General features: G+C 41.7%; 1 long non-coding RNA gene across 1 annotated transcript; it reads right to left on the bottom strand.

Moving 5' to 3' along the window:
- Window positions 1–14,227: 14,227 nt before the first annotated feature.
- LOC114234263 (uncharacterized) lies at window positions 14,228–74,263 on the bottom strand. Its single transcript, XR_003620452.2, has 4 exons — window positions 74,167–74,263; window positions 66,359–66,447; window positions 47,800–47,929; window positions 14,228–14,397 (listed from the first exon to the last, which is right to left on the bottom strand). It is a non-coding gene; the product is annotated as an uncharacterized LOC114234263 (long non-coding RNA).
- Window positions 74,264–131,360: the final 57,097 nt, after the last annotated feature.

Raw genomic sequence — 131,360 nt, 5'->3', positions numbered from 1 at the left:
GTGCGTGCTCGCGCGCGTCTGTGTGTACACATATATCATACAAAATACCTGTATAGGTAATTTATATATATATAAATTACCTCTACAGGTATTCCTAAAACTTCTCCCAATGAATAAGTGTTCTAAATCACTTCTAACTACTGAATTACAGCATTTTCTCAAAAATTCCATAAATAAACTAAAAGCCATGAGTGGTGGGCTCTTAATTTGGCTTTGAAATTATGTAGAAATAGCCTACTACTCTCTTCTCTTTGGAAACATATTGTTAAAGTTATCTGATTGAAATCCTTCACCCCTCATAACCATTTGTATCCTAGCCAGTGAAAAGAATGCTCCACTATTGCCTCTGAAATTGTCCTCCAAGCAACTGGTCCCCATTCTGAAAGTTTGGATGTTTGCACTTTTGTTATTCATATGCACAGGCCAGGAGAATTGATAACCTCTGACCAGCTTTAGAAAAATAAGACACCATCAATTGTAAGATATCCTGATTTTAGAAAAATAACATGAAAAAAAAAGTATCTCCACATCAATGAAATAATTGACAATCTTTGCCTTTTCTTCCTCTTCTCCCCTTCTGGGACTCAAATACATGCTAAACTTATATATATTGAATCATTATTCTCCTTTTGTTCTCATTCTTTCACTGCTGCTAAATCAAACCTTTGGGTCCTTAATTTTTGTTATTGCATCTTTCAGTTATAGCATTTCTAGTTGATACTCTTGCAAATAAGCAATGTCCCAATTTTTATGGCTTCCAGTTATTTGCTGAAATTTTTATGTTTGTCTTTTATCTCCAGGAGTGTTGCAGATATTGTTTTGCAGTTAGATTTTATGAAAGGACAAGGGGCTTTTTTTTTGTGGTTGGCTGAATGCACTCCATGGAATAAAAACCATATTGTATGACTTGCAACTACATGGAGCACACTATAAATGCACACAACAGATCATAAAAGATCCATAATGGATTCTGCAATCAGTTTCCTGTTTCTCCCTGGAAGCAGTAGAGCACAGTGGTTACAAACAAAATCAATCAGACAGACATGTGTTGGAGTTCTGGCCATGAAATCTTGGGCAGTTACTTAACTTCTCTGAGTCTCACTATCTTTGTCAAGATATTAACAGTAGTGCTCTCAAAGGATTGTCTTGGGTCAAATTAGAATAAGTGCCGATGGAGCACCTGACCTATAGTTCACATGGAATAAATGAAGCACTTCCTATAATTCTCAGGAAACTGGCAATAACCACCTTTATCTGGGGCAGTGTTCATCTCCTCCCAGGAATGCTGCCCTCCAGCCACGTGTGCAGCCCTGGTGCTGTGATATCTGCTGCTGCTCCTGGGATCTTTCCACAGCGTCTTGGGCTTCACTGACACGTCTGCCCAAAAGTTTGTACTTAAGGCACATCTTTGGTTTCTAGGTCTTCATTCACAGATGTACAGCCTAGAAAGTTTTACCTCCTTCCACCGATGCTGGCCAGGCATCATGCTGCAGCTTTGCTCTTCAATGGGAGCTTCCTCATCTGCAGTGTTCTCATCGGCAGTTGAGGGGGTAGAGAGGAGTAAGAGAGCAGCTGTGGGAGAACTTGGAAAAGAGCATATGAATTCCCTCTGGCAACACAAGTCCCTTCCTGCACAGGGTCCGAATCAGAAACAGGTCCTCCAAGGCACAGAAACAAGGATACTGAGATAACTCCTGGGCCATTTCAGACACCTGACCCCCAAGAGAGGTCCACAGGTGCTTCTTGTTTATACTCACATTTTGAATCTCCTAGGGGAGGGGGCATGTGCTCACCAGCACAGCCCAAAGGGATTATAGGGGTGCACTGGGCCATTACAGACATGGAAAGTGTCAGTTGCTATGGAAGACTGGGCTCAAGCTGGACTAGCCCCCAGGAGATGTTCCCGCGGCTATAAAAAATGTGGAATCCTCAAGATGACCTCATCTTCTTATTTGCCTTCTTTCTCCTTGAACTTGACTACAGACAAATTGCAATTAGTTGGGTTTGGGGTTATAAAACATGTAATTTCTATGAGGATAGGGCTCATGACTCATTTATCTCTGTGTCCTCAGGGCAAGCCCTGTGCATGGAATATTATTGCTGCTGCTTAATGCGCAAACAATAGTATCGTTGAATTTGGTTTACTCCCAATGATTTAGTCCATGACTAATCCATGTTTCAAAGGAAGTAACAACACATTCTTTGTTAGCCCCAACATAACTTTTGATGGAGAAAAAATGAAATATTTCTAAAAATACTATTAAATAGTATCAAGATATTTACTACAATTATTATTTATATAACTGGAGAACTTCAGCAACTCATTTCTGTTAGAGCTGTTCCATTCTGCAATATTATGTAGTAAAGATTAATATTGTGTTAAAATTTATCATTCTCTCTTTAAAATTCATACTCAGTTTAATATAGAACATAAACACAGATCCTGGTCCGAGCCATTTTGAAACAAAGTTCATTGTTATTTTTCTTTCTGTTACAAATATCTTCCCAGGCCTTGTCTTGGTAATAATCACTGGGAAATAGTTAGTGTCTGGCTGTGTGTGTGACCCTAAAAGAAATGTGATGACAGTCATTTTGGAGCAGAAATCAGATCCCACTTATTATTAACCTTCCCCATCCCTCTGTGCTCTGGTCCCCATCACTTCTAGCCACTCCTGAAATCTATTTCATCAGGTATAGCCTTTCTTTATCACTTGCCTCTCTATCTTTCTCCTTCTTTAGGATCCTTTCTCATATCTTGGTTCTTTAATTCAACAGACTTCAATTAAGCACATGCTAAATGCCTGACATAAAGCTGGGCACTGGGATGGGTACAAAGAATATTAAGACATTGTCTTGCTGTCTTGATCCTAAAAGCTCACAGTACAGTTTAGGAAGTTGACATGTAAACAAAACATCCAAGTACATATGTGCAGTAATAGAGGCATCTAAAAGTTATCATGGGAGTAAATATGATCAGGTGTCACATATCTGACCTAATGTAATTACAGTCCTCATTCTTCCTTTTATTGTAAACTTCTTGAAATAATATTAGTGTAGACATGTGGCTAGATTTCTTACTATGTGTACTTGGTATTTTATCTACATGATCTCTTTATTTGCACAACATATCCAGAACTAAGTTCTAGCATCATTCTCAGTCTACAGATGAGGGAAAGAAGCAGAGAGAGATTCCATATTCCCTTTAATATAGCATAGCTGCTAAATAGTATCTACCTGGATTAATTAAGCTGCTTTTAGTTGCAAAGATTAACCAAAAAAACTATCAAGCTGAATTAAACAATCAAGGAATTTATTGGTTTTTATAACTGAAAGAGGTAGGATGAGCTTCAGGTGAGGTTTGGTCCAGCAGCACAGTGATGTCATCATGGGCCCAAGGTCTTTCCCTCTGTCTCCTTTACCTTTCATCCTATTGGCTTTATCCTTGAGCTGATTCTGCTGCTGTTAGCAGAATGACTGCTGCAGCACCCTGCACTGCATGTCTCCTTCTTCTTATCCAGAAAAGAGAAGTCTCTCTTCTGGCCACCAAACTACTAGTGCAAGCTTCCCTTTGATGCTGTCACTTCTGAACCAAACACTGTCTTTAGAAGAACGAGATGCTGGGAAATAATGCACGTTACCTCCTATGCGGCTGAGTTATTGAGAGGATTTGATAGGACAAAATCAGCTAGTAGTAGTAGTAGTAATAGTAATAGTAGTAGTAGTAGTAGTAGTAGTAGTAGTAGCAGGAGTAGTGAGTACTTTGTTATACATTGTCATGAATGGACTATTAAGGATGATTCCTGGGAGGGCTCAGAAGAGAATACTATGATCTGAATGTTTGTGAACCCCAAAAATTTATAGGCAGAAATCCTAATGCCCAACGTGGCGGTGTTGCAATGTGGTGGTGTTGGTAGAAAGCGCTTTGGGGAGGACACAGCAGGAAAGTGCTGGCTTTGAACCAGGAAGAAGGCCCTCACCGGGAGGCCATGGTGACAACCTTCGTCTTGGACTTTCCAGTCTCCAAAACTGTGAACAATACATTTCTGTTGTTTAAGAGCTACCTAGTGTGTGGTATTTTGTTATAAAAGCCCAAACAGACTAAGGCAGCTATTATTCTTAGTCTTAATCTTAGTCTTATTCACTTTGTTATATATTCATGTTGTCAACACTTATTTCTTCATTCAACAGATATTTACTGAGCACCTTTACTGTCCCAGGCACTGTTCTAGGTGCTGAGGATTCAGCAGTGGACAAAAACAAGTCTTTGCTGTCCCAGAGCTGACTTTCCTATGGAAGAGCAATGAGTAAACACATAATAAAAATAACAATTGAATATTAACTGTGAAGAAGAATAAAGAGGAGTGTGTGGATACAGAGCAAGGAGGAGGAGTAAGTGGTGTGCTTTATAGAGTGGTCAGAGAAGACCTCACCAATAAGCAACATTTGAGCAGAAGCCTAAAGAAGTGAACCTGTGAACTATGTGGGCATCCAAGGAAAGAGCATCCCCAGAAGAAGGAACAGGAAATGTATTAACTCCTGTGTTTGATTCTATCTGTTTGGGACCCAGAGAGATGCAAGAACCATAGGAAATTTCTCTCAGTGTCTCTAGTACCAAGGTAGACGGTTCACAGCAAAATGCCTGGAAACCACTATAACATTTCCTGTGTCTTAAAGCCCACGATTCTCTGCCCCTACCTGAGAGGCAATAATATAGCTTTGACTTTTCTTCCTCCTTCCAACTTTGCACTTGGAACACTTGGGCTTTGGTGGAATCCACACCAATCCTCTAGGGGGGTTTGAGAAATATAGTTTCTGGTCTTGCAACCACTTCACTACAGGGGAGAGCTCAGAAAGGAGAAAATAGTGCTGAGTTGTCAAAGACATTTTTCAGCACTATTTTTGACATCTTATATGTGGATCCTACAGGGTTAGATGCTAGAGGGAGAATATGCCTCTTATATTACTTTCAGGAATACCATTTTTCTCAGCTAAGATTTTGATAGGGACTAGGTGGCAGTCATTTTAAACTGGTGCATGCCTGGGACCTGGAATTTCAGGGGACAAAAGCTTTATCCATTTTTAGCCCCATCTATGAGGATGACAAGGTCAAGAGTCCATTATAAAAAATTAAAAGCATGGCCAGTGGTCTCAGTTGTTGGGCCACTGCACTGCTATACTATAGGGGTGCCAAAGAGTTGGACTCACAGCAATTCTGTGTAAACACTGGCCAAATGTCAGGCCATAGTCTCGCTGGATTATGAGACATTGTGGGCAGGCAATCCCTGCTATTCAGGTGTGTGAAAGCAGTAAAGCCTGTAGGTGATGATAATAGACAGACCGGGTTTATGCGTGCACTTGACTCACAGAAGATGGTACCCTCTGACATGATAATAATAGTTCACTCCACTTATTTTACTTGATTATTTCTTCTTATTTCTTCCTGACATGAAAAATAATGATCCTCCATTTAATATCAGCCAAATAGAATTGATTGTCCTTAAAGAAAAACATTGTAATGGGCCTTTGAGCAGCTCTACTCAATCAGTGCCACTAAAATTAAGGGCCCTGAGTTAAAACATGTTGGGTGTTTAGTATTTCACTATGTAACTTTTTCATTAATCAGGGGAAATCTCATTGCTTTCATATTCCACATCCATTGCTTCCAAAAGCAGGAGACCAGGTCTGAACTAACCCTATAAACAAAGACTGGCACAGCTGGCATGGCTCAGTGGTTGAGCATTTGACCAGGAGGTAATAGTCGGTTCCCAGTCAGGGCACATGACCGGGTTTTGAGCTTGATCCCCAGCGGGGGCATGCAGGAGGCAGCCAATCAATGATTCTCTCTCATCATTGATGTTTCTATCTTTCTCTCCTTCTCCCTTCCTCTCTGAAATCAATTAAAAGTAAAAAAAAGACTCCATCTTCTCCCCATATACATATATTCCCCCCCCTTCTTTTGTATTCTCTTTCTTTTCTCTCTTATATTTTTTTCTTTTCTCAATATCATTTTTTGCACTCTTTTTTTTTAATCCCCTGATTCTCTTTTCTCTGGTGGTCACCTTTATTTGGGGTTATTAGTATCATGAATACAGTTGTGTTTGGTATCTTGTGCATGGTGCCTTGCTGTGCTGTATTTTGTGCCTTTAAGTCAATGCAAGAGAGAGAGAGCTACATAACCAGACACCCTGAGAGGAGCGATCATGGGGAGACAAAGAAACAACCCGCATATGAAAGAAAAGGAGGCATCACCAGAAAAGGAAGTAAACAAAATGGAGGCAAGCAATATGTCAGAGAAAGAATTCAAGAAATGGTCATAAGGTCGCTGAAAAGGATGGAAGACAAATTCAACAATATGTGTAAGAACCAAGAGGAAATGAAGAAGAACCAAGAAGAAATGAAAAATGACATCACTGCAATAAAGAACTCAATAGAAAGCATAAACAATAGACTAGAAGAAGCAGAGGACTGCATCAGTGAGCTAGAAGACAAGGTAGGAAAAAATATCCAAGCAGAGCAGCATCTAGAAAAAAAAAAAAAACAACTTAAAAACAGGAGGAGAGCCTAAGGGAACTTTGGGACAACATGAAATGAAACAACATCTGCATAATAGGTGTACCAGAAGGAGAGGAAACGGAGCAAGGAATAGAAAACCTGTATGAAGAAATGATGACAGAAAACTTCCCTGATATAGGTAAGAAAAAACTCACACACACAAGAAAAAGACTCCAGAAAAAACAACCTTTGTTCCCCAGCTTGATATTTGCCACCAAGAAAGGCAAATAATACACCATTCTGTCAGCTGCCTAAAAAACTCAAGGCACAGGCAGATGTGCCTTCTTGCTGAAGACCTTACCACCTGTGTAGGCCAATACTAACACCTTCCTATGAAACTGATGATGCTCGTGATCTCAAAAGTGCTAGAAATAGTTGGAATAGATTCAAATGAGGACCTGTGGTACAGATGGGCAACCTCCATTATCCTACCTATAATGTGATTATATTTTCTTTTTTGTGACTAAATATTAACTCTGTAGAGACAGGATTAATACCCTATTCATTTTTAATGCCCTGCATCGAAACAGTGCCTGGCACAAAGTAAGTGTTCAATAAATAAATGTATATTACATATGATCAAATAAATGAATGAAGCATCATATGAGTCCCAATGATAAACATGAGGTTTTACTATTCAGACTGGGAACATAAATGACTTTAAAATTCCTGTATAAGAAAATGGTATCTTCTGATCTCTGCTCATTGACCCCAATGTGGCCTTTTGACCTCTCATCAATCCTCTTGTTATTGGATATCTCTTGGTGAATGAGCTCTTGAAGAGGAGAAATGGGCAAAGGGCCTGAAGCAAAAAGTGAAGGGGAATAATATTAAGGAATTGATACATGTCAGTTGTTTGAGAGGAGAAAAAAAATCTCAACTTCAAATTTGGGGAGTACCAGTGCCAAAAAAAGAAGGTAATGTCTGTGATTCCTTTTATAGTCCCAAGGCTCTTTCCTATCAATTATCTTAATTTTACTAAGACAGACATAAGCTTCCCTGTGAAATAGAGGCTATTTCACAAAGAGCTATAATAAAGAAGGCAGCTGAGCCTAAAGAAAAGGAAGGAAGGAAGGAAGGAAGGAAGGAAGGAAGGAAGGAAGGAAGGAAAAGAAAGAGAGAGAGAGAGGAAGGAAGGAAGGAAGGAAGGAAGGAAGGAAGGAAGGAAGGAAGGAAGGAAGGAAGGAAGGAAGGAAAAGAAAGAGAGAGAGAGAGAGAGAGGAAGGAAGGAAGGAAGGAAGGAAGGAAGGAAGGAAGGAAGGAAGGAAGGAAGGAAGGAAGGAAGGAAGGAAGGAGGAAAGAAAAAGAAAGAAAGAAAGAGAAAGAAAGAAAGAAAGAAAGAAAGAAAGAAAGAAAGAAAGAAAGAAAGAAAGAAAGAAAGAGGAAAGAGGAAAGAAAGAGAAAAGAAGGCAGAACTGGAGTTGGAAGAGTTGGAAGTATGGTATCTGGTCCTAACTGTGCCCATTTGTAGTGGGTGATTCCAGAGAATTTACACTCACTTCATAGGTCTGTTTCCTCATCTGTAATATGGGGCTAGATTTCTATCTAACAAAGTTGTCATAAGAATTAAATGAGCCCTAGTCAGTTTGGCTCAGTGAATAAAGTGTCAGCCTGTGGACTGAAGGGTCCCGTGTTCAATTCCTGTCAAGGGCACATGCCTGGGTTTCGGGCTTGTCCCAGGCCTGGGCCCTGGTTAGGGTGTGTGCAGGAGGCAACCAATCAATGTGTTCCTCTCACATCGATGTTTCTCTCTCTCTTTCCCTTTCTCTTCCACTCTCTCTAAAAATCAATGGGAAAAATCAATGTACTCGGGTGAGGATTAACAAAAAATTTAAATGACATATTAAGTATGAGAAAGACCTTTTAAATGATAAAGGTCTATAGAAATATGAGGCCATTTTTCCAAAAAAAAAAGCATGATGACAAGGCAGGGAACATTTTTATAAAGAGCATACATCACTTCAAAAGTTAGGGGAAAATGGTTTATACCTATTTGCATGTATGTACCGAGTATAAAATCAGTCCATAAGCCCAGGTGCACAAAAATGCACCTTTCCTCTCACTAAACTTAATTCAACTTTGTGGCAGGAAACTTAATTTTGGTCAGTTCAGAGTAAATTACTTAGTTCAGTGGTTGCGTCTATGAGGGAACTTATGGGATGTCATGATATTGGAAGGGGTGCCTGGTCATCAGCCATTGCCTGTCCCTGTTGACATCCATCCACAAGACAAGTGTTGCCCATCATCATGCCTAACCTGGCTTCACTGGGAAGAATGCCTTCTGGAATCCCTTTACTGAAAAAAACCCTATTGACAAAAATACATCTGCATTGCTCTAGACTGTGGAGCTTGAATGGGGACACATTCTATCGACTGCTCAAACAGAGGCTGGTCCTGGAATGTATGTTATCTAGAAGAAACATTTTAAACATGCCCTGGAGCGCATTGACCTTCTCAGGGTTGGCCTGGTCCCCTGATTCCAGGCCATGATGCCCTCTCTTCACCCTTTGTGTAATATGTCTGCTGACCTCTGAAAGAAGCTAAATGAATATACTACTCCACAGAGTTCAAGGAGACAGTTACCCCACAAATACATAATAGGAGTTTTTTTCTGGCCTTTCATTTAAACAACAACTGCAACTCGAGTTTCTTTGGAATACTGTTTATATTATTGGTTTGAGTACTCTTAAATCCTTTGTAGTATATGGTAGATTATAAACATGAAAAAAACAAAACAAAAAACACCTGTGTAAGTGAATTTGCACTCTGAGCACAGTCTAAATTATGAATACAGCACAATAAGTCAATGAAATTCAACAAACTTTCACTGAGTGTGTTCATGGTGACAATCCCTCTCTACTAGGTGCCAGATAAAAGACACCATACCGGAGTAGCCCCCAAATGCTGATAGTGCAGTGTGGATGTGTGGAGAAGTCTGTGTGTCTTTTCTGGACAAGAATGGGGAATAGGGTATCGTATGTAGGCATGAAAAGGAGGAAATTCATAGTTACCATTTATTGAGGACTAATGAGGTACCAAACACTGATCACTTAATCCTCACATCTCTATGTGGAAGGTATCAGCATGTTGCTCCCCAGGCACCCCCAAAAGAGATAAAAGCAAACCCTATACCTCAAAACACTAAGTCCAACTTTTAGTGCTTCCAAAGCTAAGATATTTCTTATCCAATCTATTCCCTTCAAAGTTGGGGTGGAGAATGGTGGGGGTGAGTGGTCTAGGCAACGTGTTTTTATTTTTTCATTTTAGTTCAGACTATAAAACTGGTATTTCATTGCCCAATCAATCAAGGACACATGTATTACTTAGCACTGTTTGAAGTCATATCTGTAATGTTAAAGTTTCAATTAAAAGCATATACTTTTTCAAGCTCAGAGTAAAAAACAACACCATAAATATAAACTGCATTTCATGCTTCGTTACTATTTCATTGTATGACCATTGATGAATCTCTCTGCATTTGTTGCAAATGAGGAAGATGTCTTAAATCATCCCTAAGTGATTGAATAGTACTATTCATGTTATGCTTGTAAACGGTAGCTGATGGTGAAGCTTCCTGATTCCCACAGTTATGGAACAATTATGGGTAGAGTTATTAGGCATGGATTCTCAATGGGGTAATTTGACTGGGATGTGAATAAGGACGCCTTGGCCGCCTTTTCTTGTGCAACCAAGTCTTGAAGATAATAGCTGCTGCCACTTACTGAATGACAGCCACATGCCAGGCACCCCACTACCTTTATCTGATGTAATCATTATAAGTGCCTCTGAGGCTCTCAGATGCTGAAACAAATGCCCAGAAAAGTCAAATGATCTGCCCAAGGTAACAGGGATGGTATCTCATAGCCATTCACGCTAATAATTCACACACAAAGGACCTTCAAAAGAGGTTGCCTTGATTTCGGACTTCCAAATACATCTCTATTCTTGGAAGTCACCAGTTTTTGATAAATTGGCAACCGTGGGAAATGAGGATACTTGGCATCATCAAAATCAGGGCAAGTCTGGGAGCCCAGGCCTGGACTTGTAAAGAGTGCGGCTGGGATTTATTTCAAAAGGACACGGCCCAGTGGGGACTCCTTGGCTTTGGCCCATTTTCAGTAGTCTGGGTGAACTGAGCGGATTGCAGACTGTAATTTTTCCTTTTTGTGTTTTAAACATAGAAAAATCTTTTGTTCTTCTCTAACTCATTGTCTGCTACTCCACTCCCCTGTCCTCACCCCTCTAACACCTTGCTCCTAACGCGTTAAGAGCATCTCCCTGTGTGGATGATCTGACTCACTCCTTTTCAATAACACCCTCTTCCTTGATAAATCAATACCCTGACCAAAGTGACGGTGCATTTAGGTCATTAATCAAAGAAGTCATGGCAGGAGAAGTGTGATGCAGCTTCGTCAAGGTAGTTTTGCTTTTGGTCTTATTTACCCGCATAATGTAGTAAAAGCACGGGCTTCTAACATCTGACTAAGAAGAAAACAGATTGCACTGAGCTGTGGAGAATGAACTCTCACAGGAAGTCATGAATTGACCTGTACAAATCTCATCCCCTCTCTGCCTTGGGGTAAGGGGTGTTGTTTAAACATATATCCACAAATTCTTTGATACACCTCCCTCTGGGTGGTAGAGCTTAGTCCTCCATTCCCCAAAAGTTACAAGATATAAGTAGTAAATTAACTACTACCATAATACGGCCATGAATTAAGCTTTTCTGACAATTAAAGCAAAAAAGATAAATAAAATATATTAGATTTCATTGTTGCCATTCCCTGCCAGAAGAAATCAAATTTATTTACAGAAGCACAAAAAAAATCTTTTTTTTCTATTACCATTCTTAAGGTGGGAAGAATCATGTAGGTCTTTGATTAGCTCATCAGTGACCAAACAGGAAACGTTGTAAAAGACACAGAGAAGCTGTCCAGATAGTTGATCCTTGTACAGCTCTTTAGTGAAGGGCTTCATATTTACAATCAAATTGTAACTCAATGAAGGCATTCCTGCTGGGTAGGCGAAAATGTGATTCTAGAAAATTGCCTTGAAGAAAAGAATGAATAGTTAAGCACCATTTTTATCACAACTTTCTCTTACAAAAAAGGTTTCAATGATTCTCTATTACCTACAGGTTTCAAACTAAATTTCTTTAGCAAAGCAGTCACACCACAAATACTTGTTAACAAATTCCAGCATAAAGTATTGGTACTTAAGCATTTGCCAAAGGTTTTATATCATTCATGGACTCTGGCTGTTGGCAACTATCTAGTGGATTTGTTAAGGAAGGGATGGAAGGAGAAGGTTGGATGAGACCAGAAAAGGCTGACATGCCAGAGAGATGAGCTGGGATACCACTGGGGTCTTCTCAGCACCAGGTGACATGGGTTTGCACTGAAAACATAATGACAGGAATAAAAAGGATAATGAACATTATATAACTTCCCTTATGTTTAAAAAAATACTTACTGAATACCTACCACCGGTCCAGTTTCTTGGGATGAGAGAGAGAGAGAGAGAGAGAGAAATTCTACTCTTGCAATACTTACATCCCAGTGGAGAGAGATAGACAGTAAACAATTACCTGAATAAGTAAGTTTTATAGTTTATAGTGGATAGACAATAAGGGCTATGAAGAAGGAAAAAAGGGAGAAAGGTAAGGGAGATTGGAAAGGGAGGGGCGCATGTTGCAATTTTAAATGAGTGGTCAGGGAGGCCTTGCTACAAACATGAAATCTGAGCAAAGCCTAGAGGAGATGAGGCAGCTAACCATGCAGACATATGAGAGAAGGGAAAGGTCAGAGCTGGGGCACAGCCAGGAGGCGAGTGAGCCAGGGAGGGGAGTAGGAGGTGACTTCAGGGAGGTGCTGTGGGGTCCACAGGTCACTGTTAGAGCTTTTGGCTTTTATTCTGAAGCTAAGCAGGAGCCACAGGTTCTGAGTAGAGGGGGTGGGTGACACGAACCAACTTAGGTTTTAAAAAGCCTTCTCTGGCTGAAACTGGTTTGGCTCAGTGGATAGAGTGTCGGCCTGCGGACTCAAGGGTCCCAGGTTCGATTCCGGTCAAGGGCATGTATCTTGGTTGCGGGCACATCCCCAGTAGGGGGTGTGCAAGAGGCAGCTGATCGATGTTTCTCTCTCATCGATGTTTCTAACTCTCTATCCCTCGTTCTTTCTCTCTGTAAAAAATCAATAAAATATATTTAATAATAATAATAATAAAGCCTTCTCTGGTTGGGGTGAGGATAGAAACAGGAAGCCCGATGTGTGGAAGAAGAAACGTCAGGCCATGGAATTAAACAGAATCCAGTGCCAAGGACGCCTTTGTGAATGACCTCATCTGAGCTTGCTGAAGCACTTGTCACAGCGTGAAGCTGATGAGAGGAAGGCTCTTTCCTAGTTTTCCTGGTTGCATGTGTCTTGGATGGGTACATTGGATTAGAGAGCAATTCCTGGGTGTCCTGGCCTGCCGTTGCTGCCCACCCAGGCCTCAGGCCTGGGGCCACTACTGGATTTTCACTTATTTTCAAGGCATGGGAGTCTTTATTTCTTTGTTTATTTTTAGGAATATTTTTATTGATTTCAGAGAGGAAGGGAGAAAGAGAGAGAGAAGCATCAATAATGAGAGAGAATCATTAATCAGCTGCCTCTTGCACACCCCCTACTGGGGATTGAGCCCACAAATTAGTCATGTTCCCTGACTGGAGTCATGTTCTCATCTGTTTCCTGGATTCTCTTAGAGTGATTCCCAACACTGTCTTTCTGGTGAGATGCATGTCCACATCACCATTAACCAGGGTTAAGGAGGTTCAAACTAGCTCATTCCTGGATGGGCCTTTGGAGCAAGACCGTCCAATAGAAATATAATTCCAGCTACATATGTAACTTCAAATAGTCTAGTAGCCATATTTTAAAATGCAAAGAGAAACAGGTGAGACGAATGTTCATAATACCTATTACCCAATTCAATATATCTAAAATATTATTTCAAAATGAAATCAATATGAAAATTCTTAAGGAGATATTTTAAATTCATTTTTATACTAAATCTTCAAACTCTATCATGTATCTTACAGATCCAGTGCATCTCAATTCAGACCAGCCCACTTCAAGTGCTCCATGGCCACATGTGGCTGGCTAGTGGCTACTCTACTGGATAATGTGTCTCTAGAACTGTAGATCCCAAGATGCTGTATTGCTCTAAGCCAACTAGCTTTGTACACAACTGTTTTGTACACGGAATACTAGAACTTGGACTAAGAAACTGGAATTTGGTCATACATGATAGAAGGGAGGTGGGACGTATCTTTATCACACCCCCTCCTCAACCACAATTTATCTCCTACTCTCTGCACTGAAGACATATATAAATGAGAAAGGGTCTTGTAAACAGAAAAGTGTTTTGCCCACACTTATTACTATTATCACATCTGCTGGCTCTATCTTCAGCATGTACACACTGTTCCTGCCAGTATGTACTTGAAGAGTGAAAAGGTACTCGAAAAGCAAAATGTCTTCTTATGACTAAGGTGTTGAGCTCACTCCAGGGGTTCAGCCCCAGAAAGATGCAAAACTCCAGCACAGGGCAAACAGAGCTTTATTTGAACCAGGTTGTCTCCAGTTGCTACTGTCAGAGCTTTATTTGAACCAGGTTGTCTCCAGTTGCTATAGCTAAGGTCTGCTGTGTTTTTCACTGAGGCAATGTATATCCAGGCCCCTTCAAGGCTCTCCATAATGCCCTCTGGTGATTACTGGTCCTGGTCGGGGCAGTCTCTCCCATGAACACAGCCCTCAGAGCAAGGACTTGAGCTCTGGCAGATGTTTGAGCTGGGTGAGTTGCAGCCTAGGAGAGAAGAAAGGAAGCTGGAAGGTGTCTCTGCATGGCTTATAGAGTTTCTTTTACTTCCTCCTAAAATCAAATTCAGGCTATAAAGTGCTAGAATTGCCAAGCACACCAAATCAATAAAAGACATTGAGGGCAATAGAGGAAAGAATTAAGGAAATATACAGGTATTTTCCTGGACTATCACCAGGCTGAGGATTGGGTCTATGTAGACATATACACCCTCTTTGTCAAATGAATGAATGATGTAACTAATATATTTTATTATTCTTTGGCCCAAGACAACAATCGTTTTAAACCCTCGTGTCTTACAAGTTAATAGAATTCTGAATATTCTATAATTGGACCAGATCACTTATAAAGTCTTTATGAGACCCTATAATTCTGTAATTTGACAGGAAATGTACTAATGAGTATCAAATACCATTAAGCCTGAAAAATAAAAGCTTTAATTGCATTTTGGGGTAGTTACTACAAACAATACTTGTCAATGATTTCTTGGCCCCCAGTTACCTAAGAGCTGGGCCCAAACTAGTATAAATATGAGACTCTACCAAGTAAGAAGGGTTTTTGTGTGTGATTATTACCGGTGGATAAAGTATTGGATGAGGAATCCCTTGATATCAAGCACTGGCCCTGAATCTTTGTGTCCTGGACAGTTATTAGGTCTCTGTGGGCTCTGGTATTCATAACTGGATTAGATAATCTGCCAAATACTATGGGATCTGACTTTTTATAGGATCTTAAGTGAAGAATCTGCCAGGGCCACATCTTTGCCCAAGGGCTGTGACAAATAGATTTAGATCTCATCATTCTTCAAACATTACATGGATACTTTGTTCTCTCCAGGTTCCCCAGGCCCATTGTAAACATGCAGAGTGATTCATACCTACAGCAGTGAAGGTCATCAAATTCCAGGAAGTCCAGGACATTCTGAGAAGCTCAGGAGAGAAACTATCCATTTGAAAAGTGAGCAGTTGACAGGGTCAGGGACAGACCTTCCCAAAAGTGGAGAAGGGGATAATTTTCCTCTCAGCTGTCTGTCCCCACCCAATTGACTTTACTGTCAGAGTAATTGCTCTAAAACCAAAGTCTGATCTAGTCATTCCCTAATTCACAGACCTTAGATGGTTCCTCCATACCTGCAGAACAAAGTAAAAACACCTTCCCAAGGGATCTTAGACTGTCGCCATCTGACCCCAAGCCATCATTCCAACCTCGTATCATGTTATATCCCTCCGTGCACTCGAGGTGATACCCCAGCCCACTGGACATCTCATTATTCTTTTAATTCTATATTCATTTATCCCCCAACGTCTGTGTTTTGGGCTACAATGCCTTCTCTTGGCTTTCTGGTCTACCGAAGTCTTTCTTATTCTTTTTTTCTTTTTAATTTCTTTATTGATTAAGGTGTCACATATTTGTCTTCATCCCCCCATTCCCATCCCACACCCCTCCCCACGGATGCCCCAACCCCCTGTTGAACTTAACCATTGGTTAGGGTCATATGCATGCACACAAGTCCTTTGGTTGATCTCTCCCCCCTCCCACCACCCTCCTCTATCCTCCCTCTGAGGCCCGATAGTCCGATCGATGCCTCCTTGTTTCTGGTTCTGTTCTTGTTCATCAGTCTATGTTGTTCATCATTTCCCCTAGATGAGCGAGATCATGGGGTCACTAGAGATATACTTATAAGAACTGAATGTGAGACGAGCAATAATAGTTATGCTGACAGGCAAATGAATCAGTCTGTAGTGAGTTTCTTTCTGGACCAACAGTTCTTTTGAGACCCAATATCAATGTCCACCAGTTCCTTATGTGTACATGTCGGCACTGACCCCTCAGCTCTGGATGGTGGACAAATGGTGGTAATGCAGGTCCGACTCCCTCTGGTTTGGTCTCGGCCGGACCCAGGGGCACGGCTTCACCCGGACTCAGGGGCACGTGGCCTCACCCGGACCCAGGGGCACGTGGCCTCACCTGGACCCAGGTGCGCGTGGCCTCACCCGGACCCGGGACCCAGCCTCACCCGGATCCAGGGGCACACGGCCTCACCCGGACCCAGGGGCGCGTGGCCTCACTTTCTTATTCTTTAGTGACCTATTCAAATATCTCCCCTGATATCTACCATCCACAAGATTTCCTGTACCCCGTAACAAACTATTCTCACCTTATTACTGCTTTAATTTAATTCTGCTTTTTATTAGAATTCATTGTATTAATGTCTGTTCCTCCCTCCTCTGCAGCTTTATTTTTGATGACATAGATCATGTTTTATTAATGTTGTTTTCCACACATCTCTGCATCACTTTACAATGGGGATACATTCTGAGAAATGTGTCAGTAGGATATTTCATCATTGCATGAACATCACAGAGTGCACTTACACAAGCCTAGGTGGTATAGCCTGCTACACACTGAGGCTCTCTGATATGGCCTATTGTTCCTAGGCTACAAAACCTTAGAGCATGTTATTGTACTGAATACTGTAGGCAATTGTAACACAATAATAAATATTTGTATATCTAAACATTTCTAAATATAGAAAAGATACAGTGAAAATACAATATAAATGATAAAAAAAGTGATAAAGCTGTATAGGCCATTTACCCTGACTGGAGCTCGCAGGAGTGGAAGTTGCTCTGGGTGAGTTGGTGAGGAGGTAGTGTGTGAATGTGAAGGCCTAGGATACTACTGGACACTATTAGAGACTTTATAAACACTGTCCCATAAGCCCTTCCCCTGATTTCTTTTGACAGGGTCAGAAATAAAACATTGCTGATGCCAATGCTGTTCCATGAACAGAGATGTGGGCTGGATTGCTTGAAATATTGAGGAGAACTGTCTGGGGAAGGCATAGGTCCCCATAATAGTGGCTGTCAGGAGGGAGCGAAAGGTGGCCTGAGCATCAGTAGGAATAAGGAATCAAGATGGAGAGAAAAAGGAACATAGGGGCTTGTCATAGTTGGTGTGGTTTTGTCTATTGCATGTTGGAGCACTGGTCAGATTTTTTTAAATGATAGTCATTTTTTAAAAAGAGTGTTTAAATGAGGGTATAGAACTGAGGACTCAATATTTTGACTTTGGAAATTTGTTTTTGGTTGTTTGACCCTATGTGGCACAAATGTCTCTCTCTGTCATTGAATTGACGGAAGAAATAAAACTAACCTATGCTTTACAGAAAAATAGTTTCAAAGTACAGGGACAGGCTGTCTCCACACTGCCACAGAAAGCTTTCACTAAAGTGGCAGGGACACTCAATACTTGTTAGGGGCGCTTCTGTGGACCTGTGTCCTTGTACAGGGTCTTAGGTCCTCAACAAGGAATTCACAGCAATGTGCTCTGAAGACCATCAAGCTAGATCTGGGAGGGCTGTAGTGCCCTCTGAAAATGTAGCATTGGGGGGACAGGCTCCTCTGGGATGAAACAGGTCCAAGGCTGGGATATATTCTGTGCACTCAAAATTGAGGTGCTGTGAGTGACAGGGAGTCTATTGCTGAGCCCCACAGATGTTGTTTCCATTTTTTTCTACAGGAAATTCAGCTCCATTGCATTCTTATGGGGCCATATGTGGTTTGTTATTGACCAAAATGTCGTTCTGCGGGTGCATGTCTTAATCATTGTTGGTGGTCAGATACTGTTTGTTGGTTACAGCAGCTGACTCCGTATTCTAACTAGTACAAAAGTTAGGAGCTTGGCCTTGGACCCCAGAATACTTGATTCAGTCCTTTCACTCTCCTGCTTGAATCCCTCCAATGGCTGCTCATTGCAATGAAAATAATTTCGAATTTTCCTTACCAGCCAATTTAGTCTGGCCTCCTGACTTTATCTTTTACTTCTTCACATACTATTCTCCCATGTTTGTTTCCTCATAAGGGCCTTTGCACCTGCTCTTCTACCTGCCAGAAACTCTCCTCAGCACCCGCAGCCCGAGCCCCAGCCCCAGATCTTTACAGGACTGCTTCCTTGTCATCAGTTCACTGCCCACCACCTCAGACAGGTCCTCCTTGGACACCCACCCTAAATATAGAGCCTCACCATTGCCACCCCAGGATCACTCTATCCCTTCACCCTGCTTTGCTCTCTTGATAGCACTTAATATAATTGTGCGTTGAACTTCTAATTCTTTGTCTCTCAGTATTGTCTGCCTAAATTGGGAATTGGGAGTTTTATCCATCAACTCCCATCCTCTGTTGGTTGACGTTTGCCTCCACAGGTATTAATTCCTTGCCTAATTCTGAGTTGCCTGTGGGCTAAGATATCTCGGCAGATAGAAACCAAAGATGGTAGGTGAGCGTCTGAGGTGACATGCTCTCAGTGCCAGGTGATGGAAGCCCTCAGAGAGCTGCTCAACTCAGAGGTACGGCTGAGGGGCTGTGAGGGGGCACCAGAGGCTTCTGATACACTTCAGTATCTTCCCCCGTCCTCCACAGATGTGGAAGAAAGGGACATTATCTCTAGTACTCTGTTCTTAGTGCATAGAGTAGTGCCTGGCCTTAGCTGGTACTCAGCAAATATGAGCTGAATGAATGAATTAAATTTCTTAGCCTTTCTTTGTCTCTCTTTTCTTACCTGTAAAAGGGCAATAATAATCCAACTGATCTTGTGAAGTTGTTGTGAGGTTAAATAAAATAAAACATGGAAGGTGCTTAGCACAGAAAAGACCACAATAAATTGTAAGCTGTTATGACGCAGCTGTGTGATTTTAATGTAGGAAAGATCACTTAATTCTTCTAGGCTTCAATTTTTAAGTAATCGTAGCTTTATGTTTTTTCCAAATTGGAATAAGAGCAAAATGTGATAATATGTAAAGGTGACAGTATTATATAGATAGACATTATTATTATTATCGCTCACCATCCATCCTTTCCAGTTGCCAGGGTTAGTTATAGCTGGAAAGGCAGGCTAAATTCCCTGTCCTCATAAGGCTTCTAGTCTCATAAGGGAGAGATACAATAATCGAGAACAGCTATATTAGGAACCGGCCCTGCATTTTTGTATCCCAGACAACCACTTAACCTCTGTGGCCCCAGTATTCATAACCAGACTAGATGATCTGCCAAGTCCTATGGGCTCTGACTTTTTTATTATATAAGCTTAAGTGGAGAAGCTGCCCAGAAAATGAAATTTGCACAAAAACCTGACAGAGAGGAGGGAACAAGCTGAGTATTCTGGTCAAATTACATTATTTGGTTTACCAATTAGGATATGCTAAGCAACAGTGTAGCAGCAAACATCTCAGTGGCTGTAGACATCAAAAGCTTATTTCCTGCTCATCCTACATGCCCATCCTACTTTGTCAGGGAGTTGTTTGATGTTGTCCTTACTCAGGGTCAAAGGCTCTCCCACTTGGAATGTCATGAGTTACAGAGGCAGGGAATAGAGAGGGCTGGAGGGTCACTCATTGGCAATTAAGTGCTGCAGCTGAAAGCGACGCACACCACTTCTGCCTCCATCTATTGGCCAATCATTTGGCTTTGTCCAGCTGTAAGGGAGCAGGGACATCTAATCCTCCCACTTGTACTTGAAAGGGGAGGAAAACGGGATGCAGATGAACAATGTAAATGTCTACTTCATTTGATAATGACCTTTCCCACACAATCAGATACCACAGAAATACTGCTAAGATGGTCAATATATAGATTGGCATTTAAAGAATATTTTATTATGGGAAATTTCAAACACACACAAAATGGGATAGTATAATGAACCGCCCAGGTAAACATCACCCATGAACGCACCACTATTTCTAACCAATGAAAACGTTCCAATTGTTCAAAGAAGCTTCATCTATTGATCAAATCTCTTGTGTTAGGTATTGCCAATTTTTTTTCTTGTTAATCCTCACCTGAGGATATTTTTCCATTGCTTTTTAGGCAGAGTGGAAGAGAGAGGGAAAGACAGAGAGAAACATCAATGTGAGAGAAACATATCGATTGGTTGCCGCTTGCACAACCCCTGACCAGGGCCCAGGCCAAGGAGAAGCCTGCAACCAAGGTATGTGCCCTTGACTGGAATCAAACTTGGATCCTTTGGTCCACAAGCTGATGCTCTATCCACTGAGCCAAACCAGCTAGGGCAGTATTGCCAACTTTTGCCATATAAATCATATGGCAATGAACATCCTTTCTCATAAATTGTCACTTATTTAATTATCTCCATGTGATAAAAATCCTATTTTAATGATAATATCCACACCTACTTTCCTCCCTACCAACTGATTCCTGGGTCACTACTCATTCCCAAGGCAGTACAGAGTCCTGGGACAAAGGAAAGGGCAGGGCAGCAGGGAAAATATCAACCAAAACGTTCTTCTATTTTCAACAATACTCTTGACCTATATATATTTCAAGGAACATATGATTAATACATAATTTATCAGACTGAATTAAAATGTGATTTGTGATTTTAGAGTTTAGCATCTCTTAAAATATTATTTTATCAGAAAATATTTTTAAAGCTGCATTTCCCCTAAAGCTTCTGCTCCTTAACATAAATCCTCTTATGAGGGACGGGTGCTTTAAGTGAGGATGGCCTTGTAGATGGATGGAAAGACATGAATCCTGGTTTCAGGTACAAGTTCCACTCTTCATCAGCTGTGTGGCCTCAGTTAAGTTATTTAGCCTCTCTAAGCCTCTAATTTTTTTTTTTTCATTTATAAAGTGGTAATTCGAACTCACAAGTTTGTTGTAACATGCAGATAACATGATGTTTATGAAAACATCTATTACTAGACCTGGCATTTGATGGCTGTATAATAAAAACTTCCTTTCCTTTTTTATTTTTCTCTTTTATTTTCAGAATATACTCAAGGCATGAACAATACAGTGACTTTGTACAACACTGCTCATGTTATAGTTCTTAGCAAGTATGTGTCTTCTTGAGGACACATCTAGCAATCAATAAAATCATTTCAAAATGAGTGTTTTTCCATGACACCAAAACCAAATTTTGGAAAATTCTTTCAGGTAAGTCCTTTCTTTGGAAAATTCCCATTCCGTCATTTGCAGCAGCCAAGGGCTATTTACCCCAGGACCCAACACCTTTCAATTTGTTATTTTTAATGTTAATAAATGATTCCGCTCATTTCCTGTTTTCCTCAGCTCACCAACCTGCCAGCAGCAGTCACACACAGGCCTTAAAATAATTGTACTGGTAAACAACTGATTCAGATTATGAGTAGGACATCTGTAATTGTGTTACATAGTCAACCCAGCTGGAGATGGGCAGGCATGGCTCCCAGCATCCAGCTGTGTGATTTGGTGAATGTAGGGAAGAGCTTTGGGAGGACTTGAACAGAAGGATCTCATAAAACGTGAAAGGATGTGCTTCAAGTTAGTGAAATCAGAAGGCTCTATCTCACTCTTGTCACGTTCTCCAGGGGGCCTGGTACACAGCAAGCACGTAGTAGGCACTAAGAAGTATCTGCGTTGAGTGGATGCCAGTGGAGCAAATTTAGTTTTGCTCCAATCTTTGTTCAAGACCCTTCCCATGTTTTCCTATTTATTTTCCATCATCTGGGGTTTCTTTGCTCCCATGGTCAAATTCTTCTCTATGTGTCTCAGGTCACAGCTAGAGGAGCAGCTGGCCCCCTGAGATAGTTCAGTGAATGTTTGTTGAATGAACAAAAGATACTGAAGATCTTCTGCAAAAGACACAAGAGGCCAAACTTGGAAAGTTTGATAAAGAAAGAGAGGAAGAGGGGGCAGGGAGAGAATGAATGTGTGCCTTCATCCATCGATGCTACTAAGTGCGATTTGAAAGTGTCCCCCTCCAGGTGGGCCAGTGGATTGCACTGGGGTGCACTAAAACGAATCCTCTTTATTCATGGCTTTCTGATGTTGAAATTTAATCAAGAAAACTCGAAGCAGCATTCAAGTCTGGTTTCTCAACAGTGATTTTGATGACTTGAGTTGTGTTTTTTCATCCTTATTGCTTTCAGCTATACATAAATCTCTTTCCCTCTGCATTTCTCCCTCGTGCGTGTGAAACACGATACTTTTCCGTATTCTTGGGTCCTTTTGGAATCCAGACTTTTCACTTCCTCCACATCTGCTATGAAATCAAATATTGATTAATGTGACCTATAAACCTAACCATTTAAATGGGTCCAATGACCAAGTCTTATTCTTGGATTTATTTATTTTTTTAAGGAGTTTCTATCATTTTTTCCCCAATCTCTCTCTTAAATGTGCCTCTTTTTTTGTTTGTTTATGAAAAGATTAAAGGAAAATTAAACCAAGAGTAAAGTTCTCAACCACGTCTGAGGCTTAAATTCCAAGCCTTTTGGCTAACATTAACCCAGACCATCTCACTTACTTCAGGATAGAAATGTTTCTAACCTTGCCACTTTTGTCCTATAAAAATTACAGTGGGATATGAAAATACACAAACCCTAACCATCTCCAGAAGGTAGTTCCTATTTCTTTGAAAGACTCATAAATATGACAAAGAATAGTTATCAATAAAATAGGGACATTGCTCATATCCACGGGATGAAAATATATTTAAAGAGAAAGAAAATGTAACCCTCGAGGCTCTAATATTCTGAAAAGGATGCTATACAGGATGCTTGCTATGAAGACTAGGAGAATGACTCAAGTCATAGTATTATTTTCCCCCAAACAGAGTAGGACATACATATTCCTCATGTTATAAAATCCCAAAGGGTGTTGTTTACATAGAATACAATGAGACCATAACCCTCTATACTTTGTGCAACACCTGAATGTATGCCTGCAAATGAACAGAGTCTTCCCCAAAGTAGCCACCTCCATAGAAAGGCTTATTCCAAAAATATTGCCTTATTTACAACTTTGGAATTACCTTAAATTTTTTGGAGTGCCCTTAATAGCTGCAAATAATCCTTTGATGGGGGATTTGACATTTGAAAATATTATATGTCTTTAGGTACAAAATCTCATGTAAATTTTAGAATAACCTAGAGCATGTCTTTTGTTGCTATTATTAAAAAGGGAAAGAATTCTGAGGTATTTAGATTAATTTTTTCTATTTGTCTGAAGTGACTCAAAGCTTTTCCCAAGGTAATAGGAGAGGGTAAGTAGCAAAGGAAGCCACAATAGACTAAAGTATGTAATAGACTAAGTATGTGGCCTTCTAATGACTTAATTTCAAGGGGAGCAAATTTAATTTTGTAATTTTGTACTTCTTTCCAAGTCTCATTTTGTTAAAATCACATGCTAAATTTAATGTGATTGTTTATATTGGTGCCTCAGTCTCCTTAGGAATGAAATGGGGAGAACACACCTTAAGAAAGCTGTTTCTGAGAATGTGTATATTAAAGACTGATTGGTTGCTCTAGAGATTTCAAATAACATCCTAGACAGAATTTTATTGGCAGAACCTCAGTATTGAGGCAAAGGACTTGATCCACTACCCCGACACAATTTTGAGGTCAACACTAGGTGGTCTACATTCAATACCAGCATTTTACGGAAGGGGTGATTAGAGGGAGCAATCATGAATGAATACTATGCCTAAGAAAGGTGCATTTCATGCTTGACCTGTGGCTAACACATCAGTGCTTTTGCACAAGATTTCCAATTGTGAACAAAATAATTAATCAACAGCATCTTCCTCTTGATCCTTTTGGTTTGATAATAAACCCAAGAAGGTAATAAGGCTGAACATTTTATACTTCCCCCCAATCCAGGAAGCTACCCACCTTTAGAAGGGAAAACAACAAACTCAGCAAGTCAAATGAATCTTTGAACACATCATGTTACTTCTACCAATAGAGAAGCCTTGCTATTTCCCATTTGCTTCTATTGAAAGTAGAATCTATTAAGGTTAGTGAAAGCCCAGGGGCAGGGCAGGTGGAAGTATGTCTGTTTGTCTGTCGTGAGTTGGTCTGCTATTGTCAAGGTGCTCACAGGATCATGGGAGGTAGTGTTGAGTGATTCCTTTTATGTCTAGACAGATATTCATAATGAAACAGATGTCTGGCTCTTGAAGCTAACTTCTGAGTCTGGAGGTATTTTGGTTTACAAAGGCCCAAATAAGAATGGATGACATTGTCTTGGGTGAAGCCATAGAGACGAAGAGGAAAAATGAGCAGGGGCTGGGGAGAGGGGAAGGCGATCTGCTGCTGAAAGTTAAAATGTTACCTAAGGCAGGAGACTGACTATAATAAGAATCCTCTGTGTTAAATCACATTGAACCTGGAAAGTATTCTTCAAGTTCAACTACCCCAGACATCCAAATAACCTGTCTTGATCTTTTCAATACCCCCAAATGATTGCACATTTTAATGGCTTGTTTTCCTTTGGCATTCTTAGGGCCCTCAATTGTAGCAGAAGCTAGAACAAGCCTCTGGAGGTTCACGTTGCACAGCTTTCATGCCCATTTTGTGAATTTCATCATAAGTAAAGCCAGTTGGACAAAGAACAGGCTCCTGCTTTTTTGCCCATCCCCCCCTTCCCAACTTTTCATACTGTGGAATGACATTTGAAAGGATTGTCTCATGACCAATCCTCTTCTATCTGTTCATAAAAGTGCATCATCCATTGCTTGGCCAAATTAACGTCTCTGCTTTACCTAGAAATAAGGGTGTGAGAGACTAGCACAAGTTAAAATAGAGTGAGATGAGATGAAAGGACTTTCTAAAAACGCCTTTTTTTTTCTTTTCTTTTCTTTTTTCCTTTTTAAGCGTTACCATCATCTGTCTGCCAGGTGGAACTTATTTGGATAATATAGCACAGATGTACCTTGTTGCACCCAAAAGATGAATTCCTGAAAAGCTGCATAGAATTTTTATAAATTCAATCACATTTTCCTGTAGGCTTGCATTAGAGTAACAGAGGCCATTATCCACATTTGACTGATCTTCAATTGGCAGAGACCTCTAACACTTGAGCTTCAAGTTTCTCAGCCAAATCTCTATGTCAAGCAGTTAATGATCTGGAAATAATAAGCTCTTATGTGAGCTAGGGGAGCACTATACTTAAAGAAAATTTGATTGTCTTCCCCTGAAAGGAAAGAATCATCATTGCATGATGGGAATCTTCACTCATGGAATCTTAGACTATCAGGAACATTAGAGATGGTGGAGTTCAAACCTCTCTTTCTTGCAAACAAGGAAACGGAGGCTCTGAACGTTTATTCATCTGTGACAGCAAGCAACAATATAATATGAAGCAAAGAGTAGAGATTTTGAGGTTGGCAGCCTTGAATTCAAATGTTTTCTCCCCAGTGTCCTAGCTGTTTGGCTTTGGGCAAGCATTCCTAACACTCTGAGACCAGTGTCCCCATCTTTAACACAGAGCTAGTTGGGATAAATGGTGATGGATGTAGACTTGGCGAGGGGTGATGAACACACAATACAATATACAGATATGTATTATGGAATTGCACCCCAGAAAGCTAATAATTTTATTAATCAATGTTACCCCAATAAATTTTTAAAAACACAGAGATAGGCTGTTGTAAAAATTAAATGAGATAAGGTGTATAAAATGATTAACAGTGCCTAGAATGCATTAAGGGTTTGATGAATGTCTTTTCTTCTCAATTTCCCTTATTTTCGTTTTTTTAATGACATTTTAAAAATATATTTATTTTAAAACTACACAATGCTTGTTATTGAAATTTTAAAGAAAGTCGAAGAAGATAGAATAAAAAGCAGATTTGCTCCATGGACAGGGTTTGGTTCCAGGTTCAGTTCAGGTCTGCTGCAAGTTTCTCATTCTTCTGGAACCATCAGGGCACATAGGACATGTTCTTTTCATGGCAGAGGTTGGATGTCCCCTGAGAGATAAGTGGAAGCATGCGATGTCTCTTGAGGACAAAGCTTGCAACTGGTCTCTGCTATGTTGGCCCAAATTCCATGGGCGGAAAGAAGTCATGTAGCCAAGTTCACCAGAAGTAGAGTAGGGCAGTCACTCCATCTCTAAGGAGAGGAACCACCAAGTCACATGGCAAACAGGTGGCAAGAGGGGAGAGTGAACAATTGGGGACTATAATGCAATCCTCCATGGTCCCAGGAAGGGTCAATCCACTTGAAAGTAGCACATGTCCCCCTCTCTCCCCACAGCTAGACTCTAAGCTCCTGGTGGACAAGGGCCATGATTTTTTTTGCTCCTTTCTCTACTTCCAAAATCAAATTTGCAGATTGAAAAAAAAAAAAAAAAGTATTCCATAACTACTTGTTGAGTGAATATTGAGAATCCTGGTCCAGGAGAGTCCAGGAAACAGACAGCATGAATAGTAACCCCAAATGCTCATGTGTGTGTGTGTGTTTGGGAAGCCATCCCTCTTCCTCCAGAGCTCAATACGCATTTGTCAAAATCTGAGTCGGCAGCCGGGATTCAGAGTGAGCCAGAGGTTGGCCCTCGGTCAGTCAGCGGTCATTTTTATGCCAATGTAAACCTTTGCTTAATTGCTCTGGCCTGACTATCTGAGAATGGCAAGATGATCAGTCACGTGTGGACATAGAGAATGCACCCACGGCTTGCCTTTAAATGTCAGCAGCATGGCTGTGCTCTTGGCCTAGAATTTAGATATGGTTTCCAACCCAATTGTCCTTTATAATTTCTTGTGTTAACAGACAGGGATGGTAAAGGGGACATTTGGGAGTCACCCGAAGGGTGACTAGCCCCCAGAGGCTGTGGAAAGGACTTGTTCCTGTGTGGGGAGGATGGGCAGGGGGGAGGGGAAGTTGGGAGCTGGTGCCTATCCTAGGGCAAGGCGCTGGGATCCCGTGGAACTTCCTTGATCCACCATCAATTCCCTTCAGTTTTACCTCAGGGCCTTCCACTCCTCTTTGTGTGCTACTCAGTGTTATCTTTCCAATGATCGTAGTGTATTTATATAATTAGCCTAATTGTAGGTAATTGTGTGCTGGCACTGGGTAATTACGCAACCTGGCCTCCAACTCGGTGGCATAGTCTGTAGGCAAGAGCCACTGCACAAGCTGAGCGGCCACTTGATCCTTCTTTCCATTCAGGGATTTTTTTCCTTTCAAGGTGCCAGAAAGGAAGAACAGGTCTCTTTGTAAATCCATTATCTGCAAAACAAGGCCCACGGACAGACACGTTTGCAGAAAAACAAGGGCTTTGTAAAGAGCCTGATGTTTGGCACTGGAAGTCAATGCCACGTGCAGCCGGAATACTGTTGTCTCTGGAACTGGCAAAGATTTTCCTGTCTACACTGAGCAGCCAGAGGGTCGAGTTGCAATCTGTGGCTGATTCCCTCACTGTCTCACTGAGAGTGATTCTGAATGGAGGCCCTGTATATATTCTGTTCTTAACATGGGCTAATTAGCATGAGTTTGGGGGTGGCAGGAAGGCCTCTCCTCTTTAAGAACATCTCTGCAATTGGCCTGACCACAAATGCAATTGTCCAGGCCTCAGGGTGGTCATAAAAGGGACCATGAGTTGAGCACTTTAAACCTGCCAGGCTGGGCTCTGTGTTGAACATGCATTGTCTTACTGAACCTCAACACTCTCCCCAAAGAGTAGGTACTACTGTCATCCCCATTTTACAGATGTGGAAGCTGAGGCTCCAAAAAGGTTAAACAAGTTGTATCAGTCCCACAGCCCATGAGTAGCTTCATAGCAATGTGAATCCACATTCTCTTGAGCCCAGAGCCCTTCCTCATACCATTCCTTTGGGATGAAGGATCCTCCAGTAGTCCACATTTACTTTTAATATTTAGTTGCATGCTTACTTTCATTGTCCACTTAATTGCTCTGGCTTTACTACATACACATGAGCATTTGGGTTTACTCTTCAGGGTAGGGTAGGGATTAAATAAGAGCTGATGTCAGAGCAGGGCACACAGCTGAAAGGACTTAAGGGCACTGGAGACCACTAGGTGGAAGCCAGAGGAAAGGATGAAGAGGATGCATTGAAGGGGAGGGGTAATGAAGGATGCAGAAAACCAGCTGTACCAGCAACAAGACTTGGTGTTGTATATGCAAGATAGAATTGTAGACTTCACCAGAAAATCAGCTTCACTGGGGCAGCATGCTCCTGTCAATAACACCTCTCTGAAAAGTTTTGTCACCAAGAGATTCCTAGTAGATATGAGCTGAGTGAATGAAACTCTTGGGTAAGTAGCGAACTCAGATGCCTGTAGTCCAAGTGGTTACGAAAATGAATGGTGCTGGCCAGATTACAAGAAAACACACACACAAACACAGCACAAAAGTGACAAATGCCAGTGGGGAGAAATACCCAGAGCATGTGTGTGACTTCCCAGAATCACAAACATAGTGAGTAGCAGAACTGTGAATAGCACCCAGGTCTGACATCTGTCCAGCATTTTTCAATTCCCACTGCTGCTCAAGCTCACAGATGTGGATTTACTGCATCCACAATCACAGATCTGTTGAATTTAAACTATTTCTCTCATTCTGCAATGGGGAAACCAAGACCCAGAGAAAGAAAGGGACTTGCCCAGGATTATGTGACAGGTAAGTGGCACAGCCAACTGTCCTGGCCATTAGCCTAAAGCTCTTTTTACTAACCTATGGGGCCTCATATCTAGCCAGAAATATCCTGGCTTTGTGGGCAGCCAAAACACTGTGAGAGATCATTAGGCTGTTCTTCTACCTGAAAGTGAGGATATATTTTTAATTATAAATGCAGAACTAAAACACTGTGAAGACAAAAATTGAATTTATATTAAAGACTAGAGGCCTGGTGCATGAAAATTAGTGCACTGGGGGTGGGGGTCCCTCAACCTGGCCTGCACTCTCTCGCAGTCCAGAACCCCTCGGGTGATGTCCACCTGCTGGCTTAGCGCTCACAGCCATCAGCCCGGCTTGTGGCTGAGCAGAGCTTCCCCTGTGGGAGCGCACTGACTACCACGGGGCAGCTCCTGCATTGAGCATCTGCCCACCTGGTGGTCAATGTGCATCATAGAGACCAGTCGTTCCACTGTTAGGGTCAATTTGCATATTACCTTTTATTATATAGGATGGTTCCCCCATAACATAAGATCATATTAGATCTCAAAGGGCCTTTAGAGAGCAAAGAATCCACCACCTTCATATTACAGATGAGGAAACTGAGGCCCAAAGGAACTAGTGAGGAATATTTTCTGTCATTTACATTATGGTGTGTAGTGTCTCTTCTGTGTTATCCAGAAGCCAGGGAAGGTGAAACAAAGAACAGAAATTTCATAGACTGAAGTAAGTTCTTATCTGCTGCAATGAGCAATTCTTCCCACTCACCAATGGCCCTTTCCTGTGGAGCATGTAGGAGAGAGAATCACCAGCACAGATGTAATGAGGTTTCATAAAGGGATATGGAATAGATGATGCTTAGACATCTTTATTTCTGTTTGAAGGAGCAAAGTCTTGGTTCTCACAGACGATGCTCTTCAATGTTTAAGAGAAGGGAATCATTCCAAGAAAGCAGAGCCTTGAACTGAACTTTGAGAAAAAAATTAGAGAGGGAGGCAAATGTGTGGCAGGTGCTCCTGCAAGCCCTTGTGCATTGCATGATGGTCAACGAGGAGTCTCCAATGATGAGACCTGGGCTGGACACTCGGGAGCCTATAGGGCCAGCAGGTACATAAAAAAGAAAATGGAGACTGCCTGTCTCATCTCACCATCAGAGTCAGTGATTTTTAGCAGTATCAACATTTTTAAAAATATGTAAATTATTTATATGAGAAAATGGTGATGTAATGGAAAAAGCACAAATTGTGAGTCAGATAGAACATGGGTTCAAATTCCAGATTCCCCAGAGGAAGGGAGACGGAGAGAGAGATAGTAGCATCAATGATGAGAGAGAATTATTGTTTGGTTGCCTCTTGCAGGCCCCCAACTGTACATATTTTTAAAAATGTTGCTACTGCTAAAATCACCAACTCTGACGGTGAGATGAGACAGGCGGTCTTCATTTTCTTCTTTATGTACCTGCTGGCCCTCTAGGCTCCTGAGTGTCCAGCCCAGGTCTCATCATTGGAGACTCCTTGTTGACCATCATGCAATGCAGAAGGGCTTGCAGGAGCACCTGACGCACATTTGCCTCCCTCTCTAATTTTTCCCCTCAAAGTTTAGTTCAAGGCTCTGCTTTCTTGAGCCTGCAACCCCGGGCATGTGCCCTTGATAGGAATCGAACACAGGACCCTTCAGTCTGCAGGCCAAAGCTCTATCCACTGAGCCAAACCAACTAGGGCAGTATCAACATTTTTCAGGAGATGCTAGACACTTGATTTTTAAAAGTTAGGAAATAATTACACTTCTTTAAAATGCAGTGTAGGACAAAACACAAAAATGAAATCCCATATCTGAGGTCAGAGTTGGCTGCTGGCTTACCACGTTGGAATTTCGGATTTAGAGCTTAGCTGAGCTGACCAGTTAGGGCAGAGATTGCATCCTTGGATAGACAACACAGAACAAAATATCGAGATGTGAGGAAGGTTCATTTGGAGTCTCTGTAGACAGTCAAATTGTTTTGAAGATCTAACTCTTCTTTCCTTCCAGGAAGAAAATATAATACCTGTGCTGGAGACAGTATTGTTACAGAGAAAGAGCACTGGCTTAGGAGACAGAAGTTCTCATGTTGATGCCTCCAGTTTTGGGTTTAATGATCTTGGGCAAATCATTTCCCTCTCTGACCTTCTGATCTATAAAGTAAGGTACTCACCCTATCTTAACTACCTCACAGGTTTACTGGGGATCAAATAAAATAATTCTGTGAATGTACTTTGTAATTTGTAACATGCTATGCAAACAAGAGGGAGTCTTAAAATCTGTGAATCAATTGTTTATATGAGAAAATGGTGATATAATGGAAAAAGCACAGATTGTGAGTCAGAACATGGGTTCAAATTCAAAGTTCCCCATAACCAACTGAACTGCCTTGATCAATGTTTCTCTATTTTGAGGCTCAGTTTCCTTACCAGCAAAATGGAATAATAGTGTTTCTCTATATCATGCTGCTGTGAGGATTAAATCATGCTATCTATGTAAATAATGCACATAGTACATCAGTAGGTGCTTGATAAACATTTCCTTTCTAAATATGTAATTAGAATTCACTGACTCAGAAGGGCATGGCATTATAAAAGATAATTAGTAATTAGTAACTTTCCCTGTTCTAACAAGGATATGATGTTGAACAAGTTGAGAACAAGAAATTAAGATTTTTTTTAAAAAATTTAATTTTTAAAAAATCTTAATTTTTAAAAAATCTGAAAAGGAAATGAAAGGTGGTAGAAAGCTGTTGTGGGGAGTCGGTGAGGGAAAACTTTAGCCAGAAGGTGACATTTAACTTGGTCTCTTGAGCATGAGAAGGCATGCAAGAGGCTCACAGTGAGTGATGGGAATGAACCTTCTCAGCAGAGGGACAGCCTGGGCAAGACCCTGGAAGAAAGACAGAGCAGACTATGTCCAGGAGAGAGAAGGATGGAGCACCCAAGGTATTAAAGCACAGATCCTGGAGTAATGGAAGAGAGTAGGGACACCCAGAAACGTAGCTAAGACTAGTTTATATTTCTCAGGAGTTTGCTTTATTCCGTAGACAATGGGATGCCATCCAAAGGTTTGACTCAGGGGAAAAACGTAGTCAGACTCACTTTTTAGGAAGAACTTTGTGGTTGGAGCATGGGGGATAGATGGTCAAGGAACTATTCAAGAGGCAGAGGGACTCTAGGAAACTAGGGCCTTGGCAGTGGGGAGAGGGTAGAGTCAGGGAAGACCAGTAAACATCTCAAAAACTAATGATAGATTTGAATTATATCTCTGTAATATGGAGAAATTTTGTACATTATTTCTGAGGGCAACATATCCTTTTCCCAACTGGAGTCCTTTTTAAAACCATTGTTATTCTGGTCAATGAAAGAGAATGTAAGAAGCTTTAATTGGCTTCTTTAATAGACCAAATTTTATTATTAAGATGGTTGACTAGGGATACCAGTAGTAATATGTCCCTTCTTACTTCCGTGTCTCTCCTTTGGGTAGCTTCTTTCGAAATCATAGTATGTGACTTTAATATGTTCCATCATTCTAAAATAAAGTCAAAATAATTTTTTTTACTATGAAACTTAAAGCAATCAGGCATCATTCGTAATACTTAAAGGGATTATATTAAAGAATAAAATTAACATGTTAACGTCTGTCCTGGTCTCGGGCTTTATTGAACTTTCCAAACTTGCAAGTGAAGAAATAACAAGCTTAGAGTGAAAGCACCCAGAATGAATGAAATAATGTTGTCTCCTAGGCAATCCTGGAAGAGAATGGATGATAAATCCCATCTTCGGGGAGAGATATAAAGAGACAAATTAAAGAGATTCTCTGCACTGAGTATCAAAGGGCTTCATTTGGAGTTGGTCTGTGCCATAAATTAATTTTGTTTCAGATTAAATAACTTTGCCCACCTAGTTCTTAGGTTCTATTACCTAAGCTATAGCAATCAGAGTCCAATACAAAACAGATGGCTAAATGGGTTAATTCAGGAAAGTAGAATGAAGGGATTATTACAAAAGTTTGGACAGGACATGGAAAACCAAGAAGGAATGGTGAAGAACCTTGCTTCCAGGAACAGCCTGAGCCCCAGAAGCCATTTCCTTCCCCAGGTCCAAAGGAGCAGGAAACGGGGTGGCACCTGGACATGGATGCACCTCCAGGAGAGAACATAGGATAAAAGCCATGGCTTTGGTAGAGAAACATGGCCACTATCAACCTGTGATCTGATGGAATGGGGCTGGGTGAATAAATGCTCCAACCTCACTCTTCTCGCTTCCACCCCACCTCTCATTGCCTCCTGTGGGTACCTCCCATTGGCCAAAGGCAACTGGAAACCAGCATGTGGGGAAGCCTGATGATACAGCCTGATAGACCTGAGTAGTGAAGAGTGGAGAGTGGCTCTGGAGGGACAAACACAGAATACCCAGTGTATAAGACTCGTGAGTTGGTGATGTCAGACTTGCTGGGGAGTAGCTGGTATGCTGAAGAGCCTGGGTCTGGAGTAAGCCTGTATTTCTCAGTTTTGCTTTTCATTACTTGATTAGCCATGGGAATTTTTCTCATATATAATTTTTTTAAATATTTTTTTTTATTGAATTCAGAGAGGAAGGGAGAGGGAGAGAGAGATAGAAACATCAATGATGAGAGAGAATCATTGATTGGCAGCCTCTTACATGCCTCCTACTGGGGATTGAGCCCAAAACCCGAGCATGTGCTCTCAACTGGAATCAAACCCAGGACCCTTCAGTCCGCAGGCTGACACTTTAGTCTATCCACTGAGCTAAACCAGCTAGGGCTCATATATAATTTTTTTACATTTCTTTTTATCTATTAGTATTGGTTAAAGGATAAGATGAGATGCTGTGTGTAGGTGGCTTGGCACAGTAACTGGCCCATAGTATTGATTTATACATCTCCGTTCCCTTATTCATGCTCTTGGATTAGAAGGGCAAGGGTGTCAAGATATTGCTAAGGGATATTTCAGATAAACACATCATTTGAGATACAGTTCACAATCTGATAAACACAAATATACCAAAGAAACAAACAGAAAACCTAGGAGAGTTAACCTCAGATTATTGGGATAAGTTATTTATTCTCTGAAAATGCCTTTGTGGACCCCACAAGAAAACTTTACTTTTTAAATCTTTGTATTTGAAAAGTAGCCTGCCTGAAAGATATGCAAAAGAGAATTAGGAAGAATGTTTGCTAAATGAATTAATTATTTGAGAACTTATATACCAAGGATCCCAATAGTTGCTTTACAAACATTACTCCATTTAATCCTCACCAACCCGTGTGAGGTTAAGCATTATCGTTACCATTGCCTAAAGGGTAATGTATTCCATGTCACAAGGTACTGCTCCATGGTCACAGGTGATAATAACTGGGGGAGCTGGGATTCAGATGCAAGTCAGCCTGACTTCAAAGCTTCGCTGTTACCTGTGTCATGCTGCACAATCAGAAAATGCCCAGCCAGACCAACCACATAAACACTGTGATACCCATAAGGTATGACTTTTTTCAGAATCTCCTTATATTATTCATATTTTGACCACAAAGTCTTTGAGCATCAAGTCGTGGGGGAGAGCACAGACTTTGGCATGAGACAGAATCTGAATTTTGAATTCACCAATTTCAATTTTCCTACCTTTGAGAATTAGACCTTAAGTTTGTTGTCTGTACAGATGGGATAAAAATAGCTACCTGAGAGGATAATTGTAAGAACTGAATAATGCATGGAAAGGAAGTTATCACTGCATGGAATATCACTGCATGGAATAGTTATCACTGCATGGAAGTTATCACTGCATGGAATAATAATGCATGGAAAGGAAGTTATCACTGTCCCTGGCACAAATGTGAGGAAGAGGAAATATTAGATTCAAAACTTCCTTCAGTTCAAACAAGATCAGTTCTTCAGAAGAATCTGGACCTGATAGTATTTGAACGGCCTCTCCCATAGACTGAGTGGGTTGGTATACTTAGGATATTTGGAACTAAACAACAAAGGTCTTCCTAGGTGCTAGAGTCTGGGAATACATTTGGGTTAGTTAGTATATTTCATTATCATTCTTTACAGCCAATAGGAGTCTTTACTTTGGATGCTCACCTCTTAATCTTTTCCTACTATAACAGGATCTGAAGGAAAAACAGAGATGAGCTATATGTCCCCCAATAAAAAGTAAACTTCACAGGGCAAGGACCTTTGTCTTTCTTGTTTCATACCATACCTTCAGCTTCTAGCTCGAAAGAGACACTCAATATGGAGTTCTTTGCAGTGAATGAATGAAAAACTTACTTTGAAAAAACGTACCGAGACATCAAGACACCTCTTGGAACCATAACAGTTGAGAATTTTGTATTTACAGTTCCAAAAATGTATGTTGAATCTTTCATACACTTTTTTTTTTTTTAGTTTAAGAAGCTACGACCAGAAACCATGAGTCTTGCTGAAATTGTCTCCAAAACATTGACCCTGACCCATATCAAAGATGCGCTTGTGGACGTGCCATCTGGGAGGCAGAGATGCAGGCCTTGGCTCTGGGCTATGGCTCCCCAGGGGAGAAGCGCTGAGCATTGTTCAATGTGTAAGAATGCCAGTGTGTCTGTTGGCTCCAACCTGAGAGAAGTGTCCTGGCTGAATAGCTGGGCCACCCCTCTTTCTGGGTCCTCAAACTATCTTTTTTTGTGAAGGTTATGTTTTAAGGTTTACTAAAGATCAAATTCTGTTTCACCTGAATTGATAGCTTAAAATCTTGCTCTTTGTTTCTAAGTCTAGTTATGATGAAGAAAAAAAAAATTGGATTCAGGTAGATGGATTTGGTTACCAATTCATCAAATTACAGGTATTGATTGCAAGTTACTACACCTTAGCATCTGATACCCTTAAGATGTTTAAATAGATACTATCTCTTTTCTCCAGGGGGTTAGCATTCCATAGCAAATGTATTTTCTAACTAGTTGTTTCCCAGATAAGCAGTATCAGAAGGATATTTAATGAGAGTCATTTTATTTTTATTTCAATAATATAAAATATGTTTAAGGTCTTTAAAGAAAAAAATCCACTGATTAAGCCCCACCCTAAAGTTGTCTTATGTCATATTTCCTTCTAAAATTTCTTCACTTACACAAATATTTTGCATAATTAAAAATCATACTGTTTAAGTGTTATTTCCCGTTTGTTCCTAATCTTTTATGATCTTATGTGTACCTTAATTTACTTATGCATTCCCCCTGGACAAGTTGGACAAGTAGGTTGTTTCTGATTCTTCTGCTACCACAGGTAAAAGTAGAAAGAGCTTGTTAACTCAAAGTTTAAAAAATTATCCCATTACATTATTTCCAAAGGCTAAATAAACAGAAGAGAAAGTGCTATGCCAAATGAGAAAGATTTGAAATGTGATAGCCCTTTGATTACTAGTGTTATTCTGCTCATCTGCCTGTCTAGGTGGTTGTCCTGTTTCTCCCTCACTGTTCCATTTGTATACTACGGGTAGACATAACTCAGGTTCAAAACCTCTGCCATTGGATACACATTTATTAATGTTTTCCCATATATGCTTTGCATGTGTGAGAAATATACTGTTGTTGAGTTAAGCCTCATGTGTTACATCAGAATAACCTAGTCTATGCTGACTGATACACATGTGAATTTATCTGGACAAGCTCTCAAAGTGTATTTGGAGGATGGAAGAGTATTAGCATTGTTAATGATACTTGACATGTAAACTAGTTGGCTAGTGCTTCATACATGCTATATAAAAACACTCCAAAACCCAGTGACATAATATAGTGATCATTTAATCTCACAGATCTGCTGGTTGATACATCTAAGTTGGGCTCAACTGGGCTGACTCTGTATGTCTCTCATTCTGGTCCCAACAGCAGCAGATTAACGTAGGCATGTTCTTCTGAAGATGGTAAAAGCATCAGAGATCACACCCAACTACACAAACACATTGCAAGTCCCTATTTGTATCACGTTTGCTAACCCCATTAGTCAAAACAATTCACATGGCTGAGCCTAAATTCAAGGACAGGGAAGTGCACTCTGTATTTAGAGGGAGGGGCGAAGAGGTAGGGTAAAGAATCGGAACAGATCATCCAATCTACCAAAATATCTAATGCCATAGTATTGACCAAATATTGTACCAGACTGCTTTTCTACTAAATGCATAAGTGCTGCATATGCTCACAATCTCAATATCCCTCGATGTCATCACTAATGTTTTCTTCTTGCTAATTTAATGAATATAAAATTGTCTATCTCTGTTACATTTATTTATTTAAATAGCATAAAGAGAAACATTTTCATCATGCCTGGGACCAGTTCACTTGTACTTCAAAAGAGATAATTCTATAATTTAAAAAATGACATTTTCTTTTTTAAACTTTGCCCATGTGGCTGGATGTTTTGAACGTTACAGCTATACAGTGGGAGAATTGCAGCTTTTCTAACTGCTGGATTCATCTGTTTGAAGACCCCTTGCAATGTCTTAAGAAGTGATCTGATCAAGAAATGACCTCTAGGTGGGCTACTTCGCCAGGCATGGCTCCTTAGCTCTGAGTTCCTTGGAGCAAAATTCATAACCCTCATCTCTCTAGAGACATTGACAGTGCCTGACACTGTGGAGTGGAATAAAATGGTGTGATCTGGGCTATGTTGGCCTTTATTAAGGTTAGAAAAAATATATTTTGGGGTTAATTCTGAGCTCATTAGAATACTAGTCTTCACTCATTTACCTGAAATAATTGTTATCAAGTTTCAAGTTCCATAAAATGAGAACTACATTTAACTCTCCTGGAGAACTCCCTTCCCCACAACATACTGCTTCTTTCCCATAAACTCTTTCTATAGTGTTCAGTGAAGACCATTATAAGCACTGCATGGTTTAGATAGTGCTTTCCCCTTAGCTACATACAAATTTCCAGCTGGTTCGCTTCCCTGACATCTAGACTCACATTCAGCTATATACCTGATACTTTTGCTTGAATGTCTAATAGGAATTTTAAACTTAACATGTCAAATATTGGGCTCTTAGCTTTTCCCCTGTCAGTAAGTGACAGCTCCATTCCTCCATCTGCTCAGGATGGAAATCTTGGGATCATTTTTCACTTTACTCCTTCTTTCACACCCCATATTAATCCGATATCAAATATTTTCAGCCTTGCCTTCAGAATAGAACCAAATACTTTCAGCTTTTCCTTCAGAATAGACCATTCATCATTACAACCACCACACCTAACCTGGGCCAGTTACAATTATTACTCACCTAGAACAGCCTCCAAAGGAATCTCTTGGCTTTCATTCTTGGGTGCCTCTAACTCTATATTCTCAACACAGTAGCCAGACTCATCCTTCTGAAACCTAAATCAGATCATGCCACTCCGCTCAAAATCACTCACCAGCTTTCCACTCACTCTGATTTGCAGCAAAAATCCGGGGAGAGACATTTTCTGTCTCCTGCTCCCATTTCTTAACCAGCATCTCTACTTTCTTTCCTCATTGTTCACTCCTCTCTAGCCAAGTTGCCTTCCTGTGGTTCTGTGAGCATTTCAAGGATGATTCTACCTCAAGGCTTTTGCTCTTGCTTTTTTTTTTTTTTTCTCCTTTTCCTACCTGTTCTCCCACATATCATCCTTTATTTCCTTAAGGCCTATTATGTTAGAGACAGATATTCCCTAACCCAGTGGTCGGCAAACTGCGGCTCGCGAGCCACGGTTTGCCGCTCTGTTGACTAATGAGTTTGCCGACCACTGCTAGACTAAAGGGTACTGTGTAGTTGGAAGCTGTGAGGATTAGGCAATTGTGGAATATTGTGTGCAAAGTGGTAAAGGGTAGTATATAACAGTGGTCAGCAAACTCACTAGTCAACAGAGCGGCAAACCGCAGCTCGCGAGCCACAGTTTGCCGACCACTGCCCTAACCACTTATGTTTCTTGCCCTACTTTATTTTTATTCATAGCACTTATCTAATGCATTATGTATTTACTTCTTCATTGTCTGTCTTCCTGACTAGATTGTCAACTCCATGTGGGCAGGGACTTTGTTTTGTTTACTACTATAACTTCAGTTCCTAACTCTGGTACATGGTACACGCTCAGTCAATATTGAATGGAAAAACCCCCAGTGAATAAATACATTGACATTCTTCAATGAAATACTACTTCCTGGGACTTTTAGTTCTGACACAAGCCTATGGGAATGACTTGGTTGGCCCCATACACTGACAAGGACAAAGTCATAGCTCAGTGTGGGGGCCCTGTCCAGAGTACACTGGATGTTCAAGGCCACTCTGAGTGTGGGAATCCTAATCAGGGTGTTCAATGCTAATTTACTATATGCCAGGTGCAAAAGGAAGGATGCAACAATCTATGTACTATGCATATGTGCTCTTCTATAACCCAAGACTGAGGTCACTATTTTACTGACCAGCCAGTGTGGCTGGCTCCTGTATAGTTCCTGTGTTGGGGGCTATTGTGGGGAAGATGTATTACTGACCAGCTAGTGCTGGCTGTTTTTACTAGGATGACTCCTATGTTAGCTACTGTGTTAGCAGAGGTTGTTTTATGTAAGGGGGCAGCTACTGATGGCTCCTTAGTAGCAATGGCTACATGGTCACTGGCTCCTACAATAAAGACTCTCTTATATGCCTACGACTTCTTATGTCTTCTCTGTCTGATACCCAGCATCAAAGGAGGTCCAGTCCCTGGCAGAGGGACTCGGACCCAACAGTTGGTGTAGTGAAGCAGGATTCAAGGAGTGAGTACTCCCACAATTGCTTCAGCGAGCAGGGTCGAGAAAGAACTTACTCCAACAATTGGCGCAGTGAGCAGGGTTCAGGAGTATGTGCAGACTCAGGAACGAGTGCTTCCGACACTCAGTTATGTTTCTCTTCACATGGATTCCATTATTCACATCTGCTTATGAGATGGCATAAGGCCTGGTTTGCAGATATTTGAAGTATTCACTCACTCAGTAACATCACTCCTCTCTCCTACCTTCTTGAATGCTAAGAATTTCTTTATGACTAATGGAAGTCAGAACATTTTTGGTGCACGGGAATGCTCAACCAACTGAGCCACCCCAGCCAGGGCTCTTAGAATGTTTTTATAAAGTTCCTTGTTCATAATAAAGTAAATGAGTTAGCATTGAAAACAAGGCTTCCACCTCCACCCACTCCCCACTCTTCCTTTCTTCCTTCCTTCCTTCCTTCCTTCCTTCCTTCCTTCCTTCCTTCCTTCGTTTTGCTTAATCCTTAATGACTGACGGTTTCTACTTTGGGGAGCTCTGGGCCACTGCATAAGAAGCCCAGCTACGCAGTTGAAGAGATCATATGGAAACTCTGGTGAGAGCCTGAGACTCTGTCGAGAGGTAGGCCTACCTGCCTTAGGGTCTCAGCTGAATTCAGTGTCCCAATTGTCCCTGCCAAGGGAGTGAGTTCTCTTGGATATTCCAGATGACTTCAGTCCCAGCTATCATTTGATTTAAGCCACTACATTTTGGGGTGGCCTGTTTTGTTTCCCTGCAATAGATAATTGAAACACTGAGGTACCTAAGATTTAGTTATTAGGAGCCAGGCTTTCTCTTGGCTTCCTGCCTGATCTCGGGTGAAGACAAGGTGATACACGTGGGCACATGGCAATGTTGGATCCACACCTGTCGATTGCATTAGCTGCACAGTGGTCGGCAAACTAATTAGTCAACAGAGCCAAATACCAACAGCACAACGATTGAAATTTCTTTTGAGAGCCAAATTTTTTAAACTTAAACTTCTTCTAACGCCACTTCTTCAAAATAGACTCGCCCAGGCCGTGGTATTTTGGGGAAGAGCCACACTCAAGGGGCCAAAGTGCCGCATGTGGCTCGCGAGCCGCAGTTTGACGACTCCGGCCAGGTCCCACTAATTCGTCAAAGCCTCCACCTGGTCTCCAACTCAAACCCAAAACAATTTGAGCCAGTTGCTTCTTCAAGGTCAATAGGTAGCCGCTCAGCAAAATGGGTTTCAGCTGGACTTTGCGGCTCCTGTTCTCAGCCTGAAAAGTAATCCTGTGATCCTATCCTGAGTTTGGCAGCCCTGGGATGTGAGAAGCTGGAGAGAGGTTAGGGGGATGTCACAGATTGTTCCTGCCTAGCGACTGGACAGTAAACCTGAGACTGAGGGACCTTGTTGAGATGAAAACCAAGTTGTAAACGAGGACCCTCCAGCTGATATTGGATTTCAGCCCTCAGACAGAAGGGTGAGTGTTATTGGTGTTCAGCCCTTTCTGAATGGCTTCAGAAGCCTGTGTTGCTGAAAAGATAGTCGGGAAGCTATTATATTCATTGGGCAGCAATTAGGCTAAAAGTGCCAGGGAACCAGACGCCCATGGTTTGCTCCTGGTGGGGCAGGTTTAATTTCATCAGGCGTCACAGGGTCGCTCAGAGAAAGGGTGGAAGGTGGGCGGTGCCTGTAGCTGGGGCTGGGAGAAAAGCTGGAGGGCTCCCCACCTTGGCCTCTGAAAGCTCCCCCTTTCAATGGGTATCCCTCCTCCTCCCCCTGCTACCCCAGCACACTCTGCACTGTAGTTGTCAGCCAATGAGACAAGCTGGGTACATAGAAACAGACTGACGGGCAAGTTCTACAAACAGCTGGACCTCAGGTTCTAAAAGGTCGAATGCTAAAATGGGGAAAGTTGCTTTCAACAATTGTGGGTGGACAGAAAAGCACTAAAACATAGCTTGCTGGTTTCATAAGTTTATTCTGACATCAGTCGTCATTAGTTAAGTCTTCTGTCGCACACTAGGCATGTGGCCTTGGGTGGGTTATTTAGCCTCTCTGAGTCTCTATTTTCTCATCTGTCCAATGGTCATAATAATAGTATCGATTTCAGAAATTACTATGGAGAGGGTTTAATGAGATAACCCACGTGAAGTACTAGCACAGGACATGCAACAGTAAGCTCTCAATAGGTGCAAGCTGTTTATCCTAGTAGTAGTAATTGTTTCAAAAGGCTTACAAGCATGTTCACTTCCTATGTGTATAGTGCTTAAGTATTTATAGGGAGACTGTGTTACTTATGTCATCAAAAAAAGCATCTATAAAAAGTCTTGTCACCTATCTATCTTTCTACCTCCCTATCACTCTATCCACTATCCATCCATCCATCTCTGTGAAAGAACATCAGTTGGGTTTCAGATTTTTTAAATACCAGTTGGGCTTCCAACTCATTGGGTTACAGAGAAGCAGTGTAATGGTTAAAAACTTGATATCTGGATTCAGAAAGACCTGGTTTTCAAACCTGACTCCATCACTTCTTGGTGACATGACTCAAGGTAATTCCCCTTTATTCCACTGAGTCTTTGTTTTCTCGTTTGCAATTTAAGATAAAAATACCTATCTCATTTCTCAAAAAATAATAACTCCAGTCTAATCATGAAAAAAATATCAGACAAATGTCCATAGAGGAGCATCCAAAAAAAAAAAAAAAAAAGAAATCTGCTCAGAACTCCTTAAAACTGAAATCTGAATAAAATACGGACTTTAGCCCTGGCTGGGTGGCTCAGTTGGTTGGGTGTAATCCCAGGCACTGAAAGGTTGCTGACTCAATTCCTGGTCAGGACACATGCCCAGGTTTCAGGCTCGATTCCTGGTTGGGATACGTGTTGGAGGTAGCCAATTAATGTTTTGTTCTCATGTCGATATCTCTCTCTCTCTCTCTCTCTCTCTCTCTCTCTCTCTCTCTCTCTTTCTGTCTCTCTCTCCTCTCCCTTCCTCTCTCTAAAAACCATTAAAAATCTTTTAAAAACTATGGACTTTATTCAATAACAATATATCATTATTGGTTCATTTATTATAACAAAGGTGACATACTAATGTCAAATGTTAATAACAAGGGAAACTGGGTGTGGGGTATATATGAACTCTGTAATATCTTGTCATTTTTCTATAAATCTAAAACTCTTCTTTAAAAATAAAATAGGGTTTCCATGGGGCTTCTCTGATACAAAGGTTACAGGTTAGTACCTCGTAGGAACAGTGGGGACCCAGTAAACAGTAGTGGTTACTATTATAATCTCCTGTATCTTTCCCTCTGTTCCCATCTCTAACTTTGCGGATTGGAGTCAGCGCTCTGTAAGATCCCTTCCAGCTGGAAGATTCTGGGCCTGTCTCTTTCCTTCTCCCTTTCTTCTCTGGCTTAAATTCCTCAGACATGATTCGTTAAGTGTGTGTGAGTCATGCTCACCATCCTTTCAACCTCCGTGGAGCTGTGTGTGATGCCATACCTTGCTATTTTCTTTCTTCATTATCTAGCTGTTTGCCACTTTTGATCGTCCAGCAGTTTCTTTGATAAAATAGACAGAATCACGATGACTAGCCACACATCCCCCCAAAAGGCTTCAAAATGTTCCCAAGATCCAGATTATGATGTCAAACAGGAGCCCACTGCTGGCCCTACTAGTTGTCAGATTCTGTGCAGATGTGCCTGCGCTAAGAAAGGCTATTGAGGGAGAGGAAGGGCCACCAAAAAGTGTCCGAAGCGAGAAGGAAGTCCCCCTTTTCTATTAAACCCAGCATCCTTGGGCTGGCTTCTGCCTGTTTTGGGGGGCTGCCTCCTGATCCATTGGCTCTCTTGGAATCTAATGGTTTGCAGGGCCCCATCAACTCCATCCCAAACAGAGAAATTAACTAACTGCTAGCTGAAGGGTGTAGGCTTTTCAGTAGAGCCCCAGAATGACTTGAGTCTCCTGAATGGAATTTCATACATGTGTTGGGTGAGGTGATTTATTACGCGAGATAATGGAATTAATTTCACTTTGAACCCTGGGGCACCAGAAAATGCCTAAGTGCTGAGCCATTTTCTGTAAGTAGGCTATAAAGCTGCTACTGGCTTTGGACTGGATGGCAAGGTGGCGATGACCGCTTGTAAAACAATGAGCTGGAAGAGGAGGTTAATGGGCCCCGGACAGCAGACAGCCTCCAGTTGTGCACCCTGCCAGCCCCAGCTGTCATGGGGCCGCAGATAAGGGGATGCTGAACAGCCCTGTGTCCTGAAGGAGAGCCAAAAGAGAGAAGAAGGAACATTCTTCAGGACCAGTGACCGTGTTTGACCATGGGCATTTGACTGGGAGTTCCCTTAGTAGGAAGCAGAATGGCTCAGGGCTATAAATGGGCCCCAAGGAGATCCCATTTCTAAAGATGGCCTCGGCATAGGCTCTCACTGCTTAGTCTAAGAAGGACAGGATTTCCCAAGAGAGCTTCTCACCCTAAGGCCTATCACCCCACAGTCTTCTAATTTAGAATTTTCATAAGACACCCCAGCCATTACTAAAGGGCCCAAATCCAAGGGCCATTCTACAGCCTCCAGGGAAGCCATTCCACAGACCCAGCTGTTACATCACAGTTGTGAGACCTTGGTTAGAAGACCCTCCAGGGTTTTCTGAGGATTCCTTTTGGAATTCATGCAAAATTCAAACACGTGCTCACTATATTGAAGGATCACTCACTATCCTATATATATATCTATATCTATATCTATATCTATATCTATATCTATATCTATATCTATATCTATCTATCTATCTATATATATACACACACACATATATCAATTACCTCATTTATTGTTTGTCCACTTTCATTAGCATGTTTTGTTCACTACAGTATTCCCAGAGCTGTAAACACTGCCTGACACATAATAGGCCCTCAATAAATGCTTGTTGAATGAATGAACCATAGTAAGTGTTTTGGGGAATATAAAAATGGATGAGGCACAGAATGGGCCTTTAAATAATTTCCAACTTATAAGAGAAAGCAAACATTGATTTCCCTCATCCACTTATTCATTTTCCCAACAAATATTTAGTAAGTGTTTACTAAGTATCAGGTACCACTATGGGATTTAAATAGTGAGTGAGTATATGCTGGGCCCCATCTCAACCAGGAAAAGCTGAGCTTCTGAAGAATAGTGAAGGTTTGATCTGCTGAACAATGTGTACCTCATCACTCATCATATTTCCCTTTTTACTTTTCTCACAAAGAAGCTCAGCATTGATTTACTAACCCAGATGTGGCCATCATGCTTGCGTTTCTGCTTTTCTATGTATGAATTCTCTCCTTCAGCCATTCTACACCAGGTTTCCATTTCCCTCTGAGTTTTATTTTTTGTTCTTTCTTTTTTCTATTTGTAAGAGAAAAACATTTTTTAAAATGTCTATAACCATAAAGTGCCTCAAATCCTTTAGGAAATGATGTGGAGCTTGAAACCATAAAAATAAAAGAGTGTTTGGGTCTATTTTTAAATATGTCACATGACAACAGCTGGCCATATTTTCACAGAATTTGAAGACTCTGTTTGGCATTACAAGACTTATATAGACAATGTGTCATACATTAAATTCATTTTGGGGAGTCATGAGAGGAGATTAAGTATATGGGAAGTGACCCTCCTGAGCAGCTGGCAATAAAGTACACGAGGACGAATTTATTGACGAACCAGAAAAGATGTACCATAAATATTAAGATGCTATGGTCAGAAATACCAAACTTTATTCCAAATTTAAGTCCCAAATTGAAAGCCACAAGTGCAAGACTCTTTAAATTGCCATTTCTCCCACAGGCAATAATCTGTAATATGCATTGGGGTAAAGAGCCGCAGGGATTATTTAAATAATAATTAAATGGCTCATGGCCTATCTCAGCAAACTGGGAGGGCCATTTAGTATAGAAATAAAGTAGAAGAAAAATATTTTAGGATCTTAAAGACACTATGAACACAAAGAAAACTGGACCATAAAGAGTAAGAAGCTCATACACCTAAAATGCAAGGCAGAGATACATGGTGAAGTGAATGAGGCTTAAACTTTAGAGCTCATTTGCATCAGTCCCTTTCAAGTCTCTGGGAGTACTGTAGTAATGTGTTCATTTGGGTGTATGTCATATAATATTTGCAATGCTACTCTCTACTTGACTTAGTTAAGACCACCCTTCCCCCCACAACATCCCCTCTCTCACACTCTGCTGCCTCTTGAGTAGTGTTGGTATGGCCATAGGCATTTGGAAGATCCTCTGGGGAAGTTGAATTGGGGACATGATGGCCTTGGGTTTGGTGGTACGTATTCATGTGGATTAAGGTCACTCTGCTGTATAGTGAGCCATCCTGGTATAGAAATAGCTTCCAGAAATAATTCTATTGACTTCTGTGCTGATTCACCTCGTGTCATGACATGTGGGTCACATGGTGACATGAATGTTTCCTGTGGCGTTCAGCACCAGAAGTATGTGGAGAGTGGAAGAGAAACAAGGTTTGCAATGTCTATAGCCAGAAGCTGGTTTGTGGAAACTACTTCCAAATCTTGATTAAAATTTTTTTTCTAAATTTGACAATTGCAATCGTTTACATGACATTAGCTAAAATGAGTTGTTAAGCTGAAAGGGACTTTTCTAAAGTAACTTAAAATTTGTATATTGGCTGTGCTCTGCAAAAACCACATCTGAGTTTAACAATGGGGTGAAGTCAGTGGGAGAAATGCTAAGTGCCCCTTACCCTCCATAGCAGAGGAAGCCGAAGGTGCCTAGATTTGGAGGAAGCAGATTCTCGAGCATCTCTGGGAGCTGCCAGGGGACCTTGCAGCAGCAACAGAGAAAAGAATTGACACCATTTTCACAAAAGTGGTGTCTGTACTTGGGGATTGGGCTTTCTGAAAATTGAGGACCTGTTTCAACTCTAACTTACAAACTGAATATGTAAAAATGAAGCTTAGCGTGTAGGTTTCTAGTGGAGAAGAGCGAAAAAGAAAAATGCAAACCCTTAGGTGGAGAGAGAGGGCAGCATTGGTCCATGTGCTTTCTTTCCAGCATCCTCTCTGTTCTGGAAGAAAAGGATTCTCCCAGCCGCAGGATAAGAACACCTCGACTTCTTTAAGAGATGATGACATATCAACTGAGAACAAGAAAGACTATTTTTCTCAGGCATATTTGGATCCATAACTATTTGAGGTCATGAACCCACTTGTGAAAATAAATGGCCAGTGGTTCTTCCTTACATATTTGAGCTGAGGAAAGGAAGAAGTTTCTGGTAGAAATGCTCCTGTTGGGGCTGCAGCTAGAGCTCTCAGGATGCCGAGAGCCAGCCTCTCTAGCTGCCTCTGCCAAGGTTCTCCAGAGAAACAGAGCCTATGTATATATTTATATCTAGGAAGAGATTTGTTGAAGTGAGATACTGGCTCACACAATTATGGAGCCTGAGAAGTCCCACAATCTATCATCTGTAAGCTGGAGACCTAGAAAAACCAGTGGTGTAGATTGATGGCCTATGAGCCAGACAGGATAGTGTAGGTTCCAGTCTGGGACTGAAACCAGAATCACTGAAGGCAGGAGAAGATGGGTGTCCCAGCTCTGCCCTTTCATTCTACTCAGGCTCTCAATGGACTGGATAATGCTGCCCACCCACATCAGAGAGGACCATCTGCTTTACTCAGCCCACCAATTCAAATGATAATCTCTTCTGGGACTGTCCTCAGGGACACACCCAGGAATCATGTTTAACCAGCTATCTGGACATCCCATAGCTCAGTCAAGTTGACACATAAAATTTACTATCACAGTAACCCAGTTTGCAGGCCTCTTCCCTTTGTGGATCAGAAGCCAAGGAATACTCAGAGAAGCTCCTCTGGTCTTGCCTTTTTGAAAGGGCTTGGATTCTGGAATTCCTGGTCATCAGTCTTTGTTTCAGAGCTTGCCCATGGCTTCCAGGGACAAAGCTATATTGCAAAATAATCGGCTTAGGAGCCAAGCAGCCCAGTTGAATGTCCTGGCTCTGCTACTTTTTTACCCTGTGACTGTATACAAATTAACATCCCTGAACCCCATTCTCCTCATCTGAAAAGTAGAGAATAAAGTCATCAGTGTACAGAATTGTTGTGAGGGTGGTGCCTGGCTCCTACACTCAAATGCATGTTAGTTCAGCATTATCCTACCTGCCTCTGGCTCTTTACTCTTCTTCTGTCAGGGACACTTAGTCTCTTCTAAATGTACCTTCTTCCAATTTCAAACCGAGGATATTAAATCTGGTGACTGAGCCTCGATTTTGAATCATGGATGGATCTACTTTAAAGAAAAAAAATGTCTCATGCAATTCCAGTGTTGACAAGTTATTTTCAGTAGCATGTTTCTTAAATATGTACAACATAAAACCAAACATTTGCTTCCAGTCCTTATGACCTATAAATAGAAAACCAATTTAAAATTAAATATAAGCCAACTATAAATGCAGCAATTATAAGACAAATGATATGACAAATGATATTATTTTGCTGGAACTAAATTGCCACTTTCTGTGTTATGGAGTATGTTACAGTACTATGTGCTATATAATTACTCAATTCTCTTACCAGTTTATCTATTACAAGCACTATGAATCCTTTGTACAGTGTGCTATGATGTTATTTAGTCTTCACTTGGTACATAATGATTAAGATAGATATCAATTCTACCTGCTTCTGAGAAATAATTAAGTCCATGATACTACCAAATATTTATGTAGTACATACTGTGTCCCAGGCATTGTTTTAATACATTAATTCATTCAATCCTTATAACAATCCTATGAATGAGATACTTTAATTAGCTCCATTTTATACTTGAGGAATTAGCTGTGGCATAGAAAGACAATGTAATTTGCCCAAAGTCACACATAACATGAGTTGCTGACCTGGAATTCCAACCCAGGCACCCTACACCCAGTGTCTTTGTTCTTAATCAATGATAGCCTCTCAAGTAGACTATGAATGTAAACACAGAGTTTACAGGGGCACTAAAAATGTGTGGCAATGCTCTCACTCTGTGGTCATTGAAATCATCCAGAATATACCTATACTAGAGGCCTGGTGCATGAAATTTGTGCACAGGAAGGTGGTCCCCTCAGCTCGGCCTGCACTCTCTCCAATCTGGGACCCCTCAGGACCTCTGACTCCTAACCGCTCACCTGCCTGCCAGCCTGATCCTCCGAACTGCTCTCCCCTGCCTGCCTAATTGCCTCTAACCTCCTCTGCCTTGGCCCCACCAATATGGCTTTGTCGAGAAGGACATCCGGAAGATCGTCCAGAAGATGTTCAGTCTAATTAGCATATAACCCTTTTATTAGTATAGATGCCACCTTGTCCTAAAAATGCAGGTTGTTCCCAGGTTTTCCTATCATGGAAGGGGAGCTCTCAGTAGCATCCTGGGTTCTGACCAGGGCTTATGTTCTTGTGCTTTATCTCAGCAGATCTGATTCCTAGAAGAAGACTCTTGAATGTACCTTGAACATTTCTATCGAATTTGCCAAATCATCCTCCAAAAATGTTGAACCACTTTAAACTCCCACCAGCAACCATGCGTGTGCCCTCCGTCCCCCTTTGATGCCAATATCATTGATTTCTCCCTAGGAGCTTCCCTCCCATCAGCCGGGACTGCTTGGTATTTGAGCCAACCTCATTGTTCAGCTGGGGACTTGATTTCCCAAGATAGAATTATGGAGGAGGAAAAATACTTTTCCTCTACCTTTCTGAGTTCTTAGTGGAGGCCCTTGTAATGAAAGACAGATCACCAAGAGAAAAACAAAAGTTCATTAACATGTGTACCTCCTGTATATGTGGGAGATCCCAGGGAAAAATGAGTAACTCCCCAAGGTGGCTTAGGATGCAGATTTAAATACCTTCTTCCTAGGGAAAGGGGATGGGAGATGTAGGCCTCTTAGAGGAGAGTAAATGATTTTTAGTAAAGATGAATGGGAGTGGGGGGAAATACTTTGTAACAAAGTTTGGGTGTGATGTCAACTTCTACTCTCCTGTCCTGTGACAGGAGTCAGTCTTCTCTGCCTGATGACACTTCTCCTGTCAAGGGGACCTATGACATTTAAGCTCCTTTTGGGGGGTCCGATTTTAGGCAGATCAGGAGACTTCAGTGAAAGCCTCTGCATGCATTTGCTGTTTTTCAAGCATCTGCAGCTCAAGATAATCAATATAACAACACAGCATACGTTGGAGTGGCATGTTCTCTGACCTTCAGAATAAACCCAACAAAAGCTTATTTCCTCTCTTAGATGATTTGCCACAGTAGTGTTATTCCCTAGAGATGGTATTCTGACCAGACCTTCCTGGGAGTGGTCATAACATACCCTGTGCTTGTAGAATGGTGTGGGCCACATCACTAAATAAACCAGGGACAGTTTTCTCATCTTGTGGAAAGGGAGATAAAGTTATGATAGTTTATCTCCCTTTCCACAGGTTTCTTACGGGTTTGTGTCTCCGCTGCCCACCCCCCATCCCAGCAGCCCCAGCGCCTTGACCACGCAGCTTGGGGCTGCTGGGTGCCGGCCTCCCTGTGGGTTTGTCTCTCCCATCCTACCCCCCACAGCCCCAGCGCAGCCATGGCAGGCCTTGAGGCTGCTGGGTGCCAGGCCTGCAGGTTTGTGTCTCTAATCTGGCCGCCCCCCCAGCCCCAGGTCCACGGTGGCAGGGTTTGGGGCTGCTGGGTGCTGGCCTCACTGTGGGTTTGTGTCTCCCATCTGGCCCCCCGCAGCCCCAGCGCAGCCATGGTGGGCGGGGCTTGGGGCTGCTGGGTGCCGGCCTCCCTGCGGGTTTGTGTATCCCATCTGCCCTGGCAGCACCAGCGCCACCGGCCCACTATGGGCCTCGCCATCTTGGTTGAGTTAATTTGCATACTTGCTCCTGATTGGCTGGTGGGCATGGCTTGGCTTAGCGGAGTGAAGGTTAATTTGCATGTTTCTCTTTTATTAGTGTAGATTACTTATTTTAGAGAATAAAGTCATCAGTGTACAGAAAAACACTATACTCCAGAATATACCATATTACTTTTCTTTTTCTGTGCCTCAGTTAATTCCTCAGGTATAAAAATAAAATTTAAAAATAAGTTTCCATTAATAACTACTGAGAGTATGTCCATGAAAGTTGCATAACCCAGCTTAAAAATAAATAAATAAATAAGTAAATAAATAAATAAACCCACATTGAAATAAATTAAACTGGAAAATGGCCTTTTAGGCCTTTTAGCACTACTGAGGAAAGCTAAAGCCCCAACAATAATATCAACTCTTCTTAATCTGCTTCATTTTCTTAGCATCTTTATATTTAAGGAAGCAAGGGTGTACTAGGTTCTCTGTCCCAAGTGCTTTCAAGCCTAGGATAGAACTGTGGCAGCGAGGATTCATGAATTGGCTGGAAGGTTGCACTAAATTATCTCCAAGGTATTTCCAACTTTGAGCAATAATGGTTGTATGAGAGCACCATGAGCCCCAGGGCTGTGAGGAAAAAAGGAGAAGGTGGGATTATCTGAAATTAGTTGCTCCAAGAATTAACCATGAGTAGTTGGTCTACAGACTTCTGAGAAGGGCCTGCATATTTCAGGGCCTCGGAGATACCCTCCCCATCCCTACCCCACAAGAGCTGGTGCTCAGACTTCTATAGAAGCTCCAAACAGCTGTGATTGGTTCTTTTAATGGTCTGGAACTGCCAATAGAAGATAAGTTTACCTAAGAAAGTCAAGTTTGGTTTAACATTTGAAAATCAATCAATTTTATTCACTGCATTAGCAAACTGAAGGGGAAGAAAAGTTGATAAACTCAGTAGATTATTTTAAAAGCATTTGATAAGATTCAATACTTATTCATGACAAAAGTCATGAACAAACTAAGAATAGATGGGAATTTCCTCTACCTGATGAAGAACATCTGTGGGAAACCTTAGGGCTAACATCAAAGTCAATGTCAAAACAGGGAATGCTTTCACACTCAGACCAGAAACAAAGCAAAGATGTCTGTTCTCACCATCTTTATTCACCATTGTACTAGAAAACTAGCATGTGCAATAAGGCAATAAATAAAGGTCATATGGATTGGAAAGGATGTAGTAAAACTATCTTTGTATCACAGACAGCATAATTGTGTGTATAGAAAATTCTAAGACTCTGTAATTGAGCTACTAGAATTAATAGGGGTTTTTTAACAAGGCCTAAGGAAGCAATGTCAATATATAAAACTCAATTATAATTCTATGTACTAGCAATAAACCATTAGGAAATAAAAGTTTTAAAATGGCATTTACAACATCAACAAATATTGAATACTTAGGGATGAATATAACAAAATATGTGCAAGAGCAAACTAAAATACAGTGGAAAATGCAATACATTATTGAGAGGAAAAAACTAAATAATTGGAGAGAAAACATGTTCACACATGAGAAAACTCATTATTATTAAAATGCTCATTCTCCCTAAATTGACCTATAGATTTAACAATACCAATAAAAATCCTAGTATAGTTTTGGAAATTTGATAAGCTGATTCTAAAATTTACATGGAAATGTAAAGGGCCTAGAAGAGCCAAAACATTTAAAATAGGGGAACAAAGTTGGATCTGAATCCTTACTATAAAGCTACAGTAATAAAGACAGAGTAGTATTGACATAAGGATAGACATATTGAACAATCCTATCTAATAAAAGAGTAATATGCAAATTGACTGTCACACCAAGATACAAGATGGCCACCCCCATGTGGTCAAAGATGGCTGCCCCCATGTGGACACAATATGGCTGCCACAAGATGGCCTGCAGGGCAGGGCAGTTGTGGGAAGTTAGGGGTGACCGGGCCAGCAGAGGAGGGCAGTTGGGGGTGACCAGGCCAGCAGAGGAGGGCAGTTGGGGGAAACCAGGCCAGCAAGGAAGGGCAGTTGTGGGGGACCCAGGCCTGCAGGGGAGGGCAGTTGGGGGGGACCCAGGCATGCAGGGGAGGGCAGTTGGGGGGCACCAGGCCTGCAGGGGAGGGCAATTGGGGGGGGACCATGCCTTCAGGGGAGGGCAGCTGGGGGGACCAGGACTGCAGGGGAGGGCAGTTGAGGGTGACCAGGCCTGCAGGGGAGAGCAGTTGGGGGGGACCAGGCTTGCAGGGGAGGGCAGTTAGGGGGGACAAGGCCTGCAGGGGAGGGCAGTTGGGGGGACCACACCTGCAGGGGAGGGCAGTTGGGGGGGACCATGCCTGCAAGGGAGGGCAGTTGGGAGCCAGCAGTCCTGGATTGTGAGAGGGATGTCCAACAGCTCTCAAGGGTCCCAGATTGGAGAGGGTGCAGGCTAGGCTGAGGGACACCTCCCCGCCCCATGCACGAATTTCATGCACCAGGCCTCTAGTAGAACAATAAAGAGTCCAGAAATATACTAATAGAAATATGCTCAATAAATTATTGGCAAAAATTCCAAGATAATTCAATGGGAAAAGAAGTATCTTTATGATTGATAGTGCTGAAACAATTGGACACCCACAGGAAGACAAAAAAGAACCCTGGCCCTTACTACATAGCATACACACAGAAAACTTGATATTAATCATAACCTAAATTTAAAAAAACACACACACACAAAACCCACAAAACTTTTAGAAGAAAACTTGCAACTTTGAGATTTCCTTGAACACAAAAGTCATTAGTTATTAAAGGAAAATTTGGTAAGTATTAATATCATGAAAAAAATATTTTGTCAAAAGACACCATCAAAAAAGTGAAAGGCTAAGTCAAAGATAAAGAAAAAATCTTTTATACATATTTAGACAAGACTGTTATCCAAAGTATATAAAGAAAAGTTGCTATTCAGTAATTTTAAAAACCCAATTAAACGTTTGACCAGATTTCTCCAAAGAAGGTGTACAAGTATTTAGTAAACACATGAAAAGATGCTCAACGTCATTGGTCATCCAGGAAAATTGAAATTCAAACCACAATAAGAGACTTCTACATACCCATTAAAATGACTAAAATTTTTAAAAAAGGACAATACCAAGAGTTAACAAGGATCTAGAACAGGAACTGTCATTCATTATTGGTAAGAAAGTAAAATGGCAAATTTGTGATTTAAGAAAGTAAAATTGGTGGGAAAATAAAGCTTTTTCAAAAACAAGTTCAGCAGCCTTCTTCATTTTTTAAAACAAATTAAGCATAAACTTAGCATCATGCAGCAATTCTACTCCTAGGTATTTACCCAAGAGAAATCAAAACAGCCACACAAAGACTTGTACATAAAGGTTTAGAGTAACTTTATTTATAAAAGCTCAAAATTGGAAATAACCCAACAGGTAAGTGAATAAGAAAACTGTGGTTGTACATAAAATGGAATACAATTTAGCAACAAAAAAGAACAAACTACTGATATATGCAATAACATGGATGAATCTCAAAAACATTATGCTCTGTGAAAGAAACTAGACACAAAGGAATACACTTAGTCTGTTTCTATTCATATGCAGTTCTAGAATAGGAAAAATTAATCTATTGTAACAGAAAGCAGATTCATTTTTGCCTGTAGCTGGGGAGTTGGGATTGATTGCAAAGGAACATGAAAAATTATTTTGGGTTGCAGGAAATATTATATTTTGATTGTGGGGTGTTTACATGGGTGTATACATATGTCAAAATTCATTGAACCACACACTTAAAATAAGATGCATTTTATTACATCTAAATTCAATAAAGTTGATTTTAGTCACAAAGTGAATTAAAAAGAATGATAAATTAAATGGATACAAGATCAACGTATTAGTTAGGGTTGCTTGACAAACTACAACATACAGTTGGTGGCTTAAACAACTGCCATTTATTTTCACACTAGAGGCCTGGTGCATGAATTTGTGCATGGGTGGGGTCCCTAAGAGGGGCTTGCAGGGATCGGGCCCCAGCTCCCACCTCCAGCCTTGCAGCCCCACAGCCCCACCTGGCACCCTGCTGTGGCCTGGCACTGCCCTCTCATCTACTCCACAATCCCACCTGCAGGGCAATCTATCTGGGCTGGGCCCCCCTGCCTGCCTGGCTCCCTCAGTGCCTGGGAGTCACATAGTGGCCCTGCCTCTGCCACCATGGCTAGTCACTGTCTGTGGGGTGATCAGGCCCCCATTCATACCCACCTTGGCCTGACGCTGCCTGTTCCCCTGCTCCGCCATCCTGCCACAGTCCTGCTCTCATTGGGGCCCATCGGGACTGGCACTGATGCGCGCTGTGTTCCGTGCCGCCTCCTGGTGGTCAGCGCACGTCATAGTGAGCGGTCGAACTCCTGGTTGGACAATTTGCATATCAGGCTTTTATTATATAGGATGATTCTGGAGGCTGGAAGTCCAAGTTCAAGGTATTGGCTAGGTTGCGGCCTTTGTTCTTGACTTATAGGTGATTGTATTCTCCTCTTTGTCTTCACATAATTTCTCTCAGTGTGTGTCTGTGTTCTAATCTCCTCTTCTTTCTTTTTTTTTAAGATCCATTTTTCTTTTTTTTAAATATATTTTTATTGATTTCAGAGAGGAAGGGAGGGGAAGAGAGAGAAACATCAACGATGACAGGGAATCATTGATTGGCTGCCTCCTGCATGACCCCTACTGGGGACCGAGCCTGCAACCCAGGCATGTGCCCTTGACCAGAATTGAACCAGGGACCCTTCAGTCCGCAGGCCGAAGATCTATCCACTGAGCCAAACTGGCTAGGGCTAATCTCCTCTTCTTATAAGGACATTAAGTCATATTGAATTAGAACCCACCTAATGAACTCATTTTACCTTAATAACATCTTTAAAGGCCCTATCTCCAAATACAATCACATTCTGAGATACTGGGGTTAGGAGTTCAATGTATGAATTTTGAAGGGTCACAATTCAGCCCATAGCACCAAACATATATTTTGATTTAATAATTTTATGGTGAATATAATATTGGCGAGGCTGGATTAGTATGCCACAGGAATCTCAAAATATTATTGATTAGACCCTGGCTGGTGTGGCTCAGTTGGTTGGGAACAGTGGTTGAGCAGGGAAAAAGCTGACCTTTTTCATCCCATGCACCAAAAGGTTGCCAGTTCCTGCCTGGACTGGGCACATTCCTGGTTTGCCCGCTCGATTCCCAGTAGGGGGCATGCAGGAGGCCGCCGATGGATGTTTCTCTCTCACATCAATGGTTCTCTCTCTCTCTCTCTCTCAAAATTAATTTTAAAAAATTTAAAAATGATTGATTAGAAAACTTTGCCTCTATTTTTAGGATGCTAACCCCATTTAAAAAAAATTTTACATATTTTTATTGATTTCAGAGAGGAAGGGAGAGGGAGAGAGAAATAGAAACATCAATGATGAGAGAGAATCATTGATCCGTTGCCTTCTGCATGCCCCACAACTGGGGATTGAGCCCACAACCCAGGCATGTGCCTTTGACCGGGATCAAACCTGGGCCCTTCAGTCTGCAGGTCGATGCTTTAGCCACTGAGCCAAACCAGCTAGGGTACTAACCCCATTTTTTAAAACATACACACACAAAAAAGATAAAGCAGGAAGGTTGTAGTTGGGGGAGAGAAAGGTGAGAACATGGTGGCTTAAATGCTAAACTTTCAAAATTAAAATTATTAAAGGATAAAACAAAATTTGAGATTTTAAGAATTGGCTTTCATTATTAGCCTATAGCATAGAAAGACTTGGAGGACCCCTCCTTTCTAAACAATAAATTTTACAAGTGCTCAGGCCTGACACTATTGAAGTTACACCCCCTTGAAGTTTTTGTTGTGTTTTTCTTTTTTAAAAAATTTATTTATTGATTAAGGTATTACATATGTGTCCTCATCCCTCCATTAACTCCCCAGTCCCCTCCCCCCCCCCCACTCATGCCCTCACACCCCTGGTGTTTGTGTCCATTGGTTAGGCTTATATTCATGCATACAAGTCATTTGGTTGATCTCTCCTCCTTTCCCCACCCTTCCCTATCTTCCCTCTGAGGTTTGGTAGTCTGATCGATGCTTCTCTGTCCAGAAGGAACCAAAAAGGTATTTCATGGCATAAGTAGAACTCTTCAAAGAAGTCGTTCTTGTTCAAGATAAAAAATATAAAGATAAACATAATTTCAGATGTCAAATGAGAAACCCAAAGAGTTGATTTTCTGTGGCCATATTCCCATGGAGTGAAGAAGAATTGCATTGGAGAAAAAAAGTAGGGCCTAAAAATATACCAGAGGCACCGGTTAATAATGCGGATTTTTTTCAATAGATGGAGTTACACATATGTTGATATATATGCAATTTGATATGTATGCTCTTTTGTTGTATTGACAATAAGCTTCAAAACTTCATATGCCAAATTTTCTGAAGGTGTTAACATCATAGATATTTTTACTCTTAAAAATGTCAAATTTTGTGCCAAAAAAAAGAGCATTTGCAGGAAGTTTTAATTTATTACTTTATTTTGAAGAAAAGTGCTTACGGTAAGCTTATGGTGAACATGCTCCTTCTCAAAATACTTGTGAACGCTGGTTTAAATGCTTTAAAAGTGTTGATTTCTATGTGAAAGACAAAGAATGTCCAGGTCAACCGAAAAAGTTTGAAGACCAACAATTACAAGCTTTATTGGATGAAGATGCATGTCAAACTCAAAAACAACTTGCAGAAAAATTAAAGGTTGCTCAGCAAACAATTTCTGATAATTTACAAGCAATGGGAAAGATTTTAAAGAAAGGAAAATGGGTGCCACATCAACTGAATGAAAGACAAGTGGAAAACTGAAAAGTCATCAGTAAAATGTTGCTTCAACAGCACTTTCAAAGTCTTTTTTGCATCGAATTGTGACTGGTGATGAAAAATGGATTTATTTTGAGAATACCAAATGCACAAAATCATGGGTTGATCCAGGTCAGCCATCAACATCGACTGCAAGGACAAATCGCTTCAGAAAGAAGATAATGCTCTGCATTTGGTGGGATCAGGAAGGTGTGTATTATGAGCTTCTAAAACCAGGTGAAACCGTTAATACTGATTGCTACCCACAAAAAGTAATCAATTTGAACCACACTTTGATCATAAAATGACCAGAATGTTCCAGAAGACACGGCAAAGTAATGTTGCTTCATGATGATGCACCATCACACACTTTAAAACCAGTTAAAGACACGTTAAAAGATCTTGCCTGGGAAATATTAACCCTCTTGCTGTATTCACCAGACCTTGCTCCTTCAGATTACCACTTGTTCCGAATGATGGCACATGCACTTTCTGAGCAGCACTTCAAAACGTACGAAGAAGTGGAAAATTGGGTCTCTGAATGGTTTGCCTCAAAATAAGGAAAGTTCTATTGGAACGGTATCCACAAATTACCTGCAAGATGGGGGAATACGCAGCAAGCGATGGACATTACTTTGAATAAAGCACTTTTGATGTTTCTCTTGAAATTATTGTGTTTTCTTTGATTACAATACCTGCATTATTATTTTTTTAAAATTTCTTTATTGATTAAGGTATCACATATTTGTCCTCATCCCCCCATTCCCATCCCATACCCCTCCTCACACATGCCCCCACCCCCCTGTTGTCCTTAAACCGCTGGTTAGGCTCATATGCTTGCACACAAGTCCTTTGGTTGATCTCCCCCTTTACCCCCACCCTTCCTTACCCTCCCCCTGAGGCCCGACAGTCTGATCCATGCCTCCTTGTTTCTGGGTCTATTCTTGTTCATCAGTCTATGTTGTTCATTATTTCCCCTAGATGAGTGAGATCATGTGCTATTAGAAATACACTTAGAAGAACCGAAAATGAGACAATAATGGTTATGGTGACAGGCAAATGAATCGGTCTGTAGTGAGTTTCTTTCTGGGCCAACAGTTCTTTTGAGACCCAATTTCAATGTCCAACAGTTCCTTATGTGTACATGTCAGCACTGACATTTCAGTTCTGGATGGTGGACAAATGGTAATACCTGCATTATTAACCGGTACACCTGGTAAGTGAAATCTCTGTTTCATTGATAGTCTCTTTAGAAAGGGCAAGAATGATTTCACCCTCTTAGAATAGTTTAGGCTGAGCATTTACCTTTACAGATGAGGTTAAGCAACAGTGAACTCTACCTTAAGAATGAAATCATTAATAAAATCCCTTCTGAACTCTAAAATATCCTATTTAAGGCCAATTAAGATTTCTTAGCCATTGACATCAGTCCTCTGGCACCTTTGAAAGAGCATGAGCAAACAAGAAGATGTGGGGGTGGCTGTTCAATGCTTCCCACTAGTTGTTCCAAAGTAGAGAAAAATCAATCCATGTACAGACACAGCAAGGATACCCACTCCTACTCTAAACCTTGGGATCCCACAACAGCTCAGTAGGAGTCAAATTTGCATAATAATGACCGGTTATGCTTCCTGGCAAAGAATGAGTATAGGGAAACTTTGCAGCTCACAGACAACAAGATTAGAAATATTGATTGGAAACAGTGGCTGAGCAGGGGAAAAAGCTGACCTTTCTCTGAGAAGTGCTGGGAAGTTTCCCTAAGAAGGGAGAGAATCGAGACACTTGGGTTTCATGTTAAGGAACTAGTTTGAGGTGGCAGTATTCAAATTTCTAAATCTGTGACACTGTATAAGATCAATCAGATGTCTTACTATTCAGTCCCACGTGGGATGACCATATGTCCTGGTTTGCCTGAGAGTCCCATTTACTCCTGTTGTCCTAGTGTAATTATTCATTTAACACCCTTTCATGTCCAATACAGACGATTAGTTACATAGTCACTTTAGTTGTAATAGACTTTCCCTAAATTTTTCAGTACACAGTACAGGAGAAATGGAAAGAGCCAGGCACATGTTCTAGAACATAAGTGAAACCGACACCAACAGAGAGAGAGCCCTTGCCTGTCTTGGTGAGGGAGACAGCAATAATAGTAGCAGCATCACTAGAAACTGCAGAGTGGAGGACAGGACTGGTGACAATAGCAGAAAATTTTTATGATTTCCAAAGAAGCCATCTAGACATTGACAGTAGGGTAGAAGGCCAGGGTGGGATGTTGGGGGGTACTCCTCAGATTCCTAGGTGGTATTTGTACTTTAAGACCATTGCTATTTGAGCTTGCATATTCCCAGGGCTAGTTTCACAGGCATGCAATCAGGACCTTGCCTTCAGAAGAACCCTGCTCTTGGAGTTTAATGTTCTGCTATTGCCATATGGAAATCCTTAATAATTTTATCTTTGATGTTTTGTTTCAGCAGGGGGCATGCAGGAGGCAGCCAATGGATGTTTCTCTCTCACATCAATGGTTCTCTCTCTCTCTCTCTCCCTTCTCTCTCTCTCTCTCTCTCTCTCAAAATTAATGTTAAAAAATTTAAGTGATTAATTAAAAATATTTAAAAACAACCATCATCTTCAGGTTTATTGCCTTGCACAGGGACTGCTACAGTGCAGAAACTCAAATTTGTGTTCAAAGAATGAATCTGTTCAGTCTGATTTGAGAGACAACACAGGGAAATAGATGTTTACAATAAAGACCAAGGGGTCCTGACATGAGCAGAGGAATCCAAGATTACTCAGCTCTTTGGAAGCTTTTAAGACATAACTCATGCATCTATTTATTCTACCATAAAGGCTGTGCCCCTCCTCTCCATCTCATCTCTAGCCTGGACCATCGCAATATTCTCCTATTCATCTATCTGTTCCCAGCATTGTATTAACCAGCTCCTTCTACCAATGAGACAATAGAGCATATTCCAAAAACTTGAAGTCTCAGCTCATGTTCCTCCTGCTTCCTGCTGCCTCCCTACCTCCCTGGGTTGGGTTCCCAGTAGCTTAGTCCCCTGCCACCAAGTGTCAGCCTTCCTGACCATCCCGTCCCCACTCCTGCCCAGTGACTTTTGTTGCCCTCTCACTCTGGAGGAGGCCTGAGTGAAAGCACAGTTGGATCCAAGTTAAGGCATGATTGATGGTATGGGGACAGCCATTCCTGATGGGATGCCACTACCTGGCTGCCCCCAGTACCAACCACCTCCTTGTGCAGAGGTTGTAATCTCCTGTTTAATTGATAATTAGGCACAGTAAGAGATGAACAGCAATGACTAATAATAAACAAAAACAATTATTAAAATGGATAGTAATAAAAGTTAAATAAGGATTACTTGAATGCAAGCACCATGGCGGTGGATCTGATATCCAGACAACTACTAAGTGACTAATGAGCTGGGAGCGTGTATAGCGTGGAGACACTGGACAAAGGAATGATTCACATCCGGGGATTTCATCATGCTACTCAGAACATCGTGCAATTTAAAACTTATAAATTGTTTATTTCTAGAATTTGCCATTTAATATTTTTGGACTGCATTTGACCGCAGGTAGCAAAAAGCACAGAAAGTGAAACCTTATGTAAAGGGGAACTACTTACTGTACTGGCCCCTACTCTCACTCTGATTAGGTCAGTTGATTCACATCTATCTTTTAATCTGGGATCCCAGAAGTTTCATCCCTTTTCAGACATTTGTAAAACATTTGGGATAATAGAAAAGACATATTCACAGTTACATGTCCTGGATAGAATCCTGGTTCTGTTATTCACTAGATGTGTAAACTTGGGTGATTTGTTTCATCTCCCCAAACCTCAGTTTTCTCATATGTAAAATGGGAAGGTAAATCCTGCTCCCCAGGTCCTTGACTGCCCAGGTGGGTCAGACATCCAGGATCAATCCTGGTATATGTGCAAGTCGGGTTGATAATTCTATAGCAGCTTTACTAGACATGCTCAAAGCCTTCTCACCCCGTTCTTTAGGTCAGAAAAATTATCCTCTCCTGTCCTTCAAATTTTCTTGCTCCTAATCAGTCTCCTATTCTCCCTCCTACAGCTCATCATCAAGATAGAGTCTCTCTCTTTATCCCCTCCTTTCCAAATGACCCGTGGTCGGTACAGTCTGATAATATTGACTTTGGTTTGTCCCCAAGATATTTACACTTAGCTGGCCACCAGCTACATGGAACAGGTGATAGATGATGATGTTCCCCACTTGCCCTGATACCGTCCCTCTCACCCTAAGCCCCTGGCCTAGCTCAGATTCTCAGGCCCTGCCAGGAGCCAAGACCTTGCACCTCCTCTCTCCATGAAGGGCGACTCAGCATCACTACTGTGTTATCTCCTTTGCACTCTCTGCCCAACCTCTGGCTTACCTTGGACTTGTGTGGACTAAAGACACAATGCTGCGTTACATGGTCATCTTAATCATTGTAAAAATAAAAGTTTTGGGGGAAAAAAGCATTGCTTGTTGCACCAGAAGACATCATCTTTCCAAGAAGCATCCTCTGCTAATGAGCTCAGAGCTGGAGATGATAGAAGCATCCACACAGACACCTTTCTCCTCCCCTGGGAAAAAGAGAGCAGCAGCCAGCAGGCTGTCCCCATGGCTTTCTAGGTGTGAACCACAGGCATGAAGACGCTGAGCAAAGCTCCTGGAGAGCAGAGCGATGCTGTGAGTGAGGCTCTCAAACATGGGCTGGCTTACTTCCCGCATGGTTTTACAGTGGAGGGGATTTATGTCTTGGCTTTTCCTGTCAGAAGCCTCAGAGTCATGATATGATGATGAGACTAATCCCCAGGGATTTGGGTGTGAAGACAGAATGGTTTTGGCTGCCCTCCTCTCCCCTCTCATTTCTGCTTTGCAGCGAAGGCAGGGTTCCTGAGTCAAGCAGGATTCAGAAATGAGGTCTGCACCTGGTTGCAAAGCCAGGCTGGGGGAAATCCGCCTGATTATAGGTTTTAAGAAATGACCTTCCTGTGGTTCTGGCTCTCAGCTGAAAAAACCCACAAATTAGTGGGTCGCAATTATTTGTGGTCTTTTGAGCATATACAGTGAAATAATCCGTGGACAGAACAATCATAATCTTAAAGTTTATTGCCTAGCGCAGGGACTGCCACAGTGGCAGAAACTCAAATTTGTGTTCAAAGAATGAATCTGTTCAGTCTGATCTGAGAGACAACAAAGGGAGATAGATGCTTACAATAAAGGCCAAGGGGTCCTGACATGAGCAGAGGAATCCAAGATTACTCAGCTCTTTAGAGCTTTTAAGACATAGCTCATGCATCTATTTATTCTACCATAAAGGTTGTGCCCCTCCTCTCCATCTCATCTCTAGCCTGGACCATTGCAATAGTCTCCTATTCATCTATCTGCTCCCACCATGGGCCAGCTTCTTCTACCACCCCAAAGCTTCCTTCAAACTGCCACCAAAATTATATTTCTAAAATGCAAGGCGAATCATGATTCTCTTCTGATTGCAAATCTTCAATGGCTCCCTATTTTCCACTATTGAGTTCTCAGCCCCTTATACCCTAGATTTAAAAAAAAAAAAATCCCATTCTTGTCAAGCTTTAGATATACCCATAGCCTCTCCTTTCAGTGAAGTGGCAGAACATGAGTACTCTGAAGAGAGAATAACCTGTGTCAAGAAGATTTTGTCTGCCCTTATGTTTGGTGGTTTGCATTGTCAAAACAATGGGGGCGTGGCTCAGTGGTTGAGCATCGACCTATGAACTAGGAGGTCATAGTTTGGCTGCAGGCTTCATCTCATCATTGATGTTTCTATCTCTCTCTCCCTCTCCCTTCCTTTCTGAAATAAATTAAAATATATTACAAACAAACAATGGGGATTTATAATGTTGAAATGCTTTGAAAATTATGTTACCTAACAAGTGATTTTGTCATTTCCTTCCAAAGATATATCATGGTGAAAAATAACTGCCCTGGGAGATAAAATCCATGCATGTTTTTTATGACCTGATCCCTACTGCCATCTCTAGCTTCTTCTCCCACTCCTTGTCCATCCCTCATGTCCCCATTAACTCTTTGTGCTACCATGGTGTTTCTTGACTCTGTATCTTTTGCATGTGCTTTTTTCTCTGTTGGAGCTAACATTTACTGCATGCTTGCAATATACTAGACACTATTTTAAGTGATTTATATGTTTTAACTCTTTTAATCATCAGGCACCACAATTGTTGATCAGATTATATAAAATTGAACTGAGGCTCAGAGAGGTTAAGTAACTTATCCTAGTCTGCAAAACAAACAGTGATAGAAAGGAATGGGATATAGGCATTCCTTTATAAGTTTGCTTTCAGATTAAATGCATTTAAACATTGAACTACAGCTACTTCTCCCAGGGCTTCCTGGTGAACGCCCCTTCCTTCTGCAATACTTCACTGAAGGATCATCTTCTCCATGAAGTCTTTCCTGATCTCTTCGGATAAAGTTGAACAGATTCTCTTTGTGCCCCCACTAAACCCTGCACAAAACCTCTGGGGTGGCTAGCTTTTACTATATGGAAGGTAATCACTAGTCCCACACCCTACCCAGGCACCTATGGGGATTTCATCTGTGCATCTCTAGTGTCTCAACTGGAAGATTCTAGGTGCCCAATAAAATTTTGTTGAATGGAATTTCACATCTTTAACATATGAATCATGTCCTTTTTTAGCCTCACCCTTGTGAATCAGCTCTGCCTCTCAGTTATTATCACTACCCCTCTTCTGGATATGTTTTTAGCAGTAGACAACACAAGAGCAAACTTTACAGCAGTGGGAGGGATCTGGACTTTCAACTCTAGTTAAATCAGTAGTGTATAAGTGGATGGCAGAACTACTGAGGCCAGCTTCATCCAAGTTCACAAAATGCCTGTGGTTTCTTCATCATGATATCCATATCATGTTACATGCCTGGCTCCCTCTCCCAGGGCAGCTGCTGCTTTACTGGGCTTATAAATTTTTGTTCTTCTTATATACCTCCACAAATTTAATCACCCTAAACCTTACTAATTTCTTTTGCTCATGAATCTGCAATTGAGGCCAGACTTGGCAGGGACAGTTCCTCTTACTTCACGTGAAGCCTGGGGCATCCGCTGAGGGAATGGCTGGGGGTTGCAGCAGATGGGAGCTATCGGGCATATCTTTCTCCTCATGCAGGCTCAGGATGTCTTCAAGTGTTCTCTCTCTACATGCTTTTTCCAGCATGGTGGCCTCAGAGTGATTGGCCTTCTTACATGGCAATTGGCTTCCCCAGAGTGAGTTCTCCAAGGCACCCAGGCTGAAGCTCCAAGGCTTCCTATCACCTCCCTTCAGGGTTTTAGAAAACCATGACCACAGAATTCTATGGATCAAGAAAGACACTGAGCTCAGCCCAGATTCAAAGGAACAGAAATTAGATTCTACCTCTCAAATAAGTACCAAAAAATTTGAAGCCATTTTAATTTACCACAATACCCAACATCAAAGGACAAGTAAAGCATCCATTATCTATAATAATAAAAGCGTAATATGCTAATTAGACTGGAGAGCCAAACGAACTTCCGGATGTTCTTCCGGATGACCTTCTGGACAAAGCCACAGCGGTGGGGGCAGAGGCAGCCACTACAGCAGGTGGGGGCCGAGGCAGAGGTGGTTAGGGGTGATCAGGCAGGCAGGCGAGCAGTTAGGGGTGATCAGGCAGGCAGGCAGAGGGGTTAGGGTAATCAGGTAGGCAGGTGAGTGGTTAGGGGCGATCAGGCAGGCAGGCAAGTGGTTAGGAGCCAGCAGTTCCGGATTGCGAGAGGGATCCCAGATTGCGAGAGGGTGCAGGCCAGGCTGTGGGACACCACCACCCGCCCCTCCTGTGCACCGGGCCTCTAGTAAGAGATATTAGGGTACAGAATGTGGTAATTTAGAAACACAGGACAATAGGAGACCCAAATGATCTGACAAGACCTGAACCACAGAAGAAGGGATACACCAAAAGGCCAAGGCAAGTGTAAGGGCCATTCCTCCAAGCTTCATATTGGTCTGTGAGATTTTCTCATAATGAGAAAAACAATAAAAGCTAACATTTATTAAGTATTAGCTATATATTTTCAGAGGTTTATATCTACTAACTTATGCAATCCTCTTAATTAAAAACGGCAGCCCTACCAAGTTAAATAACGTACTCAAGGCCACGAAGCTAGCAAGTAGCAGAGCTAGAATTCCAGCTCCAGCAGCCCATTCCAGAGCTGCAGTGCCCAAGCTCCATTCCATATATGCCTCTATGTCTGAGATTGAGGACATTTTTACTGTAGCATATGGACAGATATGTGGAGGCAGAGCATCTTATCAATCCTTGGGTCAGTTCTAAACCTCTTCATCTTTAGCTGAAACAGATATTTTTTTAAAATATATTTATCTTGGATAAAGCCTCATATATAGACTTCCCAGATGATTCTAATGGGCAGCCAAGGTGGAGTATAAGTGGGCTAACCCACTCTGTCTAAGGCCCCCATATTCCAAAAGCCAGCCCTGGTTTTGATTTAAGTGGATCATGACACCCAGGACTCTAACTTAGGTCCTGGTTTACCAAGTGGCTTAGGGCAGTGCTGTAAGGGCATGTGAATGGGTGAGTCTTTCTCCCTGTGCTGCCCAGCATCAATTCATCTCTCACTCACCACTTGTCCCCTTGAGAACAGGGACTGTGTCTGACTTGTTCTGCACTCTACCCCCAAGCATCTGGCGCAGTGCCTGGCATGTTACAGATACCTAGTAAAGATGTGCTGAGTGAACAAGTGGATGACTCACAGCACTTGTCTACAAGGGTCTATGTGGTGGGAAAAGCAAGGACTTCAGAGTCAGGAAGACCCAGGTCATAACTGCAGTGCTACATTTCAAGAGAGGTTCAATTTACGTGGCAGGGATGTTCTAAAGTGTGTGAGAAAAAGTAAAGCATCATCAAAGTTACCTTTTAAAGTCTTTATAAGGGTGCGTCCAGGAAGATGCACACAGCCAAGATCTCTATTTCTTCAGTTGAGCACCAGACCAAGTTGGCCTCTAGGAAGCAAGTCATAAGAAAAATCACTATTTCTAAGCCCTGGAATCCTCCTCAGCTTGGCAAGTCACTACCTCTCTGAACAGCACATGGGAAAACAGACCCCCCCCTCCCGGGGCCAACAGCAGTCACAGCTCCTTGAGTATGGGGGTGGGCAGATGAATGGCCCACATCATTTAAATTTTTATGTGTATGTCATTTTTATTACACTTTTATATTAATGTACATTTAATATGATATATTTGTTTATTGTTTTAAAAATTGTTTTCTTTTCTTTACATTCATGTAAGTTAAAGGCTCACATAAAGCCCCTGTTTGCTCCTTTGTCAAGCAATATGATGTCTCTTGCCCTCAAACAAAACTGAGGAAGGGAGACAGGGAACCACAGAAAGAGAAAGAAGCCAGCCTGGGACAAGAGGGCAGAGACATGCTTAGTACAGCGCACACTTTCTTTTCTGACTTGTTCCAATTCTATCCTATCCTCTGCATTTATCTAACAAGATGCTCTTGCAGTGTTAATATGTGCCAGGCAGTATTCTAAGTGCTTTATAAGTATTATCTCTTTCAATCCTCATAACACCTCCCCATGAGCACATTATCACTCTCATTTAACAGAGGAGGAGATTGGGGCACAGAGAGGTAGAGTCATTTGTCCAAGGTCATTAGCTAGTAAGGGACAAAACTGGGATATCAACCCAGGTGCTTTGGCTGCAGAGTCCATGCTCTTTTCTGCTACCGTAGGCTGGCCCCTCTGGTCCTCACTGGCATTACTGCAGATCCTCACCATTTGTCACTAGCCCCCATCCATACTGATCTTCCTCCCTCAGGTTCGTCACGTGCAATCCATTTTATAAGCTTCCATTCTTCACATTAGTAAATCTACTTCAGCACAGATCTGAAGATGCAGCCTCTGTTATCATATCTATGGCAGCATTGGCCTAACTGAAATTCTCAGAACTAATATCAGAGGGTATGGGGCAAACTTTTGTAGGAAATGATGCTTCTTCTCCTTCTCCTTCTCCTTCTCCTTCTCCTTCTCCTTCTCCTTCTCCTTCTCCTTCTCCTTCTCCTTCTCCTTCTCCTTCTCCTTCTTCTTAATTCTTATTCTTATTCTTATTCTTATTCTTATTCTTATTCTTATTCTTATTCTTATTCTTATTCTTATTCTTATTCTTATTTCTTTTTAGTGTGTTAAAAGTACTACAGAGTCTGGGAGCAAAGAGCTCACCTTAGTTCCACCAACCACTTTCCAAATGTACTGGAGGGCAGACCATGTTCATGCAGTGGCTACTCACATCTCCCAAAATGAGTGTTTTACAGAACAGATCTTGGGAAACATTGGCCTATTGGATAAAGTCCAAACTGCATATTTGGTCAGTAAAAAAAATGTTTATTTTTTATACTTTTTAAACCTTTTTGTTAAAAACTAAGACTAATACACACATTAGCCTACGTCTACACAGAGTCAGGATCATCAATATCACTTCCACATCTTGTCCCACTGGAAGGTCTTCAGGGGCAAAAACAATCATGGAGCTGTCATTTCTTATGATAACTGTTCTTCTGGAACACCTTCTGAAGGACCTGCCTGTGGCTCTTCTTGAAAAGATGTCACTCTTTTCAGAAAACTGTCCATGGTGGTTTGCTTAGTGTGTTAATTTTCTTTTCATAATAGATTTGTCTGTAAGTGAATAATGCACCATAAATATTCTCTCTATTAATGAAAAACTTTCAGGTTATCTAGAGTTTTCAAAAATTCTTCAGCTGCCTTCACATCAGCACTCACAGATTCACCACTCACTTTTGTGTTATGTAATGAATAATGATTAGTGAATAATTTAAACCATGCAGGGATAGCAGTAAATTCAACAACAGAGTCGGGTCCAGCCTTTTCTTTCAACATCACGAACTCTTTGCTTTGGCTGCGATCATCATGATGCTGAGAGGAATATGCTTCTGTGTCTGGTCTTTAATCCAGGTCAATAGAAGTTTTTTCATGTCTAATATAAGCCCTTCTCAAATTTTTGTTAGTCGTTGTAATTGTTGGTGAGAGGGGCTAGTTAAAAGGGAAGGGATTCTTTGAAAACTTCCCATTTATTTTCACTGACCTTCCTTGGTGTAACCTCATCAAACATTTCTTAATTAGCATCTAGCCTACTATTGAGAATTGAAAAAGAAATAAAAACAAATAAATAAATACAGATGGTAGGTAGGTAGAAAGATAGACAAATTAGATAGATAGATAGATAGATAGATAGATAGATAGATAGATAGATAGATGATAGAGACTGTCCTATTGCCCAGAGGTTGAACACATCAACAGTTAACTTCAATAAAATGTGTTACCTGCTTAAATAGACAAATGCAGAGCATTTAGGGAGACCTCATTGAAAGGAGAATGTTCAGTATCAAACTCATCAAAAAGGACTAGGTTTAGAATTGGTGAATTAAAATAGAAATGGAATTCCAGGGTAAGACCATGACATGAGCACAGCCTGGTGCAGTGAAATGCCTGCTGTCAGTAAGGCACTAAAGCATGAAGTACTGCTGGATTATAGCAGAGAGTCTGGGGAATGACGCAGGTAAGTGAGGGCAATGTCATGGATGGAGTGCAAAGGATTCTTGGATTTTACCTTGGTTTGTTCATTAATAAAATTAATGTAAATGGTACTTCAATTGTACTATATGGGGTTTGTTTCACCACAACTCTATCCAACTTTATAAATTCTTTTATCAACTGACTTGTTTTATGGAGTTAGTGTGACCATATTACCTCAGTTTGTTCAGGACAATCCTAGATTAAGCCTATTGTTTCAGTGCAATTATAAATAGCACCCCCTTTTACTCTCAAAAGTGTCACAGTTTGGATAATTAATTATATGGTCACCCTCACAATAGGGAGTAGGTTAATGATAGTTACCCTCTGTTGTTCTATGTTAACAATGGTCCTATTTCATAGTTGAAACTTCATTAGGTTTCATAGTTGAAACTTCATTAGGTCTCAGACTAGGTTCTTCTGATAGTATGCAACAGAACTCAATTTAAACTAGCTTAAGCCAAAACTTGAATGTGTTGAATAGATACCAAAGAATCTTGCAGAAATCAAAGACAGCTAGGCCTCTGGGGATTTAAACAAGAAACAGAAATGTTACCAGGTGCCCAGGCAGTACTATCTTTAGATCTCTGAGGTTTGTGTCATTTTCTTTCTTTCCAGACAAGTTTTTTCTGCTTCTTCAAGAGCATGATGGTCAGAAGACTGTCCCATGATTGCCATTTGTTTCCCTTGGTTACAGCCATTCACAGAGTCTAAATTACTACAAATGTCAAATTCCTTGGAAAGAAAATGTGATTAGTCTACATCTAGTCTAAATTGCTAGTAGTAGGGTGAAGGACAAAGGAGACATGTGGGGGTCAACCCAGTAGCATAGAGGAAACTCTCTGAGAAAGTGGATGTATTAGTCCAGGTCTCCAAGAAGCAGATGCCATGACAATATTAAATCAGATAAAATATATTAAGAGGAATACTTGTGAGATAGAATGGTAAGGGAGCCAGGTGAAGGAAATAGAGAGAAGGAAAGAAATAAGGAGGGAAGGAAGGTAGGGAGAAAGAATAGAAGGAAGGAAGGAACCTTAGACTTGCTCTAAGTCTAAGTTTTAAGTTCCAAGAAGAGTTCAGCAAGGCCTGGGGAGTCCTCAAGCCAAAGTTGCTCCTTAGGGGAGACATATTATACTAGGAAGAGGTCTGCCTTAGCATCCCTGCTGGACTTGGTCATTAGCTAGAAGAAGCCTTTGGGTGGAGTTGCTTTGGAGCAAACATAGCCTTGCATTTCTGAGCTCAGCAGTGTCAGCCCTTGGTGGATCATACTCTCATAGCTGAACATCTGAGAGGTACATTCCCATAGCCAAAACAATGGTCATTAAGAAATGAATGAATACCCAAGAGGTGTCTAGTATAGCTAGTTCCCAAAAGTGGCTTAAAGTTTACCCAAAGTTTGAGTAAAAGTTTCTATTCCAGATCCAATGAGAAGACAAGAGAAATAATAGGAGGCAGAAAAATGAGACTGGAGACTAGAATGGGGAAACTCTTAGGGCAATTATACTTTCATTCAAAAATATCTACTGACTATATACTATATACAGACAATATTCTGGGTTCTGGAAATACTGTGGTAAATAAGGCAGGGATTCTATCTATAGTCTAAGGAGAATTTGTAGACCAGAGAGGCAATGGCAATATTCTATGATAAGTTATTACAAGGAAAAACACAAGATACTGAGGTTGCACAGAGGATGAGCACTTAACCTTGATGAGTATCAGGCTTCAGGGAAGAATGATGGGGACCTTAACACTGTCTAGTCTAACACTATCCTAGTATTATATGTGAGGTTGGTAAAGTGTCTTGTTCAAGGTCAGGTTTCCCTGCTGGTTATTGAGAGAGGAGTTTTAGAACTCAGAACTCCTAAATTCCATCTTATATCTATCTATGCTTTGCATTTGGTGGCAACTTAATTATTGCCCGTCTTAGGTAAACATCCATTCTTCCCAGCAGAGCCAAGGATTGTTATTATTTGCTTTCAATCTACCAACAACAATACCAAAAATATAGATGATTAAAAACTAAACTTATGATGCTGCCTTTCAGAACTCTTTGAGGTTTCCTGAACAATCAGGAAACTTTAACCCGTATTTTCAGAATATGCTGTCAGGGAAGGTCATCTGAATCATATCCATCAAATGTTGGGGATGACTCACCGTCAAACAAATCTCACTTTTAAAAACTTGTCTTTATAAAGACACAAGAAGAAATCACTTCTGTGGCTTTTGAGAGGGTTCTTCATTTCCTCTACCTCCCCTTCTGGCCCTCACTCTGAGCCCCTCAAACAAAAGGACTATAGAAGAGGTACATATCTCCTAGCTGCCCACAGCTTGACTGACTTCAGGCACCAGAACCCCCTAAGAGCTGCTGCCCTCCCCTTATTTTGTTCTTCTCTGACCCTATCAGGGCTAACTCACTAATGCCTGAAGGCTTTGCCTCCTCAGGTTGTGATCTGTGGGGAAGGGAAAGAGAAGCTAGCCTAAACCAGTGGATAATTAAAGACATGCATGTAGCCCAATGAGTGGTCATTGCCTGGAAAGGTCTACAGTCAGTTTAGGCCAAAGAGTGAATCTTCCCAATGAGAAGCCTGGAGCTGCCTTGCCTTTTGTAGGGTCATCAGCAGAAGAAGGTTCTTCCAGGCCAATGAATTGGGTACACTTTCTTCCAGACTCTCTTTCTGAGTGATTCTTTTATCTGGACTTCTCCTTGCTGGAAGGAGGGGTTGTGGGAAAAGCCTAGTTTACATATCTTCCAGCATTGGGATAAACTGTTCAATTTTACCAGAGTAATCCACATATTAGGTCCCTAAAGGAGCTGTGCCAAATGTAAAATTATGGTGCCTCTTTGACACATAACTTCAGGAGCAAAAACCAAATAAGCAAACAAACATAAGCAAATCCCCACCCCTTTGGCCTAGAAATGGCATATCCACCTTTTTAAAAAATTGTATCTTCTTGTAGAAAATATGGAAACAAAAGAAGAAAGAAAAGCCTATAATTCTTAAGATGTTCACTGTATATCCTCATATATTTTACTGTATATTCTCATACATTTTTGCGTTGGCCACATATATACACATAAATACACATACATGCTTTCATTTTTTAAAATACGTTTTTATTGATTTTAGAGAGAGAGGAAGGGAGGAGGATAGAGAAATAAAAATATCTATCAGCTGCCTCCTGCACACCACCTACTGGGATGGAGCCTGAAACCCGGGCTTGTGCTCTGGCCAGAAATCAAACCTATGACCACTTGATTCATGGGTTGGCATTCAACTACTGAGTCATACCAGCCAGGCTATCCATGCATGCTTTTAAAAAATTAACCTAGAGCATATTTTCATATTAAAATACTTTCACACTATTATTTTAATACTATATAATATTTCATTATGCAGATATAACATGATTACTTTGACCAATATTCTATTGGACATGTAGGTTGTTTCCTATTTTCAGGAGACCCCATTGATCTTCACCCCAAATTCCTCTTAGTACAATGGAAGGTCAGTTTAACACAATGGAAAGTTGTTGCCTACTTTCCTCTAAATCAGTAGTTGTCAACTAGAGGTGATTTTGTTCTCCAGGGAATAATTGGCAAATGTCTGGAGACATTTTTGGTTGTCAAAACTAGGGAACTGCTTTTGGCACTTGGTAGGTAGGGACCAGAGATTCTGAAGGACATCTTACAATGTATAGAACAATTCCCTACAACTAAGAATCATCCAGTCTAAAATGTCATTTGTACTGAGGTTAAGAGACTGCTCTCAATATTGGTCGAACCATTGTTATAAACTCAAGTGAGCTGTACATCAGAGAGTCTCCATGCCAGTTCCCTGTTCATAGTTCCTATTGCCACCTTTCCCTTTCAATCTGTAAGTACAAATAGGGCATTGCCCTGGACATAGAAGTGACAAAGATCAGCTCTTCCGTGCACTGAATCACACCTTGCACTGCAAAAGCTCCTTTTCCAGATCAGTGGAAACTTTGCTATTCCTTGTCCGTGTTGCTCTTGGCAACCAAACTCTCAGTCTTTATTCAATTACTCAGTCTGTAGTCATGTGCTTTTGAGCTACATAATCCATTTTAGAGCCACACCATTCTCTATCCTGGACTCCAGAAAATTTTCAAGGTTTTGGTTTTACTTCATGTTGGGCTTCATTGACTTCTTCCCCCCATCCAAAATAAGGGTTCTATAATTTTTACCCTCCCTTCTTCCTATGAAGGTATCAATGGCCACATACATTTTTGCTACCTTCCCCCCTTCCTCTAAGAATTCAGAGTGTATTCTCCTGTCACTGGCTAATCCTTCTACATGGATCGTGGATTGAACTCCTTTATGCCTCTTTTGACTCACTGCTCTTATGCTATTGCAGCATTCTCAGGGGTCCTCCAGTAGAGCAAAGCTTTAATTTTTTCCTCCCCTTCAATGCTGGACTGGGTTTGTAAACTTGGCTAAGGCTGGAAACCATGTTACCCAGGACACTCTTCCTTATATGTCTTTAGTCATTATTTGCCAGTCTCAGAACTGGCATGAAATTTGGAAGGCAGAGGTGAGAAAAAAGGAATTACTGTCAGAAGTTCTCCACTGTTGGACAAACAGTGCTCAATGGTTGCCAGCTTGTGCTAGCTCATCTTCTTGACTACTAGCCCTACTGGCCAACAACTGCCCCAGGCCCACCAGCAGACCCACAGAGCCATCAACTACCCCAGGGATAGTGGTTTCCACAGAACTCCCCACAAGCTGCCCTTTGTGGCCCCACAAAAGCAAACAGACCTGCTTCTGGGATCATCCAACTTGTCCATCTGCAATTTGTTTAGTGACTGTTTCTCTGACCTCCAATTCCCTCCTTCCTCAACTCCTCCCACATTTTCATAGGGACTAATTTCTACAATAAATTCCATAGCATTCATAGTGGCTATGTGTTCCAGAGTGAGCCCTGTCTGGTAAACCTGTACTGACCATCTTCAAAGAGTGGTTGACACTCACTGCCTCTAAGATTTTGCCTCATTATCATTCTAAACTCCTGCTCCTGGTTTTCTCCTCCAGCTGCTCTTACCAAAGTCACCATCAGCCTTCTGCCTGCTAAGACTAATGGACACTTTTCTGTTTTACTCTTACCTTGTATCTTTGCAGCCTCTGACTCTGATGTTCTCGCTCTTCGTCTAAAAGGACTCTTATTTTTGGCCTCCAGGCACTTCTTCTCTAAGAGCAGGCTTCCTTCTTCTCAGAATGCTTCTTTTTTTATTATTGATTTTTAGAGAGAGAAGAAGGGAGAATCATAGAGATATAGAAACATCAATGAGAGAGAAACATTGATCGGCTGCCTCCTGCATGCCCCCCTCCCCCCACCGGGGATCGAGCCCACAACCCAGGCATGTGCCCTGACCAGGAATCGAACCAGTGACCTCTTGGTTCCTGGATCGATGCTCAACCATTGAGCCACATTGGCCAGGCTCAGAATGCTTCTTTCCCATCTCCTTTACAGATTCTTCTTCCTCTACCAGACCCTTAAATGTTGTCATTCTACCGAGTCCTCAAACCTTTTCTAGTTTAGTATTGTCTGATCTGTTTTCTATTTCTTTTCCTTACATAATCTCTTTCTATAAAGCTTCTAAATATCTTGCATAAAGCTTCTATTACCATCTGATAATTCCTAAACTTACCTATGCCTCTAGCTCAGACTTTCTTCTCAAGCTTCAGTCTCCCTTATTCTACGACTGACAAAATACATCTACCTGGATCAGCTTAGCAGAAGCCTAATTTTCTGAGCTCTACTAGGGAGGTGAGCTCCTTCCAGCTCCCTTTTGGACCTTAATGTGGTTAATTCATCCAAGATATGAAGCTTTGGCTATAGGTACAATCACAGTCCCACCTCCTGGCCTAGGCCACCTGGCATGTTCCACCACAATAATAAATAGCTGTGGGTAAGTTTCTTAAACTGGCTTGTTTTAGTTTCAATATTTGTAAAATGGGGATAATAATAATTCCTACTTCACAGTTTGTTATGAATGTTAGGATAGTGCCTAGCTTATAGCAAATGCTATGAAATTATTTTCCATCATAATAAATATAGCATCATCTCCATTATTCTTGTTATATTTTCAAATTATACTACTCTTCATGTCCACTAATATTGCCTTAGTTTAGGCCATCATTATTCTTCACCTAGTTTGGTTTAATGCTCTCCTCTCTGAAAAACTTTCCTTTAAACTTCAGCCCATCTGCCTGAGGCCTATCACTGCCACTCCTTCCTTGTTCCCAGAACTTTGGCATATAGATTTTTTGTTCTATTGATTTGTTTTCATGTTCAGCTATCCTCTTTAATTCCCAGAGTATTTTTCTTATTCTCTGATGTTCCTTTTAAAATAGCATTCCATTTTAGTTATATGACTAGAAGTTCATCACTGAGTTTTTTCCATTCTGCACTTTCTCTGTTTATGCTGGGTTCTAGTTTTCTGTTTGTTTATTTCAGTTTCTTTGTTTCATGTTGGTGGCTCTCCTCAAATGTCTGCTGTCAACCAATGGTCCGCGGTGCCAATCCAAAGCCAATAGAAATCCCCAATTTGGGGTGCAGTGAAGAAGGAAACTATTCAGTGCTCAACAGCTCAGTGGTGATACAGCACAGCTGTGAGGCAGCCTGGGGTCAGGCCCCTCTGCAGCCAGAGGCTCTGTGCACCTCAGCTCTGAGCTGCACTGGTCTTCTCCTCTCTGCTCTGGTGAGTCTTCGGTGTTTCAGCTCAGCCAGGGAGATGCCGTCTTCAGTCTTCGGTGGAAAGGGAAAGTGCACTCCTGTATATAGTTTTCATAATAATGATCCATCCACATTAAACTTTGAACTCGAGGGAAAGGACAGTGTTTCATCGACCCTTATGTCCCCAGTGTTAATGCAATGCCTAAATAAATGTTTGGCTGATGAATGAATGATTGAATAGAAGCCCTTTGAAAATTCAGGTAAACTGTGGGGTGCCTTCAGATATTGCTGTCCAACACTCACACTGAGAACGAAGGCATGGCAGGGAAAGATCCCTTCATAATAATGCTGAGTAGAATTTGTTTCAGCCCCATGTAAGATCAGAAAGATCTTGTCCTATTTCCTACCTGCATTAGCCAGCTGTTAGTATTCCCAGCAATTAGCATCTCCCAGCTGTCAGTACTTATCTCACTAATGTTCATGCAGAGTCTCTGGAAATGCCCCTGCGTAGCCACAAAGACAATTTCGACAAAATCCACGTGGTTATTTAGTTTTTGCTCATTTTCCACTGGTAATAGCATTGACAACTGAGGTTAGGGCATTTCCAAAAATTAAAAACCAATTGTGGGTTGAGGTTTCCAGCAATCAGTTCAAAAAGTACCTCCCCTTTTCTACTTCAAGCACTTGCCCAATTCACCGTTGACTGAGTTATGGTTGCTCTCTGTCTCTCCGCCTCCTAAAGACCAAGTTCCTGGCAAAGTAAGTGAGGACCGGCCTCCTTTCTAGTCCTCACAGGGGCAAGTGTGAGGGTCCTGGGGTATGAATGGAAGGTTTAAAAGCATAATTTGCAAACCTCCTGGTCCCTCTAAGTTGAGATATTCTGTCTCTAGAGAATCCCAGCTAATAATACACATCTATTCCCTGGAGGTGGTGTGGAGGAGGGGAAGAGGGGGAGTGGTGTCCACAAAACCTGAATGGAGCTTGAGGACTTTTAAAGGCTAAGGTGCAGAGAAAGATCCCGGTGGGGGGAGGATTGAAAATGGTGGGGGAGGGGGTTGGTGGGGGGGGGAAGGAGATAAGATGTGAACAGGATCAGAAGTGGTTGAACTGAGAACCAGAAATTAGAAGACCATTTTCAACGTAGAATGACTTTGGTGCCCAGACAGCAAATGCAAAGGCCCACAAACTCCACTGTGGCTGCTGCTGTTTCCAGTTTAGTTGTGATTGCATTAACAACAGCTAACATTTGGGGGACATGGGTCATGTCAGGCATTATGCAAGTATTATCTCATTCGATGCTCACTACAACTTCATATGGTAAGATTATGATTATTTCCATTTTAAAGATGAGGAGATTGAAGCAAAGAGAGGTTAGGAAACTAGCCCCAGGTCACACAGCTGGGCAGCAACAGAGCCAAGTTGTAAACCCAGGGCCTCTGAGGCCCAACTCCACAGCTCTCAGGTGCTGAGCGCTACTGTAGATTGAAACTGGAGCCCAGTGGTGAAATAAAAGAACTCCCAGAAAGCTAAATCCCTCCTCTGCCCCCACTATAGTTAGAGGCTAGCTGTAACCAGGCCCTTCCCTTCCTCTAGCAAGCAATCCTCAACTGCAAACCCTTTCCTCTTCAAATGAAAGAGGTGAAAAGAGGGGTACAGGCCCTTTTCAGCTTTCTGCCCTGCTCACTGTTTTTTTTTTGCTGGCTTTCTGACCTTTTCAGCTCAATCTTTTCCCACTTCTCCTCGGTGTGTGTGGAGGGAGGGGGCCAAGGGTGGTGCTTTTCTCATTTTGCCTAGGACTTACCCAGTTTTAGCACTGAAAAGCCTTGGTCCCAGGAAACTCTTCTGTCCAGGATAAACCAGAACAATTGCTCTCCCTACCCCTGCCCCTTTATTTCAATTCATTGCCCTCCCTTCGATTTAATTTTATTTGACTTTTGTCTCTAGTTTGGCCATGTGTTTAGCAAACATTGGTTCTACTTGTACCACCTAGTAATGTACTTTCAGAATCTTACACAGAAAACACAAACTCTTTTAATATCCCTATAAATACACTCCCAGGATGGTACCCACCCCTCAACACACATACATACATATGTATATTTATGTGTCCATACTATATATATATATATATATAGCTACAATTCCTATGCATATACCTTGTGGTTTACTTCTGTGCTTACTTAGCATTCCTTCTCTCCCTGTTCATAGATCCACACACATTTAATGTGTCAAACTACATCTTACTGGTATTTTAATTTGCTTAACCTATTGTTGAGCCTTCGGGCACTTCCACTATGCCATTCTCTCATGGTGCAGGGGAAGGAAGTCCTGCATATTAATGCCAGTTATTTTACTTACTGGCTCTATTTTCTTGTGAGTCAAAATGGATGATGAAAATATTTTCCTTGCTCAACTCTCTAGGCTGTTACGTGGCTCAAATGGAATCATGAGTATGAAAGCGCTGGGTAAACTCTAAGTCACCATTGAAAAGGGTATTATTAGCTAAAAGGTGCCATTCTAGAATACAGAAAAACAAAAGAAAATGAACAATCATGCTTATTACTTGAAGAATTCTATCAATTAATAGCATGGTGTGAGTCCTGCCCAACATTTTTCTATGCATATTAATTTTATAAAAACTCGGTCCATCCACATTGCTTTGCGTCCTGCTAATTCTTACTTACCAAACTTTTGTGAATGTCTTTCTGTTTCATGCTAGTCAATACTATCCTATATTATCATTAATAATGGCTGTATATTGTTTTGAAGTATGGAACTAGCATGATTTATTATAACATAATTTTGAGCATTTAGGTTATTTTAACATTTTCACTATCATAAACCATGTAAGAATGGATACTTTTACTTACAGTCTTAATTATTTCCTTAGGATACATTCTTAGATGTGGAATTTCTGGGTCAAAACTCAAGATACATAAATCATGGCTTTGGCATAAGTTGGCAGATTTCCTTCTGGAAAAAATATAGCAATATACATTCATACCAGAAGTTCACATGGAGTTCATTCCTCCAGATCCTGACAAAACTAGATATTATCATTTTTGTTTGTTTGTCAGTTTGGCAGGACAAAAATGACACTCTCATCTTTGATCTAGTATTGTTGATCTTTTCTTTGAGGGAGACTTTCTGTTTCTGATTTTGTTTTTTATAATGGGGAGATCCATAGTATTGGAAACTATGAAATTCCCTCTGTCCATTTTGTTTTACTCTTCTTATTTGAAATATATGCACATAGGGTGGGTCAAAAGTAGGTTTGCGGTTATTCATATGAGAAATAATACAATAATTAATAAATATCCCTAACCAGTTTGGCTCAGTGGATAGAGCATCAGCCTGCGGACTTAAGGGTCCCAGGTTTGATTCTGGTCAAGGGCATATACCTTGGTTGCAGGCACATCCCCAGTAGGGGGTGTGCAGGAGGCAGCTGGTTGATGTTTCTCTCTCATCGATGTTTCTAACTCTCTCCCCCTCTTCCTTCCTCTCTGTAAAAAATCAATAAAATATATTTTAATTTAAAAATAGTTAATAAATAATAATACAAGAATAAACTATGTTTTGTGTACTCACAACTGTAAACCTACTTTTGCCCCACCATTTATTTATATTTATCTTTGGAGTGGCTACTGAAAATTTTGACACACATATTCTATTATATTTTTCTAATGTTTAGTATGAATAAGTATTTTTATTTATTTTTCCCTCTGAGAAACTAAAAACTTTAGCTTCCTTTTACATCCCTCTGACTTCACATCCACCCTCAGTTCAGCAGTTTGTTTTCTACTTATAGCTGTTCAGTCTATAGTCCATCAACCCACAATGACCTTCCAATTGTCCAGGATGAAGGAGGGTGAGCCGGGCAGTGGACAGATTACTGTGCCAATTATCTCAAAAGAAGCAACTTGGGCAAACTAAAGGTGACTTTAGTATCTCATCATCTCATCTACTCTAAGTGTGTTAGTCAGTGTGTTTGTCCAGAGCAACAGAACCAATAGAATATATACGTAAGAGGATATTTATGGTGGGATACAGGGCAGACAAATGTGGGGTGTGATCATATTCTGTGTGGTTATGAAGGCCATGAAGTTCCACAGTCTGCTGTCTTCAAGCTGCAGAACCAGGAAAGCCAGTGTTATAATTCATTCTACATCCAAAGGCCTGAGAATCTGGGAGCTGATGGTGCAAGTCCCAGCTTGAGGCCAAAAGCCCAAGAATGGGAGTACCAATATCAAAGTACATGACAAAGTAAATGTCTCAACTCAAGCAGAAAGGGTGAATTCATCCTTTTCCTGCTTTTTTGTTCCACTCAGGCCTTCAGAGGATTGGATGATGCTTACTGACATTGGTCTGGATGATCATCTTTACTCAGTCTATTGATTCAAATACTGATCCCTTCCAGAGATTCCCTTCCAGGCACACCCAGAAATATTGCTTTACCAGCTATTTCAGCATCCCATAGCCCAGTCAAGGTGACACAAAAAATTAACCATTATAGGAGGGTATGAAGGAAACCAGGAATCCAGAGGGACTAGAACCAAGAAATCAAAAACAATTGAGAACTCCATGCACACTTCTTACCTTCCATCTCTCCCCTTCCTGGTGCATCAGTTTCATTCTAAAACTTTTCTATTAAAAAAAGATTTATAAGGCAGAAATCTCATTTGTGACTCAAGAGAATAGCCAAAATTGAGACTGAAATATCTTTTGTCCAAATTCCAAATTTCCAGGAAAGAGAATACAATTGACCCTTGAACAACACCAGGAGTTAGGGGTGCTAACCTCCTGTGCAGTGGAAAATCTGCTCCACATATAACTACAGTTAGCCCTCACATACAGGGATTCCCAACTGCAGAGTTGACCCTTGAACAGCATGAGTTTGAATTGCTCTGGTAAATTGGAAACACTGTGTATAAGTGTGCCCACACAGTTCAAACTGTGTTGTTCAAGTGTCAACTGTATGATTGACCTATTTTGAGTCAGGTGACAAAACCTAGATAAATTGGCTATAGCTAAGAGTGGGATCATAGGGTAGATAAATGTGGGGTGTTGTCATGTTCCAGAGAAAAGCCCAATTCAGTGGACATCCACCACAAAGTTGTACACCTAGAAAAACTAAAACATTAAAGCATTAAAGTGAGAACATTGGAGTGTGAATGAGAGGTAGAGAACAACAAGTACATTCTTATCTCAGTAGCTTTTTAAAAATACAACTAACTGGGCTCTACCCACACCTGATAAATCAGAATCTCAGGGGTAAAGAAAAAGGTGGTTAATCCTAGCTGGGTAAATGGAGGCCTATGAAAGAGAACTAATTTGTTTCAGGTGACTTAGCAATTAAAGATGCAAGTAGAATTAGAACCCAGGGCTCTTTCTAATAAAGGCCTGTTGGTGTCAACTGTGCCAGCCCCATACATGCAAGGGTCAGGGTCTGGGTGAGGCCACAGTCTGGGACTGAGAAGTTCATATGTGTTCTTGCAAAAGGGAAATGAAGCTGGAAAAATGCAAATGTTCTGGGGATGCAAAATTGCTCCAGGAAGTAGGAGGATTTTCCTAGATTTTATTATCAAAATGCTTTAAGCTTCAATGTCTTTCCTAGGTCTGCATAGTCTGTTCTCTGGGCTCAAACCAATCATTGGTGGCCAAGAGAGTAGAATGATGTGGAGTGTTTGGCTCCCTTCATAGAAGCACCATCGCTATGGTTGGGGCTGGAGGCAGTTGTTATTGAAATAAACTTAAAAGTTCTCTTTCTCTGCCCAGGATCTCTCTGCTAACTGTCTATCAAACAATCTTTAACTTTTCATCAATGGTTCTTGACTTAATCTCACCATTGGTCCAAGCATGGCCTTCTTTTACTTCTTATCTTGTTTGCTTTTAACAATATAATAAGCTTCTCTGAACCCACTACCCAACACAAACACCAGGAACTTGGCAATAACTTACATATACCTGTGCTTTCCTTCTCCTCCCATCTCCCCCAGACCCCAACCTCCTTCCACCCAACGTAGTCTCCAATCTTATTTCAGTGTTCCTCATTCTTTGCTTGTCTTTCTATGTGCTTCTATCTTGTCGATTTATATTCCAAATACGCATTATTATTTTTAACTTTGTAAAAAGGCATTATACTTTATAATTTCTGGACGTAGTATTTTTTTTTTTACCTAAAATTATATTGTTAAAGAGAAAAAAGGTAATTTCCCAGGAGAGAAGCCTGGCAGACACCATCTTAATCAAGGGATCAAAGTGAACTTCATCTGCAATGGGACAAATCAAAATCATGTGCTTGATAGAATGCCATGAAAAGAACACGGCTTTGCTTCTGGGATATTCTTGCCAATGATACATAACCCGAATCTAATCATGAGAAAACATCAGACAAACTCACATTGAGAGACATTCTATGAAATAACTGCAAAATCTTCAAAAGTGTAAAGGTCATGGAAACATCGAAGAACTGTTCCAGATGAAGGAGACTGAAAGGACATGACAATGAAACGCAATATGTGATTCTGAACCAGAAGCTTTTGCTCTAAAAGGCATTTGGCAAAAAGTGACAAAACTTAAATGAGGATTGAGGATTACATGGTGGTCAGATATTAATGTAATTTCCTGATTTTGGTTATTGTATTGTGGTTACATAAGAGAATGCCCTTACATGTAGAAAATATACCCTAATTCAAGGGTAATGGAGTATCAGCAACTTATTCTCAAGTGGGTCAGGGGGGGAAAAGCATTTGGACTATACTTGCAACTTTTCTGTAAGTTTGAGTTGACTTCAAAACTAACAAACAAAATAAAAATAAACAAACACAAAAGTATATTCATCCAGATTTTTGCATGCCACTGTAATGCATATATCTTGACTGCTGAATAATATTTCACTACAGTTCATTTATTCACACTCTCCCATTGATAAGAGGAGGAAGCAGGCCTGAGAGCTTAGGTGATCATCATTAGGTCATGCAATTAGTAACTATCAGAGCAAAACATTAGCCCAAGTCTTTTGCCTCCCCCGTCAGTGCTCCTTCTACCAGATTGTATGGAAAAAACTTGTTGGCCTGGCTATCATCACTAAAAGACCTTATGGTTAACTGCTGTCAACTCCTGGTTGGGAGTTGGGAAGAGGAGAGAGAAGATCATGCTCAAGTAAAGATTGATGAATCATCAACAACTATAAATCAGGCTTAACAAAATTCCATTGTCAAACTCCTATTATCTCAGATGGGAAGGGCTGGAGGATCAAAGAGGAAGCAGGTTAGGTGGGTGTTCAAATGGACACTGCTCCTCTTTGACTAGAGTGGCAACTTTAATCTTCTGAACCTCTTTAGGTCAGGGAGGCAACCAATCAATGTCTCACAGATATTTCTCTCTGTCTTTCCCTCTCTCTTCCACTCACTCTAAAAATCAATGAAAAAATATCCTTGGGTGAGGATTAAAACAAAACAAAACAGTGTGCTATTGTTGCATGAGTGGAAAATGATCCACATCACAATTAAAAGTTTGGAAACAGACCTAAATACTCTTAGGAACTTAATAAATAATAAAAGTGGTATTATCATTGGAGACAAGATTTGAATTATTCAATAATTGTTGTTAGTACAACTGGTTAACTGTCTGGGGGGATAAAAAGGATGTATAAAGCACATTTTACCCCAGTATAAATTTCAAAAGAATCAACTATTTAAATGCAAAAATGAAAACTTAAAAGTAATAAAAGAAGCTGTGGAAAAATTAGTTTACAATTTCAAAAGGGGAAGAGCTTCTATGATTTTTTAAAAACAAAAATCTTCTAAAAAGGATGAATAATTTGTTTACATTAAAAACATTTGGATGGCAAAAATCACCATAATCAAGGGTAAATTAGAAAAAATATTTTCAACTCATGTAACAAAGGACTAATTTCTATCATACAAAGAGCTCTTACAAATCAATAAAAACAAGACCAACAACCCAATGGGAGAAGGGCTAAGTTCATAAAGTGTTCAGAGAAAAAGGCTCTTAACCATATGAAAGAATGTTCAACATCGTTCATAATAAGAAAAATGCTAATTATTGCTACACTGAACAAAACATTCTTCACTTATCATTTTAACAAATATCCAAAAATTTGATATGTGTGCTCTCATATACTCTGTTTTGTATACATAGTTGACTCTTGAACAACATGGGGTTGAGGTGCTGCCTCCACCCCATCCCAGTTCAAAATTCATGTAACTTTTGTTGTGGGGGATTTGTTCCAGGACACTTCCCACCCATCCCCACTCCACAGATAGCACATCCAAGGGTACTCAAGTCCCTTATATAAGACGGTGTAGAACAATGCATAGTCAGCACTGTGCATCCACAGATTCCCAACTACGGATCAAAAATTTTGTTTTCAACCTCAGTTTGGTTGAATTCCTGGATGAGAAACTCATAGCTATGAGGACTAACTGTATATTTATTGAAAAAAAATCTGTGTAAAAATGGGCCAGTGCAGTTCATACATGTCCCTTGTGGAGAAAAATGGCTAAGTGTGACATTACAGAGCTGTGTCTCTAGTCTCTGAGGCCTTAGAAATTCCACTTGGGGGTCCTGCTCAGTTTATTAAGATGAAAAAAAAAAATGTCTCTCCAAAATATTGCCAAGCTGTCTTATACCCTGAGGAATATCAACAATGGCCATAAGGATCATAGGGAACAACAGAAGCCAATAGAAACAAAGGCACTTAGAGTGACAGAAGCCAGGGGAAGTGATGGGGCAGAGGTGCAGGAATGGGAGGTAAAGGTGGGAAGAAAGCTCAAAACAGTGGAAGCCAATGATGAGTTCCATCATAGACTAATTTGTTAGTATGAGCAAGTACACCTCTTTCTATCAACTTTTACTTCCACACAAAATTTTGTGTTCATTTTCTCTTAAATATAGCCTGTGTGGCCCCATTCTCTCCAAGGTATACTGGAAAAGATGTGTATTTTGGAGTCAAACATGTATGAGTTTAAATTCTGACTCTTCCACTTACCATCTTATAATCTTGGACAAATTAGATCATTTTTCTAAGCTTCAGTTTTCTCACTGTGGAATTGATAAGACAGCTCTGTGGGTCTGTTTTAAGCAGCAGTAATAGTGAGTTCTCTCATCTTGGGCACCTTCCAGGTGTTCAACATACATGATTATCTCAATCCATCTTTGTAACCACACGTGAAGATAAATATCTTTTTCCCATTTTACAGATAAGGAAACAGCCTCAGGTGGGTTAAGAAACCAGCCCAAGGTGAGATGCAGAACCAAGATTTTCAAAGTCGGGTTGAATCTGGCCTCAATACCTATGGGTTTTCCATTATGTAGCACTGTCTTTCACAATGTCAGGTACAATGTCTGAGAGGAGGTGTCTACAAAGCTTAAGGTTTCTTCCTTCCTCTCTCCTGCAGTTCTCTTCCCTTTGCCCTCCAGGTCTGGCTGGCATTCCACCGCCTTCCAGATCACCCTTGTCAAAAGTGATGTTCTCTTGCCTTTCAACAATGATGACCCACACCACTCAAGAGTGGCCTTTTGATTTCCCATCCACAACCTGTCTATTGAGGCCAGGTAAAGACACTTAAAGCCTTTATTGTGATCTCTCTTTTCTCTAGTGCATGCCTCTTCCTCAGCCTCAAATGTACAGACTTCTCATGCACAAACCTGAATATTTTCTGTGTTCTCTATCCGTGGAGCCTTGTACACCCTGCTCAAACTGAACTTTTTTTCAGCTCCTCCTCATCTTGTGTATTGAGTGCTGTGGGTGGGAGGATCTGGAACCTCTCCAGCTGCCTGACTTGGAGAGAATGGCTCCTGTTTGGGGTCCTTGGTGCCCCCTTATGTTCTCTGGTTTTTCTGCCTGGAGGCCCACACTGACAGATCCTCTTGTTGGTTCTCTGCCTCACAGATTCACTGCTCAGACATAGCTAGTAATAAATAACAACCTAGATGATTATGTCGGGTAGCTAATTGACTGTGTAACATAGGCTACCAGCCTCTGGGACATCACAGCGTGCCTCTTGTAATTAATCACCCTCATCCCAGCCTGACTACCCAGCTATATCAAATCACAGAACAATTAGGCATTTTCTGAGTGGGCTTCCCTGCCTGGGCTGGGAAGGTAGAAAACATCCCATTAATGTAGCTTTCTGTAGGTTCTCAGAGCCATATTGATTCTATGGGAAATCACTGCTGTGCCAGGCACTGTTGTAAATGCTGTAGGAGTTGGCAAGATGAAGAAGAAATAATCTGTGCCCTCCAGGACCACATAACTAAGCTGGGGATATAAGACAAAATTAGAGTAAGTATAATTTGATAAATGTTGAATGAGAGGTACAAATACATTCATATGAAATAAGGGTGCATTTGGTTGAGAAATGGAGAAGTTAGAAGCATAAAGGACAGAATGCAATGTAGTACAGTGGTTCATGCTAGAATCAACCCATGAGGGCAATTCAAAAATATAGATGCCCAAATGCTACCCAATAACTATGAAATTGGAATCTCTGAGTGAAAGTGAAGTAAAATATCTCTATCTAGGTATCTGATAAATTCTGACAAAATCATGATTTAGGGCAGCTACCAGCCCCGTCTTGGCTCCACTCCAATAAGGTTGGATTATGAATCACATAACCCCTCCACCCAGCCTGCCTTTGCCATAGCTCACAGAACCAAGAATGGGTGTCCTATTCAAGCTGAGTTCCTTTGGAGTAGAAAGTCAGACATTCCAGTGAATTAGCTGAGTGTGCTGGACAAGGAAGGTGAGCTGGATTCTGAGGCGAAAGGGGGCCATTTGAGAGCCATGAGGAAGAAAGAAAAATTGCTTCTAACCCTGAATACATTTTACTTGCCAGTTCTAGTCCTTTGTGAGAAATTTAAACTTTCTGCAGTAAGTTTCATGAGAATCTATTTCCTTATAAAATAACTCCATCCACTAAAATTTGCTTGTGTTAAGTTTCTCTTTCTCATTGGCAATATAGTTTATGGCACAGAGAACCTCAAAACTGGGGAGACTTCAGAGGCCAGCTATTCCAACCTAATCATAAATTAATCCCAAGGCAGGATTAATCCTCTCTACCCCACTCTATGTGAAATTGCCTAGCACCATGTTTGGCAGAGTAAATGCTCAGAGAAGCACCTGGGCCTAACTACACCTTCTGAGAGAGGAAATTCAGTACCTCAACTTCGAATGCTCTTTTAGAAACTCCTCTTGTTATTGGGCCCAAATCTTTCTCCCTATAAATGTTTATTATTGGAAACCAAACCAACTAATTCCCCCCTTTCACCATAACAGTAAACAAGTATTTTAAGAGGGCTCTCTGCATCCTCCCTTCCATTTCTTCTCCTTGAGCTAAATAAATGTCTTGCTTTAACTCAACTATTCCTTTCATGTCCTCTACTCCAGACCCTTCATTATTTTGATCCATCTCAAATTGGTTACTTTAATTTGCAAATGTTCCTCTTAAAGTACAACATCCAAAATTAGGCAGGGGTTCCAAGTGTGTTACCATCATCTCTAAGTGTTTAATCATCTTGGGAAGCATGTCCAAATGTAGTCCAGTCTTTTCGCATCTCCTTTGCCTTACACAACAACAATCTTGTAAAGTAGGTCTTTTTCTTGTTCCCTTTTACAGATAGAGGGAAACTAAAGACTGGAGCAGTTATATGTCTTTCCTAAAGGCATACAACTGAAAAGTAGGGTAGCCTGGTTGTTGTGAGTTGAATTGTGTCTCCCCAAAGTCCAAATGTTAAAGTCCTAACCCCCAGTACTTCATAATGTGACTGTATTCTTGAGATAGGCCTTGTTTGAAGAGATAATTAAGGTAAAATGTGGTCATATAAATGGGCCCTGATCCCAAATGACTGGTGTTCTAATATGAAGTGAAGATTAGGACACAGACACACACAGAGGGGAAACCACATGAAGACATAGGGAGAAGAAGGATGTCTGCAAGCAGAGAAGTCTCAGAAAAGACCAACCCTGACAACCTTGAGCTTGGACTCCAAGCCTCTAGAACCATGAGGAATATATTTCTGTTGTTTGTTACCTAGTCTGTGGCACTTTGTTATGGCAGCACAAGCAAACTAATACACAGGGTTTGAACTTTAGTCTTAGATTTTAATTGCTGTATCTTCTTCGCTTTCCTGCCCAGGTTTCCTTCCTTGACTATCGCTTTTTCATAGCAAGCAGAAGGCATAAAAAGTCCCAGCTGGAAACTATCCAGAGCAAGGTCTCTCTCTATTAATACAAAAGTGACTCCCAGCCTCTTAGGGTTGACAAAAAGAGATTCCCTTGGATTGGAGTCCAGGTCCAGGGCAAACCCAGGCAGGAGATAGAAAGTGACCTGGAATGTGAGCCAGACTCTGAGACTTGGGGCCATGTGGGTCTGCGATGATGGAACATGTGCTCAAACAGAGCTGCTGCACCAAGAAGGATACCAAGTCATAAAACATCTGGATCATGAGCATGAGAAACAGACAGACCTCTAATACCAGGTAGAGGCTGCATAGTGACGTGGTTAAGTGTGTCAGCTCTGGAGTTAGGCTATTTGCATGTGACCCTGGGTTCTACCATTTGAGAAAATTGCTTGTTTGTTACAGCCTCAGGTTTTTCTTTTATAAAATGGGGGGGGGGGCACCTGTCTTTATAAGGTTATTGTTAGGATTACAAGAATAATGTATATGAAATACCTAGGACACTGCCTAGCACATAGTTTTAACTTAAATGTTTATACTCACTATGTGTTATACAGTGTTCTAAGCACTATACAAATTAACTCACTTACTTCTCATGTCTACTCAAGATGACTGTAATTGTTATCCCTACTTTACAGGTAAAGAAAATAAGCAGCAGAGAAGTTAAGTGACTTTCTCAAGTGGCAGAGTTGAGATACATATCCTGGAGGTTTGGGCTCCAGAGTCCATCCTCTAAACTAATATACTATGTAGCACTCGTTAAGTCTTCCTTATTGTTTCTATTAGATGTGTAACCTTGAGCAAGTTCACTGGTCTCTCTGAACTTCTCTGTAAATTGGAGATAGTACCAATAGATGTTATAAGATAATGCTTAAGGACAATATAACCTAGTATACAAGAGTATTCGAAAGACGTTATAATTCTCTCTTCTCAGTTATTTAGATCTACAAGGAGGCAGAGACTGATGCAGCATAAAACTTGACTTGATAGTAGCTTTTTAGTCACTTGCAGCTTAGTTTCCCTAGTCAGGGGATGTATGGACTTTATGTTAGCCCCTGGTCACTATGCTTCCATTTCAGGGGGTGCTAAATATTATTCCACTCTTCTACCAAGCTGGCATGCCCCAAAGCCCATGTTGGCAGAAAAGTTCTTCTAGTTCTAAAGGGTGTGTCTTTCCATTTATTGCATTTCTGTTTAGATGGGGAAACTTCTGAAATGACTGGAATGCTCTCTAAAAACACTCTCAGTTCTCACTCGTCTGCTCAAATTTTTTAGCCTGTGCTGTGGAAACACCCAAGTCTTTCTCAACGTAGTTTTTTAAAAAATACATTTTTATTAATTTCAGAGAAGAAGGGGGAGGGAGAGAGTGATAGAAACATCGATGATGAGAGAGAATCATTGATTGATTGCCTCCTGCATGCCCCACACTGGGGATCGAGCCCACAATCTGGGCATATGCCCTGACTGGGAATTGAACCATGACCTCCTGGTTCATAGGTCGACACTCAACCACTGAGTTCAACGTGGTTTTAATGTTGGCAATTTACAAAGGGACCCAGAGCCATTCGTTGCTGCTGTTATGGTTGCCCAGGCTTTCATGGAATGGTTTAGAGATGAAGCAGTGCTAGGCATACCATGTGTTCTAGATTTAGCTAGTCTAATCTGGTCTGAGGAGAGAGAGAACTAGCTACAGATGGGGCAACAGTGTATCGCATATACAAATGTACTTCAAGGCATTCTTCCTCATTTTCCTTTCTATCTGCTGCTTCCAGCAATCACTAGTTGGAAGATCAATTCTAATTCCCTTGTTTCCCTCACAAGCTCAGTGATAATTTAAAGCAGGGGTCATCAAGCTTTTTCTATAAAGGTCCCAATAGGGTTGTGGGCCCTATGGTCTGTGTTTCAGCCTTTGTAGTGAAAACAGCCATAGATAGTACATAAACAAAGAGGCATGTGTGTTCCCATAAAACTTTACTTACCAAAATAGGCAGCAGGATGGGCAGGGTTAGGGGACATCTAATTGAACTTGTAAAGAAAGTTATTTTCATTGCAGAAAGTTTAGGAAAGGATAGAAATCAATGCCAAGAAGAAGCAGTCAGTTTATTATAATGGTCAAATGCAAGGTCATCCTGCCCAGGTCAGGGTAGTGGGACCTTGAGCAAGTAACTCTTTAATTTATTTAAATGCCAGCTACTTAATTTATAAGATAGGAATCATTGCAGTATATTCCTCATCACACTAATGGGAGAATCTAATGGGATGATATAGGTAAGAACTGGAAACCTAGTAAATGCTCTGTGTTTGTTAGCTGTCAGAAGGGGGGCCAGCAGAGCATTGTGGGTGAGTGTGGGCTCAGGGGCCCAACTCTGTCACTTGACAACTGAGACCAAGAGCAGTTACTGTGCCTCAGCTTCAACTGTAGTAGTCCCTGCCTTATATTGACACTGTCTTAGGTCAGGCTGCTATAACAGACATACCATAGAGTAGATGGCTTATGCATAACAGAAATTTACTTCTCACCATTCTGGAGGCTAGAAGTCCAATATCAGGAAAATTGGGCTCTGATGAGAACTATTATCCAACTAGAAGCCTGGTGCATGAAATTCGTGCACCGAGGGAGGTTGTCCCTCAGCCCAGCCTGTACCCTCTCCAATCTGGGACCCCTGGAGGGATGTCCGACTGCCCTCTCACAATCCAGGACTGCTGGCTCCCAACTGCTTGCCTGCCTGCATTCCTGATTGCCCCTAACTGCTTCTGCCTGCCAGCCTGATCAACCCCTAACCACTCCGCTGCCAGCCTGTTTGTCCCCAACTTCCCTCCTCTGCCGACCTGGTCACCCCTAACTGCCCTCTCCTGCAGGGTTGATCACCTCCAACTGCCCTCCCTTGCAGGCCTGGTCCTTCTCAACTGCCCTCCCTTGCAGGCCAGGTGTCTCCCAACTGCCCTCTCCTGCTGGCTATCTTGTGTCCACATGGGGGCAGGATCTTTGACCACATGGGGCAGCTATATTGTGTGTTGCAGTGATGATCAATCTGCATATTACTCTTTTATTAGATAGGATAGAGGCCTGGTACAGGGGTGGGGGCCAACTGGTTTTCCCTGAAGGGTGTCCCTGATCAGGGTGGGGTTCCCTTGAGGTGTGGGGCAGCTTGAGCGAGGGGCCTGTGGTGGTTTGCAGGCCGGCCACGCCCCCTGGCAACTCAAGCGGAGGCCCTGGTATCTGGAATTTATTTTCCTTCTACAATTGAAACTTTGTAGCCTGGAGCAGAGCCAAGCCTGGGGCTCCCTCCGAGGCCGGCAGCCATTATTGTTGGGGTTATAATTGAAACTTTGTTGCCTTAAGCAGGTGGTCTCTGCCAGGGTGTGCGGAAAGCTTTGCTTCCCCTGTTGCCAGTGGCAACCCTGGCCTGCTCTCTCAAGCTCCATTCTGATGCCATTTCTGTTTGAATTTGTTTACTTTCTATAATTGAAACTTTGTAGCTTGAGTGGAGGCTTAGGCCTGCAACGGCTGGCGGAAAGCTTGTTTCCCTCTGTTGCCTGGGAAACCTTGCTCTCTGTGGCTGTAGCTATCTTGGATGGGTTAATTTGCATACTCACTCTGACTGGATGGTGGGTGTGGTTTGTGGGCGTGGCTTGTGCGTGTGTCGGAGGTATGGTCAATTTGCATATTTGTCTATTATTAGGTAGGATTGCAGACTGCTGACTTCTTGTTGTAGCCTCACATGACAGAAAGAGGGCAAGAGAGTTCTCTGGAGTCTTTTTTATAAGGGTTCTAAATACCATTCATGAGGGTTCCCCCCTTGGACCTGAATTACCCCCCAAAGTCCCCACCTCCTAATACCATTATATTGGCGACCCAACATATGCATTTTGGGGGCATACATACATTCAATTCATACAGTGTTATGAGAATTAAGTGAATGAATACACTCAAAACACTTAGAATAGTGCTGATCTATTATAATTATTTCAGCTGCTGCTTTCTTAAATTGTTAGTATATTATTAAGAAATAACTGTCTTATACCTGAGATAGTCATTTCTAACACACTGGAATATTTTCTTCTAATAATTTTATATAGTTGTGACCATACTGTTATTGTGTACATAATTTATCTCCTTTATTTGATGTTATATGTTATCATGTTTCCATTGCATTAAAAACCTTTTGCTATAAGACCATTTTATTTGCTCTTTAACTATCCATGGAGTGAGTTTACCATAATTTCCTTAGTCTTTGCCCCAGGCCTGGGCATGTTGGTGGTTTCTGGTTATTAAAATCTTAAATAATATTGCTGTAAATGTCTTGGGCACATAGCTTTTTTTTATATTGTTGGATTCTCTCCTTAGGACAGTTTCTCCGAAGTGGAATTACTGGGTGAAAGCGTATGTGTATATTTAAGTTGCTGTATATGTGCGCTCAAATTACTTTCCAAAATGAATGCACCAATTTACAGCACTGCCATAGAATATGCCTTCTCCAGACATCAATTTCCTCCTCTGTCAAGTGAGGGTACTAAAGCCTGCTTGGTCTACTTTATACAATTATTGTGAGAACCCAAATGTATGTAGCCATGCTTTGGAAACTGCCAGGAGATGTATCACTGTAGTCATTTCTCTTTGGTGATAGACTCTGATTAGGCCAAATGAGAAGAGATTTTAAAAAAGAAGAAGAGAAGGAAAGAAGGCTCTAAAAGACTGCAGAATGAAGTAAGGAAAGGAAAGGAAAGGTTTCTGGCCTTAGCTGCCAGCACTAATTAAAGCCTCCTATAGAGTACTTTTCCTCAGAGAGGAAGGGCAACATGTCACATACCATAAGGTGCATATACATGAGTAAATAAATTGCCAACCAATACATTTTTAAAGGGAGCCCATTATGCTCATTTATTGAAGCTTTCAAGTGTTACGTCGGATCCTATAATGAAGTAAATTATTAAGCATCTGTATATCTACTCAACGTGGTTCTTTCTTTGGAGCTTTGCTTCTATTTCAACTCCAAGTCCTTCTTTTGGGGCACTGGACAATTGTTTATATTTATCATTTGAGCTCCCCTTAACACAGTGCCAGAGATCTCCCACCCCCAGTCTGTGCAACAACTCCTTTGCACAGAAATTCTCTGTGTCTGGTTGATGTGACTGTTGAAAATCGAAGTACTGTTGATCATATTTACTTTCCCGGGGCTCCTTTCCCCCAATTCCCCTGTGTTTCTACAGCCTTCTCTTAATTTCTCCCGAAAGAAGATTGTTTTCTTTCAGAAGCTGGACATTGGAAAGAGCTGACCTGGAGTTTGAATGCAAATGGGGTCGTCTGTCATATGACTGCATCCCCAACCTACAGAGATTTCACTTTCAAAGTGAAGGCAAAAATAACTCCACAACTCAGTCAAATGGAAGCAAATGAAAGGCCTAGAAAATTAGAAAAGGGTTCCAATTCTATTTTTATCAGTGCTCTAGCTCATTGATTTTTAGGAAATTCAAGTTGATGTTTTGATTCTATCATCCCCAGGTCCCCTGCAGAAAACTCTGTGGAGAAGGGCAGTGGGCTTCAAAGCCATGCAGCCTGCTTCTGCGTCTGGCTTGGCCAGTTGGTACAGGATGTCTGTGGGCAAGGAACTCCACCCTGCTGATGCTCAGTATCCTCAAATGCAAAAAAAAAAAGGGGGGGGCGGGGAAGAGAAGCAGTACTTAACCCATTGGACTAATGTGAGGATGAACTGAGCTGAGGTACACATGTCAAATCACTGTTCCCTTGGTGCTCACACTCTCCCTGTATAGAATTCTATCCATCCTCGGGACACAGTCCAAATACCACCTCCCAAGTGAATTGTTCCCTGACCCACCTCTGACATCTTATATCATTAGTTTCCTATACATCTCATGTGGCTTGTCACCTATTCTGCCCCCTGGGTTCTTTGTGACAGTCTTAGACACCAACACTTTTTATTGCTAACCCAGAGTGATGGAAACGTAGCTCCATTCCAATAAATCAATGTTCCTAGCATAACCAGCTCATTGAGCAGGGCAACGGAGCTTAAGAACTGGAATGGTGAAGCAGGCCAAAGTTCGTGCCAGGGAGGCAGGTTGCCATTTGTCAAACACAAGACCTGGCATCTCATTTTCTCTGCTTGGGTGTTGCTAATGGGATCTTTTCTGTGGATCTAGGCTTTATCCCCTCAACTAGAGTATAAGCCTTTTGCGAGCAGAGATCAAAACATATGCTTCCTTACTTCTCTCCTTAGGATCTGGCATACTATTTGTAGTAGATTTACCAAGAGCCTTCCAACCCAATTTTTAGTGATATCTGGATTGCCAGAGTAAATTTATGTGTTAAGCAAGGAGGCAAATTTGGATGCAATGCATTGGATTTATTCAGGAAGACAATCACAGCTCTTGGTAAAATATGAAAACAACCCCAGGCAAAGTTTTCCACTGAAGGATAGTTACATTGCCTTTTCATTCATGCCTTCATCTGCAGATACAAAGTGATAGCCTGCTACTGTACATGTCTCTTCTTTCAAAAAGTTTACACTCAAGTTGAAGAGATAAAGTCTCAAGATTCACAAAAATGATCCTGGCAGCAGTCCCTGGATTAATGAAAATGAGATGCCAGCTCTTGTGTTTGATAAATGGTATGACTCATCTCAGATCAGGTGGGGTTCTCATTAACTGGTCACAAATCTGTATCCCTCATTCACCCAGGAGCTCTTCAAGGGCAAGAGCCCTGCATTAATCATCTTTCTATTTCTGAGTGTAGAACAATGCTTGACATTCATTCATTCATGGATTCATTTCCTCATATTTAATGAGCATCTACTATGCATCAGGCTTAGTAGATATCCATCTTGGCTCAACTCCCTCAAGTCTTCTGTCCTTCTAAAATACATCAAGGTCTACATCAAACAAATGCCATTTTAATTCAATTGAACAACACATTTTTTTTAAAGCCCCTACTATGTGCTAGGCTATAGGGATACGGCAAATCCGATGGACACAATTTTCACCCTCAGTGAAGGCTTTCAACTCTAGCATGGGAAGACAAACAATGAATGAACAATAGGTACCCCAGGAAACATCTGCCTTTACACACTCAAATCCAACTGCTCATTACCTGGGCCATTCTTCTAACTTGCTCTGCTGGGTGACTCGTCTCAGTTTATGCCCCTTCTAGTCCCTTCAGTCTGATCTGCTGCCTGGGCATGACCCAGCTTTATGATCTGACCATGGTTCTCAGTTGGTTTGGCAAACTCTGAGCAGTCTTTTAGGTAATACAAGTCAGCTCAATGTGTCTCTGAGGGCCGCCCCTACCCATTTACCTCAAGGGTGTGGGTCCCCAGCGGCCTATGAAACAGTGTGTAGTAGTAGATACTCCTTTGTAGTTGCTAAATGAAGGCATGAATGAAGAGGCAGCGTAACTTTTCTTTCAGTGAAAAGGTTTGCCAGGGGTCAGCCTTCATGTTGTGATGAGTCTAAGTGCTGCAATTGTCTTCCTGGCAATAGAGCTCTTTTAGCACTAGTGGGTGAGGGGGCGGGAGGTGGGGGGCAAGGAGTGCTTAAAAAACCACTTTAATTAGGCAATTATGACAATTAAATATTTGAGCTCAGGGTTCTTAATCCCTATTTGATTTCCACTTTAATTTCCTAGTAATGTACGCCTCTGTTCTCATTGTAATCTTTGCCTTTGAATTTGTGTGGAATTCATTTGCTTGGATAATTGCTTCTCTATAAGGCTCTCTCTTGTCACATTCATAATGATCTAACAGTAAAGGGAGGGGGGACATACATTTGCTGTCATGAGGAAAATTTTTAAAGACTGGTGAATACCAGCTTTCTCATTATGTCCCATTAGTGACAATGAAATAAAGAGGTGACAAGAGGAAAGTATATCTGACAGTTCTGTTCAGAAATCACATCAGTGTGTTCCCTCTTTGTCAGGGTCCCTGAACTTAAGATAGAATTAGAAGAGGTCAAGAAGAGGAGAGAAAGAAGCAAACACTTTTTGAGTACCTACTAAGTGTCAAATTTTGTGGTAGACATTTTGCAGACACAACTCCTTGGGTTGTCATAATCACCCAGAGAAGTAGCTACTGATTTGCTTATTCTACAGGGCAGGGTCCAAGCGTACATTGTCCAGGGTGACTCAGCAAATTAGTAACCAAGCTCTCATCCAGGTTTTCCTGAGCGCTCAAGTTAAAGAAACAGTCTCAAGATTTACAGTGCCACCTCCATTGTGCCACCTCCATTGGTCTTGACTTCAGAAGCTCTGTGAGCTCAAGCAAGCTATTTAAACCCCTTGAGCCTCAGTTTCTTTATCTGTAAAGTGGAGGATAAAAGAACCTTCTCTGTGAGAATTAAAATATGTAAAACACTTGGCACTAGATATACAGTAGCTTTATAATTCAATTGATCATCATTATTATTATTATTATCTTTTATCAAAACAGGATCTTGCCACTTTATAGGCATTGGAAGCACTGGGAAGTAGCAATCCGATATGACAATTGACACACAGGGCAACCACCTAGAGGGTGGTGGCCTCAGACCAGGCAGCAGTCTGAGTTGAGCACCCCAGGCCCCTGGCACTTGCAGACCCTAGATGGCACTCAGTTGAGGCTCTCTGTTTTTCTTATCGGGGCATAGGCTGGGAGGCAGGGGCAGGAGTTCAGGGCAGGGGTGGGAGTAAGGGAGGACAGTGTCTGGTGACCAGAAGGAAAACCTGGGGTCTCAGACCAGTCACTGAGCAGGACCTCCAGCAAGGGCATGAGTGTGGCCACAAGACAGGGGTCTGGGTATTAGAGCTCTAGGGTTTGAGGAAAGGTTCAAGTACAGGAGCAAAGCCCTAATTCAGAAACGGCTGACGGGTCATCCCCTGGGTTCCAGGCACTAGGCTTGGGGCTGAGGATACAGCAGTAAACAAGATAGAGTTACTGCCCTCAAAGAGCTCCAGGACTACGAGGCGGGAGAGTCAGGCACATTAACCAATTTCTGTAATACAACATGATAAATAACTCTCATAGTGGCACATATATCAAAGGCCTCAGGAAGAAGGCAAGAGAAGCAGTTGCTGGAATCACCAGCAATTAGTTGTTTGAACTAGCACTCTCAAGTCAGAGACTGATGGGTAGCCAAGTTGCCAAAGGCTACATCAAGCTCCTTAAAATCACCCCGCCCAGCTTCAGCTGGAAATAGGCCCACAGGAAAGAAGCCAAAGCCCTCAGCTGGGGGGATGAGAGCGATGGGAGGGGCCAGTCTTGGTAGGTGTTCCTCTGTCCCCCACACCCTACTTGCATATTGTTTCTACAAGCGCCCTCACACCTACTTGGCTGCATCCCTTCCCCTTACAAATACCAAGGCAGAGGTGAGGCCTTTGATGTTCATAGAGCTCTCAGTGCCCATTGTGACTGAAGCCCTGAAAATATTTACAAAGCTACCAGATTGATGGCTTCGTGTCAGGTCTCACGCAGATCAAATATAGGCTTCTGGCTTTGTGAATCACCGTGCGTAGTGCTGAGAATGGACAAGAAGCGTGCGTGACATCAAAGACATTTCCTGCGTCTGCAAACCATGCATGTTTTCTGGAGCACAGGATGTGATGGTAGCAAGGAAAACACACACAATCAGGTGTGTGTGCTCCTCTATATCACAGATATAGCACACAACCACGTGATTGGGCTCACAGATAGACCTGTGCACTCACAAGCTCCTTATTTCAGACATACACAAGCACATGCACACACACATGTAAACACCGTCATAGCATTCCTCACTCTTATCGTGGCCTTTAGCTGGGACTGGCCGATGAAAGACCATCCTAAACCCGGCGGCCATGTTCACTCAAATGCCGTGTTCAGTGCAACTTTAAAAGCCCAGCAGGCTCATTACAATGCTATTACCTGGCATTTGTGCGGAGATGGGTGTGATGGGCCCAGCCACAGAGGCTGTGGAGCCTGTCTGCCTGCCTGCAGCGGCCCACCCAACACATCCTTAGAGGAAACAGGCAGCACTATGTCTCCACACGAGATGAATTGCTCCCTAGCTGCCCTCCTGTTTTCACATCTGAACGCCGCTGATAAATCTTTGAATTTGGGGCAAGAGCCTTAAAATTCTAGGACCCCTGAGTTCTATTCTGTCCTCTGGCCCTATCTTGTTTTGTAGCCTTGATGGACCACTTCCAGCTCAGCACTGCCCAATCTATGATATGAAAACAATGGTCTAGAGTTAAACTATCTGTGCATTAAAAACTCTGAGGGAACTTACAGGAGTAGGTAAAATATAGATTCATGGGCTTCAGACTTCATGAATCCAAATCTTCCTGGGCAGGACCCAAGTATATGTATTTTCACAAGTTCCCAGAGAGATTCTGACACAGATGTGGGAGCCAGAGTTTGGGAACACAGGATTCAATGTTTCCAAAGCCTCTCTGGTTTTCTAAATGCAGCCACCTCAATGTCAAGTGCTTCCCACTAAGATGGGAGCATATGTGCGGAGTTTTCTAAAGAAGCTTTACATTGGTTATGTATTGCTGTGTAACAAATTATCCCAAAACTCAGTGATTTAAAACTACAATAAATATTTATTATCTCAGTTTCTGTGGGTTAGGAATTCATGAGTGGCTTGGATGGGCAGTTCTGGCTCAATGGCTATTATGAAGTTGCAGCCAAGATGTGGGCTGCCGTCATCTGGAAGGCTTGACTGGAGGATTCTCTTCCAAGTCAGCTCACTCACACAGCTGGCATCTCAGTGCTGGCTATTGGCAGAAGCCTTAGCTCCTCCTCATATAGGCCTCTCCACAGGCTGCTTGAGTGTTCTTACAATATGGTGGCTGGCTTCTCCAGAACAAGTAATCAGAGAGACCAGGGTGGAAACCACAATACCTTTTATGACCTAACCTTGGAAGTCACACCCTATACCGTTGCAACAATTTATTGGTCATACAGATCATCTCAGTTTCACTGTGAGAGGAGACTATACAAGATGGTGATACCATGAGGATCACAGAGGGTCATTACTGGAGCTTCATGGAGAAAAAGTTTGTGAAGGCCAGGCCTTGGTAGGAGACATGTGAGCATTGATGCCCTAATGGCACTAAAATTGGTAGGATATTGGGGCCACCTACCCAGGCTCTAAAAATCCCCACATTTTTCCCAGGTCACACACAAGTCCCTAACCTGTGTCTATCATCCTTTTGACTTTATGTATACATCCAAGAGGGCAAAGGCCTCCCATCTGCAAGCACAGCCCTTATTAAGTGGCTCACTCTGAGGAGCCCTTTGGATGCGAGGCATCGACACTGAACGGGAGACACTGGCCCAGCTATCTTCACTGAGAGGGAAACCAAGCACTCCCTCTATTGCTCCTCCTCTTCTGACTGCCTTTTGCTCCTCCCTGGCCTTGTCTAGAGATTTTGCCATGGGGCTTATGTACATTATTGATTTAACCCTCATATTAACCTTGACAGCTTGGTATCTTTATCCTCACTAGTAGACAAAGAAACTGAGACTCAGAGAGACCAAGCGACTTTACAAAATCATGCAGCCTTTTGGAGGTGGGCCTCCAGGCAGCTTGGCTGTAAGCCCCTGGAAGAGCAGACCAAGTCTGCACTCAGGCTATCAGCAGCCTCTACCTCAACAGACCACCCTCCCAGCATCTGACAGAAGCACGGGTGTCTCGCCAGCAGGGAGGTCCCCCAGAAGTCTCCCAGGGCCCTAGGTCATAAGTAAGCAAGAGGTTTAGAGTTCCTTCAGGGCAATGTGGGTTCCCCACAGAGGTTGGCCCCCAGACCTGGCAGCTGGAGAGTCCTCGGTCGCCCAGCTTTGAGGGGCCGGGGCAGAGGTCATGCCCTCTTGTAACCAGAGAGCCCTGCTCTGCTGGGGCCACGTGTGTCAACGTGCTAATGTTTCATGATTGCGACTCAGTCTCTCACTTCGACATAACCTCCCAGAGCAATCATTGCAAAGCGATACCTGCCGGCTGCCCTCCGATTATTTTACAGCCCTCCCCAGCTCCAGCTGCACCCGCCTCTCCTCTCTGGTTTCTTTTCCCTCCCTGTTCCTGGCAGGTGGAGGGGGGTTAGGACAGAGGGGTAGGAAAGGAGGGAAAAGTTTCTCTCTCTTTTCTACCACCTCCTGACCTCCCCAGCCCGGGTCCCCTCTCAGACGCAGCAGCCTGGTTTAGAGAGATGCCTAGTATTTACCCCGCGCCTACACTGAGACAGGCTTTGTGCTGGGTCCTTGGTCTATACGACACACCAAGTCCCTTTGGCAGCCCTGGAAAACGGGGGGCACTTTTCCAGCTGCCTGGCTGCTCACTGCATCCTCTGAATTAAAGGAAGGCTCAGGGTGGCAGGCTTGAAGGAGACCCCAGACATCACTTTTGTCCAGTGACCTCATTTTTAGTGGTGGCCAGAAGTCTCCTTCCCAGAGTCAAACAGCTCTTTAGCTGCCCAGTCAGGCTGAGAAGCCAGCTTCTCCTTTGCCTGGTCCAGGGTCTCTCCAATCTCCCAGACTGTCTGTCATCATCCCTGTCATTAGAATCATACCTATAGAGAATAGTGAGGCAAGGTAAAGGCAGCAGTATGCAGATAAATGTGTAAAACATTTTTTTGAACATGTATTTTTCAAAACAAACCAGCACATAAAAGCTATGAATACTTTGGATTTTTTGGGTTAAGATGTATAAAAGTAAAGGGGGGGGGGCATTTAAAATAAAAATACTAAGTTATAAGGTGAATGTATGAGGATATGGAAAAATTCACAAAACTAGCCAGCAAACAACTGAAATTAGGAAAATGCCAGTGCAGGACATGGGATCTGAGCCACAGGTCTTGTGTTCGAATTCCAACTGTTTACCAGCTGCCTGATCTTGGGAAAGCCTACCCTCTATTGCCACATCTATAAATCAAGAACTATATAGCAGGGTTATTGTGAGACTCAGATTGTATTAGTCATGCCAAGCTCCATAGAGTCTCTCTCTTTAAAAGGAGTGTGTTAAGAGTAAGGTAGATGGGTACTCAGGGTGTGCTGGGTCTGGAATGTCAAGTTTGCACTTGGTGTAACATGAGCTCTGGGAGCCACAGAGGTGATGGTGGGCTGGTCCTAATCTGCTCTGGTTGTCATGGCGCTGGTGGAATATGAATCAGGTAGTGAGCACTTGATGGAGCTGGGTGGGTCCCAGAAAGCTGGCAAACAGGCAGTGGCCCTTACGGAGAGAGAGGCAGCTGGAGTCCCCGCCTTGTTTGTTTTCTGACTTTGAATAGACTGGACACTATGGTCACAGACCTCAGAGGGTTTGGGAGAGGAGAGAAAGTGTTTTGCAAATAGAAAATACTAATCCAGGCCAAGCAGGAAGCAAGTGCCTGCTGCTAGTCCTTGTCCTGTGGGGAAAGTGAGGGGGAGGCCAGTGAAAGGCCTGAGGCTGTATCTGGAGGATAAGGCTGGTTCAATGCCCAGCAGGTTTTCTGACTCAGACAGAAACCTGACTGGGGAGGGGAGCTGTAGAGGAGGAGGACACTGTAGCCAATAAGGCAAGAAAGTAAGTGATAGGTCTCTATTTTAATGTTTATTAAGTTTCCTCAGCACTATTTCCCATAGTTCCTTGGTCTAGGGTGGGACCAGGAACCTGCCTTTTCATTGAGCACCCCAGTTCTCTGATCCCCATGTTCTGCAGACCCTCCTTCAGAAACACAAGAATTTGACTGGGTCTGACTTTGCTGCTTATTAGCTGTATAACCATAGGCAAGTTACTTCATCTCCGTGAGCCTAAAACTCCTCATCTATAAAACTGACATAGCAGTAGCACATTCCTAGGAGGGTTGTTGTGAAGACAAAAGAAAATAACAGATTTGAAGGAACTTGCACAGGGACTGATATGCTTGAGGCCCTCAAAAATGGTATTTATTAATATAACATGTGAGACTTTGGTTTTCTAAAGATTCTCTGGGAGAATTCCTCATTAAGAAATAGTCACACAAAAAAAATGTCAACTTCTTGGAAGACTCTGTGTTTTCCTTGAGCTGTGAGCAAAGACCTGAGAACCCAGAGCTGCCAAGTCCCCTGGATAATCACAGAGGAGTCACTGCAGGTGCCACTTGTGCGAGGAGGATGGCATGGGTGTCAGGGAGAGTTTTGGAGGCAAGAATGAAAAGTGTAAACTGAGAAATAGAGAGGAACTGACACAATTTGGGGGTATGAATAAATTAGGGAAGAGAGAAAAACATTTTTTAAAAATCTGTGTGAGTTAGGAAATGGATTCTGTTGTGTGAGTTTTTTAAATATATTTTATTGATTTTTCACAGAGAGGAAGGGAAAGGGATAGAGAGCTAGAAACATCGATGAGAGAGAGACATCGACCAGCTGCCTCCTGCACACCCCCCACCAGGGGATGTGCCCGCAACCAATGTACATGCCCTTGACCGGAATCGAACCTGGGACCTTCCAGTCCACAGACCGACGCTCTATCCACTGAGCCAAACCGGTTTCTGCCTGTTGTGTGTGTTTTTTAAAGAAACAACTAAAAAATCAAATGCATTTATAATTATTTTTGGCTTTGGACTGTACTTCTTTGTCTATGACTCTAGGTGTAGACTGGACCATAAGGTCCCCAGCTTTTTTTATTATTAATTAAAAAAAATTATTATTTTATATTAAAGTTCTGTATTACACTTCCAGAAGCATTTGCCACGTATCCCTCATTTGGCTCTAGATCTACTCTCAGAGATCTCTGCTTTCAAGCTTCTTGGATAAAACACTTCCCAAAGCCTATGGGTGAGCTCCACAGAGGCCCTGGCAGAGAAGGCTTAGGCTTAGTTCAAATACTTCCTCCAAATATATGAAGGATTTTCATAAAGCATCTACTGTGTAGGCGTTTTTTGCCAATCCCCCAGGCTGATCCAGAGGAAAATAACATGGATTTAGTTATAACAGTAGAAGAATGAGCTCAATTTGCAATTCAGTGTAAAGGTTAAAAGCGCAATTCTGGAGGTAGATTGTTGGGATTTCTATCCATTCTCTGCCATTCATTAACCAAACGACCATGGAAAAGTTCCTTAGTCTTGCTGTACCTGAACTGCCCCCTCTATAAAACGCGAATAATATTAGTATCAACCTTGTAGTGTTGCTGTGATGGTTAAATGAGTAAACATTTCTATGGTACTTACAACAGTACCTAAAACACAGTAAGCATTGTATTAGCATTGACTGTTAGTTTAATTGATTATCAAGGAGAGGAAACTATGAGATAATCTCTCCATGGAGGTCACAATTTATGAATACCCTGCTGATCTCCTAGGCGTAAAGGGAGTCAGTCATTTAGACCAGGACTTGGCAAACCATTGTCCACAGATGCAATTCAAATATTATTGGTACATACTGGCTAGAGCCATGGAGAGGCCCTGCATAACCCCATCTTTATGTGCACAGCTCAGCTCAGCTAATGGCAGGTCCACAGTGGAAGGCTGCCACATTTTGTGCCCAAGACTATGTTTATCCCCACTTCATTTCTTTAAATTAAGTAATATTATACTCATTCCCTCATCAGTTGGCAGCCAGGAAAAAATAGTTAGGAGCCCCTAGGCTCTGTTTCTACTCTGTCTCACTCCACATTCTCTTCATGTTCTACCCAACTTTTGACTGTTTACCTTTCCATTCTGCCTCCAGCCCTGCTTTCCCTCTTAGAATTCAGCTTCCACCATTCAGACCTACTCAAAGGAATCAACTTTTGCTCATTGGATATTTCCTTCAACTCCTGGCTGCCTTGTTAACATGCCCTTTTAGCCCCTGAGCATTGAAATTTGTCACGGTCTACACTATCCCCCTAAATGGAGGTTGAATGTCCACTACCATTTCCCTATCCCCATTCCAAGTAGGGAAGGAAACTGAAAACCACTTTGGAGAGTTGCCTGCTCCCTGACTGAGATGTCCACCTGTCTTGAGATCTTAGGTAGGGCCAGCTGTGCCCTAGTGACTCCAGGGTTGGATGGAATCCAGTCCCAGACACTGTCACCATGCCAAGCATTGAGCGTTTCTACGTGCCTCCCACTCCAAAGAATCCCCAGACACCACTCTAAGTCTGTTCACAAACTCTGAGGCCTGCCTTCTGGGAGCTCAGTTTCAAGAAGTTTGTGATCCTAGTGGTCTCCATGCCAGGTGGTCTCGGGCAAGTCACAGAAGCTCTTGGCATGTCACTTTCCCCCGCGTGGTCAGTTCTCATGGCTCAGTTGCTGTTGCCAAAGGGAATTGCTCAAACCAGTGCTCCCATAAATGCCTCTTTGAGGCAAACACCTGGCATTATAGAATTGCGAAGGGCATCTCAGTTCATTCCAGAATTGGGTAGAATCCAAGGCCTCATTAAGTCTTTTCTAGGTGGGTTTCAAGATGCTGGAAATATGCTCTAATTTGACTGGGGCTGACATCTAGCCACAGCTGCCCCACAAGGGCGGCTCTCCATGCAATAACTCTCCTACTTCCCCCAACTCTGGGTTTGCAACCAGGATTAAGGGGCCTCAGCAGTGGTTCCCTTTAGCAGCACTAGGTGTGGGAGCTGGAAAAGCTACTAACAAGCAGCTCACTTGGCCCCCTCCCAAGTCCCGGAACTCCAAAGGTAAAGCCGAAATGGGCGGGTTCTTTTCTCTCTCTTACAGAAAGCAAATACTGTAACAAGGGCCTGCTCTCCATGGCAGTTACAACTTGTTTGACATTTGAGTTAGTGGTGCTGAAAAGAGGAAAATCCACCCTGGAGGAAGAAATGCTGTTTCTGTGGCTAATTGACTGGCTGACACCTCCCCCCCTTGCTCCTTCCCTCCAGGGCCCGCTAGGCTGCCTAGCTGGGTTATTTGCCATGGATGATGGCCTCAGCAATTTATTGCACCAGGCCAGAGGAATGCCAGGCTGCCGAGTTTGCAGCATGCTCACAGTGGTTTACCGGAGCCATTTTCCTGCTCTTGGTGGGCACAGTAGCTCTCAAACAGGAGATTGTCTGATTGCAGAAGTGGAATCGAGTAGGCTTTTCAGTAACTGGTACCAAAGTGGGCACTAAGTGTTTACAGGGGAAAGGCATAACAAGGCAGTTCTTGAGGTTGTCCCTTCCTCTTCTTCTTGCAGGACATGTTGGCAGGGGACTTGTTGGCCCACGTGATAGGCCACCATGGGAGTCTGCCTCCTGCCCCTGGAGGCAGCAGCTCAGTCTTCTATGCTCTGGCTGGGCCTGCTAAGTGTGACTGTCCCCTGAGTAGAAGGTCCAGCAGAAATTCCAGGATAAAATTAAAGTCATCTAGTTTCTCAGACTTGGCCCATATGCCAATTACCTAAGCGAAGAACTTATTAAAACATAGATTCAGATCAGGAGGTCTGGAATGGGGCCTGAGATTCTGCATGTCTAACAACTTCCTAGGTGATACTAATGCTGCTGGACTTCAGACCACTCTCTGAGTAACAAGGGCCTAGAATAGTTTCCCAAATCTACCTGAGCACTGGACACCTGGGCAGGGAGAGGCCTCCAGGCTCCCAAGATTCTAATTTAATTAGTCTGGGATTGAGCCAGAGCATAGTTTTTATTTATTTAAATCTCCCCAATTTTCCAGGGAGACATATATACAGGGTGTCCCAAAAAATGTATACATACTTTAACAGCTGATAACTCAATTTTGAAAATAAAATGTATTTTAATAAACACTGTGTACATTTTTGGGGACAACCTATATACTACAGGTTTGAATACACATCAAAAATTTCTGGAAAGATGCACAAGAAAAGGTAACAGTAGTTGTTCCTGGGAAGGGGAACCAGAGGACTGAAGTGATTCACTGTGTACCATTCTGAAATCCTTGCATTCTTTGAATGAGTGCCTTTTAAAAGCAGAAAAGCAATAAAAATAAAAAAACTCACTGGGTAATTCCTATAATCACCAAGTGTTATGAGCTAAATTATTTGCCTTCAAAGTTCATATGTTGAAGTACCTCCAAACATTATTGTATTTGGAGATAGAGTCTTTAAAGAGGTTAAGGTTAAGTGAGGTCTTATGAGTGGGCCCCATTCAATTGGCTAGTGCAGTGGTCAGCAAACCGTGGCTCACGAGCCACATACTGCTCTTTGGCCCCTTGAGTGTGGCTCTTCCACAAAATACCATGTGCGGGTGCACACGTACAGTGCGATTGAAACTTCGTGTCCCATGCGCAGAAGTCAGTTTTCGGCCTGGGCGAGTCTATTTTGAAGAAGTGGCGTTAGAACACTCAAGGAGCCAAAGAGCCACATGTGGCTCACGAGCCGCGGTTTGCTGACCACTGGGCTAGTGTCCTTATTAGAAGAAGAGTTAGGAAACATGTAAGAGCAGAGGAGATCATGTGAAGACATAGGGAGAAGATGGCCATCTATATGCCAAAGAGCTGAGCCTCAGAATGAAACCAATGCTGCTGGCACCTTGGTCTTGAGCTTCTAACCTCCAGAACTGTGAGGAAATAAAGTTCTGTTGTTTAGGCCACCCAGTCTGTGGTATCTGTCATGGCAGCCCTAGCAAACCAATACAGCAAGTTTCACCATCACTGATCCAGTGGAGGCAGCAATAGATCTGGGACAGTGGAAAGACTAAATTTGCTCATGACCATCTTGTCCTGTTTGGGGCAGGTCAATCTGCTTCTGGGCCTCAGTTTCCTCACATATCAGGAAAGGGAGTTCACCCGCATGAGCCCTACAATTTCTTTATACTCAGAAGAAGTATGTATGCAAAAACAAGATAGAAGAGGGCAGTGTTGTTGAGTGACCATATATTATAGACTAAGGAGTTTTCAATTTTTTAAGCAGGAATTCATTTTTAAACAAAAACTGTTATGCAAAAGCCCAATATATAAGTAAGTTGATGGAAATGGAGCAGCTCTGGTTGAAGTAGCTAATGTTGTTTCATTCCTTTTACTTTATGGCAGACCCTACATCATCTCTACATGAACCATTAGGGATCCTTGGCTGATAGTCTGAGCACCACTTATTGGTCTAATCCTGTCATATTTCAGCCATGAAAACTGAAGCCCAGTGCTGTTGAGTAAGTCACCTCAGAGTCACCCAGTGAGTCAGTATGAAACCTGGGCTCTATTCCTGGCTGTCTAGCTCATTAATCTCTTCTCTGCATTTTGTGAGGCATTAAGGATACTTTGGCATTGCTGATAGCATATAAACTATAACTTCTATTTTTTTTTCCTATAAAAAATGCTCAATACTTATTTGCATGAGGCAATATTTTACCAGAGGAGCTGATTATATCCACCCCAGGTGTAGATATAGGTGAGATTGTAAACACCAAGAACAGCATGACTCACATTAAAACTCCCCATTCTCTTCTGAAACTCAGCAGGCTGACCAAACTTCTAGGGCTAACTTCTTTCAGCTTCGTGTGATTATGTGGAGTAAACAAAAGTGGGGAGAAAGAGACAGTAGGCCAGATAAAGATCCTCAAACAGACTTGAAAGAAGGGAAAGTAACCAAAATATATCATAAGAAAGAAAGAGACCTTGAGGAAAGAAAACATCACATAATATAGATTCTGTGTTTCTTGGCCCCAGCTTCCATTTCTATACCTTGTTTCCTTTAAGAAAACCTAATTTTCCCCCAAGCTGTCTCCTGATTGACTTTCACTTGATATGGTTACTTGATAGCACCTATCAGTTAATCCTTCCATATGGTTAACATTAAACCACCAATCCATGCTCATTTCCCCCCTTATGCTCACTAATTTCTTGTGAAGATTATCCTTCCAGCTAAATTACCTTCATTCCTTTATCATCGCATCCACATCTCCCCTGGCAACTGTAAGAGTTGGGGAACGGGAGGCTTGTTGGAGCACTTCCTCTGTCTTGACATACTGCACACTTTGTGTCTTTCCCAGATTAGGCGAGAGCATGGCCGGGAATAGGGGCTTTACATTCAGTGACCTCTTAAATTACCTGTAACCTAGGGACTGGTTATGTGAGACCTTGCTGTGCTGGGGGGTCTTGCTCTCAGAATCCTCCGCTTCTTTCCTTGACTCTGAGGCTTAAAGCAAGACAAACAGTCTTCTGTGTTGTCCTAACCCTGAAGCCAATGCCATGAAGTTATTTCCTTTCGATGGTCATGGATTTTGATTCCTAAAAACTCGCTACCGTTGCCCCCAAAAGAATCTGATCTGGCCCTGTGGGCCCAGCCTTCATGTTTAGAACAAGACCTTTTCATAAACTAAGGGTACCAAGCAAGATTTGAATATGAGTATAGGAATACATTAATCAGATCCTTTTGACATCTAACTCAACCCCTAACCTAATTTACTGAGTTTGACCAACCGACTCCATTAACTTTCTGATGAAAGCCCCACAATCTATGAGAATTTCAGATTTAGACCGGTAGGCCCTGGACCATGAAGAGTCACAGTAGACATAAGGGGTCCTGTGCTCCTGGTGGAATATACTTTGGGCCCTATTACGTTAAAATTTTGAGCACTAGTTTCAATTTTCTGCTCTTGGGTTGTTTCTCATTCAAACAAAACACCCATTGGCACCAACAGAAGGAAGCCCATTATTTTTGCTTCTCTTACTACTCTTGTTATTTCTTCCTGCCCAAGTTGGCTGCACACAAACCCAGTCACACACAGTGCAAGCAAAGATAGGATTCCTGCCCCAAGGGTTCAGCAACCTCATATTTTCCTCTATGCTGCCTCTATTTTTGTTCCAGTGTACCATTCGTTCTGAAGCCTGAAACACTTTACTGTGCATTGTTTGGTAGGAAAGACTTGGGTTTTATGGCTGTGGGTTATAAAAGGTTTTTCTTTCCCCCACCACTGCTTCTCCCGGGAAATTGAATGGGTGTGACTGTTACCAATGAGCCCTGCTGGGAACGTCCAGGCCACTGTCAGCTTTCAGCCCCAGCCATGACTCTTTCCTTTTTGGCTACTTCCTGGTCCTAATTTTGTCCCCCTCTGGTTGGCTTTGTTTATTGGCATTAATGTTTCATATTAAAATTTAATATTTAACTTTTGCTTTCAATATTTAATGTTCTGCATCTTACATTTGGATGTCTCCCTTCTGGGAGCGGTCAGCTGCACTGCGTGTTGCAAGAGCTAATCCTTTTGACTTCCAGTAAAATGACCCCTCCCCCCTCATTTCTTTCATTGTTCACTATCACTCTGCATTCACATCCATCATGGAAATACCTGCAGAACATTTCTGCCTTTGGCTCACGCATTCATTCAGCACATATTTATCAAATGCCAACTCTGTCAGATATTATGCAAGGTGCTGCTAGGGATCCACAAAAGGAAACAAAGACTCCTGTCTTACCTTGAGAAAGTGAGAGAGAAAGAGAATCCTACAAGTAAGGCGACAAGTGTTAAAGTTTTGTGGGAACAGCTAGGGGGCGGGGGGGGGGGAGAGAGAGAGAGAGAGAGAGAGAGAGAGAGAGAGAGAGAGAGAGAGAGAGAGAGACTAGCTCACCTCAGAGACTGTGGAAGGGTGATTTTTTTTTTGGGGGGGGGAGATTTCATCTGAAATGTGTTTTAGAAGAAACAGAAGGGCTTATCAAATTAGATAAAGGGAAGAAGGGCATCCTATACACCCTGGGCAAAGGCATTGGAATATAAAAGCATTAATGATGATTAATGATGGTGATGATGTGTTTGTGGAATGGTGAGGAAATTGATTTTTACTGGAAACTGGGCTGAGTGTGTGGGAGAGGGAAGAAGGATGCAAAATCAGCCCTAGTGACATAGTTTGGTACTCAATTATGAAGGACTTTGTAAGCCAAAATAGTTTGCGCTTAATCACTTATCAAATAAGCCAGTGAGAGATATTATTATCACAGGTGAGAGTCCTGGGAAACCTCTTTTACAGAGTATGGTAGAAAAACACCTCTTGTTGGAGGGGGCAGGGGGATCTGGATCCAGAGCACAGACAACATAGTTAGCTTCTTCTGGGTGGGATGAAGAGAACTACTATTTAAGATACTGCTTTTGAGGAATTTCAAATATAGCTAGAAAAAATAAGGCAAACACCAAGAACCAATAAGAAATCAATTGGGCATATCACCTAGTGCCTGATTGTGTAACAAGAACATGAATCTTTGTGGAGTTGGAGAAGGATGAGTTATATTTCAACCACCTTTCTTTGGGGGCGAACCCTTGATGACGTTCAATTCCCCAGATCACTGCCTCTTCTAATAGAAAGAGAGCTGGAGGGTCTCATGGAGGTAAAAATAAATAAAAGACAATGCACATAAACAAGCTCAGAATAGAGTATGGTAACTTGAAGGGACCATGGAGTGAACAAAACAAGAAGCAGACCAAAGTACAGGTGGATACGGTAGGACCATTTGAGACTAAGGTTGTGCATCTTAAATTTCTGCTGAGCTAATGTGTCTCACTGAGCTAATGACAAAAATTATTTTTTCAATTTTAATGAAAATACCTTTGTTTTTGCCAATTTTTGCAAAAGGTTTTCCTTTAACTCATGAATACATAAAGTAGAAAGTAAAATCTTCTTCTATCCCAATTTTGGAAAATGGCCATCAAAGCATATGTACTTAAAACATCTATTTATATAAAAGCCTAAGGGACTGTCTGACCATCTGACCAGTAGTTATGACATGCACTGACCACCAGGGGCAGATGCTCAACACAGGAGCTGCCAACCTGTGGTGACTTGGCAGCTGCAGTTCTCAGGTGACACACCTGGAACCAGAGAGGAGGGAGCCCGATTCCAGGGTGTGTCACCTGAGAACCATCCTCTCCCAATCTGGGACCCCTCAGGGGATGTCAGAGAGCTGGTTTCAGCCTGATCTCACAGGCCAGGACAAGGGACCCCACCTGCCAGAGGGACCCTGCTCACTCCACAGATGACCTTCGAGCTGCAGTGCTGCCCCCGGTGTGGCCAGCTGGGGAGGGACTGCAGGAGGTTGGCTCCAGGGTGTGTCTGGTCCATCTCACCCAGTCCTGCTCTGCCAGCCACCTTCTAATTAATTTCCTTTCAATGTGCACAAATCCATGCACCGGGGCACTAGTATATAAATAAGTATTGTCAAATGAGCTGAATGTCAAGGGCTTTATGAAGAAATGAGATTGTCACACTGGTCTGTGGTTGTATAGGGAGTTGGTCATCTAGCACAGCCAGGCATTAGTAAGAGAATGCGCTGGAACTGTAAGCTAGAAGTAGAGCTCAGCAGGTTTCCATAAAGTAAAGTAAAGGCCAAGTAAATACCAGAAGTCAAGGCAGGCTTGGAGCCTGAAAATGAGCTGGACCAACAAGTCAAGTGAGGAAGCCACTATAAAGAAGATCACAGTGAGAAGTCATGGAGCAAGTATCTATCTCCACGAGGTTTCTCAGACAGACAGCTTCAAAGCAACTGCAAGCATAGTTGGAGGTATAAACATGGACTGAAAGATAGCTTATTCTAAAGAGGATGGACTTCCAGAATAAGACCTCAAGGTCTTTGTCTCAGCTCTGCTGCCCATCAGTTCTATGCCTTGGGGCAGTGGTCGGCAAACTCATTAGTCAACAGAGCCAAATATCAACAGTGCAACGATTGAAATTTCTTTTGAGAGCCAAATTTTTTAAACTTAAACTTCTTTTAATGCCACTTCTTCAAAATACTCGCCCAGGCCGAAAACTGACTTCTGTGCATGGGCCATGAAGTTTCAATCGCACTGTACGTGCACGCCCGCACGTGGTATTTTGTGGAAGAGCCACACTCAAGGGGCCGAAGAGCCACATGTGGCTCACAAGCCACAGTTTGCCGACCACTGCCTTGGGGTATTTATGCCTCTGAGCCTCCTTTTCCCTCATTATAGATATGGATAATCAGAAAAACACCAAAGTCGCAGAGGTGCAATGAGAATCACAAGACAGAGTCATTCGCTCAGCAAGGTGTTGAGTACCTACTGTGTGCCAGGCCCTCTTCTAGGATCCAGAGACAGAAAGCAAACAAAATAAACAAAACTCTCCTCCTTCAGGCAGGGAATTCATAGCAGGTGACAGTATTTTGTATACTGCAGATTCCTAATTTAACACGAGCTGCTATGCCCCCTCCCCAGGCATAAGAGGACACCTGTGTTCTATTGATTAACTTGTTGCATCTGAGCTGTGAGGAAAGCAGTTAAGTAGGGTTTCACTGCCATGGGACTTTGAAGGATGCATAGGATCTGATTAGATAGACAATGGGGAGAAGGATTTCTAGTAGATTGGTTGAATGGATGAAAAGGTGGGAATAAGTGGTTGTCTGGGAATAAAATACTGGCTTTGAATGGGATGGGCCACCTCTTCGTGGAATCACATCAGCAGTTTACTTAGGGGCCTGGTCCTCATCACCCAAGAGACCAGGATCCCCACGGATGGGGTGGATTTCTCATCAAAACTGGTGCAGCAAGCTGTCCAGGTGCTCTGAGTAGCAAGGCACTGCAGGAAGGAAGCCTGCAGGTTCTGGAAAGACTCCACCACCACCAGGGCACCGTGCCAGCCTCTGTGCCCTTTTTCTCAGATCTATTGGGCAGATTGATTTTACTTTAACTTACAAATCCTTGACCAACTGGAGCTATAGAGATGTTTAAATGGAGGTCAAGGTTGGGTGAGAGAGGCTTTTGAAGTGTCATTCACAGAGATGGAAAGGGAGAAACACGAAAACTTAGGAAGCCATAACTGTGGGATCATTCATTAATTGTATTCCATTTACTCACTTTTGTCAATCAGTAATGGCTGATATTTTTGCATGATTAGTATGTTCCAAGCATGAAGCTTAGTTTTTTATACATATTATCCTATGGAATCCTCTCAACCACTCTCATTCATTCAACAAATAGGTATTTGGTCTTTACTGTGAAAGACAGGTACTGCTACTATCTCCATCTAACAAATGAGGAAACTAGAGATCAGAGAAGTTCATTTTTCCAGGTTCACTTAATTAGGGACACAAACCTACGTAATTTTTATCCTTTATACTACATAATACATTATGATTCTGGCATATCATAGTGCTCTAAAACATTAGCTGTTATCAGCATCCTTGTTATCCTTATTTTAAAGATGATGCCAATGAGGGCAAGATAGGCGACATAACCTGTTCAAAATCACACAACCAGAAACTGCCTGAGATGAGATTTGAACCCAGGTCTCTCTGACCCTACAGCCTGCTCTTTTTTCTGCACAACATTGCCTCCTACAGGCAGATCTCCCACTGGCTCAGGAATCTTTCCCCTTTTTCTTTCATTCCCTGTGTACACATCCCCAAATGTAACCATAGCCTCTTGTGTACAATTGCAAATACAGCAGGCAATAATGCTCAAGGACTCCTGCCTCGCTGCCATCCTTGTTACAGGACAACCTTCCCCTATCTCCTGCAGCCCCTACCTTTCTCCACTCCCTGCCTTCCTGGCTTGCATTTGGTTCTCATTGGAAGTGCGTGCGCATTGAGGCCACACTGTTTTCACTGCTCCCAGGAGGACTGAGGCTGACATGATTGGACCCTCGGGCCAAGCAAGACCCGTGTCCAGCATGTCCCATCCACTTTAGCTCTTCCTCTCTCCCCAAACTCCCCCTGCCCGTATTTTCCCCAGCGTGTTGCTGTGGTGGAGCTGAGCTGGGGAGAAGAAACAGAAAAGGATGCCTTGGGGTTAACTGACTCCAAGGGTCAGTCCTGCCAGCCTGGCTCTGCTATCAGCCAAGCCAGCTGACGGTGGGGCAGCAGACACTCTGGGGCAGCTGAATTCCCTCTGGATTATTCATGAGTGCACACCATCCCCTCTGACAGTCGCAGGTAAATCCCAGATCGAATTTTTCTCTTCCCTTGAAAGGGACCCTATCAATATCCCTGGGGTCAGGCATATTCACCATCTAGCCTTTCTCACCTGGCCTGGGGGGTACTTGGAGGCCACTTGGAATTTGTCAGCCCAGATTAGGTTTCCCCCTAACATTGTGTCCTAGTGAATGAGGTGGCGGGGGGGGGGGGCAAAGAGGGAGAGGAGGGGGGCTCTCAGAACTAATGGTTTGGGGTAACTCTGGGTGGTTTCTGTATTTTTGCAACCCATCCCATTATTGTACAGCCCTCCCTGCACCCAGCCCCGGCCCTTCAAGTTTTTGTGCACACAATGCCATACTCATCTTCCTTAAATGCCTCTGCTCACATCACCCCACATCTAAGGTCTGGTGGCTCTGCTTTGCCTACAGGTTTATCCCATGCACTGATGTATCCCAATCAAATCATCTAATGGCTCTAGTAGCTTAGGCCTTGAAATGGTAAGAATAGCCATATTTGGAAAAAATAAAATTACTTAAATCAATTAAAACAGATTTAGGGTCATCCCTTTGTCTCCTGCTCGTGTAATCACATTTTGATATGATTCCTTATCACACATTTTAATATGTTATCATACAGCCTAGCCATGTGTTCCTAGGAAAAGGACTAAAACTCAGTATCCTCAACTGCAAAATAAAGGTATAAAGGGGTAAAGGGTACATGACATGTGGATTCATTCATTGAACAAATATTTATAAAGTTCAACACCTAGCAAATGTCAGAGCCAGGATTTGAATCTAGGCAATCACTGTACTTTGTTGCTTCTTAGCACAACATCTGGTACAATAATAGTCAAAGCTATTATCCTCAGTCTTGTTTTCATTATTACATTTCAAACTCAGAGGAGTGCTTATAATTCATTTAACCTATTGCTTATATTTTCGCATAATTGTGCCAATTATAAATTATGCTAGTGCTTTGCAAATGCTCCATGGTACTTACTATTTATTTACTTTCATGCGAAAAATTGGTTTGATTTCCATCAAATTCTGACTGCAGCATGAGAACATATTGCATTCATGAGTATCTTCTTCCACATTTGTTTTGGTAGAAGAGTGGGGAAAAACTGCTGCTCCAAATAAAATTCCAAAGAGGAACCTAATTTTGAAGGTCACAATAAGAAAGTATGATAAAGTAGAAAAGTCATGGGCATTGGCAATAGATAAACTGGTGTTCAAATTTCCAACTTTGTCATTTATTAGCTGTGTGTGTTTGAGTACACTGCTGACCTTCTCTGAGCATTCTTTCCCATGTTCTGTAAATTGAGAAGGTTGCCTCAGGTTATCACTCTTGTCCTTCGCAGCCCTCAAGTGTGTAAGTCGAGTGTGGGTACACAGTCTCATAAAGCTTTTCCTTAATCCAATTTTCTTGGGACAAGTTGCTAAAGAAAGACTATTAGGCTGGAGGCAAAGAACATTCGGTGACAACAGCTCTGAATTCCATTGCTAATAGAAAACCAATAATGAACATTGAATATTTTTCAGGTGCCCTAAAAAATAATTGGTCATGGATTTTTTTTAAAAATGCAAGGATTTTTAACCTCACACTTCGGGTATTCTTGTTGAAAGTTATTCATAAGTGGAAGGACTATACCAGAGGGATAATTCATTTCCATAGACCTTACCCAAGATCTAGCAAACTGAGGTGAGAATTTCAGAATAAAAAGAGGCAAAATGTTGTTTATCTGAAAGAAGCATTGAGGTCCAAATTTATTATGGAGCTTTGAGATTTTAATTTCTTCCTTTGAGTCATGGATAAATAAATGGATCTTTTCAAATAGAAAGACATAGATATCTTTTCAAATTAAGAGACATATTTTTGAGGGGGAAAGAGACTTAGGGATTATTTGGCCTCAAGCTTTTTATTTCACAAGTGATGAAATTCAGCTTCAATAAACCTCATCTATAAAAGAAAGCTAATAATAGTAGCTGCTGTGGATATTAAATAAGGTTATGATTATAAACCACTTAGCATAGTACCTTACATGAAATTAGTGCTCAGCCAATGATAGTACCTAATTAGTATGATTTTGCTTAATATTTTATACTCACCTAAACCCATGCATGTTAGTCTTGGCATAGTCAAAGGAGAAGCTAGGGCTCTTCAAATTTATACCAGTGCTCTTTTTAAAATATCATCCATCCAACAATTTTTTGTTGGCTGTCTACTAAGTTCCATGTACTTTTATAAACACTGGGCCTACAATGTATTATATACAATGGAATATTATTCAGCCATAAAAAATAATGAAATCTTGCCATTTGTGACAACATGTATGGATCTCGAGGGCATTCTGCTAAGTAAAATAAGTCAGACAGAAGAAGATAAATACCATATGGTCTCTTTTAGGCGTGGAATCTAAAAAAACAAACAAACAAACAAACAAATCTGAGCTCATGGATATGGAGGACAGATTGGTTATTGCCTGAGATGGGAATTGGGGGTGGGTGGGTGAAATGGGTAAAGGGGGGCAAAAGGTACAAATTTCCAGTGATAAAATAAACAAGTCACGGAAATATGATGTACAGCATGGTGACTGTAGTTCATTATACTGTATTACACATTTGAAAGTAGCTGGAAGAGTGCATCTTAAAAGTTCTCATCACACACAAAAAAACTTGTCTAACTATGCAACAGTAACAGATGTTAACCAGACTTATTCTGGTGATTATTTTGCAATACATACAAATATTGAATGATTATACTGTACACCTGAAACTAATTTAATATCATATCAATTATACCTCAATAAAAAAAATTAAAAGTATGCACTAGATTGGGCAGGTCCCACAATGGGAGTCAAGGAGGTGATGTAATCTGCCAGGTCTGTGCTGTCCATTATGGTAGCCACTAGACAAATGGACTATTGAGTACTTGAAGTGTGGTTAGTCCTAACTGAGATATGTTTTAAGTGTACATATATATTGGATTTCAAAAGCTTAGTACAAAAAAAAACAACACACCAAAATACCAGATGCCTGGCTGGCATGGCTCAGTGGTTGAGCATTGACCTATGAATCAGGAGGTAACGGTTCAATTCAATTCCCAGTCAGGGCATATGCCTGGTTTGCGGGCTCTATCCTCAGTAGGGGGTGTGTAGGAGGCAGCCGATCCATGATTCTCTCTCAGCATAGATGTTTCTATCTCTCTCTCCCTCTCCTTTCCTCTCTGAAATCAATAAAAATATATTTTAAAAAGCAGAATGTAAAATATCTCATGAATACTTTCTTGCATTATGTGTTACAATAATATTTTGCATATTTAATGAGTTATATAAAGTATAGTATTAAAACTTATTTCATGTATTTCTTTTTACTTTTTATTAATGTGACTTCTAGAATATTTAAATTTACATATGTGGCTCATATTATGTTTCTACTGGAGAGTGTGTAATATATGTTTGGAAAAGATACCATGGCTGCTGGTGAATGGACTTAGGAGGCACGAGTGAGTGTGTGGAGAGACTGCTGGGATACTTTATCAGGGATGATGAGGAAAAAGGTCGGAGGGCCCCAAAGAAGTCCATTTAATAATCCTTTTTGAATGAAATGGAGACAGAAAAGCAACACATGTGCAAAAATTAAAAAACCGTACTAATTTGCATACAATTTATGATTCTGTTTTGAATGCCAGAGCTGTATGAAAGACAATCAGAATCTCATTGGAATAGGGAGAGGGAAGACTCTAAGCCCCTTTACTAGAATTTCTCAGTACATTCATTGATCATTAGTTAGTGCCCATAAATTAAAGGCATTAGCAGATAGGGCCCCATTCTTCACTTTGATTGGGACCATCCACACTCAGTTCTTTAGCAGGACTAGGCTCTCGATCAAATTCAGTCTTCCCTCCTCTATCTATAATGCCCCCTTCAAGAGCCCCAGCCTTCATGGCCCTGATCCTCACATGTCCAGGGCTTCTCCCTGTTGCAGAATCTTAGCCACCATCTCCCCGAACCCAGGCAATCTCCAGGTTTTCCTGGGCCATGTGCAACACCTACATTCATAACTCTCTACATTTGCTTTGATGATTCCATAAAGTAGGGTTTATGAACTGGGATCTCCGTACCTCTTTTTTTAAAATATATTTTTATTTATTTCAGAGAGGAAGGGAGGGGGAGACAGAGATAGAAAAATCAATGATGAGAGAGAATCATTGATTGGCTGCCTCCTGCACACCCCCTACTGGGGACTGAGCTGGCAACCTGGGCATGTGCCCTGACGTGGAATAGAACGGTGACTTGAGCCATGACCTCCTGGTTCATAGGTCAACATTCAACCACTGACAACACCGGCTGGGCTCCCTGCCTCTTAAAACAATATAAAGATACAACTTTTTGAAATTCAGAGATCATTTGCAAATAAATTTTTTTTTTGTAACAACCCTGTGAAATAGCAGAGAAAAAAAAAGAAGACATTTAAGGAAAGACTTTTTTCTTAAGCCTTTACCACTTGCCTGTGCATTTCAGATGTGATTTGGCAGCAGATTATTGATTTATTCATTTTAAGATTCACATATCGACTTGTCCATGGTGTTCTGCAAAAGCATCATGACTTCCTAGCACTGGGACACCTGGACAGATATGCAAATCTCTCACACAAACACACTCAGCCTCCTAGTGTTGAATATGCAAATCTACCCAGTGACGTGTGGAGCTGTGAAGTTTTCCTACCACCATTAACTATGAATGTAACTTGGAGCAAGCTCTCTGGACTTCCTTCTAGGTTTTTATACTTAAAAAAAAAAAGAGATTTTTTTTGCTCTTGCAGTATAAACAGTATATATACAACTTTTTAACTTTATGGGCTTTATTTAAGAAAGGAATAGCAGAGTAAGCAGGAGATGGGGGATATGAAATGGCTTTTCCCTCCACATTCTCGGTTCCTTCTAGCCTTTCATGATGTGAGGATCTTGCCTTGCTGAGTATTATTCTAACTAAGATATATATTTTCCATACACTGCTGTCTTCTTTATTATGTACCACTTTGGATCAGCAAATACATTATACATTTATACAGACATACACGGGCATCTCTATATGCAGGGTTGCCTACAGCAAACCATGTGTCTTGTTCTACATCAATTATTTAACAAACTTCCAAGAGCGCTTTGACCACACGCAATGTTGTCTTAGGTGTTAACTTTAGAACCCAGCTTGACTTAAAATGCAATGCCACTAAGCTTCTCTTCAATATTCCCCAGGCCTAAAACAGGCCTAGGCACATATTAAGTGACTGCATGCTGCAGGCCTGGTGGAGGACAGAATCTTCAGACCCCCTCTGATGCCGGTGCTCTCTGGTCAGACCTGGTTTCCTGTGGGTCAGAAAAGCCTGCTTCCATTTCAGGATCTCCTAAGACCTCTGAATTCCGGGGTGAGTAATAAAAATCATACAAAACAGGGCCAAAGAGAGCCAAAACAATGAATGTTCTTTTGACACACTTGGGAAATGAATTGATCCCCTATCTCTAGAGGAAAAACACATGATGTTTTCCATCTGGCAAGGCTGTGGAAGAATAATGTTGTGGAAACAAGAGTCTATTCACTGGAGCCATCGTGGCACAGTCCCGCACCAGGAGAGGCACATTGACATCACTCCACCCACTCACGCTCCAATGCGGAGCTCTGTTTACTGGCCAAAGTGTTTTCAAACTCCCTCCTCCTCACCCCCTTGAGTGATTTTTGTCTAATAAATGACTAAATGTCATTATATTATCTCAAAGTTAGAAGGGTGGTCAGAGGTCCTATGGCCCTTGGGTCATGCAGTCTGTGATGAAAAGCTAGCCGCTGGGTCCTGGTTGGGATGCTTTGGGCTACATGTAACATGATGCCCTGACTAATGTTAGGGACCTAGATGTTAGGGAAATTGTTCCCTATAGTCCAAAACCCAAATCAGAAAAAGAGTGGGTCTTTGGCACGGTACAGTAGGAGTTCAATGATGTCCTCAAAGACTTGCCTTCCACCTATCTCTGTGCTTTGTGGCAGCTGCTTTCTTTCTTTCTTTATTGATTAAGGTGTCACAATTTGTCCTCATCCCCCCATTCCCATCCCACACCCCGCCCCACGGATGCCCCAACCCACTGTTGAACTTAGCCATTGGATAGGCTCATATGCATGCACACAAGTCCTTTGGTGGCAGCAGTTACAGATGCCACAGCAGGGTTGAGAGGCAGCAGAGGGACTATTTCTTTTTATGCTCCTTCTTAAAAAGGAAAACGTTTTCCCAGGCTCCTATCCAACCCCAATTGGAGCTCCTTCCTCATCTCATTGACAAGAAGTAAGTTATACACCCTCTCCAAAATTAATCACTGCCAAGGAGAATGGGACTCCATGACTGGCTTGAGGGAGATACATGGTTGTCTGGAGAGGATGAACCTCTAGAGGGAACTAAAAAGATATTGTATCAGTAAGAAAGAGAAGGAGAAATTCATTTGGGGTAGACAACAATAGTGTCTTCTGTATTCACCCACTTGTGGAACACAGATGGGTATGTAACATTGTTTTCAGAGACAATAGAGGTGAATAGTTTATGTACTTTATGTATAGTTATGGATTGAATCTTTGTGTCCTCATGCCCAAAATTCATCTTGAAATCCTAACCCCCATGTGAGGATGCAGTAAGAAAACAGCCATCTGTGAGCCAGAAACCAGTACCTTGACATTGGACTTCCCAGTCTCCAGAACTGTGAGAAATAAATGTTCATTGTTTAAGTTACCTGGTCTATGGTATTTTTAAGTATGTTTTTACTTATTTTAGAAAGAGAGGAAGACAGAGAGAGAGAGAGAGAGAGAGAGAGAGAGAGAGAGAGAGAGAGAGAGAGAAACATCAATGGTAGAGAATCATAGATCTGCTGCCTCCTGTATGCCGCCTACTGGGTATCAAGCCCACAACTCAGGCATGTGCCCTGACTGGAATCAAACTAGTGACCTCTTGGTGGATGGGTCTACGCTCAACCATTGAGCCACACTGGCTAGGGTATGGTATATTTTGTTATAGCTGCACAAATTGACTAGGACATGTAGGAAGAAAATTTTAAACCCTTTATTTGACTTTGTGTTCCATTTCTCTCACTCTTTGATCTAAAATTATAGCTTCTCATAATCATTGTTATTTTCATCTAAAATTACTGAGCACTCAATACGTGTTGGGTACTGTGCAAATTGTTTATTATTGATTTACTCCTTTAATTTTTCACAACAGCCCTCATTTTACAGTTAAGCAAACTAAGGCCAGGAAAGGTAAATAAATTGCCCAAATCTGTACAATTAGTAGAGAGGCCACAATTAGACTCATGATACTAAAATTCCAAATGAGTAAACATTCATTCAACAGTTGAGTCTCCATGATAGGTGCTAGAAATTGTGGTAAAGCAAACAGACATATTTCTTGCTTTTATGAGATCTATAAGCTAGTGGAAAAGAAAACTAGAAACAAATAATTACACAAGTTCTACAACATTTTGGTAGTTATTAGAAAAGAAAAGGAATAAAGGAATAAAAGAGGACCCGTATATACTATGGTGATCACAAAAAGCCTTTCTTGAGGGTCTTGTAGGTCCCTTAAGAATATTGAATTTTATTCTAGGTGCAACTGATAAACACCTGGTATGTGTTACCATATTGAGTGAACTTTTAGAAAGAAAGAAAATTCTACTGAATGAGCAACAAGTACAGAGAAAATAAATAAGAAAATAATAGCCCTGGCTGGTTTGGCTCAGTGGATAGAGCGTCGGCCTGCGGACTCAAGGGTCCCAGGTTCGATTCCAGTCAAGGGCATGTACCTTGGTTGCGGGCACATACCCAGTAGGGAGTGTGCTGGAGGCAGCTGATCGATGTTTCTAACTCTCTATCCCTCTCTCTTTCTTTCTGTAAAAATTAATAAAATATAAAAAAATAATATAATTGTTCCTTACAATGTTAAAGGATAATTTTCCTTTAAAAAAGGATAAAATTATGACTGTAAGACAAATATGAAGTGAACATATGTCAAAGATTTTATTTAATTCAGTAAGTCAAACCAGTAAAATGGTACAACTTAAACTAAGGGTGAATTCAAAGAGCAAAATCACTTATAGGGAACAAAGAATTCTGAAATAAATTTACAAGTACATAGAAGAAAAATGGTCTGTTCACAGGACAATAATCAATTGCATTCACATTACATAGCATTAGCTTTCTATTGCTGTATAACAAATCACCACACATTTCACAGTTTAAAACAACATACATTTCTTATCTCACACTTCTGTGGTCAGAAGTCTGGGTGGGCTCAGCTGAGTTCTCTGTTTAGAGTCTCCCATGGCCAAGGTCAAGGTGTCTGCTAGGGTAGACTCTTATCTGGAGCCCTAAGGAAGGAACTGCTTCCAGGTGCATTCAGGTTGCTGGCTGAATTCAGTTCCATGTGTTTCCTTGTGGGCTGTCAACTGTAATTGCTGTCAACAGCTAGAAACCCTTCTCTGGTTCTTACACATGGTCCCCTTCATCTTCAAAGTCAGCAACTGCAAGTCAAATCCTTCTCATGTTCTGAATCTCTCTGACTTCCCCTTCTGCCATCAGCTGGAGAAACCCTCCACTTCACAAGACTAGGGTTCATGTGATTAGATTAGGCCCACTCACATAATCTCCCTTTTGCCACATAATCACAACATTGTTATCTCATTCACATGTTCTGTCCACACCCAAAGGGTGGAGATTATCCTTGAACCTGTCATTGGGAAGTCCTTGCTCTTAGAACCTGCCTACCACAGCATTCCACCATACACAATCATTTGTATTTCTGTGGCTAATAATAATTCGCATTATTATTCATTTTCTATAACTTGTAGAATTATCAAATAGGTCAAAGATGATGAAAGACACAGACAACTTGTAAAGGTGAGTTAGACCTACTGATCTTTTGTCCCTGTTAGTCTGTCATCATTTTTTCTGACACCTGTTATTTAGAAAAAGAAATATAATTATAACGTACCGCATGGCTCAATTTTGATCAATATTAGGGTAACCATTGAATATTCATGTAACCAAAACTTGTGATGTAACCATATGCAAAATATAAGGATAAGGACAGGGGATGGCATGTGTCAGGATGGTGGGGCAAGGATAGGAGAGAAGTCAAAATCCTCACCTTTATAGTAACAACTCAACAAGTAATGTATAAACTGGAAAAATAAAATTAGGGAGAAATGGGAGCATATTATTTACAAATAGGGAGTTAAATACAAAAGGAATAGCTGAAAGACTTGCTTCTGGGAAGGGGGACCGAGGGCCATTGAGTGACAGGGTGGATGCTGCTCTATGTCACATGTACGTAACATGTATGGAAAGCCTGGATGTCCAGAAGAGGAGAGAGTGAGAACGATAATTTACCTACCTTATATTTCACCTCAGTTTCTGAGGTTTCTATTGCACAAGTTTGGAGAGACATCATTTATCATCATGGCTGATAAGTCCCAAACCATGGATAGGAGTGTGTCGGTCCAGCACATACCCATTATAGTTGTTATTTCAGACAAGATTCAGTGTCTTATTCCCTTTGCATTTTCAAGGTTCCACTCAAGGGCATGATTTGGGGAAGAGACTAAAAGAGGAGGTAGGAATTCACATTATTGTAACCTATATGTCAGACATTTTGCAATAATATCTCATCTAATGCTGTTAGCAATCTCATTAGATGGAAAATATTGTCACTATTTTACAGATTAAGAATCTGAGGCTCAGAAAAGTGAATCCCTACTAATATGAACAATAATAATAGTTAATGTGCCTTAAGCCAGATACTGTGCTGAGTACTTTAGATGGCAAAGATTGTCTCATATCATTCCCATTAGAAGCTCTGAGGTGGACACTAATGATGCTTTTAGTTCCCATTTTATGGAAGGGAAAACTGAAGCTTGAAAGAGTTAGGCAGCTTGATTTGCGTCACGTGCCTGGCAGTGTCAGAGCTGGGTGGTCTTCACCTTTCACTTTTCCTGTAAATCACAGAGCAAGGTCTCTTTCTGTTATTCAAAGGACCCTCCCTTAAGGGAAAAAGCCTCGTCTCATTCTACTATACATGTGTATTGGTTGGGCTCAATAACTATTTCTTTGTTTAACTTAGTGTTGAATAATAAGCAAGGACTTACAAAGACTGAATATAATGCCTATAAAACCATTCATTGTTTTTGTCTACCTGGAATCTCTTTTTTTTTCCCTTCTAACACCTTGATTTTCAGTAGGAGAACCACTGTTCCATTAAGGTAGATGGCACATGACTTAGGCTTGTCCAGTCAGAATGTCCTATCTTTCTGGTCATAGGGATTGATCCAGAAATGAACATCTAATTCAAGCCAAGCCAATGAGAGCCTGACCAGGGACTTTTACTAAAACTATGCTCTTTTTTTGCTGGTCTTAATATTTATCATAAAATGTGGCTGGAACCAAGCTTGGAGGTCTGGAAATCAGAATATAAAGAAAAGTGCCAAGAATAAAAGCCTACCTAGGAAAGAGCAGAGCCAAGAGAAAGAAACAAAGTTCTTAAGATATAGGTGGAGAATCTAGATTCAGCTTTGTGTAATGTCTCCATTGTTAAATTTTCTATCACTTGGTGTGGTACTTATTCCCCAGCCATAATCTAGGAAGCTCCTTGAGTTCAGGATTACCCAGGCATATGTGAGAGAGGAAGAAGAAATAGATAAAGGCAAGTGGAAGAAATGGGGCATTAGTAGGACGCCCTAAAAATGCTCTTTGCTTTCAACTAATGTAAAAATTTCAATTTACTTTAAAATGTTTCTTTAAAATATTCTCAACTGGCTACAAGAAGTCATCATCATATTCCTTTATTTTTTCAATCGTATTTATTGAATACCGACTTGTATCAGGTCTTGTGCTAGGTAGAAGAAAGATAAATGAGGCGAAGTCCCTACTCTGGAAAAGTAAGTAATCTATCTGTCAAGGAATAGGTCAATTACAAAGCAATCTATAAATACTAAGGACAAAATGCTGTCACAGCACAGATAAAGGATCGACCAACTCAGGATGGCAGAAAGACCTCAAATCTTGGTGACAAGTGAGTTTGATTTTGAAGGACCATAAAAATGATAATACCTAACATTTATTATGTGGTTATCTGTCATGTGTCAAGTACTATTTTTCATGCTTTTCACACAATACCTCAGTTAATCCTTGCAATGAATTTGTATTATCTCCACTTTGTAGGTGTGGAAATTGAGGCACAGATAAATTAAATAATTTGCCCAAAGTCAAACAGCTAAAAAGTGGCAGAGTCAGAGACCATTCTCTTATGCTATGCTATCCTGATTTCCGAAGAATAAAAAAGTCTGTGGAAAAATATCACGCACAGAATGAAAGAAATCATATTCTTATACCAAGAATGATCAAAGAGGTTCTAAGGTCCTCTTTTCTTGCTCCCACCCTTTTCTTGCATAAGCCCCAGGAAAAGCCCCTAAATCTTGAAAATAGTGAGCCTCTACTTTGTTGAAGGATCAAGCATGAGGAGTGTGCATTAGAGGCACTTGATTGCCCAGCCCCACCCCCAGGGTTTCTGACTTAGTAAGTCTAGTGAGGGGGAGGTCCAAAATTTTGTGTTTCTAACAAGTGTTTCATCCAGAGATGCTGCTGCTGGTGGTCAGGGGACCACACTTTGTAGACCAATAGTCTAGAGCAAACATGTCAAACTCGCAAACTCGTGCGGCCCACAACGAATATTTTTGCGGCCGGATATAATGGTATGTAAGAAACGTTTTAATAAAAATTTTGTAACTTAATTTTTACAATATCCTGTTACACATAATTATTAATAATGAACTACAATGTTCGCTAATGACTGATTACTATAATTGTGTTGCATTCATTTCCCTTACGTGCCTTACGCACATTTCTCTCCACTAATACTAGCAGTGAATATTTTAGCAGCCGATTGCCACATCATTAGTCTTGGACTGACTTGTGCACAACAGGAAATATTTTGCTTTCAGAGAACAAGAAAAATAGGGTTAGTTGTGTTACTCTTATTAATTTGTTCAGTTATTCAGTGTCTGGTAAGTTAATGTTCAAGAAAAAACATTAATTTTTATTAAAATGTTATATTACTTTATGTTAACGATTACTCATTTATTTCAGCCCTTTGTAGTCAACATGTCTGTATCAAAATAAACCTATGTTTCTATGAAAATTGAAGCTTTTGTTTTTTTGCAGCTCACATAAACTTAAACCTTGTTTATTTGACCCATGTTAGCCTTTGAGTTTGACATGTTTGGTCTAGGGTATGAATAATAGCATCATAGGGCAATCTGGGACAGGTCCCGACACACCCAGTTTTTGCTTTTAAACTTCATGAACAGCCACAGTGACAAACTGGTGTGGTTATGGGCAGATTACCCAGGGACAGAACCACCAAGCAGAGAAGCTGATGTGAGGAGAGTCTCATCATAGATGGTGGGAAATTCAATATCTTTCTGAAATGAAATTCAGCTGGGTCTTGCCTCTCTGTGTATCAGAAGGAAGTGAAAACGCTAATAAAATGGAGAAAATATGTTGTGTGTTTTCTTGCAACTGAATTGATTCCTTGGTATCACCAGAAAGTCATCCTTAATAACCACAATTTTTAAAAATTTCTATGGCAGTCTTTTCCGAAGAATTTCAAAGTTACAGACAGAACCTGCTAATCTTCCAAAACCCCTTGGAGTCTTCTGGTTGTTGCTTGATTTGTCTTTCAAAGAAAATGAACCATATGGAAGCTTGGTTTTTCCTTTAGGCTCTATAAGAACTTTTTATCATGTTTCATATGTTTTCTGTTTCCTATTGATTTCAAGCGGTCCATTTAGAAAGCCTATAAACCATATCTTGCTGATCTTAATTTCAAATATTTATTTCAGATTTTTCTTCTCCATGCCTTAAATTTTAGTTACTTGCAGCTCCAGTTCTTATTTCCACATAACACTGCCCATTGAATGTGTACTAAAAATGTGTGTTTAAAAAAAACAATTACTATTAGGGGTTAAAAAGAAACATAACATTAATGATATTATTCATTGTAGACTAGGAAGAAAGAGACTGTTCATCGGAAGCTGCCAACTTCATCCTCTTTGGAAAAGTTTGAACTTTTTTTCACGATTTAAGAGTGGTGAGTGTGGACAGACAATAAAAAGACCCAGGACCAGAGTTGGCAAGAGAGAAAAATCCATGCACCACAGAGCAATTCCTTATGGTGAGCTGTAAAAATAATACCATGGATCAAGTGCTTTGCACCACGGGGTGTTTTCACACTCTCCAGGGAAATTGCCAAAATTACTTAAAAACATGGCAAATCCAAGTTGGTTATCCATTACCTTCACAAACATTTCTCTCACCACTTCTAATCTCATACAGATGTGCCAAGACTATCAAAAGTTGGGTTGGACACCCTGTGACTTTCCTTAAAAGAAAGCAGAATTTATTTATTTTTTTAATTTTGAATTTCTGCCACCTACTGGCAACTCAAAGTGATAGAATTGAGCACAGGGTAATAATAATTCTTGTTTGAGGTTGGTTATGGTCTTGGTCTGGAGGATAATTAGCACACGCTATAACTGATCGTTAGCATGTGTAGCTGATATAGTGAGAAAACAGGGTGGATCAAGATATTTGGGCTCCAGAACAACCCTTAACCATCGCTGCTTGGTAGACCTGATTACAAAGTAAACTTGACATTTTGAGATTCTCTTCCCTCATGGTATGATTCATATGGCTTCAGTGTTGGTGAGTTGGTGTTCATATGGTGTTACTGTTTGCACATGTGTTGCATAACCTTCGGTGGCAAGGCTGGTACATTCCTAGGTGTAATCTTAGAAGGCAAATCACGTGTGTTTGTGGACTATGCAAAATGAATCTGAATATTGATTTGTATGGCATCTGGAATACATTCTGAAAAGTTCTTGGGGATAGAATGTGTAATGGTTTGGGATTGCCATGCTGGTGCATAAAGCCAGGATAGTGAGGGAAGATGCTTCAGCTTGAATTATCATCCAGTTTCTGATGCTAATTTTGACAGCCTAAACCTCAACTAGGTTCTTGCATAATCTCCTCAAACCCAACCTTTTAAAAAAATAACCTACATGCAGCACCATCTTGGTCTTAACCTTGTAACTCTGCTGGTCCTGTTTTGTCATTTCTAGGTATGCCCAACTTCACTTCAAAGAATTCATTTCATTCCAAGGGGCAACCAAAGTGGATCAAAGACTTGACTTCATTTTGCAAAGCCCAGGCTGGAGAGTTTATTATGCTGGGTCAATCGCCCTTTGAAGATTGCTATCTGTGGGTATGAAACCTGAGTCCTAAGAAAGGCAGATGAGAAAAGCTTTGGGGCAGCCACCAGACATGAAGGTGTCATTCATACCAACATAGGAAAGCAGTCAAGAAAGCAGGTGAAGATCAAAAAGTTGAAGGTACGTTGGACATATGGCAAGGAGTGGTGACCATCTGGAAAAGTGGATATTGTAATGGGGCAGGCAACAATCAAAAAAGAGAGTTGAATTAAAAAAAAAAATACAGGCCAAGAAAAGCATTGAGTGATATACCAGTGAGCATGTTTAAAAAAAATAAGGGCTGTTACAGTGAAAGTCCCAGCTCTATAGTTGAGCCATATTAAATTTCTTTCAGTTTTGCAAATGTAGTATGCTCTCTCTGCTCTCCATGCCTTCATGCATGCCCTTCTCTCTGTTGGAATATTGTTCTGTCCCTGACCTCTCTGAATTTTCTTTTTATTAAACCAACTCTCCCTGCTTATTGTTCAGATCTCAACTTATGTGTCTCTTCCTCTGAAAATCCAGGGAAGCTCCTTAAAGACCTGAGTGAGTTACTCCAGCTCTCGTGGAGCAGTACTGCCTTTTCCACAGGACTTCTCACACTTCCTCCTATTGTTTGAAGTTGTTCTTTCCCAAGAGTTCTAAGCTTCTATGCTCAATCCTGGTGGGATCTTATCTGTCTTGCTTCCATCACCACTGCAAATTTCAGCACTCAGCACAATGCCTGCAACATGGTATGTTGTTCATTCTCATTTCTGAAATGAATGAATAAATAAAAATAGTTTGAGGGGACCAGCCAAGCTATTCAATTTGAAAGAACATTCTACCACTTTGCCATTTTGGGTACAACTCCCTTTCCATTGAATGAGCAGAGATGAAGACTGGCACCATCTTGGTGCCTCACAGTTTGTAACTGCGGTGGAACATGAGGGCAAAGATGTGGTGATTTTAACCAATCCCAACTGTTCCCTCTTCCTTCAGCCTGAAACAAAGATATTCCTTCAAATAAAGCAAACTTTACTGTCTTCTTTACATATGTTTGGAAATGTATGGAATCAAATCTTATTATTGTATTAAACAGAGTTAGAGAAGAGTGATTTAGAAAGTTTTCACAGAATATGTACCCTGTGTTCAAGTGAAATCTCTCCTGAGAACCCCCAACAGAGTGAACAGATAGTTATTTTGCTAGTACAGCTTTATGTTAAAACTAGAGGCCCGGTGCATGAAATTTGTGCATGGGGGAGGAGGGTGTCCCTCAGCCCAGCTTGCACCATCTCTAATCTGGGACCCCTAGAGGGATGTCCGACTGCCCTAAATGGGCAGTCAGACATCCCTCTCATAATCCAGGACTGCTGGCTCCTAACTGCTCGCCTGCCTGCCTTCCTGATTGCCCCTAACCACTTCTGCCTGCCAGGCTGATCACCTCCTAACCACTCCCCCTGCCAGCCTGATTGATGCCTAACTGCTCCCCTGCCAGCCTGTTTGCCCCTAACTGCCCTCCCCTGCAGGCCTGGTCACTCCTAACTGCCCTCCCCTGCAGGCCTGGTCACCCCTAACTGCCCTCCCATGCAGGCCTGGTCCCCCCCAACTGCTCTCCCCTGAAGGCCTGGGTCCCCCCAACTGCCCTTCCCTGCAGGCCCGGTCACCCCCAACTTCCTTCCTCTGCTGGCCTGATCACCCCTAACTGCCCTCCCCTGCATGCTTGATCGCCCCCAACTGCCCGTTGCAGGCCTTGTCCCTCCCATCTGCCCTCCCCTGCTGGCCTGATCGCCCACAACTGCCATCCCTTGCAGGCCTGGTCCCTCTCAACTGCCCTCCCCTGCTGGCCATCTTGTGATGGCCATCTTGTGTCCACATGGGGGCAGGATCTTTGACCACATGGGGGCACCCATCTTATGTGCTGGAGTGATGGTCAATCTGCATATTACTCTTTTATTAGATAGGATAGAGGCCTGGTGCATGGGTGGGGGCCAGCTGGTTTGTCCTGAAAGGTGTCCCAGATCAGGGTGGGGGTTCCTTTGGGGCATGGGGCGGCCTGGGTGAGGGGCCTGTGGTGGTTTGCAGGCCGGCCATGCCCCCCCAGCGACCTAAGCGGAGGCCCTGGTATCTCGGGTTTATTTATCTTCTACAATTGAAACTTTGTAGCCTAGAGTGGAGCCAAGCCTTCCACTTGCTCCATGGCAGCAGCCATTTTTGTTGGGATTTATCTTCTATCATTGAAACTTTGTAGCATTGAGTGGAGGCCTAGGCCAGCAAGGGCAGGCGGAAAGTTTGGCTTCCTCCATTGCCAGGGAAACCCAAGCCTCCCTCCTGCTCTCCGTGGCCGCAGCCATCTTGGTTGGGTTTATTTGCATATTCGCTCCTGATTGGCTGGTGGGCGTGGCTGGTGGCTGTAGCGGAGGTACGGTCAATTTGCAAATTACTCTTTCATTAGATAGGCTATTAGATGAGATCATGTACTGATTTTAAAATAATGAGAAAAGGGCAAGTAAAAGGCTTAGTGTTTTGCTGTGTCTTAATGTTGATACAGAACACTTTAGTGTGTGTGTCATTTTGTTAATTGCAATTTTTAAAATAGTTTAGAATACATATTAAAAATAAATATTTATTGAACTTTGGGGAACCTCTGAGTACCTCTGCAGTATAGATTTGAAAAACACTTTGGTGCCTGGTGTGGTTCTAAATGTTTGCCCATATCAACTCCTCTGCTCCCCAGAACAACCTATGAGGCAGATTACTAGTGTCCTGATTTTATAGATAAGGACACTGAGGCACAAGGAGGTTCAGTAATTTATCAACTTGTAGCTGGTAAGTAGTAGAATCAGAATTAGAATGAAAAATCTAGCTCCATTCATTTATTCTTGTAACAAATATTTATTGAATGTTTACTATGTGCTTGGCACTGTCTTAGGCACAAGGCACACCACAGTGAGCAAAAGAGACCCTTGCCCCATGAAGCATCTCTTCTGGTGCAGCTTCCATTCCAGCATCCTCACTCTTACCCACTATACTCTACTACTGTTCCCCTCTCTCACTAGTGACCTCGGTCTCTGTGGGAAGATGGAAAGGTGATAAAAATAGCCAGTGTCAGAAACAGACACGTGGGCTGAGATGAGAAAGGTGACTAGGAGTTGGAAAGGAAAGTAGTGTAAGAAGAGCACTGCAGCCCAAGAAACAGAGAGAAAACCATGGAGCCCAGCAGCATCTCAGCATCCTTACCTTCATCGTTGTCCTATTGGGCCAAGGGGTCAAAGTCATAGTTAAAATGGACTGCTGGTGAGCTTTCTACTTTACAGAGATTAATCTTGAACTGGCCTTGACTTTCCTTCTCAGCATTGTCCCTAGCCTTGCCTCCTACCTCC

The sequence above is a fragment of the Eptesicus fuscus genome, chromosome 13 (genome assembly GCF_027574615.1).
Source record: "Eptesicus fuscus isolate TK198812 chromosome 13, DD_ASM_mEF_20220401, whole genome shotgun sequence".
Lineage (NCBI taxonomy): Eukaryota > Metazoa > Chordata > Mammalia > Chiroptera > Vespertilionidae > Eptesicus > Eptesicus fuscus.
Note: the sequence above shows the minus strand (reverse complement) of the source record. Positions and strands in the feature narration are given on the sequence as shown.